A 144,179-nucleotide genomic window follows, 5' to 3' on the forward strand; every position below is an offset into this window, starting at 1 on the left:
AAATGTAGTGTCATAGTCAGTTTAGTTTCTTTGTGATCATAGTCTGTCCCTTTAATTTCAGTTCATGTCCATGTGTTGTCATAAGGAAGAGAGTAGTAGGGCCACCCATGAGAAGAAAAGTTAGAGGAGGTGGATTTTTTTCACCATGCACTTCACTTCAAAATTTTGAGAAAAAAAGTCAAAATTTCATGAAAAAAGTCAAAATTTCAAGAAAAATGTCAAAAGTAGAAGGTAGACCTTTAAACTGGCAGTACCATATGCGTATGATACTCTATGGGTGGACAGGGACACACTCCTGAGCCTTGGAGTTTACATCCCTCCCTCAGCGAACAAGGTAAAGGTGTGTGACAATAACCACGCCACCGTTGACATGCAACAGTCTAAGATAACATATCAGCAATATAACTGAAAAAAATAATCACAATACAATTTTAAATTCCATACCATATGCATACAATACTGCTGGTAAAGGTCTACTTGCACGTAAAAAAAGAATTATCGCCTTAATCCGACTTTAACTGGACAACATGTTCCCACCCAAACACCCAGATAATACGATTGGAAATCAATTTTCTCCTGCATCCAAGAAACATGCAAGAAAGCTGGTCGCAGAAAAAGGTAGAAGAACCACCTGAGGGATAGTACACATCTTATCTGCACAACAAGTAGCGCACACATTACACACTGTGCATGTAAATGCACTGAATGATTAATTGTGTTGTATTTTTTGTCTTTCTGTTGCCTTTCTGCATGTCTTTGTTGTAATTTTGTTCTGCTGTGGACATTTTTGATTTTTTGTTTGCAGTCTACTTTTCTTTCTACTTTTAGTCTTCTTTTTTTTCTCTTTGCAGTTGCTTTGCATTTCTTTGAGGCCATGCAATGTCATGTCTTTGTCATCAGTCTGCATCTGACCATGGATGGATTGTGTTGTGTTTTTTAATGGTCTTTTTGCAGTCCTCCTCTTTGTTGCCTTCATTTTGTCTTTCTCTTTGGTCTTTATGCAACTCTTTTTGATCATTGTGCATCTCTTCAGTGAGTTTATGGTCTTTTTGAAACTTGATCATCCATTCCTGCTTTTTGTTGACATTCTTAATGACTTTCTGCATCTGCTTTCGGTGACATTCTCATTTTCATCTCAGAAAACTGTAATTATGTGAGATTCTATACTCTTCGATTTCTTTGGCTTGCGACATTTAAAGAAGAAAAAAAAAAATAATTTACGTTGCCTAAAAAAACATCTACTGTTTGTGACTTCTCAGACTTTGCTCTGGCTGACGCCTCCATTTTTTTTTTCCATCAGAGCTGCTTGTCTCTTAATTAATGTCTGGTTAAGACCTGCTTTGATTAATAGTGGTTCTCCCTCACTTGATATTACACGTTCCTCACACTGACTTTCAGTCTCTGTAAATTACATTAGCTGTGCAAATTAACATTTTCCATCCTCTGGAAAAAAAAAATCCAAATCTTAATATGTTGTGCACATTCTTGGAATTACTCACATTTAAAACCATGCCGCAAACACACTGAGCCAAGGGTAAATGTAATGTACCTGTTGGCATCCATACACAACCCTTTAGCAGAAAGCACTACACTAGATTGTGTCTTTTGGGCTCTGTCATGCAATACTCCTTTGTCCTTGGACTTGTATGCTATTATATTGCCTGTAAAGAAGCCATATACGGTATAATCGATAGCCTGGCAGCAGACTATTATTTACATGCGACATGTCAAAGTGTGATCTCCAACTTCCTGGTAAAGATATGAGATAATCTCCTAATGTCTGTCTTTGTAGTAACCTTAAAGAGGTGTGGAAATTATACAAATATGAGACCAAAGAGGACTGCTATACTTTTGTAACAGTAACAGCTGAAGCGGCGATAATTTGACCTTTTGTTGTTTGTTTCGTTGACACTCAGACCAGAACTAATTGTTCAGGCTGTAAAATCAGAACAATAGGCTTAAAGACACTAAACCTGAGCAGAATGTTCATCAGCACAAACAACCCCTTTCATATTCCCACTGGATAAACTACTACTTAGACATGTACCACCCACCCAGACCAGACCATACACCCACACCTCATAACAATGACATGTTCTTGGTGACAGCAGCCATCCCCAGCAGGATGCAGTTCAGATTGTTTAGGAACAAACAGCACAAGGTATAGACCTGGCCACCAAATTCACTAGATCCCAAACTGATAAAGAATCTGTGGGATGATCCATTCTTTGATGAGTCACAGCTGTTTTGGAGGCACAAGGTACACCTACGCAATATTAGAAAGGCGGCCATATTAGGCTAAACATTATGCAAACCAAATAAAATCTAATCTAATATGTCTTCCACAGTATTATGCTAGCCCCAAAAGTCTGAATACATCAGCTCTGATTTGCTAACAACGGAAGGATATGTTCCCGACTTGAAACTGAATTTCACCAGAGGTAAAATGATTGAAGATCTGCTTTAGTGATTTCAGCAATTGATACCCACAGAACAGACCAGCAAGCCAAATGAAGATAATACAGTCCAGTGAGCACATCAATTAAAAAAACAGAAACTTCAGCACTTAAGGCCGATGGATCATTTTAGAGAGAAAAAAAAACACGGTCATAAACTAGAGAGTTTACCACCAAACTGTAAGCCAGAAAACCGTCCTTTCTCTTTTTGTGCAGGTCTTATGTAAAATCTAGATCAATAATGCTGCCTCCCGCTCGGCGTGGCTGGGGATGAAGAATTCCCCCACGTCACTGCAACTCCTCTACTAGTAGCATGTTTGCGCCAACCTCTGGGCGTATTAACAGCGGCTTCTTTGTTGAGCCTGTTCCCACTGCAGCCTCAGACTTCTGTGCTTTACTGACAGGAGTGGAATCCAACTGTAGCCCTTTTGCCTCAAGGGGTCAACGTGTTGCACATACTTTTTCTGAGGGACTTTTATTTTAATCATGCGTGCTATGTGTGTATCATGTGTGAAAATCTCCATAACTTCCATCATGATGTTTAAAGAAACTTTTAATTTCAAAACATATTTGAACTTAACAGAGGCACACAAATTCAAGCTGACAATGTTACAGTGGATACACAGTAGTGTCTGAAATAGTCCATGTAATTAAAATAATTTAGCCAGCCCTGTTTCCTTTCTGACTCATACACGTGGGAACAAACACAAAAAGCAGAGTTTCTTAAAACCTTATCCAGGTCAGAGAGGCGGCAATTAGCGATTTCACGGGCCATCACGTTAATTAGAATGGAGGACAGGGACAGAAACAAGTTAACACACACAGTGGTGCTCCCGCACAGCATAAAAACACATCAGTCACACATCCATACACGCAGCGATGACAAACAGATGCTGGCTGGACGCACGCTGGAGGGAAGAAAAAGTCAAAAACACTGCGCAAGAAGAGAGAGAGCAGAACAAATTAGGAGAGACAGAGAGGAGGAAAGGGAGGTGTGAGCAATAAAAAAAAAGGAAAGTGTTGCCTGCGCCAGACACAGGAAGTCACAAAGGTAACCCACACGCTAATGAAGGTCTGTGTTAATTGAGGCTGGTAATTAATCAGTCCTGCTGCTTAATAATCCAATTCCAGCCTCCGTGACAGTCTGTCATAATATTAGTTTTACAGTCGCACACCCACACTCCTCACACACTCCAAAGAACCACGCATAAGTCAAGCTACACAGCAAATCAATGCACAATTAAGGAAGCAGCGATTAATTACTAACACGCTGAAGTGCGTGGACATAGACTGTGTGGCCACAAGTTGAACATAATTTCAACACAAAGAACCTCATGCATTCAATTGCGTGTACATTCATTTGTTCACTAATTCAGCTGGTCCCATTCTGATAGTCTATCCCCTATCGGTTCATAAAGTAATAATACTGACCACAGACGACAACAAAGATGTATGAAAAGCTATATGAAAATATGTGTCGTCCAGTCCTTTATTCTCAACAGACAAAAAAAAACAAAAAAAAAAACAAATGACGAAATGTCATTTGTATAACTAGCACCGAAATTGATATGTGATGTATGTTATGTATGATCTAACAACAACAGAGGTCAGAGGATGGAGCCTTGTGGAACACTGCAACTCAGATGGGCCACAGCAGAAAAGCTATTACTGACCAATACTGAGTAAGTCCTGCTTGATAAATACAAATAGAACTAAGGCCGTCTAAGGCAACAGCCCTGATTCCAATTTGCTTATCAAGGCAATGCAAGAGAATAGAATTACCAGCTGTGTCAAATTTTACATGAAGCATGGAGATCAATAACAATGTTCAAATGGGTCACAACATACTGGCACAAAGTCCATAGTCCATTTGTATTTTATTTATTTATTGAAATATAGACCTTTGTTTTAACATAAAAGCTCATCTTTTACCTCCTCAAACACACCACTATTGACAGTTTAGTTCTTCTATTTGAAATAAAACTCACTGTAGTTCTCTCATCCTCACCTTTTCTCCAACCAACTACCTTTAGCTGATCACCTGAAAAAGCTTTCAGTAAAAGTTTGGGATTTTCGCATATACAATAAGTGTTAAACAGACCTGAGACTGTGTTTTCTCTTTTTTTTTTTTTTACCCTGTGCAGTGTAGGTAAGGGAAAATGTGTTTGATACAACCAAATACCCTGTATTTCAGAAGAAAAGGTAAAACTACAGATAGCAACTAATATTAGAACTAGGGCAAAAAGTTTGATTCATTTTCATTCATCCAGACTCTTCAGAAAACTGATACAAAACTTCTAGGAAGCCTTTGGAAAGTTATCGTGCTACACTGTGTTCTTGTTGAGTCAATGAAAGATCCCTGAACAACAGGATACATTGAGGTGCATTCATTTCACTTTGGCTTAACTTGTGTCTGCATTGGTTTGTTTGAGCCAAATCAGTGTGTACAGTTGTTAAAATGTATACATATGTCTTCAATTTAAGTGATACTGTGACAAATTGTGTTTCAGAGCTGGTTATTTTGTTCTTCTGTTTGAGACAGGTCTGCAGGCAGTGCAGCAAAATGCTTAACACCTATAGAGTAGGTAGAGTAGAGTAGAATTTAATTGGCTACAGATGTGACAGAAATAACTGTCTGCAAGTGTTTTAGGCGGTACAATACATATATATATATATATATTTATTTATTTTATTTTTTCCAGGCAAAAACATGCGATTCGTTAATGATTCATTTTGCACTTCGTCAAAGTTTGCAAAAAAAAACTTTGCTCTGACACTGTAATAACTTCTAGTCACAATTCATTTTACACCAGCAGATTGTGAACATATTAGGTGTGGAGGGGGGCACTAACAAGAACACTTGTGTGATTATAATGGCAGCTTAATTTTCTCCTTTATAGAGCTTAATAAATTAGCACTGAATTATAAAATACAATTACCGGTAACAAGGTTAAGTTTTGCAACACCTGACCATTTCAAATCAGTGAAGGACTTCCTTTCCTAAATGTATAAGAACTATGCATCAGGGCCTACATAGCATTAGCATTACTTGTAGCATGAACTCTATACATTCATTTCATTTTCTCAATTAAGCTCTGGACCCTAATTTGGGTTTGGGATGTGTCAGTCTAGATGTGTTAGACATTATATAGGTTTGTCCTGAATGGATCAGTTTGCACTGAGAAATATCTGGCATTTTTAAAGAACAAACTTTCTGTGTGACTATTATTATGTGGTTCAGTGGGTAGAGTGGGTTGTCCAGCAGCTGGAGGGTTGGTGGTTTGATCCCAGGAATATACCACATGCCAAAGTGTCCTTGAAACTCCAGTTTCTCTTAGATCATGGCATTGGTGTGTTTGTGCTTGTGTGAGTGAAAGGGTACATGTGCCTGTGACTGTAAAGCACTTTAAGCCCTAATAGGTAGAAAGGTGCTATATAAAAAACCAAGACCATTTACCATACTATGCTCTTATGAAAAATAATAATCAACTATTAACTGACATGACTGCCAGTCAGTAAATGTCCAAAGATATTTGTAGACTTATGCCACGACCATTTGGAGGCCACCCGTTCTACTGAGTCCCTGAAAGAAACATACAAAAAAAAAAAGATCAACCACTCACGGTCAGATGGTCAGAAAGAAAGAGGAATGAGCACTTTCATCTAAAAACTAAAACGTCAAAACTACTTCCACTAGACAAAAACGCCTGAGAGCTAACCCACACACTAATGAGGGTCTGTGTTAATTCAGAAAGCTAATTAATAAGCCTCACTGTCCTCTTTCATTCTGTCATTATATTAGCTTCGGAGATACAAACCCACGCAGTCACTGACAGGAAGAAATCCAAGAACAGTTTGGATGCCCAGTAAAGGTTCCGGGAAAATAAACATAGGGCAACCTAGGAGTAGTAGACTGTGACTTTTTTTTTTTTTTAATCTTTGTCTAAATTCTAAATTATTCTAAATTATGCCAGGGTATACAGTATATGACAGGATATGTGTATGCTAATCAGAGGCAGTCCTCGCTAGATTCTAGCTGGAGAACATCAGTGGGCTGAGCAGAAATGATATGCAGGTTGGAGGCTGACATTTTTTCAAGAATCACATGGGGCATGAGATTCCTAAGGGATTCACGCGGGAGGGAGGTCGATACATTCATCACATGACTGGAACAGGACAAACGGGTGAGTGCGACCAGAAATCATGACAGAGAAGTCAGATTCAGACTCAGAGGACTAAGACAATGCATGCCCATGTTCCCAAGAGAGGAGGGTGACAAAGTAACGTAGCTATCAGCTACTCCCCTTCACAATCAACTGCAATGTTCAGCAAATATTATCCCAGGAATCTTTAAATCAAAAGTTGTACTGTTATACTGTACATTAGGGCTGCATGATGAATCGCGATCTCTATTCACACATACATATGATCTCATTTCAAAACCCAACGATTCTTAAGCATTTTACTTCATGAGCGGCATCATAAACAAATGCTCCCATTTCTTCCCGGATTTTTTCAAGCGCAACTAAAGGCAGCACCGCAGCTGACTCCTCCCTCGACCTATGGTAAAGCGTCTAACACGTGATTCCGTCAGTGACGGAAGTCCGTCTGCAGTTGAGTGTGTCGAAACGGGAGATAAGCAGAGAGAAGTCAACGGTAAAGAGAGTTAAATGGATGGTGAAGAAACCTCAGGTGGTAGTGGCGAGAGTCACCCACAGACCCGAACCGAACTCTTTGTGAAAAATTGTGAATCACATTTTTTTCCAGGATCGTGCATCCCTACTGTACATACTACTGCAAACATATTCTGCTTATAGTTTGTTGATTATAATCAGGTTTGAGCAGCCAAGATATTATGACCAATGGATCTGAAATTAAGTCCTGACTTTCTAATAAATCTGTCTGTGGGTGACATTCAGAGATGATATTAAACACATGTGCACTGATTGGCTCAAATGTTTTTAGGGCTCTGGCACTACCTGAAAAATGCAAATGACAGCCTGCTGGAGGACTTTTAAAGTCCTTGGACATAAATATTAAAGAAATTAACTCTTTAAGTTAAAGAGTTCCCAGACACTTGTTATGTCGACCTAAACAAAAAAAAAAAAAAAGAGCGCCACCGTCGAAATCAGTCACTCAGCTCTGAAACTGTACAGTTCCAATAAACAGGCCTAGGCTTTTCTTAGTCTTTTTTTAGTCTCTCTACATCCGTCACCCAGGCATCCAGACAGGTTTTCCCTGCTCTGATGTTCCATTGTGATCCACACTTTTGAGTTTAATTAAAGCCGACTGCAATGTTTCCAGTTATAAGCCTTCACCAGATGCATGAATACAAAGCGTGCATCTCTCACCCTCCTCATGCTCTGCTGTCTGCTGTCAACTGCTGTGTTGCTTACAAAAGCTGCCATGTGTAATCAGTACATAGAATATTCCTGTTGACTCGCAAATCAATATCTCAACTGAAAGAAATGGCTTAAACACAAATGCTCAAATTATATCTCACATGCCAACAACCTCGGAACGAGCACGCGGAATGAAAGAGTGATTACTGGCTGCGGAGGAACCGGCTGATGGGCAAGCGGAGGAACGCACAAGGTCCGTACGACATTTAAATATGCACACACAAGCACGCATGATGACGCACACCTTCAGACGGACACGTTCTACTACACTACACAAGGTTCCAGTGACAGAAAGAGACACGCGGATGCAACTCAAAGTCATGTTGTCAACACTGATATTTCAGTGCGTGCGTTTCTTTCCAGCATCTGCAAGAACAAGAGCTGTTCAAACAACGTAATGGAGGCTTCTACTGTTGGCATGTGGACGAATCCCACGGACAGTCACGCAAGAGGGATGTGTAAATAGAGCATTTTTAGATCGTGAAACCTGTGCGTGTCTGCTGTCTCTGTTTAAATTGTCCTTGTCGCTCTCAATCTCCTTCTCAAACTATAGCCAATCAATAATACAGGAGCCACGACGCAGCAAGCTGTTATGACTTCTCTCAGACATCTCAACCACCTTCATAAACTCTTTCTGTGGTCCTGTCCCCTCTCCGACCTCCTCCTACGCCCCGTCACGCTTATATTTCCCTTTCGTGCTATACGTATATATCGGTTTTTATTATGTTTAAATGGTGCGCCTCTAATGACAGACATTTCTGTCTCCTCTTTGACTTGCATATTACAGTCATTAGCTCGACATTATGCGTCTGTAATGGCTGAGAGTTTGTACTTAGCTGACAGCGTCAACAGAGCCCCGGACTTTAAAGGGCATGAGAATTCAATGTGAGGCAGGGACGCAATGTAAACAAAACTTAATCAGCGTTCCGTTTCCATTCATCTTAAAATGCTTTTCATTAAATCCGCTAACCTGTCTCGCCACCCCCTTCATCCATCCATCCATCATTAGCTGTGCGCGCTGTGAAAAACTGCTCTCCGCATTCTAGATCCACTAATCTCCCGTTAGGCAAAAAACCCTGTGAAAAGTCAGACTGCTGATATTCTTTCAGTGCGAGAGAGACGAGCTCTTTAACCAGTAGGTCACAGAAGGTCGGTCATGTCAGCATATTTGTCCCGGATGAGTTGGCAGGCAGACTGACTGACTGACTGACTGACTTATGTATGACCAACACATTGAGGTCAAGTATGGAGTGCTTTGAAAATTGTCAGGAGTACGTAACAGTTTATCTGTTGTTTCCAACAGATTAAAGTCATTCAATTTATATACAATCCCAAAGGGTCAGTAAGTGTGTGTATGTGTCACCTTCAGGCACACGTTCATTGTGGGAATTCAACATCACATAAAACCTGACTACTTTCTTAAAACATGTGTATGCAGTTTAGTAACTTACAATATCTTTATTGTTATTATTATTATTGATTTATGTTGATAATCCAGCGTACCAGTTTAATAAGTTTAAGTACCTTTGGCAGGCCTCAAGTCTACGCAGGGCTAGATAAATAGATAGATGTCCATTCGAACACCTATAGAGTAGAAAAGAAACTGGAGAAAATGCACACTCCAGCACAGAAAGGATTCAAAACCAGAACCATCTTGCTGTGAGGCATCAGAGCTTATCACTTTGCACAGCAAAAAGGGGGACCTGCACAATATGAGGCAAATGGTCATAATGTAATGGTGGACCGGTGTGCGTCTTTATTCTGAGGACAGCAATGAGAGTAGCATTCTAATACGCTCATAGTACTAATGCTAACACGGTCATGTTTAGCCAAAGCTGTGCTTTGTGTGTCGTAGTATTAATCCCACAACAAAGTCAAATTTTGATCTGATAATGCTGCTGGATGCAAATCAGTGGGCTGAACTGTTTGATATAGTCCTTGTTGTTGTTGTGCCAAAACTCCTAACCACACAGAAGCAAAATAGATGGCTGGCCTCCTCCTTAGTTGAAAATCTGGTTTCTGTTGTAATATTAATTATTCAAATGCTCTAAAAAATGATTCATGGGGTTAGTAAGTGTAGCTCAAAACCTAGAGCTAAGTTTGTTATGTGTATACATTGTAATGAGTTGATTCATTTAACATATGAAAATACAGCCTAAATGAAAATAACTAAAGTGGTCCCAAGTCAAGAGTACATGAATTTTCAACAGATATTTCTGTCTTAACTAATTTCTAAGTGGAAAGAAATGGGGGAAAAAAAGTAATTTGCTGCAAGGCAGTAGGTGTGATTTTGATATTGGTGGTGACACAAAAGTTCTCCAAGGCAGCACTCCTGAAAGTTGCTGGGGTTTTTTTTGTATTTTTATATTTGCAAACATTATTTCACTTATGTATGAGCTGATCAATCAACCAAATGATCCTCCATCTCCTCCAGTCTTTCTACTGTCTGTCTATTGACAAGAATATGTTGAAGCATGACATATGAACAGATAAGGGACACATTCTAGATGCTCATGTACTTTTAAACAGTTACTCTCTTCCACACTTACATGAAAATAATAAGTAAAGATAACTTTAAAATGTGTCTCTCTTTGGCATTAATTATTGACTTTTATTCAATATCTCTATTGTTGAAGGTCTACAGTTTTATAAACTTAAAGCAACTTACACTTTGACTCCAAAACAAGTGTCTTATGTAGAGTTTTCTTTTCCTTGACATCCTTTAAAAAAAGGACGGGCGCGCGCGCAACAGGAACAAACACACATGTAAATGTAAATGACATCACCGATAGTAAATTTCGTCTAGCTGAAGTGACCCAGGCTGAACAAAGGTCAAACCTTGTTGACAACTTACACTTGCGGATAAATGCACTGCTGCCGGTTGTCCTGTCCAGTTAGCAGCAGATAATAATTAGTGTCACAAAAGATGGAGTGACAGCGGGGACGGCCAATCACATTTTAGCGGGAAACCAGGAGAGCCAATCGGAGAGCGATATTTAGGTTACAGGCGGGACTTCTAACAGAAACCCACTATTAACCCTTTGTGTGTCGTAATTATTAACTAAACACTACGTACAACCCCGCTGAGTGATGTTTGGTAGCAGTCGGAGATGCAGCCATTTTTTTTTTGACAATTAAAATTACATTTGTTGAACTTAAATAAGCTTGTAGACCATAAACCCCAACTACCCTTTTCCATAGGAAATATCAAATACTTGGGCATAAACACCTCACCTAAATTGTCAGAGTTAGTGCAACTGAACTTTGATCCACTTCTGGATAAAATCTGTGATGACCTGAAGCGCTGGATCAATCTTCCTATCTCTCTGATGGGACGCATAGCAACAGTTAAAATGAAAATTTGCCTCAAATTAATTACTTATTCTCCATGATCCCATTCAAACCCACAGCAAAATGGTTCCAGAACCTAGATTCTGCAGTCACCAAATTTTACTCCAAAAACAGACAAAAATTAGCCTCACCACCCTTCAAAAAAATAAATCAGAAGGAGGACTTGATGCACCGAACTTTACAATCTACTACCTGGCAAATCAGCAAATGGATAAACCCAGAGGCAGATTACAATTCGTGGTTAGAAATAGAACAGGCCGACTGCCTCAACATATGCATTTCGGACCTGCCCTTCATTACAATCACCCTTAAGCGTCATAACTGCTTCCAAAACCCCATTATTGCCGCCACCCTGTCGGCTTGGTGGAAGAGTCTAGAGACCACAGGATCCCTGCTGGAACCCTGTGGGTTCTCCCCAATTTGGCACAACCCTGACTTTGTGAATAACAAAGTCCCTCTTCACCTCAGCACTTGGAAGCATAAAGGAATAACCCACCTCCATCACCTCTTCCAGGGGAACTTACTTATGAATCACAGAGATTTATTTGATACGTCTGAAATAAGAAATGGAAACTTCCTCCAATACCTACAGGTGACCAAGACAATCAGAAAGAAAATCCCAGTGCTCCAGAACTGCATACAGCCACCACAATTCGTCACCAACATTAAAAAACTCACACCGAAAAAGAAGAAAACCCTCTCTTTAATATATAAGCTGCTATCAACCACACATTTAATACATGTACCAATATCAAAATGGGAAGCCGATCTTTCCCTGTCTACAGACTTTGATTTCTGGACTCAGATCTGCTAAAATATATTTAAAATGACCAAAAACTCGAATTTACAGCTGATCCAGTTTAAAGTACTCCACAGATCACACACAACTCAATACAAGATGTATAGAATGGGCTTCTCCCAATCCGACAAATGTACACAATGCACCCAAAACTATTCAGATTCTTATTTCCACGCTCTCTGGCTCTGTTCTCCGGTACAGCACTTCTGGTCACTTGTAACACAGAAACTCGCCTTAATTTTGGACTGCAGAATCCCATTAACCCCTAACTTGTGCCTCATTGGAAACAATCAGTCTTCCTCACCATCTATCACAATCTGTCCTTGTAGCTCTCACCATCGCCAAGAAAACAATCCTTATGAACTGGAAGAACAAACAGTCACTAAACATTTCCCAGTGGTTGAACCTTCTTTCTGATTATATATCATTGGAGAAAATATCTGCTACCCGAAAAAATCAGTTGACTCTGTTTGCCAAAAAATGGTCTGTATTCTGCGACTCCCTCAACCTTAATTTACATCTAGACTTTGCCTGCTAGCTTTTGCCACTTCTGTTCCACTTACTGTAATGCTATAATAATATTTCTCTTACAGTGATGAATGTCGTTATGGAAAAGATTTTATTGCCCTCTTCATCCAGGTTCACTAAGGAGGATCCCCGGACCACAACACCTTGAGCATGCATTAGGGGTGCCCTACTCCTTCTCACCCCTGGGTTGACTTCCGGCCCTGAGCGGTTTACCCGGATGGCCTCCCTCTCCCCCACGTGGGGTGGCGATGGAGACTTGCCTGGGGTTCCCTGTGGCTTCGGCGCTTGCTCACTTTCCTGGGGTCGTGGGGTATCGGTGGCCGACTCTCCCTGGATCTCCTGGTGGGCCTTGGCGGTCTGGGCTGGCGGCTCCCTGTCCCCTCCTCTCCCTCCCCTCTGCAGCGCCCTCCTCCCTTCGCCCGGCTCCTCCTCCGGCCCCTCCTTCCTTCCGCTGGTGGCTGGGCCCTCGCTGGTCGTGGGGGGCCTTCCTGGGGTCCGGGGGGCCCCGTCGGTCGGGGCCACGCCCGGCGCCTTGGGGTCGGAGCCTGAGGGTGTGGGGGGCTGCCTGAGTACCACCCTGGCCGTGTCCGGTCGCTCCGTCGCACTGGGGCGGGGGGGGCTGGGGGGGGGGGGGATCTCCGTCCGCCTTGGGGGCACCCCTGCCACCCCGGGGGGTGGATGGGGGGTAGCTGATGCCATTGCTCGGCTGGTCGGTGTTGGTTCTTCGGGGTTTCCTGGGGGTCTGTCGCATCCTGGTTGCTGTTCTGGGCTGGGAGCGGGGTCTGGTCGGGGGACTTCCTGAGTCCTGGGGGCCCTCGCCCCGTCTGTGGGTCCCATGGGCAGCTGTTGCGCCTTGGCCCTGCTGCCGGGGACTTGGCCCTCACTTGCCTGCCTCCTAAATTGCACTCACCTCACACTCCACCATACACTATGTCGCCCATTACAACCAAGGCTAGATACACCACACACACCCATCCCAAGTTTTTAATGCACCTCACCTTAGGGGTCCACCCAGGATCGGTCAGGGTCAGGGCAGGCTGCAGGACAGTAGTGTGCTGCAGTCCTCTGACCCACCCGACCCTCCTGTTTGCCCCCTGTCTTAATGCACCACACCACATCCAAGGTCACAGGGTCACGGTGTAGGGGCTTGCTTCCTCATCAGGGACTGAGGAAGCACAGTAATAGGGACACTGTCACTTTTCATTATCCATTGGCACGGCTTGGGGGGCCTGGTCCTCTGCTAGCAGGGGGATCTTGGGCTGGCGGTCTGTGGCCCCACGGCCGTTGGTAGGGGTATCTACCTAGGTTCTCTGGTGTCCTCTTGGCCTGGCTTTGTCTCCTGGTGCTGCGTGGCGACGGGTTCGTGGCGGCTTCCTTGGGTACCCGGTTGTTCCGGTATCGACTGGTTCGGGTGGTGGCTTGGTGCTTCCCCTCTCCCTTCGATGGGGGGCTGGGGTCTCTCCCTGGCGGATGGGGGTTCTCTCTTCCCGTGGTCTCCCTGGCCCGGGTGCGCCAGGGGCATGGGGCCGGCTCCCTGGCCCCCCTGCTTGGATGGCCCGTCCCTGGTTGGGCGCTGGGCCGGTGCCCGTCTGCGGGGGCTTTGCTTGGCTCCTGGGGGAGTCCTCTCGGCTGGAGAGGTGTCCATGGCTGCCCTGCGGGCGGGGGGTGGGGTCTTTGGGGGGGGTGTTGGCAGCGGTGGGTGGACGGGCTGCGGTGGCTGGTGGTGTGGGGGGTATGGGGGGCTGCTCTGGCCTGCACCGACTTGTGCTCGCTTGGTCGGTCTGGGGGTGTTGGTCATCGCTCGCCATCTGCGCTGGGGTGTGGCTTGCCCCGTGGCTACGGTGGTTCTCTGGTCCTGTCACCCATGCGCCCCACACTGGGGTGGAGGCTCTCGGGCACTGGGGCTTCTGACCTGACTCTGGGCCCTGGTAATGGTCTCACTCATATTTAGGGAATGCCCACATGCATGTGTGTTGTCACCTGCCAGCCCGTGCTGGATCACATCAAAAAGAATTGATGAGTCCCAGCTATTAAGGGCTGGATTATTGTTTTCACTCTATCACTACGTGCCCTATGGCAGACTTCTCTCCTTCCATTGGGATACCCTTACCCCCCCCCCGGACTCTCTCATCTCTCCAGAGATGACTGTACCCAGTCATACTTGAGTGAGGTGACTTGGGAAGCACAGAACCCTACACTCCACTAGTTCCTACTAGCACCACATGTATCTCCTCCACTGTCCATCCTTCTACATCTTTTCTTTCCCTTGTTCCCCCCCTCTATCCACTGAGGTGTAGCACTGCCCTCCCTGCCACACAAGGTCATTACACTCAATAAAGATCAACAGTACAGTTCTCAGGGAGGGCTGGTGATGGTCACACTCACGCACTGAAGTAATAAAGCTTTCAGCTGCAAGAATATAACTGCATCAACCTCATATAATGTTGACACCCTGTGGTGTTCAACTATGCAGACATATGCATACAAAAAAAAAAAAAAGCGTAAAAAAATAAACAAATAAATAAATAAATAAGCTTGTAGAGGACAAAACAACCACTAAAGTGTTACGAAGTAACTGACTTGGCATAACTAGAAATCTTGTGGCAAACAGTCAAATACTAGCCAAGTTGAAAAGTTGAAATGATATAAAAATTTCCATGCAAATTGTTACATCAATGTTTTACGCTGAGCCAGCAAGGCATTCGTTAGTGTGCATCTATAAGCGAGTAGCTAGGAAAAGGTAGTGCGCTGGAGATGTGCAGTTATGCAGAGGATGACAAAATGTAAAACATTAGACAGAGGAAGAGCAGAATCCAGGACTCAGAAGATAAATAACAGATAACTATTAAAAGCTCTTTTTCTTTCTGCATTTTACCTTTTAGTTGCAGTTATTACAATAACAAAATAGTGTGTTGTACATTTGTGAGGAATGAACACAAAAAACGAGTCGCTAGTTAGCTTGAGCTGGCTGCCATGTCTGAAAAGCAAAGAAACTCCCCATGAGTTGCATGGCATATGCAAAGTTTACGTTTGCCCTCATTAGCAGCCACTGGAATAAGCAACCATTCCACTCACTGTCGAAAGATCCTAACACTTCTATTTTCTGCAGCAATACCTGACATAAAGATTATATATCTCTGCAATCCAAGCCCGGCACCATCTGCAGCAGCAAATTAATGATGCATGAAAAGATTATTATCCATATGCTGTTGTATACAGAGTCGTCTGTGCTGCTGTAGTACTACACTGCCTTTGATTGTCATTTTTGATCCTGACATGCCTATAGGATAAGAATAAACACAGCATCCAGCTTCCAAACATGCACGGAAATTGGCAATTGCTGCATAAATTACTACAGCAGCAGCAGTGTGTGGTGCCGACATCAATGTACATCCCTATGTGAGGCTTAAAGCTGCCGCTTTCTTATTTGGTTGTACATTGTCGAGTGAGCTTTAAGAGGTTAAGGCTTTGATGGCAATGTGAGAGCAATAGCGAAAGACAAGGTCGAGGGGAGAGTAGGACAGCGAAGAGAGGACGGAGAAGGATGAGGACGGGGTATGGAGTGAATGACAGGGGCAGACGTGAGAAGAGCGACTTAAATGACCGGGTTAGGTAGGTGAAGGAGGCGGAGAGGTGGCTCATCTTCCTGCAGCCGAACGTGTGACACAAATACAATGTGAGCGGTGTCATTTAGGTTGAATGACAAACACATGTTCCAGTTCGTCAGGCTGAAGCAAGCTCCGATTTTGTTTTGCATAATGACTCAGAAGATGTCAGAGATTCACCCTCTCACGCAGCTCATTACGGAAACACCTCTATCCAACGCTCAAACCTGAACCCGAGATTAATGTTCCTATGTTGTAAACCAGCTCAGAGGGGGTTAAATGATGTGTGATATAGCACGCAGTCAGAGCCAATTAAGGTTTAAAACAGACTGCAGAAAGAGAGTGAAGAGCTGAAATAGGCACCTGGAATCCCGTGACTGCCTCTGTGAGAAATGGTTAAAATTGTTTTGAGATACATTTTGAGATATGAGGCGATGCCTGACAAAAGACGACATGTTATGCCATGTTTAGGCTGAACAATATATAATGAACTGCTCAAGGTACAGGTGAGGAAGATGACAAGTCTACAGTCATTCGTTTTCTGTAGCTGCGGTGGACTGGAGAAGATCCCGGCTGTCATTGGGCGAGAGGCTGGGTACATCGTGGACAGGTCAACAATCTATCCCAGGACTAACGCAGAGAGACAGACAACCACACTCAGACCTAGAGCAGTCAGAATCAGCTAATTCTGACTTTGCCTAAAAAGCAAAGCCTGAGTACCCAGAGAGACCCTACGCAGACACCGGGAGAACATGCAAATTCCACATAAAAAGGCCCCAGTTGGCCGATGGATTCAAACCAGAACCTTCTAGCCCTGAGGCATCAGTGCTAACTGCTACTCCACTGCGCCATCCAAGTCTGTGATCATCTAAATAATATGTCGTCAACAGGGGGTCCGTGGTGGTACTGCAGGGGGGTTGCAAAATCTTTGGTTGATTAGACATTTTTTATACACACACATATATATATATACTTAATTTTCCCCCGTAAATTTATTTTTCTAAATACACATTAACATGAATCGAACACAGAGCGTCGCCTGTCAATCTAAGCTTCCTGTCCATATTAGGCCCTACCCCTATTGCTGCTGAGCCAACCACGAAGCCGCCTATATTACACGGTGACTCTTTCGGGTTCCCCACAATTGGCCGAGGGCCTGCTCAGTCCACGGGTGAAATCCAGATGCACCGCCGTGCTCAAGTGACGTTAAAGCACACCCTGTCAGGTAATATTGCTTTACAGAACATGAAAGTTCTGGAACAAGAAAGTAGGAACACACTGACTCGAGAAGGTTTTGTCGAAAACAATCTAAAAAAATACCTCACTAATTAAATCGCTAACACTAATACTATACGACTAATTATAGCGATCACAAACACGTCTCCATGGACTACCTGTGTAGGCTACACCAGGCTAATCTGGGGAGACAGATTAAATATTACACCAGCACAGGCCAACGAGCAGGTGATCAATTTTCTTTTGTATTCTGTCCTCACTAAAATGACTGACAGAGTGAAGTGTGATGCACCTGATTACCAAATGCAACCCTCACTGAACCCTAGAAGGATGGATGAGAACGTGCGTGGCGAGGTGAAGCGATGAAGGGGGGAATTTTCTGGATGGATAGGCAGTCATTAACTGCTCGCACTAGATCGCCCCATGTAAACGTAATCCACACCAAGCTAAATGCATCGCCAGGCAGTCATCATTTCCCAGAAGGCCATCTGGCAGCGTGCGAGCGTGCTGCAAAGTGGGACTAATTTAAAATTAAAATACAGTTTGCGTGTGTTTGTATTTGCCACTTTTACACTCTGCTCTGGGTACGTGCTTTTGCCAGAATGAGACATTCATCTTCCGGAAGAACAGATGTGGAAAAGGGAACTGTGTTTTTTTAATTCAAATGGTTGTATGATAAGTGATATTACTGTCACACACTGACACCAGCCATTTAGCAGATGGCAATTCAAATTTAAAGTATTAAAATACATACATTAATTCCAGTGGGTAACAGTAACACAGTAATTCCAATCAAGGAGAAATTTGATGAAAAGTTTGTACAACATAGCAGGCTGTTTATCCCGCTCTCATTACCAGCTTTTTTTTTCCTTTTTTTTGTCAGAGCCGATAGAGACAATGTTCCATCCTAGTCCAGTGACATTCTCTGCGCTGGTCCTGCCGATGTCACTCCATGTTTGGTGATATGAGGCTTTCCTTTTGTCATGTGGTCTACTTCAACCCAAAACCATGATCTGTTCCTTAACCTAACCAAGGAGCTTTGGAGCCTGTACCTAACCTTTGAGAGGCTGTAAATGAAAGTTAAGAAGCAAAACCCAGAAATATCACTAATTGCAACTTTGTCACAGTTTCTTACCAATTCTATACAATGTAGCATGTCTATGACCTAAATATTGAGGTCACAACAACAGAATAGTGTACAGTATGTTTTTGGTTATGTGGAAGGAAAGAGTGCTGCTAAACATAAATTCTGGGAAGTATCTATTCAATTAAATTTTATTTATAAAACGTCAATAACGTAAGACATAAGACGTTTATTTATCACACGAATATGAAATTATCTTGTCGCAGTAGTGCAGAATTAGGTACAAAATATGTACAAGAGACAATAAAAGACAGTATCAAATTTGAAAGAATGTACAAAATGTACAAGAATATATGGCACTCTGACAGTCAATGTGGGCAGGGAATTTCAAAAAATGCTTCAATGCTTGCTTGATTTCAAAAATTGGACTATAATATAAATTGCTAGGATCAATGAACATTGAGGTAATGAGCGCAAGATAGGCAGTGAAAAAAAGCAGATTATTGTGCAACATAGTCTGTAAAAAGGAGAAATCAGGTCACAAAAACACTCCCAGGAGCTGCTTAGCTTCCCTACAGTCTGATGCAGTGGGTGAGGAGGGCTGTCCATGATTGATGTCAGCTTGGCCAACATCCTACTCTCACCCACCTCCTCGATGCAGTCCACAGATGTCAGAAGCCACCACAGAGTCATAGAAAGTCCTGAGCAGTGACCTGCACACTCCAAAGGACCTCAACCTTCTCAGCAGGTGTAGACAGCTTTGGCCCTTCTTGTACAGGGTATTTGCATTGTGCGTCCAGTCCAGTTTATTGTTCAGGTGAACTCCCAGGTATTTGTATTCCTCTATGACCTCAATGTCCAAGCCCTGGAAGTTCCCTGGTGCAGTGTCGAATTTTCAGGAAAAAACCTTGAGAAGAACCTAGCTAATACAGAGGGACCATCTGCCTGAGGCTGGCCGGGTAGAGGCAGAAAAAGAGAGTTGAAGTGAACCCTTTCACATCACGCACGTCATTTAACTGATTAACAGTAAAATAAATATTGAACTTTAAGAACTGATTTCAACAAAAACTGAAATGTCCAAGTAGCCACATTAGCTACTAAATGCTATTCTATATATATTGTCCTGCACACTAATCCGGTGCACGATAGCACCACAGGCATAAATCCTCATTCTAACATAATCTACTTGACTAAAGCACAACCTACAGCTTTAAATGTTAATAAGGAACTGAATGAAGCCCAAGGCGTCGGTTCTAGTCCTGCACGCAGCAGAAGGTGCAAATAAATGATTTACGAGATCATTAATTTCTCATAAACTTGACACTGACGTGACCTTTTCTTTTGAGATGATATCTCCGAGAGCTGAATTATACTCACTTTATTTCACTGTCATTTAGGACTATGATTTTCTACACATTATCGTTGTCTATTTCTGTGTAACAACTTGCATGCAAACGCATTACAATAGATGTTAAATAATTATTTAAACTGGCAAATATACAAATCACCCCTTCCACACACACAAGCAGATGGGAGTACATGCACAAAAAAAAAAAAAGGCAAGGCATGGTGTTGTCCATCCCCAGGACGTATTGTTGAGACGCTAGCTGCTGCCTAATTGTGTCATTCTATTAAGTCTACAGAGAGAGAGAAAAGAGCCATTTAACACTAATCCTCGGCAAATAACGCATCCATTTGTGCTCAGAACGGGAGGATTTAACGCCAGCTCACAACCGAACAAGACCAGAGTGAAATGGATAGCGACGTGTCTGGGAGGGGGTGTGTCTGTGTGCGGGACTCCATTAGGAATAAAGACTGAGAGGGGGAGGAAAAAGAGAAAAAGAGATCATTATTCTTGCATCTGAAAGTGATCAAACCCATAGTCAGGCGTGCCAGTTCACTCGCTTGCTCTTAGCTGATCTCCACTGTAAAGGGGAATCCATAAAGTCAGAGCCACGCTGGCCATTACTACTGTGCTGTATAGATATATTACAATTCTCATTGTCTATGGTCATAGAGAATATGTCCTGTTTTATCCCTTCTACCACAGTGATGACCTGATTTTTTGTTGTTTTAGTGATCGCCGCTTTGAAGGTGCTCCCTAAGGCAGGACTTGATAGGTTTTAAAAGGAATGTGGTAGTACTTACCAACTGGTATTCCTGTTAAAAGAAATGGCTTGAAGTACTGCATTCAAATTGACTGCAAAACACTTGATTAACCATCAAATCAAGTGGTTAAAGTTTGCACCTCTCAAATTTCCCAACTGCATTCAGGGTGTGGTTTGTATGCGTGGACAATCTCAGTCTTGAAACCACAATTGTACAAAAATAGGACCAATAAATGTTTGCTTAAAAAGTGACTGGAGAGAAGATAATGATTAATCATGCAAGGTTTGTCGTCCAGCTGGTAAAATATCTCCTGCTGATATACCAGTTGGACTCCAAAAGCTGAATAACATACACCACTTGGAGACATATTAACATCTTAGAGCGCTGGTTGATCTTTCTATGTGTTTTATTAATTAATAATACCAAACCTGGTGTTGAAATAAAAAATCAAAGGTTAAGGATAATGAATGCCTATAATTGTGATCAACATGATGATATTGCGTTTTAATGATGCAAAATTAATCATTCTTCCATGTGTATCTGCTCAACTTTGTTAGACTGCCAGAGAAGTACAGTGTACTACAGATAATATGGCTGACAGTGATGGAGTGACTGCGTCTGGTGCTCTAGCAAACCTGCATTAGAGTGAGCTGCCAATGATAGAAAATGATGGATAGCTCACAGCATGGAGGAGTGGCAAGGAGGAGGGGATCTGAGGTGAAGGGAGGATTGAGATTGAGAAGCAGATCTCGGGTGACAGATGAGCTTGAAGATTTCTGATGCTGTTTTTTAAGCCTATGACTCTTGCATGTTACTGTGCAATATATCATGCTGTCTAACTGTTAAAGGCTCCACAGTGGATTATATGTTGGGCTCTTCCCCTCCTACGATGATCTCTTCCTAGCAAGGAATGCCATTAAGTATTTTCAGTTTTCAGATGAATCCATCATTTTTTTTTTCAATTTGTCGATTAATATATCAATTGTCTTTTAGATTAATCTATTAATTTTCTTTCCAATTAATCTATCAAGCATGCTCTTGGTCTTTTTTGAAAGCTAAGACTCTGAAGTTTCTATCACAAAAGTCAGAATCACTCTAAGTAGTGTTGTTCTTGAGGAATTAAAGTTCTCTCACAGTTCAAAATAAGACGTTGCTGGGTTCACCTGAATTTTTTTTTTTTTATATCTGATGCCTTCAGAGGAAACTGAGGAGATATCTCATATGGATAACACAGGGTTATCATAGCATAAAGTCTTACTTATTTCCAGTTCAAATTGCATATGAAAATGACGAAACCTGAGTTTCTTTTACCCTTTTGTCTAAGGGTATAACTGTTTCCAAACTGTGCCATTTGGACACATTTTGAATAAAAAGGCCATAACTTTTGAATTCTTCAACGTACAATCATAATCCTGGGCTCCACTGAAAGGTGACACTCAGAGGAATTATAATTTACAATTAGAGTAATGGATACAGAGTTAGTGAAGTAAAATCAAATTTTTTAAATTGTTACTGGGCATGTCGCATATCATTGTTTAGAGCAGCTCTTTGGCTACATATAACGGCAATCATCCACTAAGTTGGCTGCAATTAGCTCAGTCAGTGAATGTTGACATGCTTTCCAGCACTGAGTCTCATTGGCTCCTAAAGGCTGTTGACAGGACAAAGTAGCTCGGAATTGGTGCAATGATGTGTGAATCAAAAGGTCAGAGTTCAGCGGCCATTTAAAAATGGCACTGGCAAAATGTACAAACTGTATAAAATACAAAGATTGTGGCATATCTCCTTCTTCATTTAAGATGTTGATGCAGATCTTCATGGATTACTATGCAACTAAAAGTAGTTTTTGGACTGAAAATACAACTGAAATGGACAGATTGGACCCTTATCGATACAAAAGGGGCGTTTTGAGCTGGATAACCTTATCTGACCTTATCAGTGATGGTCGTCGAGTGTGTCTCCACATTCAAGTTCCTGGGTACCCACATCTCGGAGGAGCTGTCCTGGACTGGCAACACCTCCAGGCTCACCAGCGCCTCTTCTTGCTGAGAACCATCTGTCTTCAGCCATCCTGGTGAACTTCTACCACTGCGTGAGCGAGGGCATCCTAACCAACCACGTCACAGTCTGGTATGGGAGGTGCTCTGTTGTGGAGCACAAAGGACTGCATGTTAGTGGAAACTACCCAGCACATTATAAGAACTTCACTTCCTACCACTGAGGACGTCCAGACAAAGCGTGGTCTGTGACGAGCTCGCAGCATTCTGAAGGACTCCTACCACCCAGCACCTTGGCTGTTTTACTCCCCTAAATGTGCCTCCGCACTGAAGAGCAGCTTTTTCTCCAGAGCTTTGACTGAACTCTGCCCCCTGCTGACCCCCCCTACACAACCCTTCACTCTTCATTCCTTCTCTGACCAAAGACTGTTAGACCATCACCACTGCACTACTGGACTATTCTGTACACACACACTTTAAATAATCTGTTTGCCTACTTACATTTAACGCACAAATCCATCTGTATCATATATATTCATAGTACTTCAATCAATCATGGTGTATATCTTGCTCACTCACCTGTATGTATGGGCTCACCTGTACACCTGTTTTCATATGTAACTATTGTACATATGCTATAAAACAACCTGTACCATACCACTTACATACCACACTATTAATGATGCATGCACTTACTGCTTTTTGCACTTCTGGTTTGGTGGTGCATGTCTAAGTAACATCCACACTAATGACAGGTCCAACAGTTTCCCAGCAGAACATTGAGTTGTCTTTGAAATGTCAGAGGAAAGGCAGGAAGGGATGGGGAGAACATGCCGTCTCCACACAGAAATGTCTCTGGAGGCCGTGAAGCTATGATTTGCTGCGATCCATCTGGGTTAACCACTGAGCAACTTGCATGCACCAGAAAGCAGCACTGGCATGCTTGCAATTAGCACCTGCCTTTGAGTCTTTGAAGAGTTGCTTTTTGAAAAATAACAGGTGAGGACACTGCTGCTCCCAGGAATGGAACACCAGTCAAGACTGAATTCGCTGTAGTAGTCCAGATACTGATGCTGCTGTCTCTTTGTTTTCAAGTTGAAGGCTGTGGAGGTCAGGAAACTGACAAATTCTCCAACTGCAGCGATGCCAGCATATTGCGGCTGGGTTACATGGGGCATTTTATTTTTAGTTGGAGTGCAACAAATCTGTTGAATGAATTCCCATATATTTGACATTTGAGTTTGGGCTTTTTAGCAAAATCAACATCATAGATGATGTCAATGAGACATGGCAGCTCTAGTCCCAAGCTTTGGACTTAACAAATGAAAAGAGTAAAGTCAACCTTGTTTGCAGTTGTCAACAGTTTTACAGATGTCTCTTTTATAGTGGAGGTTTGAATAGAAATGTTGTTTCTACAAACGTCTTGTGAAATGTGGTTAAGAAAACAGAGGAAAGGTCTCCTAACCGCTACAAGTCTCTACTTCACTATGAACGTTATTTCTTCAACATGGATCTCTTGCTCAGTTCACAGCAGCCCCCGGGCCAGTCGGCGCTGTCACTAAGCCTTTAATCACATAAGAGTGTGTTTACCACACATTTATCTGATCTCCATCATGACTAATAGATTTTATTCAAGAATGTCAAGCGTATGTGTGTGTGTGTGTGTGTGTGTGTGTGTGTGTGTGTGTAAATATTGTGTGCATTTAAAATGCCAATGTACGTTTCAGGCAGTATTTTACCTTCATGTTTGTGTGTTGTCTCTCCACACAGAAATAATTCAACTGAACTGCAGTGTTTTGCAGGGAACACAAAATAAAGAACAGAACATCCTTGCGAGCCTGGTCTAAGTAGGTCTTTGTCTCTAATGGCAACACACAGTCCTCACCAGAGCCCTCTGACCTTATCAGTGATTCTTGTTGAAATTGAGGGTTTTTTCCTGTATGCTGCTGATAGACTTCATGCATAGACATATTTTTATGTTATGTATTTATACACTCCCCACAGCCGGATCCTGGATTTAGTGCCGACACATCAAATCCAGCAGCGCACTGTGACGAGACAGCTGTGTGTTTGATGTGGATGACGTTGGACTAAAATGTGCTAATTGTGTGTGTGTGAGCGTTTTTTGTTTTTTCTCCAAAGGAGGAAGCAAATCTTCTGAACTTCATCAGCTTTATGTCCTACTACATGCTTTGTGTGCTTATTTATTTATTTTTTTTCATTTAAGAACAAATGGACGCATTCATTGTTAGGGCTGTCACGGTACACCGGTATTGACGAAATTTCAATATTGTATTAAAAATATGCATATGTTAATATCGTGTAAATCTTTTGCTGTCCAATTTGGGGTTTGGTCCTGTGCCTTGGCCACTGTTTTTTTTTTTTTTTTTTTTTTTTTTTTTTTTTGGTTTGTTTTGTTCACCCATCAACCCATCTGTGCTTGCTCTCATTAAATACTATTTATTGGTGCACTTCCACTCCTGGCCAAAGAATAACATTGTGGTACATTGATGGTAGGGTGGCGCTGTTGAGCTCCTGTCAGCTCGAATCCAGTGAGGCAAAGAAGACCAGCAGCGAGTCAGAGGATGCAAATGGCGCGTGTAAGGCACACAGAGAAACCAAAATTCAAAAAAAGTAATAAAAATGATCTTTTTACCAAGGTCGATTCCACCGCAGAGTGTGATGTATGATTTAACTCTGTATGATTAATGGGGGCATGTTTTTGCACTAGTAAGTACAGTAGTCTACTGATTTCATTTTGGGCATGTTTTGTCCCATACAAGAGTGGACTTAATGTCTTGGTAATTGGAGACTGAATCCAAGGTCTAGTAATGTTCTTTGTCTGTCTTTAAATATTTTTGAGTACTTCAATTATTTTTCTTATTTAAAGAAGCCAGACAGATGATGTATTGTTATTTTGAGTGTAATTCATGTCCCAAAAGAGAGAAAATGACATAAAGTCAGATGCATTTCCGGGATTTTACCGTTACCACTTCAATTTTTGTTGATATCGTGACAATATCGTTATCGTTATTTTTTTGTCATGATGATCGTGAAAATCTGATATCGTGACAGCCCTCTTTATTGTTATTGCATGTCAACATTTATTTAAATTTACTGGCAGTTCAGTTACGTAAATTATCACTCATACTGCACATACAGTCATAAAAGACATGTCTATAGGCTGTTACCACTATAACACAAATATGCAAATGAATATAAAACTATAAATAAAATTCAGTGGAGATCAGTTCTTTACCATCAAAGGAATCAAGAATCAACCAAACAGGGAGACAGAGGGGAGATGGAACGTGTCCCCCCCCCCCTCATGTTGTTACAGTAGCAGTAATATTCAGACTAACTCTGGCTGATGAGATAAATGTTCTTGCAGACAGGTTAGAGATGTTGTGAAGTGGTGCTTGAAATCAACAAAATAGAACAGCTGCTTCGTGCTGGGTACGTGAGAGGCCTGCCGTTGACACATCAAAGTGACTCTATCTCAGATGCATGTTTCCAAATAAAGTCAACAGCTCTCTTTCCATCTGGCACTAATGTGCGTCCCATATCAGTGTGCAAAAATCATTTCAATACTGTAAAACTTCACAGGGACTGCTACTGTAGGAAGGTATGTTTTATCTGTTATGCAACCTCTCTTCATTTCCCCCCGCAATTTAGTTTTTGAGGCAAATGTGATGCCTGGTCTGATTGAACCGAGTGCAAAATCACTGAGCACTGGTTAACATTAACCCCTTAGCCCCAGGCTTCTTATTTTGCATTTCTGCCTAAATAACGGTGAGACATTCAATTGGTTACAGAGAGCAACTCTGTACACCCATAATGAACAACCATGGGCCTGTGGATAAGTACGGCATCCCTAAAGTGACATGGGGGAGATAAAAATAAAAAATAAAAAAAATAAGAAACTATCTTGTACTCACCAGAAACTATTTTGTGATCACAAGACAGTTTCTTGTAAGAAAACCCAGACCATTTGGCTTGTGTTTCTGTGGAAAAATGACAGTACAGGAATTAGTTTGGCTATATTTTAACCTGGAACTTCGTTATAAGGATACTGCTACTTTACTTGCAAGTCATCACCGTTATATTGTCTCTGAGAGGTATTTAATCCATCGTGTGTTCTGTTTTGGCGCAAAGGATACACCAGTTTGGATCAATTAATTTCATTCATGAACAATTACAAACATCAGGCCAACTCGGCGGGGATAGGTTGATGTACACAAAATGAAGGGAGAACGGATTACATGTCAAGAAAGAATACGTACTCCTAATTCTAAAAAAAAAAAGGACTCAATTATATTTGGCACTGGACTCTTAAAACTAACTGAAACCATTTGGTATCAGTATCAACGGCTGCACTGACGGCTTTTCATCATCTGGATGAATGCGTTTACAACCAGCAGTGACCCAAAAATCATTGGAGTCACTGGTACTACATGGAGGCAGTGGAGAGACTGGGCAGTGTTCCAACGATTGTCAGAGGCGACGGGGGCACAGAGAATGTTGAAGTCAGAGACTTTCAGCATTTTCTCCGTCGTCACATTCACAACAGCTCTGTTACTGACAGCTACATCGAAGGAGCAAGCGCAGCACATCAGCAAATAGAAAGTTGGTGAGGCCTCCTCAGACAGGAATCAGTGGAGTTCTACCTCGCTTTGTTTGTTGGTCTGGATATTTGGACAAAAGTCTAATTCAGTTCCACTTCATGAGTATTATTCAGGTAAGCTACAAACTTTATCATATTATGTTAAACCTACTTTTCTCTTAAATTTTTTGCATTCCCCCTGAGCAGACACTGCATGGTTGTTAATAGCCTACTGTATGCTAGTCATGTGTCTCATCATGTCCACCTGTCTTAATTACTGTCATCCATGTAATGCCCTATAACAATAATAATGCATAATGAAAAGCAAAATTGAGTATAACAAGAGCATATTTTGAGCGTGAAGGTCTTCAGGCTGTATATTTAATTATTTGTGTTCGCAAGCACATCAATAATGAGTCTGTTAGATGAAGTTACTAAAAATTAAGCTAGACGAAATAATGACGGTGGACACCCCGAGCTTGTAAACTGGACTAGACTGCTGGAGTCCTTCAACATCTGTAAAAAAAGTGCCCTCCTGTACACAGTAGTGTGTTGAGGGGGCAGCCTTAAGAAGATGGACGCCTCGTGCTTGGACAAACTGATGAGGTAGCACAGGACACCCTGACATGTGTGACAGACGGACAGACTGTGTAACGAATAAAGAACATTTCGTTATTGTGGGTCAGTCATAAGCATGAACAAATGAACGCCCCAACAAAGAAACACAGGGCAGGATATGAGCCATTAGAAACTGAACAGTATATGCATCGAACACGCATTATTTTGCTGAACGCAGACATAAGCTTCTCTCTGACCAACAACTGCGTGTAGCATGCACATGAAAATGTGAAAATGGCACATGCCTGAAAAAAGGGGCGTATTCCTACGAGAGCAGACCTTTCAGACTCATGAAATGATTATATTTAAACTGTCTTTGGGACTTTAGCAAAGTTTCAAACTCGATGTGCTCACAAAAATTATGACAAAAGCATCTACGATCAGAAAATGCAATGACCAGAAAATGCCAAGGCCATTTCAGTTTTAAATGTAATGAAGCAATCTCAGAAAATTCATCTGATTTATTAACTTCTCCTTCTAGTATAGCGTCTTCTTGGTGTTAACACATGAATGAACAAATTGTTTTATTATTTAGCCACATGTAAATCTAGAAAAATTTGTGTCAGATAAATGCCATAAAATGTCAACAGGAGAGGGCAATGAGTTAATGGCTTGGTTGTTTACCTTATCGTCTTTTAGTTGGTTGATGATACTATCAGCGAATAAAGCGAATAAATCCACTTCTGCTGTCGTTCTCTGAGCTTAATGGTCTCTGGAGTCTGAAGCAGAGGAAAGGACAACAAACGTTACAATTTATTAAAGAAAGAGGGAAGTTTTGCGTGGATTCAAGTCTCAACAGCAGACAGATGCTCTTTAGAGAGGCAGGTGAACTCACAGGAAAATCACAAGGTCGTGCTTGGTAAAACACCGTGAAAAAGCTAAGGCACTCTGTCTTGAAGTTAAAAAATACAGCCCTACGGTGACAACTTGCAAGTAAAGTAGCAACGCCTTTACAACAAAGTCCCAGATCAAAATATAGCTAACACAACTCCTGTGGTGTTGTTTTTCAGACAGAAACACTCAACCAATATGCACTAGAGGTCTCACCAGGTATCATGTGCACATGCAGTTCTTTGTCGTGGTGACGAGAAAACTTTCGAGATACTTTGTGATGCACGCAAGTTAAAAAATAAAAAATAAATACATGTCCTCTTAGGGGCTCCATAGATAACAGATACTTGGTTTTGAAGTTAAATATAAGTCTTCGTGTTTCTATCACCACACCAGAGTGAGATCTATAGTGTGGTTAATATTTCTGTGGGAGGTGGATCGTGTAACCTACGTACTTAGCCTACACTGGTGTGAGCCATTTATTCTTGTAAATCAGTCTGGCTTGTTGAGTCGGTGCTTCGTCGTGCCTTGTCTTTTTTAGCAGTCAAATTATTTTTTGTTTCTATGTCCTGCTTCACCTGATAGCTGACTTCCACTTGCGGCTTTTCTTTGACGAGTGCGTGCATTCACCCGTTTGTGGAAGGTGTGATTCCGCCGCTCTTTCTTCAGCTGGCAAAGACAAATATTTTCTGATTGGCTGATTGGTCGCTGATTCAAGCAGAGTAGTCTGCCTTCACCTCATTTATTTCATAGATTAATCTCTTTTAAAGTCTATGTGTGGCGACTTTTTATCATTATTATTATCGTGGTCAGCTCTCCTCCTGGATAACGTCAACAAGTTAATTTGTATTAGTAGCTGCTGAATGGGGAGTAACAGGGCCACATTAATGACAAATAGAAAGAAAATAAGTATTTGCTTGCTACTTCCATTAGCAGTGAGTGTGTTTATATGGACATGGGTGTCGTGGTTTATCCTGGGTTTCATTATATTTAGGATAAGATGTTTTTGTGGGACACCAAATCTGGTCGTCATTGTAAACATAAACCTGTTGAGATCAGTGTGTCAGGAAAAACAGCACCCTTTGACTCGGCTACAGCCAGCCCAGAGAACCACTCTAACCACGTGAATGCTTGTTCAAATAATTTAACTCTACTGACTAATGGCTGAAACACTTCATACAAACATGATTTAAAAAAGGGGGGCAAATAATCTTTCAAAACTCTATGAAACATTATTATAAAACACTATTAGCAGGTTAACATTTAACAACATCACATAAAACATATCTGATGAGATTTGACTCTTTTTTTCTTTTCTTTTTTTGTAAGAGATACGCGCAGCACGATCTCTAATTTCTTCAAGGAGATCACACAGATTTGTTGCTCTCACAGAAAAAAGTGCACAGCATAAAACTTCCCAAACTAAATCAATTATTTCTCTGAAGGAACAATTAACCAAATTTGCGTGTAGACTCAAAACACTTACAATTATAGAGCTTCTTTTTAAATCCCATTCTACTCACAAACTAACTAAGAATGCTTCAGTTAATTCATTTTCATGCCGGTGCATTTTCATTTTTTAAAGTTTTATGAATTTTGGGCAGGTTGTCACATATAAAATGCACCTACCTGTGATCTGCAAACTGTTTGCACAACATCAAGCTTTGAAAATAGATAAGTATTAACAAGTTGTTGGCAAGGCTTCCTGCTGTATTGCTCTTTTTTTTCTTTTTATTGCTGCTGGCAAAAAGAGAAAGAACAAAGGAAGCCAGACAGAAAAGTAATAGATGGAGAAGCAAAAAAAAATAAATAAAAAATGGGAGAATGAACACATTAGAGTCAGCATGAGTGATAAAAAGGGATGTGAAGAAGGGGGGAGGGGCTGCGGGTGCATGGGTGGAAAAGTGGGAAGATTTCAGCATGAGAGGGCAATAAAGGGGAAGAGCAGAAAGTTGAAGAGTCGGAAAAAAAGAAACACACTGAGTGGCAATGACAGCCAACGGTGACAGATGAGCTCAGCCAAGCATCCTCTGCTCAGGATGGAAAGAAAGGAACGGAAAGTGAAGTGGGGAAGGAAAAGGAGGAAAAGAGGTGGCGAGCAACGGAGAGTAAAACAGGTCGGGGGTAGCATTATTAGAAAGATGAGAGTGGATGGGGAGGAGAAGAGAATGACGAAAGAAGATGGGAGAAAGGTTAAGAGAAATGGATATGAGAGGGAGGTGAGGAGGAGCAACACTGATCCACATGCCTTCTCTCACACATGTTCACATGGCTTCCAACCCAGACACATATGTTCTATATATGTGGTTATAGGTGGATGCCCTGAACAAAAGGTTTCACATGCTTTTCTTGTGCTCCTCCTAGCTCAGTAATACAATAAGAAAAGTCACTCTTTCTAGGAAACACTTCCATTTACATCTAAGCTTGTACAATGAGAAACCTAAAGGTTTCATTTCCACTACTTTTTCAAGGATCGTTTGCAAAAACTCACAAGTGTGTCGTGATAACACACATGACTTTGTATGCAACATCATTGCCATCCGATTACTGTGTCATAACAACAGTACATGCAGTCTATATATTTCAGTTAGCCTTTGCTTGCTGCCTAACTTATGCAGACATTATGACCACCTTCCTAATATTGTGCAGGTCTCCCTTGTGCCCAAACCCAATGTAATAGCTGGCAACAGAACCACAAATTGAGAACAAAAATCTCACTAGAGAGCAAGATTTAGAGGGAACTGTACAAAAAAGGTAGAAAGAAACAAACAAGCATATTGTTAACATGATTACACAATTTCTTTGCTAGTTACCTTTTGTTTGATATTTAAGAAACTGTCTTTCAATCAGCCACATGTTTGTATCAGAGGTGCTTTGCTTGTACAAACAGTAAGGTTAATCAGCACCCTGGGATCTGAGGAGAAGAAAGTTTTGTCTCTCTGAAACACATCAAGGACAATGAAGAGATAAACTGGATTATAAAGGGTGGTTTGTCATATTTCAGTTTACACCTGTACAGTAAGTGCTAACGGGTTAGTCAGGCTCTCAGTCCTCCGTGGCAGTTGTACACCTGTGCTGCTGTAATTGTAGACAGCACATAATGTACTTTCTTGGAGTTACTAGCAATGAATTAGGTCCAAAATGTGTTAATTCAGAGGCTATGTATGTCTTCTAGTCAATATCATTTCTAACTTCATCTTTTAAACGGAGCATTCAATCATATTGAAATTAAAGGAGGCTTGTGTGATTGATTTGTTTTGTTTTTTTTTGTTTTTTTGCAATTGCTTGCTTTTAATTAAATCCAAGCTATTATTAATTTGCTGCACAGCGTTCCGGATGCAGCCCTGCTCCTTCCAATTACCCTCTTTCCTCTCATGGTTTCAGCCTGCCTCCACTCTGCTGGGCTCCTTGACTTCTATTGGCTCAACCCTGACCAATCCTGGTCCATTGGATGGGATGCCACTTATAAGCTTGGACTTTCTAACCGAAAGTGGCTGTTTGATTCCATCCTATCCCTAGTCTGTCTGTTGTGTCCTTGGGCAAGACACTTGACCCACCTTGCCGCCAGGTCTACGCTCCCTGGTGGATGATTGCGAGTGAGTGATGTTGGTGGTGGTCGGAGAGGCCGTAGGCGTGAACTGACAGCCACGTTTCCGTAAGCCTGCCCCAGGCCAGCTGTGACTACTGAGGGATTTTTCCACCACCAGGGTGTGACTGTGTGAGTGAATGAATAATGCATCTAATTGTAATTGCTTTGAGCATCTAAAATGGAAAAGCGCCATATAAAACCAATGCATTATTATTATTATAACTCAGGGCTGCGGCCTTAGGGTGTACTGCTGTTCACCTAGTTGTGCAAGCTCCATTTATCCGGCATTAGTGTACTTTACAAATTCTTTGTTTTAGGTTTTAAAGCGTAGGATTTCATGTCTGTAATTAATAGCTGTTAGTCAAGATCTGGTTCTAAATATTGTTCTTTTGTTTAGCAGTCATCAGATCCTTTTGTTTCTTTGTTGTAATCTCCCCCAACGGGGGTAATTTGGAGTTTCTCAGAGTTGATCTTTTTGGCTGAGTACAATGAGCTCGGAAAACCGCTGTATCGTTCGGCAATTTCCTGAGTTTTTATGTCTTAGACAGTTGAGCTCTGTTGGAGCTCGGTGGTTAGCACCGATGCCTCCCAGCGAGAACGTTTGGGTTTGAATCAAGGTCGGGCCTTAGGAATTTGCATGTTCTCCCTGCGTGTGCATGGGTTTTCCCACACTACAAAGACATGTTCGTTAGGTTGATTGGTGATTCTAAATTCACCGTAGGTATGAGTGTGAATGGTTGTTTGTCTCAGTGTTAGCCCTGTGATAGGTTGGCGACCTGTCCAGGGTGTACCCCGCCTCTCACCCAATGCCAGCTGGGATAGGCTCCAGCGACCCCCACGACCACACGACTCTAGTGAGGACAAGCGGTAGTAGAGGATGAGTTGAGTCTCTTATATGATATACAAATGAGCTGTATGGCTTGAAGATATTTAATGCATTTTCTTTATTTATTTTTGTTGTCGTTTGGGTTTTAATTTTTGAAAATAAAGTCCACCTTGCACATAGAAGATAGAACAACTGCTTTAAGGATGCAGATTTATCAGAGACAGCTGTTTAAGGAAGAGCCATAACAACAAAGAGTTGAATGGACGATAGTATTTACTAGAAACCTATAATAGACAAGAGTGTCCACAGCCAGCATTTATCTTGCAATAAAAGAGTACAAGTCATTTGTTTCATTTCATAGTTTGTCATTACTTAATAAACCATCCCTTCAAGACAGGACCACATCTAGCTAAATACACTTGTAAGCTTCAAACTAAATAGGTTTTCAGACACTGTTTGACAATCCCACAATATGCCCATTTTTGCACACACTCGGAAGTTTCTCGGGTGACACTATGTTTGACCTAGTTTGTTTTAAGCCTACCCCCGTCAGTACAAAAAAAGAAAGCCATCTTGGCAGTGTTCTTGTAACAAAGAGAGCTATTGAGGCCAATGTGAAGGATGCATTCACTGGCTCTGTTTTACCATTCAGCTTTATTTACCTGTTATCTCAACAAAACTCTTTGACAAACTTAAAGCAAAAACTGTTATACGAAAGTCACGGATATGTAATATGAATGAACTGTGCAAACCTGTTGTCCCTGTAGCAACCGAGCTTAACTAATTAGTTTTGTTTTCTCTGTTTTATAAATTTATACCGAATGAAACAATGTGAAAACGACAACAGTAGTTGTAAAAAGTTAGCTCGGCTGGCTATGTTGTTAGCTGCTACTTTGTCCCCGCGAGTCTAGAAGTACTATTTCATTATGCTGTGCAGATTAATTTATTTAACTTAAAGAAACTACTAGGTTTCAAATTCATTTTAGACATTAGTTTTAGTTCAGAATGAAAGACAAATCTAAAATTGGAACAAGAATATTTTCAGTATTTGTGCTCGGAAACGCTGGAGATATTTGATATGTGGTAGATAACTTGTAAGATTCTAACATTGCGGTAGCCAGATTTGATAGATTTCCGAATGGACTGGTTGGAGTCAACACCTCCAAACAAGTGCAGGACATCTACTCATGGTTCAAAAGAGCGGCAGAATGTCGAGGGAGCATGGTTTCTTCTTTCTGCAGTGAGATGGAAATGAGTCAACCTAGCTAAATTATTTCTGTGCAGAGGCTCCTACTGTCTAATTAATGGTGGGTTGGTAGGAGACTCGCTAATTTGACAGGTCAGGGCCTGAAGCCTGGTCGACCTCTCAAGAGAAATGCTAATTGTTAAAGTTTTTGTTAATAATGTAGAAAGACTTCAAAGACCAACGCAGTCTTGTTGTCAAGCATCTGTTGTATCCTGGGTCGCGCAATATGCAGTCATAAACCAAGAGTACAATAACAGCACAACAGGGAAAGGTGCTAGGTCACTAAACTACTGGGAAGAGTTCAATATGCTAGCAATCCAAGTTTTACATAATCAGCGGTTCCACTTTGCAAATTAAAGATCCTTTCCAGGTGAGGAAATAGTGTATAAAAAATTTATACACTTCACTTTATAGTTTTCCAACAAACTACTTGACACAAATAGCCTCAAGTTGATGTTTTAAACCCTAGCTGTGGCTTTGTCTGTCAGCTGCCATCTGTGCAGGTTTCCTAGGGATGGAAGCATGTAGTCAGGCCAGAGGGGAAATTAGAGGGGCAATATTTGAAACCTCTAGATGTCAATCTTTGGAGAGGATCCTGCTTTCAGATTCTCATCTCGCCCATGTGGCTTGGCATCCCAGTCTTAGTGCGGCTCCTCTTGCCACTGCCTGGCCTCTCATTCCAACAGGCAGCTTTCCAGGACTGGTGTTGTGAGAACCTGGCGGCCCTGTGATGTACTTGTGCTTTAGAGAGAGGATCCTGCTTGTGCTACTGATTCAGATGCAGGTCTCTCCCTGTCTGTTCTAACCCTGACTACAGTCTTGTGGTTTCCGTGTACTGGAGAGTCACGATCAATCTTGTTCTAGCCTTCTCTACTTGTCAGCGCTTCTCAACCACCGATGTTAGAGGTAATTAGAGATCTGATGACACATCACATAGACCTGGACTTCCAGACCTCAGTGGAAATGAAGGAGTACCTGCTGGTTAATCCGTGTATCATTCGTTCTTTTGATTTTCAATTGTCAATAATCAAAAAATTATAAAGTGACAGATTTTTTTTTTTTGTTTTTTTTGTGACCCGGAAATGGCTTTATGCACGGCAGTTTGGGTAATGCATATATATGTCTATAAGGTAATGTAAGAGGCTACCATAGCGGCGCTGGAACCACACACTACTTTGATCAAGGACTTGTTTGGCAGCGGTTTGACACATGCCGAAATTTCCTGCACATTGCAGCACATGGGTGTCCTGTGCAATGCTCAGAAATGAGCGTCAGAAGATTCTGTGCTCGGCATGATCTGAGGAGGAAAAGACGCAGAGCTGCAGAGGACTTGGTTCGATCTGTATATGAGGTGAGTTTTCATTCAGATTTCCACAGTGTACTGCAAATATTACATATTACATAGCAAACATTAACAGTAAATGTGTAATCACTGTCACTGTCTATACAACTGTGTTATACTGTGATCGATTTTACAGGTTCAACTAATGAAATGGTCAGGGTAATAAACTAAAAGAACTACAATATTTGTACTCATTTTTGTAAATATATACATACAAATGTGTTGTTATAAAAACATGTTATGGAGATGGTGTGCTAATTATTTCATTTTTTCCCCCAGGGTGCTCGAATGTGCTTGGGATGTTTGGTGTTACTCATGTTTTGTCTGTTGATGGCTACAGCAGTGCAATTGTTGGACATTCGACCATGCCAGTGAAAAACAACCTTGTGATTTATGAGGATGTATACATTTGAATATATTCACAACTACCATTATTATTGTCTTTACTTTTCCGTCCTACATTATCCTTTAAATACCTACTCCTATTGAAATAGTTAAATTCAGTGCAGTCGTGCAAATATTTTTATTTCAGATCTGCAGTCGTGAACCATGGCATGTGGGACCAAGTCCGGGTTGATCACAGCAGGGAGATTTACCTGTGTCTTTACACGCAGGAGATGCTGTCAAGATACAGACCCAGCCTCAGCAGGCCACCATACCTGCAAGCCACATCAACAAGGGTGAAAGCCATGTAAAAGATAAAATAAATGATTGGTGCTTCATTGCTCTGATTCCATGTCTCAGATCATGAAATACCCAGTGAACTGGCAGCAGGTGGCTGCCCAGCTAAAGACTCAGAGGAGCTGCTGCCATGTGCTTCTGTCGTGTCAAACATGTATGAGTAAGACTTGGGATCCTCACTGACTTGGGAGTCTGCTTTTGGAGCTGATCCATTTTCATCTTCAGAGGGCAGATGCCATGCAGAGCAGAGCTTTGCAGAGAACTACCCTGACATTTCTCTTCTTTTTAATCATGAGGTAAACAACGGCGATACTCCTTTCCAAGATGCTTTAATCTGCCTAATGAATGTGACTGCAAGATAAGTCTGAAAAAAATAAATGTTTTAGTTGTGCTTTCTCACAGCCTGCGGTGTTCTTGAGTAACTGAATGATCTGTTTTTTACATATTTAAAAACCTGGATGTAGGCTTACAGAGACATAGAAAAATATTACAAAAGCTTTGTATGTTTTATGTTGAATCTGAATTAGTTTGACGTTGAAGTTGAAACTCAGCTGGAACACAAAAAACAACTTGAGTCCTTATTGTATAAAAAAAAACAGTGAGAAAATATACAACATAAAACAGTGCAAATATGAGGCACTTTGGCTCTTACAACACTGAAAGATGATTTTGCCAAACTAAAATAACACTATGAAGATGCACAAACATTTTTAAAAGTCAAAAGTGCTTTGAATGCAAAAAACTTTATTCAAGTGGAAAAAGCTGCCCTCCTCCTTCAGGGCGACACGCTTTGCTCCCCTAAATAAGATGAAGCCTTCCGTGGCGCCTGGCTGCTGGCCTGCTGCTTGCGGCCAGCAATGTTTGCTAACGCTCACTGCAAAACTTCCGGGTCATGTAAACTCGACCAATGAAATACTGAAATCAAATTCAGTCCTGTGGCCCCGTTTTTCCATTTCCAGTCTAAAATTGAAATATGAAAATCCAGACATTTTTTCATTTTTTGTTAGACTAACAAATGAAAAACAAAATAATCCGTAGCCTTTTCATTTTTTGATTTAGCATTGACAACTGAAAATAGAAAGAATGATGGATACATGGATTCTGGTTCATCCCTTATCCTCCACTACAGTCCTACGTCATAGAAGCAAAACACAATTAATTGATTGGTTAATTGTTTTTCCCAAAAAGATTTTTCTAGCCATGAATTTATTGGTTTAAATTGTACATTTCGGATTGCAATTTTTATAATTAAACCTTGTCGCCATATTCTCTATTTAATATTTCAAAGATATTGGCAATACAGGATCAACTATAAGCACCTTCATCTTGGAAGATTGTTCTTGATGTCAGTGTGACACAGACTGAAGACTGTTCTGGAGGCTGTTTCTTTCCTTCCCCACAACCTAATTGTTACTGGAGTGGTTGAAGGCTGTAGCTCCAGAAAGGTGAGAGGAGAGAGGACCTTTATTTCAATTATCTGTTCTCTCTCTCTCTCTCTCTCTCTCACACACACACACACACACACACATAAAAGCTATAGATCACCTTAGGGTAGCCTGATTGTGTGTGCGTGTTGAGACCAGTGGTGGGTAACTGAAATAAATGGCTGTACTCGGCAGATGGTCACTTGCCCTTTGTTAAGTGCCCGTGCGAATGTGTGTGTTCAATGTGCCTGTGAAACAATGACCGTTTAGGCGACACACAGTGCAGTATTCCGCGTGAGCCATCAGATCTCCCTCCGTCTCAGACACACGTCTCTTACCACACAGTAAGTGGAGGGTGTAATCACCTCTTCAGGCGTCTGGGAAGATGAAGTGTTTCTACTCCAGGCTTTATCCAACCTCACAGGCCACTAAATGCCCTTTAAAACCCTTTAAAGCAGGTCATTGAACTCACTCGTCAAACATATGCACCAGCAGCTCCTTGACTGACAGCTGTCATTGCGTCTGGCAGCCGAGATGGCTCATGCGACGGGGGGGCACCGTATGCTGGAGTGACTCACTAGAAAATAAAGAGAATGGGCAGGGAAAAAAACTGACGCCTCACTACAAGTAGAGGACAAACAAGTGTCAATTGGCTGCAGCATCAGTCTCGACCCCACACCAGTGCTTCTCAAACTTTCTTTCCCCACTTTAAACTAAGGGGCAATTTTCAAGCCCTGCCTGGCCCAGCCGCTCCGACAGAAATCGTGACAAATTGTACATTTTTAAACACAAAGTAATGTTATAACAGATCAAAAATAAGTAAAACCCAATAACACAAAGTTCAAAAGAAAATAAAAGTGCAGTAGTCAAAAGCACAAAAAATAATGAAACACTGTTTTAGTCATTTGCAATAAAGCAACAAACAACAAAGCAAATCCATTTGTCAAGGCAGGTGAGTTTTTCTTGCATTAGTGGATTGGATGATTTTTTTTTTCCCACTGCGCATCTTTTCAAAAAAGGGTGACAAGCTTGGCACTGCCACCCTTTAAATCATGCTCAATGTTGAGCTGGGATCTGGGATTTTGTTTTCAGCGAAGCAACGGCTGAGAAGTCTGACAAAGACAAGATGTGGCAAGAGGTAGGAGAATGCAGACTGCTCTCTGACCAATGAGTGGATATTCCATCTCCAATATAACCTAGAATTCACTAACCCCAGATTTCCACTTCGACATGCTTGCAGCAATTCCTGTCCATGTGAGTGTGTCAGAAGCGTCCCAGAAGCGTGGTGCCACGCCGCAAAAATTCGTGGCTGTAGATCGTGAATACAAGTAGATCACATCGTTCAGGCAGGAAGTCCCTCACATAGTACGTCCGGGGTGATTGTCAAAAAGAAGGCACAGCCTCGCCCCACATAGACTACTGCCCTACATAGACCCTAAAGCTGTAGCGTGACATGCACCTCCCCAAAAACGGATCTATGCGTCACAGCGACGCAGACCACAAAAGCTGTGATTGGTTTCGCTTGGTAGTAGTGTGTTTCAGTTTTAGTATTTACGACTGCTTTTCCATCTTCGCAATTTTTGGAAATGACTGGATCAATAAAGATGGAACACAGTGAGGAAAGTTAAACTGAAGGCGTTCAGAGATACAAACACTTGTATGGCTTGTCTTCGGCAGTAATACGCCGTTGTTGAAATTGAAAAAATTAACCCAACTGCCAAAAAAACTTGCATTTGGGTGGCGTTTTTCCACAGCTAGCCAGACAGCCTTGCACTGGTGTTGGCTGTGTGTGCAGGATATGTTAAATCTACCTCCCGCAGCCCTTTACATGAGCCTTAAGTTGGGAAATATTCTGAAGTGCCGCACTTCTTGTTGCGTCGTCCTTGAGAATGATTCTGTCTGTACAGTAGAGAATTTGAAAAAAACTATTCTTCCTCCTCTAAATTTAGTGCTTTCAAGACTCCCCTACCAGTGGTGTCATGTCAAAAAAAAAGAAAATAAATCAAATATTTTAACGGAAAACTACTGCCTTTGTTCCAAAGATCAAACAGCATAATGGCAGAGCGCTGGGCCTTACGCTGATTTAGCGACGCTCAAGGTGCAGTCACTTCACAACAAAGTGTTCTTGCTTTTGATCTGCACGCTGACTGTCCTTGATTTTGCGTGGGGAATGCATTCCAGTCTCCACAGAAGAGACGGAGGAAGAAGCACCGAACTGATTGCTCTCTGTGTCAATATCGATGTTATTCAGCAGATCTGGTACCAGCCAGGCTGTATTCTGTGAGGTCAACTTAGCCTGGGGAATCATTGATGATATTACAGAGCATAAGGTGTAACAAGAATTTGTTACCAAATATTTCATCAGTTTAATTTTTTATTTTTGCATGCGTCAAGTTATTTTGAGGCACTCAAAATGTTAAATGTTGTCTTTACGTGAAAAAGTTTGACAAGGGAGAAAAGCCAGATCTACATTCTGTAGCTACATTTAGTTGTTAAGGTATTAATGAATGCTACAAATTTGTGAATATTGATCAAATCAGCGCTATGCTCACAAACTGTTTGTTCTTGCACCAAAGACCTATCAAACTTCACCACTAACTTTTTGAGGCAACTGCCTTTCAGAGGAGAACATCTGGCTTTCACTTGTCTGAGTAGATTAGAATATTTTCTCTTCCTAATGATCCAAAAGGTGTTGAGTAACGCGTGGATGACTGAGTACTCTCACAGACAAGCTTCTCAAATGTATGTATTTAATTTGTCCGTGAATGCAGCACTGAAACAGCTGAACCAAACTGTTTCAACGGAGACTTCATTGCAGCGGCTACACGAAAGTTCATTTTTAAGTTAACTTTTTAATTTTGAGCCATTTTAATTGTCTTTCCCAATTCCCCTAAATTGCAGAGCACTTTCGTGGAGTCTGCCTCAGTGTGAGCTCTAGAGAGTCACTGATCGTCCTTTTGATGTTTAATAGTGATGATTGAGATGCCAGAAATAGCCGCAGCTTTGTTCTTCGTCCATTTATTGATAATTGGGGAAATGGAAGTTAAGCCAATTGTACGATGACGACTGAAACCGAATCTGTGGGGCATGTGGCGTTACGAAGCTGACAAAAACACACTGCATGGATGTTTCTGGCTTTGTGTGTAGACATTTCACAGTGTTATATATGTATATATATATTTGTGAAGAGTAAAAATAATTTGGCAATATATTTAACAGGCTGATGTAGTGAGTTGAATAGTGAATGGCTGTGAGATGACTGTCAGTGAGTTCAATGAGTTGTCTTCTCTCGTCTCATATACCTTTAGTATGGGATATTCAGAGGATGTTGCAATAAACTGTAAACTGAAGCTTTGATTGGATTCTTGTTGCTACGGTTACCCTCTTTAGATACAGGCAGAGCCAGAACATTAAGTTCAAACATTGACTATTTCACAGTAACTACTTTTTAGAGGTCCTCTATCAGGAATAAACACACAATCTTCGCCGTGTTTTAATCAATGTTTCAGCCAGACTGTGGGAGAAAGTACGCTAAATGGATCATGAAAATCATTTTTTAATGCCGCCCTGCGTGTGACTCAATTGGAAAAGAACAGAAATAAAGAAAAAAAAAAGAAAACGATTTCCCGATTTGAATCAATTTTCATGTAAGAGATCAAACATTTATTCATGAAATCCTCAGATCAATTTTTCAAATACATTTCCTGCGCCTGTGAGAAATTGCACTGCTGTCTCGTGAGGCCGGCTTTGATAGATCTCTTGGGAGCGTGCGATGACATTTGTCCACTCGTGAGGAAGAAGCAAAACACGACAGAAGCTGCAACCCCGAGAGCGCAATCACACCTGAGTGGATTTAAAAAGTAGGGCGACAAAGAAGGTCCGCACAAAAGTAAAGCCGTATGCAAGACGAAGTACCAATTAGAGGTGGAATATTATGGAAATACCACAAATCCCTGAAATAGTAAGTCACAGAATTATTCATTCATTCATTCAGTGTCTGCTTATCCTCACTAGGGTCGCAGGGTTCCTGGAGAGCCTATCCCAGCTGTCATTGGGCGAAATGCAGGGTACGCCCTGGACAGGTCGCCACTGTCGCAGGGATAACACAGAGAGACAGACAACCGATCACACCCACGGCCAATTTAGAATCACAGATTAAGCTAAGAGCATGTCTTTGGAGGGTGGGAGGGCACAGAGAGAACATGCAACAACTCCACACAGAAAGGCAGTGGATTCAAAGCAGAAGCTTCTTGCTGTGAGGCATCGGTGATAACCACACACTGCCAGAATTATCTCTAAATTAATTGATATCGAGTCTAATCCAAACCCCAGACTTTGCTCCTAACTGGTATGCTGAACTTTACATCAAAATGCTGGTGTTAGTAGCTGTCGTAACATGCTATGTGTTTATCATGTGGAACCTACAGTTGGAATGTGCACTTTAATTCGGCACAGAAATGAAAATGTGGTATATTCGTGTTTAGCTCAGTCGCAGTTTGGCAGAATAAATAAAAAAGCTGGTTTAGCGTGTCAATGCTCAGCCTTTTAATCACCAGCGACTGTGATTTGTTGTCTGTCTGATGTAGCTTTGCGATCCACGAGTCATAGCGTCCGTCCACACGTTCCTGTGTGTTTTTGCAGCAATCAGATCAATCTCTGAAATCATCATCCTTCAGTGTCGCACTAGTTTCGATCCAGGGCCGCGCTCAGAGACTCACCCAGAAAAGTGCAAACTTTCACAAAGCTTCATCTTCTGCCACCCAGGACGCCACTGTTCGTGCTTTGTTTACTCCCACTGACACCAAACATGCTACTGAGCGTCAGTCAGCGAGCAGAGGCTATAAAGACACCTGCTACGAGGAAGCAGGACGCACTGACATGAAGTGTCATAAACAAGCACGCGGCAGGTCTCGCACCGTGTCTGACAGCACTTCAATTTTGTTTTTAATATATTGCTTCCGTTACTCTCTGTGGGTGCTTTGGGTGAGAGTCAAACAGAGATTCAGCTTGGAATCCACACAGTGCCTTTTTTTTTCTTTTTTGAAAGAACAATTATTGTTTTTCCATCATTCATATTTTTTTTCATGACATGATGACAGCTTATAACATCTGTGCAGAGCTGCCGTTTCTGGTAGTAAGAGGCCGGTGGAGACGTCTGATGACGTCTGTGTGTGTCTCACGGTGGGAGAAGTGACCTCGGTCACATATGTCCAGTTGTTGGCATATGTGAGTGTGTGTGGTGGGTAAATACGGCTGGAAATTAGTTCAAACACACGGAAATAGATGGAGAAGTATAAAACAAATACAGGGATGAAGGAACGATGGGGAAACAAGCGGAAGAAAAAGATGGGGAGAAGAGGAAGGAAATTTTAACATGATGGACACATGACAATAGACAATACACCGGGATGCAGAAATATCATTTAAAATTCATGTTAAGTCTCTTGACATTATCTGATTTTCAAACACAATTTTGAGTGAAAAGGAAAGAACCGCTGTGAGGGAACAGTGCCTGCTTGTGCCAATTTAAATTCGGCATGAAAAACAGCACGCCTAAATATCACAGACGGATAAACAAAGACTTCACATTGCTTGTCCTGGCGAAATCCAAATGAAAACATATTTTCTCTGCAAACACTGTGAAAGTGTGAAAGTAAGTGGTGACGGAAATAAAAGTTCGCCACGGCACCTTAACCATCTGCAGCGACCCGACTTAAACCTGGAAAACAAACGAGCAAACATTTTCGGTGTCAGCAGACGCATTCGAATTTGCATAATCCATGAGCCGAAGTGCAATTAAATGTAACACAGAAGGGGGAGGAGGATAATTGACATGTTTTCTTCCTCCAGATGCCTGACATTCATTACTGCATCTTTAACAAGTGAAACCAATATAGAAACACTTTTATCACAAACTGTCATTATGGCTGCTTCATGAATTAGAAAACAATAATTCACGGACAGGTAGAGGAGTGAACATGTATCTATAAAAGCAAAAGAAGTATACACCGATCTGGTATATCATTATGACCACCTGGAGCCTCCAAAACAGTTGTGACTAATCAGAGAATGGACGTGGGCCTTCTGAGATACTTGTTTGGGATCTATTTAATTTGGAGGCCAGGTCAACATGTTGTGCTGTTTTTCATGTTTTTGGAGTTGTTCCTGAATCATTTTTGTGTGTTTTCCTGTGTCAGGCTGTGTCATGACAACCAAGGCCACCAAGGTATGGAACAGGCAGCAGATCACATTAAGAGGAGATGATACTGGCGTATAGCACTCCCAGAGCTTGTGAACGCTGCACATTGTCCAAAGATGTTTCTACTCGACCAAGGAGCTTCATGGGCCACCTCATGGCCTCCAAGCCCAATGACACTGTTGTAGAGCCCGCATCTGATGGACGAGATAACATCTTAATCATGACAGATGTAACACGACATAAGATACAGGACCACTGGAGCCCCATGCTGTACAAGATCATGCAGTGTACGCCAAAAGGAAGGGCCAGTGTCCACAATCAGTCCAGCAGAGACCCCTGAAACAAATACATCGATCAGAAGTATGGCCAGTGGCAGGAAAACAAATTGATTTGTCAGTAATTGACCAGTACCTTCCTGAAGATTTGCTCATGGTTGATGGTTGTGATGACATACCTCAAATACCACTTGTTGTTGAGTTCTCCCAGACACCCGCGGCTGACATGGTAAGACGGGATGAGCTACCTCCACCACGGTGATACTATGGGTAGGTCTGGCGCACCACAAGATGGATTACAGCGTCCTCAAAGGACGACAGCCTGTCAACACCGAAACCCTACACCATCTCCCTAGATCAGCCACCACCCAAGTGAACCAGATTCTCGCCCCTAGGCAAGGATTTTATCGACCCTGGCTTTGAGGCCCATCGACGGGACATGGACTCAGTTCACAGGGCATATTGTAGCAGCTGGTCACTAGGGCTCTGCAGAAACCAATCCAGACTGGGGATTGGTCTCTGCAGACAGGAGAGTCTCACCTGCTACTAATCAGTGGAGGAGGGGCTGATTAGCAGCAGGTGAGACTCAGGTGATACAGTCTGTCAGGCCATCGATCAGAACTTAACAGGCAGATATATCAGCGTCAAAGCAAAAAACCCAGGGCGACGCAGCATTCTTGTTCTCAACGAAGCCATGTCGAGCCGAGCTGATAAAATCCTGGGTCGACTGCTGAGTTGTTGACCTGGGTCGTTTGACCCTTTCCCTCGATGTGAAAGGGGCTTTATAGACACCGAGTGTGGGTCGGGCAACGTAAGCCGACTCAGAACATTGGCAACTGGTAATTCACCATAGTTATACAGATCAACCAAAGGAAAAGCTGGATGACATCTAGATGCTGCTGTGAACAAAAGACGGGTAATGGGTTTCTTTGTTCTTTGTTGCTATGGGATAGGAGACAGGCCAGACATTACTCAGTTATCTGATTTACTGAATTACATGTGGATGTGACCCTCTGGACAATAGCAATAGCATAACAAAGAAGGTGTACTTTTCATCAGAGACTGACGGAAATGGAGAATGTATTGATATGTATTGGTATTCTTGAACATGATGTCACAACACATTAGCCTGACTGTCAAGGGTGCTAACATGGGCCTAATACCACACTAGCCGGACTTGACTGAGTTAACCCGCGACAAAGCGTTAGCTTAACCTGATTAGTTTCAGACAACAAGCTAATGCTAGCCAAATCAAGAACGAATGAGCTCGTCTTGACACTTCAGCCCAAGTTACACAGACACAAGCTACCAAGTGATAACACAGCAGAACCTGTGGTCAGAACACTGACCCTTAAAAACTGCGTAACTACTTCCAAAAGACTTACCCAGCACAATCTAAACAAAGCCAGAAAACTGTGTTCGGCAACGTTCTCCTTGACGGGACACCTGAGAACTGTTAAGCAGATATCCAAGCTAGCCTGGACGTGCTAAGGGAGCTTATTGTAGTTGGTCGTGCCCAAGGAATTCCCTTAGTGAAATACAGAGTGAAGTTATAATAAGAACCGTCGCTAACTTACTAACCCATAAGAGAATTACAAATTATACCTTTTATAATTTAACAATGGTGCAGTATTTGTAAAGAACACGTCATGACTAGTGACTAGTTGTTTTTGGCTCCATTCCCATGATCATTCATGTGTTTTAGTTCACAAAAGAGTTGCGATCATGCAGCTATTTATATTGTTGCAGGTCAAAAGAGGTTTCTGGTTGAACTCACGACAACAGATCAAGAGAGATTCTGGTAAGATGGAAAACAGTTTGAGCTGTGTTACACTCACAGTCTGTTAATGGTTCTGTAAAAAAGGACAAGATCTCAAAGGTGCAACCTGCAGACGGTGGAGTTAAGGTAAGAGCAAAGTTTTCAAGGCTGTTAATCAGAGCATCATGCAATAAGAGGTAGGCAGTCACAACCTGCAATAACAGACGAGCAAGGTTCAAAAAACAAGGCAGGCAAGATAGCAAGACAAAGTGGCTGAATCGTTACAGCAAGTGTAGCCCAACACACGATCTGGCTGAGCAGCGTGGCTAGACGACAGGTATACAGTATTTACAGGGGAGCTGATGAGGGAATTGTTAGGTGCTGAACAGGTTGGGAACAAGGGGTGGGAGGGAGGGATTACGCTGGGGAGAACTGCCAGTCAGGGTGCCAGAGGCAGAAATAACTGAGCCGAAGTGTGGGTGATTAGTGAGACAAACACAACCCTTGCACTGTGTCTGAGCACTGCTTGTTAGAGGGATGTTGAAGCCACAGAAAACATGCATAAAAGAGACATCCTGACTTCAGCATTCGGCTTCATGAAGACAATCATATAGTCATGGTTGACCTGGGGCCAAAAGGAAAAGTTTCTATATCTTTGGTGTCCTTCATCTCATTTTAGTGTTAATGTTCATAAATCAGGAGAACACACTGAGCAACCTTGGTGTGGATGGCAGACTGGCAAGGCAAAGACACTTCTCTCCAAAAAGAACATTTCTGTCTGACTCTGCAGTTTGCACACGAACAAGCCAGAAAACTACTGGGTCTGAAATCTTTTGTGGACAAATAATGCCAAAAATGTAAGCTTTAATTGACGTCATGTTTGGAGATGAAAACCACTGCATTCCAGCATCAGAACCTCATCCTGTCTGTGGTGTGGACATGTCCTATTTTTATCCTGTTTTGATGCATCTGGTCCAGGGCATTTTCCCATCATTGATGGACCAATGAATTTTAAGTTATACCAGTGAATTCTAAAAGAAAATATCAGGACATCCGTCTGTGAGCTGAATCTTAAAAGAAACTGGGTCACGCAGCAAGACAACGCCCCCAAGCAGACAAGACCTTAATCCAATAGAAATGCTGAGGAAGGATCTGAAGCAAGCAGTTCATGTGAGGAAACCCATCAACATCTCAGAGTTGGAGCAGTTCTGTACCGAGGAAAGGGCTAACATTCCTCCAAGACTGTATCTCACTGATTATCAGTTACTGGAAACATTTTGCTGCTGTTATTACTACACAAAAGGGCTACATCATCTACTGAAAACAAGCGTGCAAATTATTCATTTCCTTGAATAAATACAGACACAAGTATATTTCTGTTTCACAGATTGGCTTCTTTTTGTCTGTGATGTTTTGAGTCATTTTTAGGCAGAAATGAGGAAATTCTGAAAACCAGATGAATGTCACTATTCACCTTTATTTTACGACTCAACCTACCACTAATGTATGCATTTCAGGGCGGCTCGGTCACAAAGCTTCACAGCGTGAACCGAAATGGAATTTCCACGGGCGTCATCACTACAGAAGCAGACATGTGGATTTATGACCGACAATCATCAAAATGCCTGCAATCCCCTGCGTAAATCCTACTTCCTCTTTACTGGCTCACAAGTTGATTAAAAAACCCGCACGTATACGGCGCTACCTCCATGCGCACATGACTCACACCGGTGTGTATCGTATTATAATAGGGTACAGAAATAACCTGGTTGCTCAGATATAGTTCTTTCACAGCGATGCGAACTAATGAACTAGGGGAGGTTGGAACAGCATAAAAAGAGAGGACGATTATGTGAAAGACAGCCCCCCTCCACTCTCTTTTGTAAGGGTTGTCAGTAAAAACCTTTAAAAGTAGATATTTCTTCCTTCTGATTGGGGCCCGTCCAGATGCTGACTGATCACTAAGCAGCCGTGTCCTCTGCTAAAAACCAACGCTGCAGATTCTGATTGGAAACGCTGTGTTCCCTCACATCAGCTCTCTGTTTAGTTTGCATAAACAGCTAAATTTAACTAGCCATAGCAAACCAATGGTGCAGAAAATAACATTAGTAGCAAAGCTGCTCATTCATGTTTAATCGTGTTCACCCTGCTGATATTATTTTGATGAAAGTCTCAGATTTAAGTACATCTCCCGGTATTGTGCAGCTGCACACGTACATGTATCCGGGACATTTCTTTCTCAGAACTCAACGGTATCTTCATCCGGCGTTCTCACATGAAGGGTTTGCTTTACTCTCACTCTGCGGAAAATATGAAACCAATACACGGTAGATATGTGTCACTTAATGAGAAATGAAAGGAGGGAAAAAATGTAGTCAAATGAAAATTCACAGAGAGACTTGGAGTTTTGGATATTTCAGGGCTGATCAATCCGAGCAAAATCAACAGAGACAAACAGCCGCTCTCAGTGGAAGCGTCAGAGGATGAGATGAGAGGGGACTACTCGCCAAATGGATTCGGCGCCAGCTATGCGTGTGTGTTTGTGTAGTCCTTGGCTAGCATAGAGTCACTATGGGCTTACAACATTTTGCCAAGGACAAGTGGGGTTTCTATGATGCCACGCTTGTCTCTTTTTAAACACACAGACGGATCAAACGGAAGTCAAGCACACAGAACATAATTTTCAGCAATTCTGGCAGAGACGGATGGGGCGGGAGCGGCACGGATCAAACACACTCACGCCGACACGGGGCATGAGGACAGGACGGGGCGCCCGAGTGAGAGACACGGATACATCACATCAAGAGACGCACTGAACAATGACTAGAAAAATGAAAATGGCAAAAGAAATGAATGAACGTTGAAATGAACCAAGTGAACCATTGTCAATGACACGACCGGCATATTTGGGAGGCCAGTACTGATACATTTGATTGAAAGTCTGAATATTTGTCTGAAGGGATGATGACACTGAAGGAATGTGTTCAATCCAGCTCATGTCTTTACTTTCTTTTCTTTTTCTTTTCTGAGTTTGAGGAGTACTTTCTGGCATTTTTTTTTTACAAAATGATTTATTGCAATCTGTAGGAATGATTTGTGAGGCTGAAGCCAATGTTTGAGTTTATATGCAGTTTAAATCTTTGGTAAAGGTGGTGAAAAAAACAGAATGTAGCAGGGCATATTACAGTTGAAAGGCGTACATATGGATAATGGAGACCCTACCCGAATAATATCTTCTAATAGCTTCTCCATACTACCATACATGTCGATATTGGCTAAAACATCGTATTGAGGTCAGGTCAACAGCTCAGACTGTTCAGAAATCTGCTGTTGGACTGCTGAGAGTGCAGTGGTTGCCTTTTAGCTGGACCTAGTCATTTGCTTGGTCGGGTAAATAAACTAGCCTCTGCAGTCTTTTCCATTTGCACTTGGGAAAAAATAAAGGAAGGATAGATCCTCCAGTTCAGTCAGTTACCGCTCTATTGAGGCCAAAATGAACACCCTTGGGGTCATTGGATAAGAGAATAGATACGAGATCATGGCGAACATTTTAGGACGATACAGACGCACACACGTAAAGCAATGAATGACTATGTTTAACCTCTTGAGACCTGGCGTTCCCATATAGGGACATTAGGTTTTAGGTTTGTGGCATCTTATTCTGTTTTATTTAGACCTGTTGTCCTCAAGGACAGCTTTGTCTGCCATGGACTGGTAGAGAAAAGTCAGTCCACTTGTTTATCTATGCTTATTAACTTTTCTAGTTTGATATGCTGTGCAAATTTGACAAATTCAAAAAACAAGTACTTGTTTGAAGACACTGAGATTTCATCATTTCCAATTCTGCTTTTGCATTAAAATACAACTGGAACTGAGGAACAGATATGTAATTTATTAAACTGCTTCTGCTTGTATATATACTGTAATACAGTAATTGCTACTCTGTGGTTCTGCGCTTGCTATTATATTAAGTGGGTATTTGGTTTGGGTATACTCAGTTAAAGTATCAGTTTTCTTGTAGTGTGTTGTTAGCTGTCTATGATAATAATTCAGTAAACACTGATGTTCTTGAACCTGTTTGCATTTTTTTTTTTTTTTTTTTTTTCTTTTGGAAGACAGACAATAAATTTGTAGTAACAAAAAGGAAAGATAACAATACCAATGGCTGGGTTTCCATGAGTGCAAGCATCTATAGCACACAGTGTGCTAAACTAAAATTGTATTCAGCCTTTAACCTTTAATTAGGGTTTATTGATGCAAGACATTGATTAAGCTACAAATCATTTACCATTTCATCCATTGTCTTTAGATACGTACATTTAAATATTCTTCACGAAAGCTTAGGAAGTACTGAAGTTACTTACACCCAGAGGATTGCTAAGGTAGGCATGTGAATTTCTTGCTGAATGAAGAGCCGAGTTTGGAGCTCTATCTCTTAAAGTGATAAGGAAGAGATCCTGTCAGCCTCTCAGTTTACACCACCAATCTTCCATTTACCACTGTCCGCCTATCAGAAGCTAAATCACTGGCTTGGACATATCTCCTGAGCCACACCGTTTTTTTGTTGTTTTTTTTTGTGTGTGAGTGTGTGCACTTGTCAACTTGCCTCAATGCCCAATCATATTACTATTAGTCATGCACCTCCAGCCAGCATGTACAGTGATAGATATATACTGTATCTGGTGATATACTGTGCCAACAACCTGGCCTCTTTATGTGGTTCCATTTCACACAGTCTTGTGCTGATTACTAAAACACAGTTCACAGACTCTTGACAACAAGGCAACATTTTTCAGATGTGTCTGGCGAGGCTGATCAGGAAAACATGAAATACTGCAGAGGGCGGGGGGGGTGTTTGTTGAAAGAAACACCCCCTTCACAAAGACCCTCACATAAGCACAGACATGCATGTAATCTGTGTGCGTTTCTTTAAGGGTTTATGGCAAGCAAGCAGTACATCACAGAGCTGTATTATATCCAAGAGTCATCGTCATAAGCTGGCAAGCATTGTAAGCCATGTATTGATTCATCTTTTGACATAAATCTAACACTAAAGCTGTGTCAAGAATAGAAAATAAAAGGGCCAATTCTTAGGGTTAGCTTGCCAACATTAGGATGCACTTCAAATCTTAACAGTATATTTTAATGATGATGATAAACATAAAAGCCTGGTTTAGTTAGTCTGTCAGACCTAACTACAGCTGTAAATGTGTTATAATGTGTATATATATGTAAATATAGGTATGTATGGGCAATGGACGACTAAATGACTCTGATGTAGGTGTAAGACTACCCAACTGCGTGCTGAGGTATCTTCTTTTTCTGTTGGTGTGTTACCAGACTCATATCATGATAAGAACCCAGTCTGGCTAGGTCAGGACAATTTATTTGTATTTTGAACTGAATTGAACAGGGTTCTGGGAACCATGATATCAGATTGTTCTGTTGTAGCTCTTGACTAAAGCCTCTAGCACACATGACTAGGGGTTGGAAAAGATATCGGTATATCACGATATATCACGATACTTTTTCTTCCGATACAATATCGATTTTGAATGTCTTAATATCAATTTTAAAAGAAAAAGAAAAAGTCAGGTTTTGGGACGACTGTGAACAACTTCCACACCTCCATCACCACCTTTTCTGTGCAGGTGCAATAAATTGGAAATGCATCATGCATCACTTTGGTTAATATTGTTTTTTGACTCAATGTATCCAAAAATTATCACTGTCATCCGATGTACATATGTACAATGTATATTTTGAGGTGCATTTAATATTTCTCAGTGAACTGTGTAGAATATTGCAATATATTGCAATATCATAATATCGCAATGATGTAAATAATCGTGATACGCATTGTATCGTGAAGACCTTCACCAGTACCCACCCCTACACATGACATGTTGTTAAACTTTATTAGTCATGCCGCTGGAAGTGTCTAATGTCATCGGGATTCTACCTGAAATGTATTCTTGTGTTTGTTTGCATGTATGTGTGTGTATTACACACTTCTCTATATTTAAACTGTATCAAATAATAGTGATGGGTGTTCCAGATGACATATAACACATAACACACCATGTCCTCATGTCATCGTTTCACACAAATAAACATAAATTGACCCATGTAGAGTCACCATCAGCAGAGCCACAAGATTTGCTTTGTCGCTGTTATACAGTAAGGGCAAAATATGCGATAACTTCTACCAACTTTAAAGTCCAAAGAAAAACCTGAAAAAGGGATAGTCTGGTGTACATATTTGCGATCAGGTGCAGAGGTATTGAAGTTTTAAGGTTTTCTTCCGGATTCTTGGACGGATATAGTCTCAGCATACATTCTCAGCATCTTAGTCAGCAGGGGTGCGGAGAAAGCATTTGAAGGTCCAGCAAACAGCAGGCTTGGAAGATGAAGTTGAAAACCAGATCTAAGAATCCAGGATGTCTGAATCAATTATCTTTACACCGCACCAACAATCCAGGCTGTAGATGAGTTAGCTTCAACTAACGAGGTTAATGTTTCACTACAGCCAAGTGACTTGGATATTGGATATTACCAAAGTCAGTATGGCACATTCTTTTGGGACCAAGTATGTGTAAAGATTCATGGGAATTTATTCCATGGTTGTGAAGATATTCTGGACCGAACCACATCAAAGAAAGTTCAGAATAAAGTCACCCTTTGGACTATACGTGGCTAAAAATGAAAAACACCACAAATATTGAATGTAGAAGAAACAAAAATGTAGCTAGTAACTGAGCTGGAGGCCACATGATTTGCACTCTTCGCCCTTTGAAAATGAGAAACACATTACGAGAGAGTAAAGGAAACAGAGGAATGAAAGGAAAGCAGAAAGAATAAAAAGATGAAGTTAATTACTGCCTCGACACCGAGGCAACTGGAAGCCTTTGTGGCTAATTGATGCTTGTTTATTTAAGGAGTTGAGGGGAGGATATGACTATAATTACTACGGCTCCCTCTCCTCTTTGCTTTCTCTCTCCTCTCTTGACTCGCACTTTTAAACTATCAGCCTCTTTTCAGCTCTGTTTACTGTTTATCATCATATCCTCTGCAAATTTTTCCGGTTTCCCCTCCGTGCCTCACTTCGTTAGGAGGGGTTGATCAGCAGCTGAAAGCTCAGCTCAGTGTGTGTGGCTCGCCCTGTGATAATTATTCATTACTGCAGTGTTCAAACACAGACTGTACTCTATCTGACATGCAGCTTCGCTTTTGGGGTTCAGGATTTTACTTTTGATGTAACGTAGCAATTATTTTACTCTTCTACTGTGTTTTAATGACAAATTTTAAAATTACTCTTTTTTTCTCCGTCAGTATCTGTGCGGAGTCTACATGTTCTTTCTCTGCCTGAATGGGCTGCTCAGTTCCCCCTCAGTTCAAAAGCATACATGTTAGGCTAGGGGTTTTTTAATTGGCCGTAGGTTTGACTGGTTGCCTCATTGTAGCCTTGTGTTGGACTGGCAACCTGTCTAGTGTGTAACCCACCTCTTTCCCAACAATAGCCTAAGCAGGACACAGGGTAATGCAGGCATGGATACCACAGTTAGGTATAAATGCCACACAATATTATGTCACCAAAGCAACAGGGCACTTTCCATCCCTCTTTTTCCGTTCCCCCCTTTTTATGTCGCACTTTGTGTCAGTAATCCCTCTGTGAAAATTGCAACAAATATATAATTGGTTCTGGGCAGCCCTGACTCTCTGAAACATCTGCTGCGAGATTCAAGCAACCGGCGCCTACATGTTAGCCTGCAGCAGTATTTTAATGATATGACGCCTTTCCCAATTATCCTCCTGATGCATTTCGCTTCTGGTTCAGGAGTCACTGGTGTGTTACAGCTGATTGACCGAAACAGTTTAAACCTTGCTCGGTGCAAAGCAGACCATACCCTAGCACAGATAAACATAATTAATATTGAAGGTGTCCACATGAGGCCTGGATTTGTTAATGTCTGACTTCATGTTTTCAACAGTTTTTTGTTTTTTTTAACCTTATAAAAAAGGTAATACTGGTAAATAAAGCATAGCAGTTGCAAACGCAAGCTGCCTGCGTGACTGAACATCAGTGGTAGGGAGACAAGTCTAATCATACAACTCTTTTCTGTTGTGCTACTTAATACGGTGTAGCACCTAGTCAGTAGTGATCAACGTAGCAGTGTGTGGAGGTTAAAAAAAACAACAACAAAAAAAAAAACAGATAACACACTGATGTGCAGGTACCATAGTCTAGTTTGATGTCTACAAATGAGCATCTAATAACATGAAACTTCCCTGTATAGTAGCTACTTTCATCATAGACTGAAGATAGACTTCACCAAAGCAACCCATAACAATAATGATAATAAAATTGCAGATGCCATTTACAGTAGAGACCAGGTCTACTAAAGGTTTGTATGTATAAAAAAATGTGCAAACTCATGGCAAAAAAACATACAAACTGATTTACTAACAGGATCGCTAAGGATTGTTGTGTTTTGACAGCTTACGGAAGCTTCTCATTTGTGTTGCCACATTTTGGAAAATAGCGTGTCGGCCTCCATTTAGCACGTTTACCTCAATAAATATGGAATATGGAGCGTTATCAAACCTGAAAGCAATTTTGCTCATAGAAATTGCGTCAATATTTAACACGCTTCAAAAGGACATGCAAACGGTTTGCCCTATGCATAATTGCGCAAACATGGATGCTGTTATTGTAGTCAGGAGGAATTTTAATTTTGCAACTAAACGTTACCCCATGAAACACATTCTTTTCGGTAAATATCCAAACGGATCAGATGTATCCAATAAATAATATGCGCTTACTGTGGTCTACAATGACTAATCCATTGTGTGTGCCTCTTTCATTTGTCAGTCCATCACTGCTCTGTGTCTTATAATTATATTCAGATGTGTTTATTTGCCACTTCAGCTGACGCCTTCTATGTAACGGCACCATTTTCCGTTTGCAGTCTTAACGGTGAACATCAGTAGGGCGCGCAAAACTCTCATTTACATACGTCTGTTTGCATCCGCTGTCATTTACGCAGTCACTCTTGGTAAATCACCCGCAAACCCAAGTTCCAGCCAACACGCAAAATTCTAGATTGTGCACGCAAATTAGTCCACCCAATTGGGGATCTTAGTAGATCCAGCCATTAATGTGCTATTTTAGTTCCGCCAGCTTAGCATTTTAGCCTGACGTAGCCAGACGTAATTCTTTTCAGAATGGAGCAACCAACACGTGCATGTCAACCTGCATGTAATAAAACGACATGACACTTCAATTCTTACCAGTATGCGCAATTGGATAGTGATGCAACCACTCAGAATGATGAATTATATGGCTTAAAAAAAAGCCTTAATAGACATTAAGTGTTCCTCTTAGCTATTTCTCTATCATCTTTTCCAAGAACAAGATGGCAGAATCTTCAACGCGCATGATACGCTTCTCCGCGCATAAAAGGCACCCAAACTATTTTACTGGCCTAGCAGATCCTCATCAGTAATAATGACTGGACCAGATTGAAATTCCTTCAGAATTTGGGGCACTACCCTCCAGGCTATAAGCACTTAACGCTGCCTTCTGTCTCTCCATGTGCTTCTCCTCTCTTCCTGGCGTGTCAGATGTTTAGTTCTTCTTCTGCATTTGTTAGCAGCGCTAATGCTACGTTTAATAAATGGAGTTGCAGATTAACCTAGCATAGACCCTGTTAGCCATCCCCTGATATTATATGTCCCAAGGAGCTGGGAAGCCAGAGAGAATTGGTGATAGAACAAGGGAGCACAGCCAAAGACAGAGCCCTGTGGGTCACCATGACACAACCATTGAGATACTAACTCTCGTAATAGTCTCGAAAGACTCCAGCAATCACAGTCAAATGTATTACTAGGGCCAGAGGGGGTGACTACTTTTTGGAGCAACTAACAAAGGATAACACAAGTATAATTTTGGTAAGATTGTGGTTCTTGTTAGTGTTGATGACGGCTGGGTACAGCAGTTCTCCATAGCTTTCTCTGGAGCCATGTCCAATCTGACCAGTGGTGATACACTTAGTTGCATGTCTCCATTCTGTTGATGGCTGTCTAGTTGGCGCACTGGGAAAACCTGGTCTGATTAGATTATCTAAAACTACTGTAGAGTTCATTAGACAAAACGTATATATATATTAAAGTATAACAACCCTGAACTATCACTTAGTAATGCTGCTATAGGTTTGGGCTGCTGGGGGACTTCTTATGATACATTCAGCACCTCTTCTCTTCCCTACTCCCTACTCATTTATATGCCCCTACTGCATGCCATTAATAGATTCTCTCTCCCCCCTTCTCCTTCCTCCACTTCTCCCCGACCTCCCTCTCTTTTTCTCTTGGCATCTGGGAGGTTTTTTTCCCCCCATAGACTTGGAGCTTGCTGTGGAGGCTTTTAATTTTACTATAAGTGCTATATAATAATAATAATTGATGCACAAAGAACAAAAAGTCACACTTTTGAAATCCTCGAGTATGCATCACATATGTTTAATTCAATCACAATGTGTCTGATTGTCTTTCTACTTCCACTGATGGTTAACATTACTATGTGGTTTTCTATGATAGGTAATAATTTATCAGTCCAACAATTCTCTTGGATCAGAGCAGATCAAGGTTGGCAGAAACATCACCTCGTTGACAACAGAAAGGCGCTCTGTTGGAAGTTCTAAAACAAAAGGTCAGAGGTGTCCTCATGTCTTCACCTTCAGAATTCCCTTAACCAAACCCACTACTAATAAACTAATATCAAGTTTAAGTCAACAACGTTTATTTACCTACACCCATCCAATACCTGCAGATCTTGCTTGTTCTCCTCAGTGTAAATTCTAACTGGAACTAGCAACAAATATAGGAGACTTACAGAGCTCCAGTTTAACCAAAATCCTACATTTGTTGTTCAACAATAAACAGGTGTGCTATCAGCTATAATTTCCGAAACTGACCACTTTTTGTATTTGGAATGACAGATTGGCATATTATCAAAAGCGCAGTTTGTTGTGTTTTGACAGCTTACGGAAGCTTCTCATTTGTGTTGCCACATTTCGGCGTCGGCTTCTTTCCAGACCCTGACAGTTCAGCAAGAATTGCTATCATCAATGTAGGAAGAATTTAATATGTACGAAGGCAGATGCCGACAGTCATAGCTTTAATAGATCAAAATGCAATTTATTTTTGAAATTGGGAAAAGGGGGCGTAAAAAAAAAAGTCTTCACACAGTCTTCCTCCATTGTCACTGTTTTCACGCAGACATTCAGACACGCTGTCAGACAGCATTGTTAGAAATCAGTAACCGAGGCGGAGGTTGGTGAGGGGATTGTTTGGGAAGAGTGAATACCACAGAGAATGAACGATGACACCTGCAATTCATTAAACATCACATAGCTATATAAAAAAGCTAGTGTTTAAGAGTGATCTGTGTTTAAGGGTATGATTCTGCTCCATTTAGGCGTCAAATTGTCTTTTGTCAATTATTTTGTAACGTGATTCTCTGATGAAAGCGCTCAGTTATAGGAACGTGTTAGGCTGCTCCAGTGGCATGACAAGCTTGTATGCTGTTCCAATCCACGGCTTCCACTTTTGTCTCACAGGTCGTCGGATGTGAAAGGCATCAAGCTCTTCCTGCTACTGCCATGATGACATGTCATTACTCACTGAACCTACATGAAGTAATACCGTGTGTGGAGGAGGCAGTATATAGAATACGACATTGAGTACAGGACTGCATGTACTGCCCTGTTCACCCCAGTAACAGCAACCGGGTCTCTCTAGTTTGAACCCACCCTAATAAGCACACCTTACATAACACAAAACACCTGTTGTGCACATGGGCACGTGTGTTCGCACTCATGTAACACGCCGCCATGATTTGACAGTGGCAGCCAATTATGGAGAGACGGTGATGCTGTCGGACAGATGGGCAAAGACGAACTAAGACAAGACGGTTAGAAAGAACAAGAGGGAGTCGTACAGGAGAGCTCTATAGAGCGCTTTGTGTGGCTGCATGCTTGTGTGATGAACTGGAAACTTTCTCAGTTCTACACAGGAGATGAAGGTACAGAGTACGCCAGGGAGGTCTCATTCACATTGGGAGATCTCAATGTTTTTCCAATCATCTATTGTCCAATTTTGGTGAGCCCGTGTGAACTGTAGTCTCAGTTTCCAGTTCTCAGCTGACAGGAGTGACACCTGGTGTGTTCTTCTGCTGTTGTAGCCCATCTCCTTCAAGGTTGGACATGTTGTGCATTCAGAGATGGTATTCTGCATTCTTAGTTGTAATGAGTGGTTATTTGAGTTACTGTTGCCTTTTTATCATCTCCAACCAGTCTGCCCATTCTCCTCTGACCTCTCACATCAACAAGGCATTTTCATCCACACAACTGCTGCTCACTGGATATTTTCTCTTTTTCAGACCATTCTCTGTAAACCCTAGAGATGGTTGCGCATGAAAATCCCAGTAGATCAGCAGTTTCTGAAATACTCAGACCAGCGCATCTGGCACCAACAACCAAACCACGTTCACAGTCACTTAAATCCTATTTCTTCCTCATTCTGATGCTCGGTTTGATCTTTAGCAAGTTGTCTTGATCTCCTTTACATGACTAAATGCACTGAATTGCAGTCATGTGATTGGCTGATTAGCTGTTTGTGTTAACAACCAATTGAGGAGGTGTGCCTAATAAAATGGCGAGTGAGTGTTGATTTCTGCAGCAAAAATGACACCAACTTGTTTCTCGTACAGCAGAACATTGCAGTTGTTTTCAGAGGCTGCTGTAGCTTAAATTAGGCTAACGAGATGCTTTTAGGTCTGACCAACTCTTAAATGCTCAGCATAAACAGACAGGAAAACATGCGTTCACCAAACAACATTAAGGCTACAAATAACTCTCAGCAGAAATACTGTCTCCCTTCAAAAAGATTTAGCAAATGTTTAGTCCTAAGACACAGCACTATCTCCCCTTTTTGAAAGCTAATTACTGCTGCGCCTGGCAGTGTGAAGAGGTTAAAGACACATATCATTAGGATCAGTAACTTTACAATTACTGCCTTGTTTATATGGCCACCATTTACAAATACACAAAGCGACTGAGCACCAGAAAAGAGAGAAACACAGATAATCACCCCATTAGCTCTGCATATGGCTTCTCTTTACACAACCTTGTAGATTCTGCTAAAATTGCAGATTTATCTGAGATTTAGCCAAGTCAAATGTTTCTTTGTACTCCACCCTCAACTTATCTTGTTATTTCAGTTTGGAAATGGTCATAGGTCACAAGCTACACACTGTACATAAAGAAAATCAGTGTCCAGAAATACAGCAGAATAATATCTTTGCCTTCTTGATCCCCATCCTCTTTGCGTGTCTATTAAGTGCGTGTTGAGGGGAAATCAGAAGGATGGATGGGGTAGCCAGGAGGAGGCAAGAGGGAGCTATGCAGAGTGAAGAGATATGATAACGGACAGAGGGAAGAATGGAGGGAATTGAAGGCGTGGATGTAAGAAGGTAATTAAGGTGGTAGGTAGAAGGCCGGTAGGGAGAAACTTTACAATGGCCGTTGTCTGCTTCCATAATACAGAGGGAATGTAGGGAGTTGAATAAAATGGCACCGTGGGATTGGTATTACAGCCAAGACAAAAGAAAGACTGAACGGACAAAAGAGAGGGAGGGCAGGAAAAATATGTTCGGCGGGAATAAGGCTGTGAGAGGGACAGATAAGAGGACAGAGAGAAGGATGGAGAGAAGGAAGAAAGCCTTCTGGGAGCACTTGTTAAACAGCCTCAGATACAATACAACAAAGACGTGGGTATTGGCCTATTTTTGGGTTATAGAAGCAGTTTATTCAGGCTACATGACGGGCGCTTAAGAATTCAAATTAGCTTCAAATACAGTTCCAACTTTGGCACTAGAGCAGTAGTGGCATCACCCTTCATCTTAATCCACAATAGCAATCCTAGGAATTGTTGGAAAGTTAAGTGGTGCGCAGCAGTACCTTTGTATCCGTATTTTCTTTCATCAGGTTCTAAAATTTGCTTTGACTGAAATGAAAACTGCAATATGACCAATATGGTCTTATAAATGTTGACAGTGGTGACAAACTGTGGTGATCATTCAGAACCAAGTGAGGCAAAAGAGCCTCCGTGGTCAAGGGAAGCCTGCGTGACAACTCTGATGTCATCTAAAAGCTTGCAGCAACCCATATTTACAATCATGTAATAAGACATGAGATGTAAAGGCCCAATGACCCTCTCCTCTTTTATGGGGTTTCAACGCAGAGATATTCCACTTGACATCTCCATTTTGCGATGCAAGATGTTGGTGACATTTCTTTCTTTTCAATTTGCAACGTAGCACTTATACCCGGCATTCATCACACCAAACACAATGGCTTAAACAGCATGTAATTAAAATGATTTTCCTACATGGCAGATGTCTGCAATGTGGTGGATGAATCCAAAGTCACCATATATACGCGTGCCATTTCCCAAGTTCAAACTAGCGCAGCGGGAAAATGCTGACTTTACGTATGGATCAGACGTTCTGAGACTGTGTTTGTTATTGGTTAATGTCAAATTAATAATCACTACCTCTCACATATTTAATTAAAATTCAAGTGTATGTTGATAAATTATGTTTTTGTTGTATTTGTGCCCCAAACACCTGTTTGTGCTGAGTAAATGGTTTTGAGGAAAGTAATGTTTTTAACATATATAATATTTATGTAGTAAAGAAATACATTTTTTTAAACTTTTGTTTGTAGCAAAAGGTTCTTCAGATAACCCTTGAATCAAAGGTTGTATGTGGAACCATACAAGGTTCTCTAATTAAGGTTCCATTAAGAACTGAATAAGGTAAAGAAAAACAGGATAGCAAATAGTTCTTTGAAGAACCAAGAGGCAAATGGTTCCTTGCAGAACTCTAAATGTTCCCCTATGGCATAAATGTGAAGAACCACTTTTGGTTCTTTAAGGAATTGGATGATGACGGTTCTTTAAAGAACCAATAGGCAAAAGGTTCCTTGGAGAACTTTGAAAGGTCCCCCCATGGTATCAATACGAAGAACCACTTTTGGTTCTTTAAAGAACCAGATAATGATGGTTCTTTAAGAAAAACAATAACCAAAAGGTTCCTTGGAGAACTTTAAAAGGTCCTGCTAGGGCATCAATGTGAAGAACCACTTATGGTTTTTTAAAGAACCGGATAATGATGGTTCTTTACAAAAAAATATCCAGAAGGTTTCTTGCAGAACTTTAAAAGGTTCCCCTATGGCATTCATGTGAAGAACCACTTTTGGTTCTTTAAAGAACCAGATAATGATGGTTCGTTAAAGAACCAATAGCCAAAAGGTTCCTTGGAGAACTTTTAAAGGTTCCTCCATGACATTCATGCGAACAACCAATTTTGGTTCTTTAATGAACTGGATAATGCTGGTTCCTTAAAGACCCAATAGGCATAAGGTTCCTTGGAGAACTTCAAAAGGTTTCCCTCAGGCATCAGTGTGAAGAACCACCTTTTGTTCCAATTTGAACCTTTATTTTTAAGGGGGTTTGTGGAGCATTGTTGACTTTGGCTCTTTGAGCTCTGTCACAGGGGGGTTGAGGGGATTTATGGTCATCACTGCAAAATATGATATGCCAGAAGTAACCGTCTGGTGGCCCCCTTTCTTATTTTATTGTCACAGGGCCCCAAACAGTTGCTTAGTTTTCATGTCCTAACAGTGGACATACCCAGCTAGTCAAAGCGAATCAGTACCTAAATCAATAAGGTAGAAATCAGCCATCGTACAAATATGACCAATAGGCTATATACTTTTGATGTATAATTTCCAGACTCCATGTATAATCAAATTACACTTGACCTCAATAATGTGGGAAAAGCCTGGGCTGTGGCATAAGATACCCGGCTGACACAAACTGCACAGCTGCCTCCGAGTTATCTGTGGCAGCCTACACGGCCATCGCTCCTGAAGGACAGCTTAGCGTCATCAGCCTCGGAGGGCAGTGATCCCTTCTTTGCAGCTCTCAGTGTGTTAAAAATAGTATTTGATAAGGGATGTTTTGTGGCACCGCTTTAAAAAGTTCCGAACACTGAGGCCCTAAGCTACACAAAGGCAAAAAGAGCAGAGTCAGAGGTGCTCGTGTGCGCTAGTTCTGTTGGGAATCATCCTCGTGAAGTTTTCTGAAACCCTTACCAAAAACTGGTGACAAAAGCACAGTTTGGATTATATGAAACAGATCACGGCCTTACGTGGAAGAATATTAGTGAAACTTATTTGAATTTGAACACAACCCCGAGCATAAAAGACACCTTAATCACAAACAATGTAATGTTTGCTAGACACCAGGGACTAAGCACTAAGCAATGGTGATAAATTCTGAAGGCACAGCTAAAAAACTCCACAAGTCGCCTTTAATAGTAAAAGTGCCCCATCCACAACTAACAGAGGGAAGAGGAAGAACAATGCTGTTGCAGTGTTCCAATAAATGCTTTCTGCTACAAATTCTGACAAAACCACAAGAGAGCGGCCGCAATTTCATATTTACTGTAATGTGAACACAACTAATGTATTTGATATAAAGGTCCAACCTTGGTGTCCCTTTTTCGGTCTCTATTAGATGTGGAGGAAAAATGAGCTCAGAGTACAGACTTTAGGACTGGCCGTGCTTTTAGAACTATATAAAAACTTTGCACTCAGCCACACTCAAAAATCCCACAAAAGTGAGAGGCTTGCAATGTTGTGATGAGCAGAATGAAAGATAAAGATTGCGTAATTACTATGAATCAGGCACACGCATTGAAACACTATTTTTGGCGTTGTTTCCCATCCTTTTCAATTTCACAGTCATACAAATGCCTGTATCTCCAAATCTCTTCAGTTAACCTTACTGATTCCTTATTAATCCAATCCAATCCAATCAAAAGCTGGATTGATTGGAGATGGAGAAGCAGCTGGAAATACTAAACCAGAGAGGTGCCCATGATGTACAGCGCTAGGCTCTGCGAAGCTGTCTGCGTTAACGCTGTAGCCTCTGCTTCAACTTGAAGCAGAAGCCTAAACTGCGAGTCAGTTAACTTAACCCTAATCGCCTACATCCTTTAGAAAGGAAGAGGCTACTTGGGTGAGTGGTTTCCAAGAAACTCTACAAAGCCAGTGTCAGTGAAGGTTTCCAGTTAACTGTCGATGAGTTCTCATTGCCCTTCTTTTGTCATTTTTTCTTTTCTGTCATTCTTTCTTTTTCTTTGTCAAGGGACTATTAGTCACTTTCATTTGTTCAAGGAAAGCCCTGTTATAGCAAATACTGCATTTTGCTAAAATTCAGTCGTCGTAAATTTTGCATGCGCCAATGCCGTGCGTGAGAAGTAACTTTGTGAAGGCTGAGAATGATGTAAAACAGTAAAAAAAAAAAAAATGCAAGAAAACAATGGTCTGACTGCTAATTCATTTTCAAAGGAAGAGGAGGAGATTTGCAGAGGCTGTAAACTGCGGCTTTAACTTGGCAGACGGCCGAGTGTGTGAATGCTGTTTCTGTGTATCATCTTGTTAAATCTCTGAGAAACCCTGCAGCGATTTCTCCATGTCAATGTCACTGATCAATGTTTGAAGGATTTTTGATGTCCACTGAACTCAGAAAGGCTACCTTGGGCTGTGTGTGTGTGTGTGTGTGCATCTTTTCTACTTTTTAATGCAGCGTGTCAGGGGTGAAGTGCAGGACAGAAGAGGAGAGTCGGGTTTTGAAATTTTAAATACAGGCACGGCAGAGGTTTTCAGATATTTTTCATGTCACAAGGTCAACACAAATGAGACATTTAATAAAACAACTGCTGATTAAAACGCTGCTGCTCGTATAAGTGAGTTAATACCAAGTGAATTCAGTCATTCATTCAACATTCATTTCCCTGCATATCCCATCAGGGACCCAAACCAGCACTGACGTAATGGAGTTTGAATGGTTGATTTAATAAAAATTTAAAGAATGAGGATTTTCGATCTGTTACTCAGAAGCTTGCCTTGACAATGTGAAGTGCAGCTGTGGCACATTGTTATGGATGCTAGATCTTTGCTTTACTCAGACTAGAGAAATTAAAAGTAGTTTTCAAATGTTTGCGACACTCAACTTTCCCACGTGATTTTACTCTAACTTTTACTCTAAATTTTACCGTATGAAGCAATTGTAGGTTGCTTCTATAAGTAAATAGTCACGCATAAATATTAGTAACTATAACGTCAATCCATCAAAGCAGCCATTTACTTACTTAAAAAAATTTGAGTTCAGATAGTGATGACAGATTCTCAAGTGGCTTCATCATAATGCAAAACGGGAAGGTTCAGGGAATTGAACTCGGAAGAATTTTCTCTGTGGAGGTCAGGTCAGGGTGAGGTTGGAATACTCATACCCTTGCTCTCTTGAGCAGTTCAAACAAATGGGAGACAATTAAAAAATAACTATATTTGGTAAGTGTGGGCTGACAGAAAACAAGAACCAAATACCAGTTTATACCAGTTTATCTAAAATTGTCGTACACGCATTCTTACACTCTGCACTGCACAGACGATATTAGATATTGAAAAGGTAAAAAACACCCAAAAGCTGAGTAACATTATGAACAGAATTAGAGGAAATAGTAGCGATAGTAATAGCTAACTGGCCAGCAAAAAATATCCTGCAATACCATTTTGTACCACAAGATGGGATAATGGAGAAAAACACACCATTTTACGAACTATTTTAAAAAAAAAAAAAAAAGCTCCTTTATCAGGTGTTATGGAATATGCAAAGCCTAAAAACGAATCGACAACTACTATATTTTACTGCGAGTGTTAGATGTAAGCAGGTTTGCAAAGAATTTGAACAGTAGGGTCAAGAAGTATCCAAATCCTTCTAAGTGTACCCATCTTTTTTCACCGAATCATAACTACATCTCTTATCTAGCAGATGTTGTGATAAGTTGTTCCGAGTTCTTAAGAGAAAAAAAATCACTGTAAAGTTCAAGGCGCAAAAGCTTTGTCTTTTTCATCTCTTCATATCAGTTTAAATTTGAAAGAATATTATCAGTGCTTTTGGTGCGACGTCAGCGTCAGTTATTACCAAAAAATGCAAATACTGGTATTTCCTTGCAGGACACAATCTTTATTAAATAACTGCAAAGCCTGAAATCCGTTTCACGGCTCAACAGCTGCAAGATGACAGATAGCACGTTCTCGCTCTCCTTCTCCATTTGAGTGTGTGCGCCTTGTATCACTATCTTAGTGGGGACCGGTGTCAAGAAACAGTTTTTAACCTTCGTAGAGAGGACATTTGAAAATGATAACTTAGACTGAAATTAAGGTGATAGTGGTGTTAGAAAGAACTGAACGGCTCATTTAATTTTATCATTTGTGATGTTGAGTATTATAAGATTTGTAGTTGACAGCTATGTACGGTGCTACACCGCCACCTGCTGGTTGGCTGACCTAATTCTGACATGAGCACGAGGGAAAAAGAAGGTGTGGCACATGAGTACTACGATTTACCAGTAATGTGGTGGTGCATGACTTACTGTAACTAGTGTTCTGTTGATAATATGTTGGAGTATTAATTAGTGTAACATGTGACAAGTATTGATAGAGTTTTAGATGGTATTTCTGCTGTACTGTAAGTTTGCTACATGTTATCTAGCTTCCATGCTACACTTACGCTTCCTTTGTCTCTGTTTCTTTACAAAGTAGATGTTTGATTTCTAACATGTCATTTCAGACACTAAAGCAACTTTAAGTAAATGTTAGTAGTCCTCTTTGATATATGCATATTTAAGTTTGGGCTTGTTAACATATGTTTATCACAGAATACTTGTTGATCATAATATAGACTAACTGCCAGCTAGGTAAAGAAAGTGAATGTCGTTTCTCTTTTCTCCCAATGACATTGATGTACCTGCCTGTCACATTCTAATGTTGTCACTGTGCAGCGTGTCAAGCTCTAGGGCTGTGAGAGCTCTCAAAACAGAGCAGATCAGTCGTCCTCTTGATCTCCCAGAGACCGATTGTGTAGCTGCACGATCTCTAATGGTGGTAAGAAGGAAGGACACTCCTTTGAATGTCCAAGCAGACCAGACACTGGCTGCAAGTCTGTTAATTAACTGGATATTTAGGAATAAGGGAGACAGAGAAGAAAGCCTCCTTCTGCTTTTGTGACTCACAAGACACCACTGTTGTGGTTCATAATAGTCAGGATTGCTGACTGCAATCATCTTGTTGTCCTTCGACGAGGTAGAGTTCTGTTCCGCTCGTCAGCTTTTGTCACGGTCGACCACAAAAACAAACAAGGTTTCAGTCAATTGTAGTTTTATGGCTGTTTTTAATCTGGGTTTCATTCTTCTGATGTTTTTGTCTCAACTTTATCGAATGCAATTTGTTTTACTTTTGTTTTAATTTTATTGTGCAACGTCTTGTCTTATTACTTTTTCATTGTGAAGCACTTTGTGTTTCGTTACCTGAGAATGGTAATATTTAAATAAAGTTTACTTATTTGCTTACTTAATATGAGTGCCAGTTTGCAGACAGACAACACACTATTAATCTGTTATGGCTTAAAGCATTAACCACATCCTGCTACAGTACAGAGCACAAAAGAATAAATACATCAATTTCACAGTGCATTTGCCTTCCAGGTGCTTGGTCAAAACAAAAACTAAAGTGGATTTTAATTGTGTTTTACAAAGTACAAAGTAAATGCATTTCAATATGTTGTGGTGTGGAAAGATGACAAACCTGAAGTCCTGTTATTAGTCGGAATGTGTAACATGGCTGGCTTTTTCTATTAATTACATTCTGTTTCTGCATATATTTGCATGCGCTCAAGCAGTTGAAGCCGTGCCTGTACAAGGACTGCATTGTGCGACGCCTTCATTAATGTGATCACCTTCAGTTTAGATTTGAGTGATAGATTTCACTCGTTTGGCTCCTTTACTAGAAAACTGTATATACTTTACCACACCACCATGTATGTGTGTGTGCATTCTGGGAAACAATAAATATAGCAAATGTCTGTATGGATAAATCGGGCTCGTTCGGGATTTGAACCCAGGACCTCTCACACCCAAAGCGAGAATCATACCCCTAGACCAACAAGCCTTTGAACATTGAATATTATCATTCGGTAAAATGTTAGCATTTGAAATGGTTGCTTTATTCATAGATTACATGTTAAAATGTGTTATTGTGAGGGAATGTTTTAGTAAAAGATTTATTATTAAGTTTATTTGGTGAAAATCCAACTTATTTTTTGGAAAATTATTATTACTAATAGATTAAACCGTTAAATGCGAAAATGATAGTCCATAAATTGATCCATAACAAAAGGGCATATTTCGTTTCTCCCCTACTTTAATGTATACATACACCGATCAGCCACAACATTATGACCACTGACAGGAGAAGTAAATAACATTGACCGTTTTGTGGCAATACAGTAAGAAAGAAACTGAAAAACTTTAGGATCTGGCATTTATGTGGATGTTAATTAGACATGTACCGACCCACCAGACCAGACCAGACAGCCCCCACCGCATAGCAATGCACCCAGACACACACAAAAACAACTCTTTCATTCATTGTGCTGAAATGTTATTTGTTGCTTTTATACAGTGTTGTCCGTTGTTCCGTCTGAGGAAAGTAGTTCCCAGCCATATCTGGATTTATTTACATAATGTCATGTTTTTGTACCCAGTGCTCATTAATTTTCACCGAATAAACCTGAAAACCTGAACTGCATTTATGTGATACAGAACTATGTTCAGAGCCGTGAGCAGCTTGTCTCGCATGAAAGCAAGCTGTGGACATCCAGGGTGAGCACAATGTTCTCACTGGATGAGGTAACCGGGCCTGACCACTCAACACTCAACATTTACTTTCACTTCATTAGATCTGGAAAGCAGACATAGAGGGAAGAAGACTTGAAAGTTTCCGCCACATTGGCATATTTTATGATTAGCCGTTTGTTTTTGGTTACTTCAATCTAGCTAAAGAGCATTCAGTCATGATAAATGATAATGCAGTGCTTTGACAACTGAAGTGAATATCCAGTGTGCTGAACTGAGACAGTTGGAGAGGACGGGGAGTGCTGGCGGCACTTTAAGCGGACTGCGCGATATTTACCTCCAGGTTAAATGGAGGTGAAAACAGCTGAGTTTAACAGCCGCTTTCCAGCCGCCACACAGTCGGAGAGCGTGTTTACGCGCGGGGGAGACAGACAGGGAGTGTGTGTAGCTGGACAGAGAGGTTGATGAGGGCCTATAGGTCGGTGTAAAAGTCTGGCCTCCTGTCTGAATGATGCGGCTAGGATTTTCGCGCACGCAGCCATTAGGGATGTAACTACAGTACCACAGTATAGGAGATAAACAGTGAGCAACCACAGCTGGGAGATAAAGGGTGGCGTTTAATGGAGTAAACAAAAAAAAAAAAAAAAAAAAAAAAGCCACTGGAAGGAAGATCTCCCAAGGATGCTGGTTACAGTTGACACGTAGGAAACGATTGAGACGTAAATGTTCAACGATAAAGTAAAAGAGACATCTCTTGAAAATGAAAGTGAACCGGCAGGAGGAATATTAATACGATCTGTCTCACCAGTCACTTCCCAGATATCAGAATTTTCAAGAGGGCAGGTAAGTTTCAACAACTATACATTATTTATGCCGCAACAGCGGTAAGAAGGATCCTGTCTTTCTGACAAAAGTTACACACATTAGCAAACGGCAACCGGCAGCAATCACTTCTAAGCTAATTGGGCATTCATGGGAAGGAGTTTGGATTTTTTTCTCACAGCTCACACTCCTGGCTTCACACTGGCAGCGCAAAGAGTGAAGGATGTGGCATCTTTACATCCGTCATAAAATAAACTGACTCCAAACGAGATCGTCTACCCGCCCCAATTGCTCTCGGCATTGTGAAGTCGCAGCCTCGTCACGCTCATACAATCCAGCAGGAGGTATCAGAGGTATCAGAGGCATCAGATCCTTCCCCACCAGGCTCAACAGCTCTTCTTTTTTTTTTTTTTATCCTCAAGCTGTGAGGATCATCAGAAGCTTCCACACCCAACCTCCTGTGGTGAACTGTAACACCCTGCGTCACAACCAACGATACGGAATTAGCCACCAGTCCTTAGTTTAGCAGCTCGTTCAAGTCTATTTACAACTGAGCGAGCTGTTCGTGAGATCATTTGTTCCTGCCAATGTTGTTCACTCTTTTCCTAAGGACTGGCGTTTGTACATCGTATGTTAATGTTTAATTTACGCTTCATACCATCACCCTGTTTAGTGTTTTCACACATTCCCAATGTGTATTCTGCACTCTGGTCCATAAGGGGATCACTTTTCCTTTAATGCGCAGTAAGCACATGGAGCAATTACTGACAAGTACTGCACTGAAACGAAACGTGTGCATTGAAATTTGCACGTCCAAGTGGATCTCTACAAAACTGGGAATCCCATTCTGTCCCCCTCTGTAAACCGGGCTCAGACTACCAAACTCTTTTTCATTATTATTCCTGATTTTCAATTAAGGTTGCATCACACAATTAAAGGGCGAAGATTCTCAGTCATCCAAACGATCTAATTACAAATCTACGTCAGAAAAGACAAATTGTTCAGAAAAGGAGTAAAGGAAGCCATGTGCAAAATTGAAAACCCCCTCTCTAAACACGGACTCACAATACAGTCTTAACAGCTCTTCCAAAAAAAACGTTTCACCTCCCTTCACACCTAAAGTCTGACAAGTAGGGGTTTGGTTAACACTCCTGAAATCCATGTATGGGCCTGTTCAGACCTTGCATTAAGATCCTACTGGGACTATCTTATTCAACTCATTCAATAACTTAAATAACTTCAATAACTCTCAACATTGTACTCCTCGTCCGTACCATTGATTCATTAATGTTGAATTCTCTCAGCTGCTCTGTTCCCATGTTCTACTGTGTGACTGATAGCCTTTAGTTTGAAATCTGCTTCATAAGCATGTCTCTTAACAGGGGCCATTTTGGGGTCTTTATACACACACCATAATATTACGGCACCGGTATATCAAAGCACAGTATGTATTACTCCGCGAAGCTCCTGACTACAATAGCCGTAATGCTCCGACAAGCCATTAAGCAGTGCGGCTTCGTGGCTTACCAAAGTCGTCATAAAACATTTTGACAGATTTTTGAGCGCTGTGTACAACATAAAATTGGTTCGAGGTCAGTGAGCACAATCAGAATTAATACATAAGGTGCACCGGATTATACGGTGCACTGTCGATTTTTGAGAAAATTAAAGGATTTTAAGTGCGAAAAATACGGTACACAACATCAGGATGCATTGGTTCACGCTACTAAAGTAACTAAAGTAAGGAGGACACATGAGACCCCGACCACTTCCAAATGTGGTGAGAGATTTGATCTCTCAAATGCGATCTCATTGCGTCCTGGGAGTGTTCACACTTACCTTTTATGTGATCAGATCACCCAGATCAGGTCTTGATTCAAGGTCTGAACAGGCCCTTAAAATATAGTCTGAACATCTCTCCTTAAGAATGGACACTTCCATTCACACTTCAAGTCTGAAGAATTTAAGCTTGGGGTGGCACAGCAGCTCGGTAGCACTGATGCCTCCAAGCGAGAAGGTCTGGGTCTGGGACTCTAAATTGTCCCTAGGTGTAAATGTGAGTGTTAGCCCTTGTGTTGTGTTAGGCCTGCGATAGGCTGGCGACCTGTCCAGGGTGTATCCCGTCTCTCGCCCAATGACAGCGGGGATCGGCTCCAGCGACCCAAGTGAGGATTAAGCGGCAGCAGAAGATGCGAGGAGATGACTTTAAGCTTGGTTAACACTCCCACAACCTATCTATGTAGCGCCTACGGTGCTTTACCCATGAAAGCACTTACCTGTGCGCTGGTGTGTTGCCATTGTTCTAAAATGAGCCAGCTGTCTTGAGTTTTCTTCAGCACTTCACACAATAGGGAAGGGAACTGAGTGGTTCATGTTGAAGTTGAGGGTAATAAATGTGGACCAACAGTTGTTTTCACTGAAATCACTGCAGCACAGAACTTGGTCTCCAGTGATTCAGAACTGAAGAAGCTACTTGGGTTGTCTTCAGCCTTCAAGAAAACTCGACAATCCAGTTTCCTTTCTTTTAACTTTGTTTTTTTTATAGTTCACAGATATCCTTCTCTCTAATCTCAAGTTCGCCCACGCTACATGAAACTTCAGGATATTATTTAGATTATGCTGGCTGACCGGGGACTGCGCTGCCTCAAAGGAAATGGAGTCTGCAGTGCAACAGCCCGTGGTAAATGTACCGATACACACTGACACACACTTGCTGCGACTTCATTATACTTTGCGGTGAGGAAAAAAAACAAAAAACCTAAAGCAGAGGATTGGGTGAGTGCCTCGAATGCTAGTACGTTTGCAGTTGCTTGACAACAGCTGCAGTGTCACCCGCTGTGTCCTTTTAAACGCTATCTGGTTTCTCTCATTGCTTATTGCGAAGGTGTTGACATCCAAGTCCTAAGCGTCGAACACGTCTGATATTAATTAAAGTGGCCCGGGAGGGGAGGGTCTGACAACTTTGTAAGATCCGGCTTTCCCGCACTGATAGTCAGGAGAGATGATAAACTGTGTAGCGTCATCTGCTGTTGAACTGGGGGCGAGTAGGATCATTAACATAATGTAAGGATAATGTCTGAACAGACGTCAAACTATCATTACTTATTGAGATTACCTTAAAAGGCCGATGTGAAAGCTTGTGATATCTAATGTAATTTTATGCATTATGTTTAAATCATCTAATTACATGTTCGGCGTGTCGGCCATGCTCCTTTATTCTTTAACATGACTGCTGATACCATTACCAGTGTGAAGCTTACAGTGAGTAATATTAACTTAATGAATCCCCGTGGTCTGTGTTATCAGTGGAGGTTAATGGGGCCTCTGCTGTACAAATTCTCCATCTGTCAACTTTTCTTTTTCACTTGCACCGTATGGACTGAGCCTACCATTGCATAAAATAGTTTTGTGTACACTGGTAAAGAGAATAAAACAAATACATTTGCCTTGCGTAGACATTATACGAACCCACAACGTCATTAAAACCTCCCCATTGTTCTTGACGCGTCCGGCTAACCAAGCATGAGGAGACCATATGTGGTTAATTTACTGTGTAATTATCGGCACAGTGATGTTAATTAATGTTTTTGTTTATAAGCAATCCTACTGATGCACTGGATTAACCAGTAATTCATTTGTAGCATGTTCCCCGGGAGCCTGTATGTGGTAACAACGTGCATGGAAAAATACAGAATCAGTGCGGCGCTGCTTTGTCGGCGGTGCGCCATTTGCCACTTCATGCGAAACGTAATAACTCTTAACGCAAACACACCCGTCACACCACCAGCACCACATCTTACCCAGAGATGTGACAGTTGACAGAACCGACTGTATGTCAGTATTAATGACTGGTGTAAGAGTGTGCATTTATGTGCGCATATGAAATTTTTTACAAGATGCAAACCTCACGCTGTATTAACCACATATTAGTATGGAGGGAACATTGTGGAAGGCACCTCAGAAACAAACAGTAGTACATGCACAGTGCCGACTGAATAGGGGGAAAAAAGAAGTTAAACATTATATAGAACGCTATTTGATTGGCAGTGCATTTTGTATTTTATCATTATCTTCTTATTAATATACAATATTCTGTGTTATCACCATCTTGTGACCATTTTAAAAGAAAGATTTGTCGTGTATGTTGTTCTTATCATTTGGCATTAATACAACCTTTGAAAATTACAGCAATTTGTAGAATAACCTTGTTTGGAAAGCTGTAAAAGTGACACATGTCAAGGATTCACTTGCTGTATAATATTTCGGAAGTGTTTTAACAACGTAGTCTGGTAAAGTTTTTTGTCTATCGCTAGAAGCATTTAGAATAAAAATGATGAAGCACTTTTAATCAGTAGGAAATGTGTGCGCGTAATTCATTTAGAATGAAGTCTTTTTCTCCAAATGTGAAGGTAGATAGTAATGAGGCATAAAAGGTATAAAACTTTTCGGTTTCAGGACGTTTCACCACCAAACATTTTCGGACGGGCCTGTTAGTATGAAACCGCGCCGTTCACAACTGATTGAATTGAGACGCTCGGTTGAGCTTTACAGAGTGGTGCCTGATTGGTTTCAAGTCTTATTGTGCAGGTAAAAATAGGGCTGGATTATGTTTTAATGCTGGCATGAAACAAAACCAAAGTGCACTTGCTCCCAACAGGTGTGTGCTCCCAGTGTGAAAAGCACAAAATGCTTATTATCAGGAGGCACTAAGCATCAAGGAGGGAGGTGCTCCTTTTTTTGTGACCTTATTTAGAGCAACATTTACAAACAAACAATAATAATTAGAAGTAATGTAATACTTTACAGGGCTATAAATGGACATGATAGAGAATATGGCTTCCAAATAGCTGAGTGATTTCTATGCTGCATTGCTTTTTATGATGGGCGAGTGTGTGAGTAATTTTATTGGTCAAAGTCCTAAAAAAAAAAACATCTATGTAATATTTTGGGCATCTTTGTGCAAATTTCGGTGGTTTTTGAAACCAGCTTTTGGTCTGGAAACCATCTATTTTGTCTGGCCTTGCTGTCTTTATGCAGTGGTTTGGTACAAAATTTTTATTTAGTCAGTTGAAATGCCCCATAATGAGATCCAAATGTCATGTCATGACTCTTATACTCTGATAAGAACTGAGTCTGGCTACATAAGGCTAATGAAAAACTGTGATCTGCTGTGACTTTAACGACAGCTAGCATAAATTTAACAAGTGTGAAAAATGTGTTAGAATTGGATTCCAGAACATATTTTGTTCCGTGCCTCTGTCTCTGTATCTAATATGGAAATCGAGCCGACCAACTGTCCAATATCGGTTCATTTTATATATGATGGCTGCACGTTTTCAAGTCAACATGTACCAGTGAGTGTGCTGTTAATGTGTGAATGACTTTATACTAAGCTAAGGCTATACAGTCCACGGGGAAATCAAATGATGGAACCACTGGCAACAACAATAGTGATCAGAGTTACCTCTGATGTATTTCCAGTATTCGTATTTTAAATATCTTTTACTGCCGCTCCCCTGATACTCAAAGACTCATCTACAGGAATAATTAGGGGAGATTTTCAGCCCATTAAATTCCAGTCATTACATTTTAAACAACTCCTCTCCGCAACATAGATTTTGCTATTAATATTTGCTCCTGCACGTTCTTCTGTTCCAGCGCTCTTGATTCCTTTCAGAAGCTGAGACACAAAAGCAAATGAGGGTCAGTTAAGAAAATGAGTCAGTTTTTCTCGTTCCCTGTGAAGTGGATGTTTTCTTCCCCTATCTGCAGCAGTGACAGTGTGCGATCTCCGCGCGTGATTATTAATAAAGGCTCTCCCAAACTGAGCAGCGCGCACAGCCTTTCAGACGAGCAGCAGCTTGGCCCTTTTATGGCGTTGGAAGGCAGCCACGATGGAGGAGCTCGCGTTATCTGACTACAAAGGCTCGACCCTGTCAAAGACTCTTGTGCTCAAAGAAAAAGGAGCGTAAACAGCTTATTAAGAGGGACGGAGATGACAGAGACAGAGAGCTCGTCAGCTGTGGTGGCCTATATTTGTCATTGTGCTCTTATCCAACTACAAAAGCTGCAGGTTTAAACACGAAGAAGAAACGGATTACAGTCGGACACGGAGAAGGGGAGAGGAAGACTCTCCTGTGGTTTGTTTTACAGCGTGCGCCTGTTCTCACGCTGTTATCCAGTTCAAAGACTGCTGGCAAACAATTTTGCGTGGATAATGGTGATTAGCAGCCCGAGCCGTAGGTGCTTCTGGATCTGTCGCAACAGAAGCGCTACATAAAGTTTACCAAGTGTACGAACCTCCCATAGTGGAAAACCAATCAGCGAGGCAATTGCGTGATAAATAAATGCTACGGAAAGCATTTATGAAAAAGACAAACACACACACACACACACACACACACACAAAAAAACATACCAGTGTGATTACACAGAAGAATGGTTCATTCCCATCACACCAGATTGTAAAATTGATTTTGGACTCCAAGCTGCTCCCCTCAGATAAAGAAACTAAAGAAACTAATCGATGCGTCGTTGCCAACTTTATTTGTCTTTCCACAGAACGCGGTTTGGCTTAAAAAGTACATCAGCAGCTTTCCAACGTTTTTTTTTTGGATATTCAGGAACCTAATTTTCACCCAATTGTTTCACTGGACAGATATTACTGCTGCAACGACACATCAACAAGATTGTCGATGGACGCCGCTGATAATGTACACAGGATAGAGAGAAAACAGCTGACACATCACATCACATTTTGATGACGTTCAGATACTGTCAAAGCTCCCAAAAAACAAAGAGGAAGAAGAGAAGGGAGACTTTTTCTGTTTTTGCGGCAGTTGCCCGGCATCGACACTGCCAATCACAGGAGAACAATGGGGATGCGCAACAAGAGCTAATGACTTCAAGCAAATGGGGCCAAGAAGTTTAGTTAACTGTTAAGTGAATTGTGCCAGTACTGCCCTCTGGTGGTTAAAACTATAACAGCTATAAGAGCCAATCCGAGTGGAGCTCTTCAATCAAATTCCACAGAGAAAAGCTATCAAAGACAGGCAGGAAATTGATGGGTAGAACTCTTTGTATAACATCACACGAGTGCGTATGCTAGAACATTGCACGGCAGTTTCAAAAGGCGCAGGGATACATGGAGAATCCCTTGGCACTCTTTCATCCCTTTCTTTCTGTGACGCAAAATTATTAAAAAGAACTCTTTCACACCATTTGTTCTTTTCTCTTTCATCCTGTTCACATGGATGCCTGTCTTAGAATATTCAAAATAATATTTAAAAATAATAATTAAACTTGAGCAATGGTTTGGAAACTGATTTATCTTCTGAAAGGGAGCCAGCTGACGTTGTTGGATACAGTAGATCTCACAGTTAAAGTAACAAGATTGGGCTAGATGGTATGAAGTTACATAGCTGAAAAGAAGCCAGAAAGTAAAAACTTTATGGTCATGCTGTGCTTAACAGCATAACATTATGCTCTTAGCAACAAAGAGAGTATCTCTGAACTACACCTGAAATGAGAAAAAAAAAAAAAAAAAACTTCAAGAATGTTTCATGGGGACAAAAAAGACGTCTCTCTAAAAGTGCCTTTGCCCTCCAGCTTTACAGAATCCTTTTCTCCTCTGCCAGAGAAATGATTTTTTTCTCTTTATGTCACCCCTGTATGTACCAATAGACCCATACAAGAGTTCTCAGCGGCTGGAGCTTTTCACTTTCGTCCAGGATGTCATGGGAAAGAGTGATTTATGTTGTGAAATTTCTTGTGCTTCATGTAAGTAACGACGGGCTGCTGCGAACAATGTGACTGCATCGAGAGATTTAAGACAAAGCTGCATGTAGAGAACGCTGCCGACAGTGCTCAAGGGGACCAGCCAGGGAGAAAGTGGCATTTCAAACAAAATCATTAAAAAAAAAAAAAAAAGTTGCTTAAGAGGCTTTCATAGCAAACTTACAGATTTGCTTCTTTCTCCCGACAAAGCCATTGAAGAGGCTTTAACTTTTCCATGTTTACTATTGGTGCAAATTCTCAAATTAACATAACAGTAAATCAAATTAGTTTGTCATCTTGGAACTCATCTACCCATTGAGTATCAAATAATAATATGACTAAGTTGCTGGCTGGTGGAAAAAAAATGGAGAATTTCAAGCTCAACAGCCAAGTATGTCCCTGAGGAGTGGGTGGAGACCAAAAACTGAACTAAAGGGAAAATTAGAATCCAAAAACAGTCCAAAATGATACTGTGTGATACTACTGTGATTGTTTGCCAATGTTGATGCCAATGAATGTAGTGGAAGCCTGGATTTCATCACTGACTACGTTTTAAAACTGCACTGCACCAAGTAAAGAAGCTTGGATAAGATACATGGACGCTGTTATCAAACACAAAGCAATGGTGAGTAAACTGCCAATGGCCTAACATATCCCAGATATACGATCAATAGAATATGACAGCGTACCAAGAGAGGAGCTATGGTGTCATTTGAGGAAGTCTGGAGTGGCAGGGAAGTAGGTCAGAGTGGTGCAGGGCATGTATGAGGGCAGTAAGATGGTGGCGAGGTGTGCTGTAGGTGTGACAGGGGAGTTCACGGTGAAGGTGGGACTGTGTCAAGGGTCGGCTCTGAGCCCTGACTGTTTTCTGGGGTGATGGACAGACTGACAGATGAGGTCAGGTCAGGCAGGAACGTTCGTGGACTATGATGATGTTTGACATTGTCAACTGTAGGGAGAGCCCAAAGCAGGTAGAGGAAAATCTAGAGAGGTGGAGGTTTGCTCTGGATAGAAGAGGAATGAAGGTTAGCCGAAACTAGACTGAATACATGTGTGTGACCGAGAGGGACCCGAGCTGAATGGTAAGGTTAAAGGGAACAGAGGTACAGAAGGTGCAGGACTTTAAGTACTCGGAGTCAACGGTCCAGAGCGATGGGGAGGTTGGAAAACAGGTGAACAGGTGTGTGTGAGCAGGATGGAATGAAGACGCTGAGGTTTCCTCTGGGGGAGAGCAGGATGGATACGATGAGGAATGAGTGCTGAGATAAAGTTACAGGGGCCAGGGTGAGGTGGTCTGGACATGTTCAGAGGAGGGATAGTGAATATAGTGGTGAAAGGATGTGGAATTTAGAGCTGCCAGGCAGGAGGTCTAGAAGAAGACCAGAGAGGATGTTCATGGATGTGGTGAAGGAGGACATGAAGGTAGTTGGTGTGAAAGAAGAGGATACAAAGAAGACTGTGGATGTTACAGTTAACTTTTCTCCCTCTACTAACTCATATATTTATATTGCCTATAAATGTCTTAAGTTATCACATACCATGATTTTCTTATATTGACCCATAAACGGCTTTATATTTTATATGTTGCCTTATATACTCTCACATTGACTTATATATATTCTTATACTGCCTTATATATTCAGATATTAACTTTAAATTTCACTACATGTCCTAATGTACTATGATTGTACTGTATATGTGCCAAATACGTTTGAATTTGCCCAGATTTACCGTCCTCTGTCTAACAACAATATTTGTGTATTCCAAAAAGAAAACTAGAACTTCCTAGGCACGGCTGCCGTATGGTACTTATAATGATTTGATCATGTAGACACAAAATCTACCTTCCAAATGACTCAGCAAATGGCAATATCCTTGCCAGCTGAACCACTCGGAGAGATTTTACTTTCAATCTTGCCCTGCTTGCTAGCTGCCGCCTGTGATCGTACACCGTGTTCTCTCTTCAGGTCATTGTCATCATGTACTACCACTAAGTGTTTCTAAAACCCTTCTTGTGGTTTGGTAATCATGTTGTTTACACAGTGAGCACCATCTCCATGTTGTTGCTGCCAAGACACTTGTTTGACCAGTCACCATGGATACTGGTCTCACTGTCGCTGTGTAGCTCCCCACTTGGCTGTTTCACACCACACAGCCCTGGAGTTGTGATAATCTGAATGTGAAGCGTCCAAATTTCCAGCAGCCATTCTCTCTGAACAGCTCAACATTTGGTTTTTCAACAGGCGCTCTGGAAGTTCCAAAAACTAAATGAGTGTTTGCTTTTTCTTTTTTTCTTTTTTTTTTTTTACAGCAAGTATTAAAGGATCTCAACGTTAGCATTGCTCCCAATGTTGGATTGACATTTCTGACTGGGGGTTCTAGCATAACACACTCTGATCAACAACAGCGCTATGAACCAGCTGCATCATTAGCGCTATAGACAGGAGGTTAACCTCTTTGTCCCTATGCATATTTTTTCTTGCCTCTGGAAAAACCACCATACGACTTCTTGCTGTCAATTTAAACTATTTATTCAAGAATGTATTGTAATATCGAAATTCATATGCATGGACCTTGTCTGTTCAGTCAACCTTGGCCAATATCCCAGAAAAGGACGATTTTCAGTAGTTTCACACCATTATAACAGTTTCAACAAAATGAATATGATTGGTTTTCTACACGTGGGGAGGAGTCGTGGTTTAGACTTAACTCTCCCATCGTTGGTGGACGGGTCGGTCCCGACCTTTGGCCACTCAGGTCCTCCAATCCCCTGGGACAGCGCCCTAGAAAGAAGAGACAGTCCTTTCCACCTGTTCCTCCCTGACATAGACCTCACATGCTCTGTATCGCGCTCATCCTGTGACTCCCTCCTTTGCAGCTTTTATCACTTCAGAACAGCTCCTCATTGTTCTATATTTTGTCTCTCAGACTTGCTATATGTTTCCTTCTTGCTCTGTCCTAGTCAGCTGATGCTACTTTCTCAACATGTATCAACCCTACGTAAGGAAACTTAAACGGGGTTGATGCTGTTGTTCTGATGTTTTAGCCCATTTATGTCCCGGCGGAACCACCAATTGTGCATTTTTGTCACAACATGTGTAACTGTAGTTTGCATACATGTAAACCACTTTGTTAGTTTACATACATGTACCCCCACATTCAACGCGGCATCTACGTATACATGTCAATGCCTGCACCCAGCCGAAATAAAGTGACTCTGATTTGTGATCGGACTGTCACCGTCCAATCAGATTTTAAATGAGCCCCACATACATTTAAGTAACTATTTTTTCTCCTTTTATCAGTACTCAGGGCTTCACAGAAGAACTTCATCGCAACCACAGCGCATTCTCACTAATAAAATCCTTGATTTATTTTGTTAATGCTGTTTTTTTTTACAAGTTTGGAAAAGTAGATTTATAACCACAAACTCTGGAACTTTTTCTCAACATTTATTTTCACCCTAATATGATCCCAGGGGCCTCTGTCAGTCTCCCTACTGTCATCCCTTATTCCTGACCTTCATCAACGTCAGTTTAATAATCAGAGAGATTGGTAGCCATGATGCAAAAGCCGGCAGATGTTGCTACATTACAGTACGATGGGGTTTCAATGTCATACTGAAAAAGAAAAAAAAAAGCTGAGCAATACTGAAGATCTACATGAAGTCTAGCTACCATCGTTTCAGCTTGTTTTTTCGAAAGATTTTATGCCGCTTAATTCAACTAACCAATAAAATCAACAGCATTCGGGTGCAGGTCTACTGGAAATAAAAGGGGAGAAGAAATTGCAAAACATTCATATATGCGTTGAAGAAACAGCTGCAGCCCCTCCACTTTCTGTCCCCCTCTCAAATTGTCACTCTCGGTTTGTCTTTTTTCCTCCGCACGCAGACGCTGTGACACATTCACACAAAGTACCCAACGATATCTAGCTGCCAGCGGTCGGCGGGTTTCAATTAAGTGTTAACTAGACTTTTAATGAAGTCTGTCTGCTTCCATAAAGAGAGGGAGGCAGTGAGTCGATAGCGCCGAGGCGCTCATCGGGCCAAACCAGAGGAGGACCAGTAAGGCTTAACTGACTCCTTAACGAGCTAATCAAAGCTCTGGAATGGCTTGTTGAGGCAAAGATGGTGGCGTAAGATTCATCTTAGTTCTGCCTTTAACGTAGTTTTTTACTATGCACTTTGGATAATTTGACACATTTGTATAAATATCCATTTTCCTAATGTGTTCTTCTGATCCTATACTTCATTCACTATCCAGTCAGGGTGAATATATATGAGGAAAGGAGAAGAATCACTCCCTCCCAGTGGTAAGAAAGTACACCAAGCTCACCTGCTCTCATGTGTTAATGGATTTAGTTAGCATAAGCAGCCGTCTGTTGTAGATTTCTTCCCATAACAGCATCTGATGCTAATTTAGGTCAGAATCTCCACATATCCTGAGCTCCACCACACTGCTCAGTATTAACGCGGCACATTACCTTCATTAGAAACTTGGATTTTATCAAGGCCGGCACTTGTTAAACATTTATGTTACATCTCTTTAACTTCGCTGGCTGCTGGGAGTTATTTTTAATAATCAGAGGCATCGGCTTCGCTGCAAATCACATCTTCTCGCATTGCATGTGCCATTTTTATTTTTATTTTCTACAGGGAACACCTTCCAGACATCAAATTTGCACTTTTCACTCAGTTTGTGCTCCAGCAGCATGTACTGTAATTAGCATCTCATTTAGTATGGCAGCAGCTCATTACACAATCAGTAACTGGGGCGGCCTTCCTGTCGCGGAGCGCAGGTGAGAAACATATAAACGCTGTTGTTCAGTGGAGGATTAGTTAACATGGAGAAGTTAACTCCGTTACTCACTTATAGACATATGTAGAGATCAGTACCCCACCCATACCTGTGGGGCAATGGGACCCTCGACAGCAGTCAATTAACAGCTTCCCTAAACACCTGTTTTTATACAGGCTATACATATCTGCACTTTCACTACATAACAGTCGACTTTAAAAAAAAAAAAAATCTGAAGTCGTGCAATTTCTTCTCTGTTGTATTCACATGTACCGTTAAGGCATGGCAGGATGACAGTGAGCCATCATAGAGAGAGAGGTAGCTGAATGCCATTCATGCCGTCAACTGTATCATGTAAACCAGTGATCCCCAACCCCCAGGCCGTGGACCGGTACCGGTCCGTGGGTCAATTGGTACCGGACCGCACAAGAAATAATTAAATATTTCCGTTTTATGTATTATCTGAGTCTGAACGACCTTTTATTTTGAAAAAAACTTTTATTTTGAGAAATGACCACATTCGCGCCAACACTGAACCCACAAGCGAGCAAAATGAGTAAGAAACAGATGTTTTTGCAAAGTTTCTTTGCGAAGGGGAAAAGGCCCAGTGAAGAGACAGGAGAAGAGCCCACTTCCAAGAAAAAGAAATCTTTTAACAGATAATACCAGGAGTCCTACTTGAAATATATATTTATCCCAGTAGGTGATTCCCACATACCAATGAGGCAATGAAGCCTTCAAAACTGCTTCGTCACTTGGAGACCAAGCATTCTGGATTAAAAGACAAGCCCCTGGAGTGTTTTGAAAGAAAAAAACAGGAACACGACGAACAGAAGAAATTACTGAGGGCCACCACATCAGTAAATGCGAATGCACTGAGAGCATCGTACTTGGTGGCTAACTGTATTGCTAAGGCTAAAAAGCCATTCACTATTGGTGAAGAATTGATCTTGCCCTCCACTGAAGACATTTGCCGTGAACATCTAGGAGAGGCTGCTGTTAAAAAGATTGCGCGGGTGCCTCTGTCAGCTAGCACCGTGACTTGGTGCATTGAAGAAAAAGCCGAAGACATTAAGACACAATTGTTAGTGGATTAATACATCACCGTGGTACACCCTCTAGGTTGACGGATCTACAGATGTTGACAACAAGGCAATACTACTTGTGTATGTGCGATATCTTTATCAGGAGGATGTGCATGAGGATATGTTATGTGCACTATCGTTGCCAATCAACACCACTGCCGCAGAACTGTTCAAGTCGTTGTATGGTTATACATCAGGAAAACTGAAATGGTCCTCTTGTGTCGGCATATGCACACGGAGCTGCTGCCATGACCGGATGGCTGTCTGGTTTAACTGCTCGGATTAAGGAAGTTGCACCTGAATGTGAATCTACACATTGTATCATTCACAGGGAAATGCTGGCAAGCCGAAAAATGCCACCAGAATTGAACAGCGTATTGAATGATATTGTTAAAGTTATTAACCGCGTCAAAGCACAAGCCCTTAACTCTCGCCTGTTTGAGCAACTTTGTGAGGAGATGGACGCAGAGCACAGACACCTTCTCTTATACACAGAAATAAGATGGTTATCCCGAGGGAAATCGCTGGCCAGAGTGTTTGAATTACGAGAGCCGCTGCAAAGATTTCTCTCAGAAAAGAAGTCACCGCTGGCAGCACATTTCAGTGGCGAGGAATGGGTCGCAAAACTGGCTTACCCGTGCGACATATTCAACCTGCTCAACGAACTCAGTCTGTCACTTCAAGGAAAAATGACAACTATCTTCAAGTTGGCAGATAAAGTAGCTGCATTTAAAGCCAAATTGGATTTGTGGGGACGGCGCGTGAACAGAGGCATATTGGACATGTTTCAAACATTAGCGGGGATTTGGGGTGAGACTGAGCCTGAGCCTTCATTCTCCCAGCTGGTGCACAATTACCTGTCTTTGCTTTTAAAGGAGTTCGAGCGCTACTTCCCAACCGCAAAAGACCCACGAACTGGCGAGGAATGGATCCGCGACCCATTTGTCAACAAATCGGGTGAATCTAGCATGTCTGTGCAAGAAGAAGATCAGCTGCTGGAGATCGCAAATGACGGCGGCCTTAAAAGTATGTTTGAGACAACAACTCTGCCTTTGTTTTGGATTAAAGTCAAGGCAGAATACCCTGAGATCGCCACCACAGCACTAAAAACCCTGTTGCCATTTCCGACATCCTATCTGTGTGAAGCGGGGTTTTCTGCAGTGACAGCAACCAAAACAAAACGGAGTAGACTGGGCATAAGCAACACACTTCGGGTGTCATTGTCTCCCATCACTCCCAGATGGGACCGTCTCGTTGCAGAAAAACAAGGTCAGGGCTCCCATTGATTTGTCGTTGTTACGGACACAGCTCCTCACAGTGACCCTCATTTCTTTCATCGGGCCTATTTCCACCTGGCCTGGCACTTCCGCTCCGATTGGAGCTTCGTTGGTCCATGGCAAATGACCATTGGTCACGTTTTGGCCAATCCTTGCGGACCATAGCTTGACTTTAGTGTTGTTTATTAGCAGTGTATGGACAAGGTCTTTTGTGTTGGTTTGTTCTTGTTGTTTAAACACTTATTTTAGTTCCGGTAAAATGTATTGCCTTTTATCCAGTCTTCTCGGGTCGTTATCGTGATTTAATTTTTTCATGAAAATAAAATGTTCTTTATATTCATTTTTGTGGCGTATCTGTATCTTATTTTGAAGGGATTTTTTTATTTTTTAACTATTTACTGCTCTTTCTTTGTGACTGTATGTCGTAAGTGCAAACTACAACAATAAAACAATAACAATAAATATGTTTGGTTTATTTACACTTAAGATAAAACCTAAACTAACCAAGCCAGTCTCCCATTCCTTTAACAGTATGTTTGGAGGCCTTGACAGCAGGATGCAGCCTGACACAGACACACACACAAAAACGATATAGGAAGAACTCAGCGTCCAGGGCCTCCAAATTCATCTGTGCGATGATCCAGAGAGACCCCTCCCCTCAAACAATAGGACACCCTGAGAAGACCCATGTCTATACTCTGATGAGTCACAACTGTTTTGGAGGCCTCAATATTAGGCAGGTGGTCATAATGTTATGCATGACTGGCGTACAGATTGCTTCAAAAACATAATCAGCGACTAGAGAGGGAGTCATACCCGAAGAAGAGCAAAGGTATGCTACACTTTTACTTCTATGCTTCTACCAATCAGACGAGGTCCTCTACTGCCACAGACTCAACCTAATCAACATAAGTACATGTAAAATGAACCAAGACTCTGGCCAGTTTTAACATCTTGAATTTGTACATTAATCTGCATGCAATATTTATTCCATATTTTATCATCAACACTCGGCAAAATTCCACAAGACGGCAGCAACATATGGCAGGATCAGGCTGGCCTTAAATAAAAAAAATGAAATAAAATAAAAAAGTACAGCAGGCTCATTGAATTTTTAAAGACCATTCCTGTTGGCTTACAGCAGTGTGGGCACATTAATTCACAGCTCAAGTGGAGGTGAAATGGTAAAGACTGGTGAATTAGTCACGGGCATATGGGCCCAGTGTCAGGAACAAAAATTACAGTAACTGATCCAATTTTAAAGCATTATAACATCTAACTGGTATCTAACCTGGATGTACTCAATCTGTGTCAGCGGTAATGAAGAACACACACCAGCAAAATAATCTGTAGAACTGGTTATCAGCAATGTCATGATTAATCTTTCTATTTATCCCTCCATTTGTCTCTTTCATGATGACTTTCATGATTTTCCCTTTATTTCTGTTTCTTTGAGAAAAAAAAAATCAATAACTGAGATGGGAGTGCAACACAAATCATACAAAAAGAGCACTACAAAACACAACAAAGGCACACACAGATGGGGATGTACTTTAAGTATCCATTCTGTTTGGCGGAAACAATGTGCAGCCATAAATCAGTAGGAGTTGTGAAGGCAATGAGGCGGAGACAATGTGAGGCTGGGGACGGAATAACTGGCCAGTGTGGGCGCACACACACACACACACACACACACACACACACACACACACACACACACACAAACAGACACGCACTTCACCACTCTATCCTTAAAGATACTTTCAGGTTCTGATTTATGGAAAACATTTAGATCCACCGTGGCTGATTTTTGGACATGTTCTTCAATGTGAGTTCCCAGAGTACATATTTAATCTAAAATCCCCTCTGTCCACAAGCCAGGTCTCTAAATCCCAACGTCATTCGGCAGCAAGTAGATATTTAGCGGCGCATCCTTGCCTAAGGATGAGCCACCGGGGTTGGCTGTGTCACAGCAGAAATGTGACACAGTTTGCCTTTTTTTTTTAAAACCCAACTGGGGGCGTTTCAGATGTGAAGAGTTTGGTGTCGTGTGTCCGATTTTGTTCCTGCACCGCAGCGTTCTTGATACGACACGGAAACGGGATTCTGCGCGGAACCCCCCCCCTTTTCTCAGAGTTCCATGAAGCCTGCCATGGTCTCCATCATAAATAGATGTGTCACTTTTTAGCGGAGCTGAGCGGGGAGTCGCATCGATGGCCCTTCTGAGAACACGCCGCGATGCTTCTGCTGGAATCACGAGCATCGTAAACAGCTCCTGTTGAACTTAGGGCTGAAACTTGTATGCTTATACAAGATTTGGTACAAATATATGCACATGCATGGAAAATCCTCCCAGAAAAAGCAACATGCACACTACAGGAAATATCTGATTTTACAAGAGTGTTTTAGCATGCAACCCACATCTGTTCCCTTTCACGTTACCTCATTAATATTAACAGCTGAGATGACTTATAGGGCCAACTCTTTCCCCGTCCCTCTCTCTCTCTCTCACACACACACACACACAGATTACCCACAGGTGACCTCCAGTATAGGCCCTTTCTTCCAGGCGGTTAGCCCCTCAGGGAAGCTCTCTTCTAGGCATGCATATTCAGACAGGTCCAGGGCTTTGACAGGCCTCGCATGGAGATGGCTTTGATTCACCTTCATTCATAAAGCTACTGAGCACATCCTAGCCAAGGGGGTGGGTGTATGGTGCAGTCACTGATATTGTTGTGGCGGGGCGGTAGGGCTAATAAATTGTACTTAGTTATTTTACACTGAAATCAGTATACTTGTTGCCAGACAACGCCACCTCAGGTACTCACCCTAAGGACATTACTATTACCAGATCTTCGGTTTTACTCAATACAGGTCCGTTGCTCGGCAAGCAAGAGACGTGGCCCATGAAATTAGTCACAATAATATTTTATTAATACAAAGGATCCAAACAAAAGAAAATGCAAAAACAAAAGTTAATCAAGGGCTTCGGCCTAAAAGTAGCTAGGGCAAGCGAAAGGAGGGGTCCCCAAAGTAAAAGTTCCCCCAGACACACGTGAAAAGAGCACACCCGTGAACGACCCACATCCCTGGAAACGGCACAGCAGACAGGAGGATCTCCTACGATCACCCACACCACTACAGGCCGTCAGCCCCTGAAACAAAAAGAAAAGCACCAAATATAATCAGCAAATATACAAAGTTAAAATATCACCAGATAAAATGATAAAACAGGACAAAGCAGCAGAGGTCATGCAGACGGGAGGGAGCCAATGGAGGTGATGGACTTGATCCTACTTAGACAAAAAGGAAATTAAATACCCGATCGCTCCCCCCACAGGACAGGTTAGACTCAGAAAGAATGAACTACATACCTTATGGTACAGCACCTGTTCATGCAACCAGTGAGACGAGGCAAGAGCAGCGAGCCGCTACCAGCATTTACCTGTGACCACACTACATTAAACTACTGATAACGAGAGATCCAGCACAACGAGAGAGGATACGCACCAGACAAGGAGACCACATGGAGCCAGAATCCACCCACAGCCCCTCTGTCACAGCACAAGAAATAGTTAAGGCTCCCGCAAATACAAAACTGGCAAAAACGTACGCGGCCCCCGGAGTTACCTGTTGCAGCCACACAGGACGTCACGGAAATTACGCCAGCGGGAGACAGAGGGAGGAGGCGTAGGAGGGGCCGCTCTTTTATCCACGACCCCATCATAATTGGCTCCTGGCCACGCCCAGCCGCATAATTATATGCTGCTACATTGTTAACTGACATGTCACAGTATTTCATCACCGCGAACAACAGCATTTTTCACAGTGACTTCGGGTAAATAGCCGCATTTCACAAGAGGGACTTAAAATAACAGAAACCATCTCTGGAGAAAAAAAAAGTAGTTGATGTGCACTTCAGTTTTGAGGGGCCGTCATGGCGTCAACTTTTTTTACATTCTGCCATCACGGACAACAGCTAGCATCAAGCGTTACACATCGTCGAATGTGCTGTAGCTTGACGCTCTCTAACTTCTAGTGTGAACGGATTCACTGATGACGGCACTTGTTGTTGCGGTACTAATTAAATGCATTTCCTCTAGAGAATCACAGAACCGTCCGTACCCCAGGACGGCCAGTGGCCGACCACCCACCTTACAGTCATCACCTGTTTCTTTTCCACTTGCTAATCTACTGTTTCACACTCCAGTACAGTAGGTGGCAGCAGTGCACCTTTAAGTTGGATGCCAGCAGCCTGGCCGTGCCCATCAATTAAGGAGAAGAAGAAGAAAAAGGAAAAGAAGTGGAGTAGCAGCAGCAAAGATGTTCAAGCATATTGACCAATGACCATAGAAACAATATGGACAACATTCACCCTGAGAAGGTGAGGAAGAAAAAAATGCGACATTTAGAGGGTGAAGCCATTAAATGTCGCAAATTAAATTAAATGTTCAGCAGCACAGCCAGAAGACTGCAGTGTGATGTTACCTTCATTTCTATGTGAGTATTCAAGTTAAACTGTATATTTACAGCCTCTTTACATTGTGATTAATCATAACTCATACAGTGCTATGTGTTGTGTGTTTCAGATACCTGTCTTGCATTGGTTCATCCAGAGGAACTGCAATGTGACGTTACCTTCATTTGCTCTTAACACAACATCTAGTCAACATCAGTGCTATTACTATCATTTGGATGGTATAGTATCATGAGCCACAATTAAAGTATTGTGACACTCATGCCAGGCGTTATTGTTGTTGTTGTTGAGTTTCTGCGCGCTGATTGCTGTGGGCCGGGCCTAGTCAAAGTCCAGGGCCGTTTTTTAGTCCCAGTCCGTCCCTGACGTTAGGTACAAACTCTTAAAGGAGACGTAGCAGTCCATCATATTATTGAGCTACAGCTCATCAGTATCTGTTCACACTCATGCTGCTCAGCCTGCTGGGTGTAAACACTGTCGACGGCATACGAAGTTAACAGGCTGGAGGGGAAGAAAAGGAACATACCAAGCAGGTTAACAGCCACACTAGAAGCTAGACTGTCAGCACAGTGGTGGCTTCAATATGCTATTGTTACAGTGAAATTAACATGCTGTGATAGATAGTAGATAGAATGTTTTCTGTGTACACCATCTCCTGTGAAGCACAATTATTCTGGCAGATACTTCCTTGGGTTCCTTTGGCTCAAGTTGTGCCTTGTTTGTTTGATTTGATTCTGGCATGATCAGCATGAGTTTTGGATTCTACTTCTACCCAGACCAGTTTTAGCAAAGGACTTCTTTATTGGCAGTCAGCTGGCACTAGAGGACAACAGCAAGAATCCACCTAGATGTGGAAGTATACGAGCCAGACTTAAACCAAAGACACATTTTTGGCTACCAAATTTTCAAAATGATGATAACTTTGCTATCTGTTACCGTGAAAAAAACTGAAATGAGCACTAAACAGAATTCATTTGGGGACAAGAATTAGGACTTAATCAAAAACCTAATTTTATCACACACAGTTTTTTCTACTCAAATTTTCTAATCATGTCCAGAAACAGTTCTGATGAATTTGAGGTTGTTGAGGAAAAGTCGAGGCCTTGCCAAGATCCTTATATTCCACTGGATAAACAAATAAACATCATGCTCAAAGTAGTGTGTTCAAACAGACAGAACAGCTCCTTTAAAAGCAAGGCAAGTAGAGCTCCCCCTGGTGACTGACTACAGTATAGGTCATAGACTCCACCTCCTCCTTGTTGGTGGGTGGGACCAGGTGCAAATGCATGTCAAATAATTTTTTTTTCAGGACGGATTCTGAGAAGTTTTGTTTTAGTTAGTCATTTGACACAATAGAAACAGGATGTGCCAACATGATCACTACAAGTTGCCATGTCAACTGCTCCGTAAAGCGGTTCCATAGGACAGTGACAGTTGGAAAAGAATGAAAATAAGCATAGTGTATAGTACAACATTTCCTTGTTACTGAGCTTAACTTGAGCGTGGCATCAATTACACGGCTCCGTGTGTCTTCACTCAGACCGTGGTGTCCATATTTATATACACCAGTAGTCTATGGCTCAAACCAACTAAATATTTACGTGCATATGTTGAGCTGTGATGGTCAAAATATCAGCATGCAGATACAGTCACCAGATTGTTTTGAAGAAGAAAGTTTGAATTGTAAGTGGAACCATTTAATAAAATCCTCAGCAATTTGAAGTGAAGTAACAATGAGTTCTATAAAATGGAAAGGATATTTGCATTTGGATTTGAACGTTACACACTAACAAAGGAATAAATATCCTTGGAGGCGGCTGGCTTGAATAAGATTTTTGGCAAATCAGTCTGACAAAATGGGTAGTAATAGTAACACCACAATGGAATAACACAACCACGGAACATCCCGATCGACAAGAGATACATTTGGCTGAAAGTATGAGTTAAGGACCTTTGCAGATCCTGTGTGAATATAATAATTCCACCCACATATCTTAGTGTATCTCAGACAACAGGGAATAGCAGCCAAAGTGAAAATCACAATTGTCTGAAAAGCATAATATTTCTTGAGGGAAATCGTCCCCGGCCTCACCAGCCGAGCATCCTTGGAGAAAATCTCATTTTACAAAAGCTCTTGCTGCCGGTGACTTATTTCCATACATTGAGGAGTGAACAGACACTGCCCCTACTGATGTGATTTATCGGCGGTAAATTCTAAAGTGTTGATGAGATTTGATCACTCGAGTGAAGCCTTCCGTTCGGCAGGACACCAATCAGTTCTGCTTAAGATGGTAATTTTCTCTCTTTTAGCGACGGCAATCATTCCTCGCTCCCCCCACCCCTCCCCTCTCTGACGGCGACAATTTGTATTCTCGTCCTCTCTCCTCTGTGCCTGCGACAATTATCTCCGTCTCCAATCAGACAGGGGAGGATCCAATGAGAGAAAATCTCGTTGGACTGATTTGGGAGAGCCTCTATTGACTGTAAACACTGTGGGGAATATAAACACACACTGCTAATTCTCTCCGCTGTTGGGCATAATTTTCAACCAAATGCTTTCATTTATGATTTACAATCCATCTGCATATTAGCACACACTGTCAGCCACTTAATAGGCTGTGACTTGCAGAGTTACGGCATATTAAGAAACACGGTGTTGTATGCGCAACACGGCAGTAAAATACAAACAAGACGTCGCGGTGAACACAAGCTGTTGCAAAGACTATGGACATTTAGCTAAGGACACACTGTTCCTGTTACAATACAGGAGCTCAGAAGAGAACAACAAAGAGGCCTTGATGTGACAGAATGTGAGGCATATTGGAATTTTGAATACAAAACAGAAAACAAGCGGCTGCACTTTATCATAGTCGGGCAGCGCGACAACATATAACTCCAATCCCTTTTTTGGAAAGCTGTGAATTACACAGGCCTCTGCGCTAATCTAAAAGCAAATACTGTACATCCTCATACAGTTATTCCACCCGCCTGTCGTGTTAACTCCACCGCGGCGGGGCTTTTCTTCTTTCTTCACAGAGGATCCGCTTTGGCGCCCACCGAGGCGATTTTAGCCAAAGGGAAATCACCGTCATCGAAGAGATAAGATCGGAGAACGAAATAGCAATTCAAATCCTCTCAGAACGGATTCAGTAGCAATCTGTCAAACGGCTGCTGAACAAGCAAAGCAGAAACTTACAAACTTACATGCTTACACCTGAGGCTGGCGCTGAGAAAGACAGCTGAGCTGCAATGTTTGGCCTGGGCTCTGCTGTTAAACGAGTGCTAATGGGATCTCTGGCCTTGTTCGGACCATGCATCAACACATGCATCCCGGGCAATCCATTTACATGAAGCCATCTTAAATTACAGGTGTGAACGCACCCGGGACGCACTTCGTTGCGATCCAGTCTCAGAACACATTGGGGAGAGTTTTGTCTCGTTAACTTTGGGGGAAAACAAAAAAAAAATCTGCCCCTGTAGCTGTAAATAACTTAATAATAAGCACTGAGTGTTTCCATCATATAAAAACATGTTGGCATGTGCAAATGAGCCACGTGGCCTCATCTATTTCCTCAATAATGACCAGTGTCTTTATTTACCTTTATTACCAGAGATTTTTTTTTCACAGCTGCAAACAGTGCAGCGGGGAGATCAACATGTAAACAGTGACTTAATGTTTGTGTGTGCTTTCAGTGAGTGAAACTTTACAGCTTGTTCCCAAATGTACGCCCTCTCCCCAAGTCTCACAACATTTTTTTAACAAACATCCTCAGAAGACCAATAGCCTATTGATGAGCCACAATTACTACGAGAGAGAAATACACAATAAGAGAAGGGTGGTCATAATGTAATGCCTGATCGGTGTATAATGCCATTCGAGCTGTTGTCATGAACATGTTAGTCTGACGAGAGTGAATAGCAAAAGTGAATAAAAATGCTGAAGCTGCAAGCTGTAAAATCAAAACGATAAGCTGAAAGACGCTAAAAGGATCTGGGTTTATCCCTATAATAATCCATTTTGGGGTTTCACTAGGAGTAACAGCTTTGACACTGTGGGTATGCTGATTTCCTGTATGAACAAGACTTCACAGCATATTGTCACAGCATACACTGAGCTCAACAATCCAAGCTATTTATGAGTTAGATGAAATCTCTTCTATTGGAGCAGTTGTAAGTCAAGGAATTGCAGCTTTAACAGCAAAAAAAAAAAAAAAACGTCATATCTAAATTTTAAATAGAGGCAGCGATGCAAAGTGCATGATTGATATTGTCAGTTTCCATTAGTTTACTCTTTGCATCAAAACAAGCAAAAAAAAAAAAAAGATCCATTTACATATTTCAGTGTCAAAGCATCTGTCACAAAGCACTAATGGTCTCCCGATGTGAGCCAGCAGAAAATGATCTCAGACCTTAAATCTAAATGCTTACATTGAGTTGACGGTTTGCCTGACAGCTATAATGCACCAAGCTGCTTGGTTTGTCAGCCAGCATTATCTATAATGCTCAGTCTGTATTCAGTATTGCCTTATATCACGTATTTACTTTGCGAAAAAGAGGTTCACGCTGTCAGCTTGAACTCTAGAGTCAAGTCCCATCATTTCAAATCCAAGAAGTACGGGGCCAAAGTAAGCAAATAAAAATGGACTGACGTCCACATACTGGCACAGACCACTGTGTGCTCCAGCCAAAGGACTTCAAGGGGATCATTAAAATTAAAAATGCAATCCAATCCATGGCATAACTTGTTAAAAAATTGCAGCTAAATCTTTGGATGTCTCTTCCTTTGGAGCAAATAAAATGGTTTCATTTTATCCCGTTTTATCAGTGGAAAACAAACCTGGACATAAATTATGAGACAAAACAGAAACAATAATCTTTAGCAATCATCTCTCATGCGTTCCATATAAACTTTTACATTCTTGCCAGCATTTCATTAGTGTTGTGTGGACTGATGTGAACTATGTGAACTGGTAAAGGTACATCATGCTCATAGTAAAACTGCTTGTTTTTACATCATATCGTGAAGCATATTTCACGTATGACAGGCTAATAATGATTCTTAGCATAATTCTTAGCATGTATAAATAAAATTAACCCCCCTGGCAGCCCACCACCACCCACCCCTTTACCCTGGATCTCCTAATACATACAGAAACACAGTAGTTTATATACCGAGACATATAGATAGGGACTGAACATGCCAGCTCTAGTAACCCCTTGATTCAGAGCAGTGGTGTCATTTAGCAATAGCACTATAGAAAAGCATGGCCCCGATAGATTCAAAATAATACTTGGAGAGGCACAGATCTCAGTCCAAAAAAGTTTCACATCCCTACACTCCCAGTACGTATGCATGTAGGTACCTGTGAGTCCATCTGAGCAAAGAGCACAAATTGGGGATGAGATTTGCGTCATGACATAGCTCTTATATTGAGTGAGGTAGGTCCTGGTGACCTGGTAGTCACTGGAAACACCTGAACCATGGGGAGTGACGAGTAATACATGAAATAAACAAGAATATCATATTTAGACATATATTTACCTCACAGCCACGTCTGGAATGGTTTGATTGGTGATGCTTATCACAGCCATAAAAAGGTTGAGGACATGGATAGGCATCGACAATTTCATTGAATTTCCGTTCACATTTAATGTACTTATGGACGGAATCCAGCTTCAGTCAGTGCTGAATCCAGCAAACAGACTATGATGATGGTATCATACCACCCAGTTCTTTAGTAAGAGGTTATGGTCAATAGAAATGCAACGTCCACACTATGAACTATTGATTGAGCACTCACCAACGTTACGCCACCACTGACTTAAACGAGAATCGTTAACCCAAACATATACGCATCATTGGATTGATAGGCTTTTATTTGTCGGTCACAATGGGAAGCTTGTAGCTTCGTATTGCAGGCTGCCATCAAAGTAATAGGAACCATGCATGAAGTGATATTTTGGTTGACAACGACATGTGGATAATTACATGTCTGATTCTGGGTCCTGATAAATTAGAAATAAATCACACCTACAAGAACACACACAGTCAGGTGAAGGAGTTTTCATTTGGAAATCAACGGTATAGTTTTTCAAATTTGAAATTTTAACACTTCACTTACGGTGGCAACAAACTGGCTAAAAACCATGTGATGATAATGATAGTAGACACTGGCTACGCAATGTACTTCATGTGTTTTTTTCCCTTTGTGCCAAATTGCTTAAAAAATAAACATTTCATTAATATCAGTAATGAGTGTACATTACCGTCATTAAGCATAACTACCATCATCTATAATACTTTAGGGGAAAATTGAGCAAACAAACTAATTCTGGTGAAGGTGCACAGGTGAACTGGAAACGGCGGTCTTTGTTTTTTGTTTTTGTTTTTGTGTGTGTGTGTGTGCGCGCGTGTGCGCGCGCTTAAACCACACACTCATTGATCGGCTCCAGCCAGCCTGTTCCTTGCTTCCTCATTAGCTGGAGTACATGTTCCATAATTAATAGCAAGCTGGTTGATGATCTGTATTAATACACCAATGTATTCATCCAGAAGACTAAATAATAATGACTTACAAACGCAGTGAGAATAATGTGACACATATGTGCTATTCTTCTACCCAGGCTGTTAAAGAGAATTTTAGTTGTAAGCTGTTGTGGTAAATGTATTGCCTGCACTTGAAAGAAAAAATAGTTGCAGCCAGTAGTTCTCATTCATTGTAGTACACAATAAAATGCACTCGCATCTTGAAAGCTTGCTCTCACTGCAGTGGAGTGGGTTCAATACCGGCCTCCCTGTCTCGTTGACATGCAGTGGTTGGTATGGCCGAGCTAAAGAGGGTCGGAGTAGTCTACAGTCTACTGGACAATAAACGAGAGTTACAAATGTAACCTGGATTCTATGAAGTGATCATGCCTGAGGTCAGGAAGGACAACTCATAACCTAAAAGAGCAAGGACTAGAGTTTAAAAAAGGTACTGTTGGCGGAGAAAAGAGGGACTTTTTTGTAGACAGTGCCCATCAAAAGACACACCTTCACATTAAATCTTTATTATTTTCTACTTGGGTGATTATTACTGAAGACATCAAAATCACGAAGGGATGTGGAATTATGTAGTGTTCAACAAATCACAGATTGTTTTAAGCAGACACCTTTTATGTTGGTGACAGCTTTGCACGCAATGACACGACCTTCTTGGGGTAGTTCTCTGGAATGCTTTTCAGTTAACATCTGAGCCTTGCCTTACTGTACATCACGTGCATGTGTCTACAGCATTGGTGCAATTACTCTCAGGGCCAAAGAACACACAGCAGTTCTGCGCAGCACCTTCAAGGTAGAGTTCTGTTCTGGATGTGGCAGTACAGCAGTATTTGTGTGCCTGAACTGCCACAATTAGTGTTATACCAATAAGTCACACGTTGCTCTTTTTCCAAACAGCAATGTGTGTGAACACATAAAAATACGGTAAAGTCCAAATCCTGACAGAGTGTGAAAGAAAACTGCTACTGGGAAGAATTTCTCAAGGAAAAACATAACTAAAAAGGGCTTGGGGTGATCCAGCATGTAAACAAAAGGAGAAGAAGAAGGAGGGTTAGGGGAAATGCACCTGACGTGAAACTCACCATGGAAAGAAGCCAGACACCAACACCGCCTATAGTGATGAACCTCACCATGTAACACACCGGGAGCGTGTTTATGACAAATGTTTCAACGCACAGCTGACATTCAAGCTATCACTGATCAGAGATAAATATAATTTCATATATATATGTATATATTAAAAAAAACACAGAAACTAGAGACCATCTCTTGTCAGCAGCACAGTCTCAGAGCAGCCAATAAATAATGATGCAGTTCCAGTTTCCTGTCTGAGTATCCAGAGCTGCATTGTCTAGGTCGCTGATAGTCAAGGTTATGAGCAGGCACCACAAGACACAGTGAGTCTGATAAGAGAGGAGGAAACACGAAAAAAACACGAACCCCCTTTCCGAGATATCAAATGTGCTTCTTCTTCACAGAGTTACCTTGAAATATCTGCAGCCTTGTACCTTTCACGCAGCCTGACTAAACTTCCTTGTCGTATCTTTTAGAATTGCTCCTGTCCAGTAAAAGGCAGATCAAAACAGGTGCAGACTGCCGAATGTAACATGTTGTGGAATAAAATTGTAAGGTTTTATACTGTTAAATCTAAAAAATATAAGTTTTTGGTGACTGAACTGTTTAGTGTAGGGTGTAAGCCACGTGAAAGTAAGGAAGTGATGGTTTGACAGTTATTCAAAAAAAAAAAAAAAAAAAAAAAATTGAACACAAGTATACTGATCACACCTGCTGCTGCTGACAGAATGACATACTATAGTGTAGGGATATGTGGATCCCTGTCATGTCAGGCAGGTGACGGCATTTCTAGAATGCTTGCATTGAGCACTTCTCCAAAATCATTTGGATTTATTTTATGGCACATGAACATGTCTGCTATGTTGACGTTCTTGACACTGGCCAAACCTTTCCCTGAAAGGGGAGCAGCCTTGTGTAGGTCATAGGTCTTCAACCGGGGGTTCGTTACCCCTAAGGGATCTGTGGAGGTACTGCAGGGGGGGGGTCGCAAAATCTTTGGTTGATTAGACATTTTTATATATATATATTTTTTTAATTTTCCCCACATATTTAAATTTCTCTAAATACACATTAACATGAATCCAACGTATTTTAGTAAAGAGATAAGGGATATAGCTTAATACTGAATGCAAAATTATAATAATAATGTATATTTATTAATAGCACTAAGCCAAGTTTAATATAGAACACATATAGTAGTTAGGGGGTCCCTACTTAATCTCTCCATCAGTTTGGGGTCCTTGACCTTAACCCTAGCCCTAACCCTAACCCCGCTGTAGTTGTTGGAGAGTGCGTAAGAGCTAATAATGCTAAGAATGCATGAAACCAACCGAACACTGACGTTTGTACACAGGTTAACGTTTACATGCGGCAGTTTATGATCACGAGCCTGAAAATAAACTAAATCTGGGCAACGTCAGAACGAAAACTTGTATGATGCTGATAAAATAACCAGAAATAAAGCAGTTCCCACAGGACAATTTAAAGCAGTATGTTGCCTCTGTCACAGCAGCTCCAATACTTCCTCCATCTTAAACGCTTAGGAGTCACAAGATTTGTTTAATGAAGCTCAGGATGATATTTGAAGGCTTTAGATGGATTTTAGTCGATACTTTGAAGTGTTGATTTGGAACAAATGATGGAATTATCTGAAAGCGATACGCTCCAATGTGAAAGTTACTTTCATAACCAACGGGCAGCTGTCTTTGTTGTCCTGATCAGTGGTGGAATAGATGCAGAAATGATAGGAACAGGACAGGATAGGATTTTGTGATTAGTCACACTTTCTGTCCGCACAGCCTCCATCATCAGACAAGGAAATGAAACAGGTGACATTTTACGCATGGCCATACAATAATAATCTGTATCTTTCAAGTGGGTTCCTTTGGTAAAATTTGCAAACATGATAAAAACATGAAAGAAACAAAAGAAGACTTTTCCAATGTTTGGGTGCAGGTTTAGGACAGATCCTGGGAAGAGTCACATGTAAGTGGAGCAGCAGGAAAAGATGAGTTCACATGTTGGGTTAAACTCTCAGCTCCAGGAGATGGAACCGCAGGCAATGAGACTGATGGGAAGGATTCAAACTCAAAATAGTGGCTTTCATGTTCGAAGACTAGGATCGTAATAAGCATTTTTTTTTTTTAAATCAGTTATGAGGAAATTCATTTGATTAATCTACTTTTGGCAGTTAGTCAATTGAACTATCAGTTTTAATGATTATTTATTATTATTGTTATTAATCTATTGACTATTTATGAAATTAGGAAAATAATTAGGAAAACACTGAAGACCTCTGCATTATGATAAATGAGCACACATGAGTCTGATGAGCATGATTTGACTTGTGCAGGTGTATTATCATGGAGAGGGTCACCATTCACGCTCACAGTCACAGCCACTACCTGCACCTATGGCCAATTTAAGATCACTAGTTAACTTTATACTTAATCTGCTTTCAGTGTTCAGAACTTCAGAACAATGTTGAACTTCCTCTTCTTCCTTTAGGATACTGGCAGTTTTGAGCTGCCAAGAATATTATGGCCCCTCTGCATGATAAAATGATTTAAAATAAGCATCTCTTAAGCGTCAGGGTCTCAGTGTAATGGATTTGCTCACTTACATTTCATCCACCACGATGTGTTTCAGCACCACGAAATCAGCCGAGGATCCGGAGTGGTGGGAATAGACAATATGTTCGTTAGTGGAGGTGGTATACTTAACCACTTTTGAATGCACTGGAGTGAAATTCCAAAATATGCAATTATCTCGTTGGCTATAAGAACAGGGTTAATGAAGAGTGACAAACTGAAGACATCCACGGAAAAATAAGGCACAGGGAAGAAAGCAGCGGCCTCAGCTGAGAAACTTGTAAAGAAAAGCAGATGAGTGTTCGTGTTGCTTAAGACCTGGGCTGATTACGCTGGGTTGCTTATATTGCTTTGTGTGTGTGTGTGTGTGTGTGTGTGTGTGTGTAGCAGAACAATAGAGTCTGATTAACCCGTCCTCACCGCCCCACGGGCCTCCAGCCCCCAAACTCTTTTCAATCATACCCAGTCTCCCTGTGCAACCTCCATTAATTTGGAATTAAGTTGTGAATTGCACCAGCCGGCTTTCTTATTGGGCTGTTTTGATAAACGAATCATGTAACCGCCTCAAAGAACTTTTGTTAGCCTCGGAGATTACATGTATGTCATCTGGCATTGTTAAAAACACACACGCTCACATCTGCTTAGAGATATCCTGGAGAAAACAGCTGATTCATTGTTGAATACGGTGCATGTAAACACCGTGACCACCCATTCACGCCTTAGGAGACTCCGGTAATAAATACCAGTAGCTGATAGCTGCAACATGGCATTGGGGACCAGCTTAGTCAGGAGGAAAAAAATTACGGGAGCAAATGTTAAGTTATAATCATTCCTTTGAAGCTCTAGGGCGTCAGTGAAACGATGTAGATGGTACAGGCATCTGTCATTGGCAGTTTTTTTTTTTTTTTCTTAATCGGGAGGTAGCAGCTTCCTCTTTGCTTTTTTTGTTGAAGGTTCAGCTGAATGAGTTTCACCTTCAATTGCTCATAAACATGTAGTATCTAACATATGCTGTGTATACACATCCAGCATCAGCGCCAGTCACAATTTTGGACACTCCTTCTGATGAAATGCTTTTTCTTCATTTTTATTGTTTTCTGCATATTGAACTATGTAATAAACCAAGAAAGGTTAAATAGACCAGAAAGTTTTATAATATTCAAAGTAGCTACCTTCCTACTCTCCTGGAGTTGTCAAATTTGTACTCTCCAGGTGATTTACTTACCTGATACAGTACCTGATACTTATCTATACTCAAGCGCGGAACTCAAGGTTGGTCAGTCCTCATTGGGCCCTCCCACTGCAGCATACCTCACATGTGCTAAGCATTATGGTAGATGGATGAGAGAAGCTCTTTGCTTATTATTTTCGGGTGTTGGCCAGTTGTTTTGACACCAGTGTCAGTCAGCATGCACCCACAATCAGTGTCCCATTCTCTGGCCTCGTGAATATTAGGATCTGGGAGCTCACAGAGTGGCCAAATTGACCACACCTACTCAAAGTTTTGGACATTAATGAAACAGATGCGGGACACCACACGAGGAAACAGTTCTGCCTGGTTGATGTGTTGAGAACAAACCGTGAGAACACTCAAACAAAGTCTGCAAGAACAAATTTCTCGCAGACTTCGCAACTGCCTTGAGGTTCTTAACGCAAGCTCTTACGCCCAAAACAGCTTCTTGGGCAAGTAGAAGAGTGAGGGATTACTGCTTCAGATGACCTGGCCTCGACTTAAACCCGACTGAGACGGTTTTGGGATGAGTTGGACTGCAGAGTGTAGGCAAAGCAGCCTACAAGTGCTCAACACCTCAGGGAACTCCTTCTAGACTGCTGGAAATACCATTTGCGGTAATTCCGTATGACTTCTTTAATAATAATTTTTATTCCTCCAGTATTAATCAAAAATGTAGAAAATAATTAAAATAAAAACATAGAAGTGTGTCCAGTCTTTGGACTGGTACTGTATACTCCAAACATTTTAACTGGTTTGTATTAGACCATTGTGTATCACCTTGTCCTAGACCGACTTCAATTTAATTGCTAAATATAGTAAGCGCAAGTCACTTCTTATCCTGACAGATTCACACTAATAATTTCCCAAGGCTACATAATGCATATCTACTAAATAATAAAAACAACTTTTCCCCAAAAAAGACCCATGCATGGTACCTTGCACACAACCAGATGTTCAATTTATGATGTTGTCTTCATTCTTTCTTTCGACTTCAATCTTTGATGTGAAAAAGCACAAGAAGTTTCATTGCATTAGAAAACAAAAGGAAAGTGCGCGCACAGCTTTAGTTGCTGTGTGGGAGTATGTCCTCAAATGTTGCATAGCTGCTTTAAAGTCACCTTTCAAAAAATGATCACAGAAAAAGATGAGACGATCAAAATTAAGATTGGTGATCAAAGCTGAGCTCTTTGGAGAGGTCTCACATACAAACAGCTTTGAGAGTTCCCTTTCTCACTTTCCTTTGTTTGATAACCTTGTTTGTCTGGCTGCCTGTAGCTGGTGTGCTGAGCATCGCTAATAGCAGCTCTACCAAACGGATTACATTCCTATTAACATGTTAAATACTTGGTAAATACTTCTGCTGTTGACTCCGTCTCCCCCAGGCTTTACGGCAAACAGAAAAAGGGAGGTTTTTTTTTTTCCAGATAGGAGACGAAGGGGAATAGGAAAATGAACTAAATCAAAACAGATGAGATGATCTCCATCCTCCTCAATTCAAACACCAAACACTTGCTGTAGTCAAATATGCTCTGTTAATTATCTGACTATTATATTCCCATAGCCCTGAGAAACTGACTACTTTTGCCTGTGATGTGAATTACAAGGTCAGGTTGTTTTTTTTTTCCCCCTCATTCGCTATAACTCAGTTGGAACCGAGGTAATAGGACCATCACAAGTTCACAAGTTTATTTTCCCTTTTTCCATATATTTTTTTTTGTAGTTGTTTGTTTCATCTACAAACGAAATAACATACTTTGGAAAAGTCGAACTGGTTGGGTACCCTTATACAAGATTCTTAATGAAATACAGTGTACAATACCCATCTTAATAAGGCTTTTTACTTAGTTCTGGAAAAGCATATATATTTTTTTTCTTGCTACCTGGAGTGTGCAAGAAATGTCAACGTTAGATTGCCAGTGTTGTAAGAGCCAGAGGAAATGAGCTAGTGTTTGCTATTCTTTGAGTAACCTGTTTAACATTTTCCTTCCACGTCTCCAAACTGTTAATAATGCATTACTGTCTGTGAATGGCTGGCTACTGAAAGGATGCCCTTGGACGTGCTGTCGCCCAAGATAACTGAAGTGTTTTTCATTCCTCACTGTACAAGTGAGCGGGCCCGTGGCACAGCTTGACCCCATCAATATCAGTGCGAATCACAAGCGCGTGCGCACGCTCCTTCGCCCGCGCGCTCTTCGGCGGACAGTCGCCGTGAGGCTCACGCAGAGGTTTTCAGTCTGCGGTGACGGTGACATTGATTGAGCGTGACCGTACAGGCAGCAACAGCGCGGATGACGATGAAGCCAATGGTTATAAACACCGCTAATGGAGTCAAGCAATCAGCTGAAGTTCACAGTTTGAACCCATCTTACTTCATTTGTGTCCACCAAGCGCCCTGATGCTAGACAGCTGTATTAAAGAGAAATAATCACCAAACACAGTGTGTAACCTCTTCCGGCACGCGCTGCAGAGGTATTTTTGACGTCAGAGGCACAGGTGTGACTAAAAAAAGAAAAAAAAGAAACATATTTGTGCTAGTTCTTCGATAGGGCATGTTGATGTTGATTAATTTAACCGGTATAATTACCTACCATATTTCTCCAAACACAGAGGTCTTTTGCAAATTCAGAAGAACGTCACTGCACAGCGTGGAGACCCATTCACAGAAAAAAAGCAAACTGAATGCCATCGAAAAAAAAAAAAAACTACAAAGGACGATGGGAAATACAACATGTGTAGCAGTTCATTTAATGCACTGGTTTTTATTTATTGAGGCATCAACATGTTTATCACAAATTGGAACTGATTAACATAATGCAGATTTGTGAACTGCTCCCTGGGATCAACCGTCTCATATGTATCAAATGTATTTTTATTATTTGCCTGAATATGGAAATGAACGGAAGCTGTCGAAAAAGTGTAACGGGGTAAAATGTACACGTAGTGGAAGCAGAAGGAAGCAGAGCCTTAAGACCATATCAAGGATCACTTCAGTAAATTCAGGTGGAACACAAGAGTTTATGTAAAGTATGCAAATGTATCCCAGCACATTTCAGACATACGACATATACACACTTTGTAAAACTAACTAAAACTAAGAACTGAGACACTCTCTGCTATATGTTTTGCTGGTATCTCAGCCACAATAAGTAGAAACACAAACAGAATCAGTTTTGGTTTCTTAAATAGATATTCATGTCAATCCCAAGAACCAAGCCAGTATAAAACAAACAGTAAAAGTTCTGAAAACCACTGCACCTCCTTTGGCACTTGGAGCCAGCCAAATGTTCAGAAAATCAGAACCACACACTGGGGAGTTTGACTTGCTGCCACTAAGTCTGCATGTAGTGCCAGGCTTAACTTTTCCCCAGTCAGGGTAAGCTTGTCTTTGTCCACCATTTCAACCTGACTGCCAACATAAAGGTCAAACAATTACTGGCCCACCTTTCTGTTTCACATTGCTCTTTTCAGCTTGCCGTCAGTGCATGTGTACAGTCTGGTTGAATGTCAGTGTGTAGGTCACAGATTGCTGGTATAACAGCATTTTAAAGTGCCTCTTTTCCACTCTATACCGTCTCTGTGTGTGTGTGTTTAAAACGCCTTAGTCATGTCGCAGCACAGTTCACCGCTTTAGTCCAAATGTCTCAAGTCAATGGCAACAACCATTTTTCTGTTATCTTTATGGTACGCTAAAGGGAGGGGAACAGGGAAAGTAGAGATGTGGATTGTCCGAGAAAGAAAAATCAGACAAAGGGTGTATACAGATATTTGCACATAAAGAGTGAAACAATCAAAAACACAACTATCTATGAAAAAGTTCTTCCTAATTTCAGAGGTGTGCTTCAAGGCTCTACACTAGGACCACTACTTGTTTTCAAGTATGTAGAAAACATTATTTTGACAACAAATCATCAAATGATTTGTTGTTTTACACTAATTATTTATCAGTGAATTTATTATGATATCATCATAGCACCTTGTTAAATATAATTTCTCCTTCTTTAATGGAACTTGTTTACCATTCTCAGTTTTGTCTCAAATGTGACATCTGAATTAAGGTGAAAGCGTATCCCAGTGAGCTGAATCACTTCAGGCCAGTAGCCTTAACCTCTAACTTTGGGTCAATTCCATCATCTGGTGGAAAACAAGATGGACCCACTGCAGTTTGTCTATCGACCAGGCATAGGTGTGGGAGATGCTGTGATTGACTTCAGCGTGTTCAACACCATTCACCATCAATGCTCAGGGCAACGCTGGAAGGAGTTGGAGTTGATGACAGGCTGCATGGACCACCAACTACCTGAGGCTATGGGACTGTGTTTCTGATGTGGTGGTCTGCAGCATGGGGGTGCCGCAGGGTACTGTGCTCTCTCCCTTCCACTTCACCCTGTAAGACCTACACAGGAGAAGTTTGATACACCTATCTGAGTACAAGAAGGTCATTACCAACTTGGTAGACTGATGTGCACTGAACAACCTGCACATCAGTGCCAACAAGGCAAGGGAGGTGGCGAACGACTTCAGCAGGAAACCACTTCACTGGGGAACATCCAGGGCTTGGACACTGAGGTCGTGGAGGAATACAAAAACCTGGGTGCTCACCTTAACAATAAACTGAGCTGGACACACAATACAAACACTCTGTGTTGGTCACACTTGGAGTGTGCGGGCGATGACTCTGTGGTGGCTTCTGACATCTTGTATGCAGTGGTTTGCTGGTGCAGTGGGATCTCAGAGAGGGACAGGAAGAGACTGAACAACCTGGTCAGATGACGGCTTTGTCCTGGACTGATCGCTGGACTCCATCAAGGAGAGTATGGGCCAAGCTGACATCAATCATGGACAATCCTTCTCACCACGATAACTCAAACCTGAGAACCCCCCCACACACACACACACACGTTTTTTTGTTCTTTTTACAGAGATTCTTTTTGCACAATAATCTGCTTTTTTTTGCACTGCGTTATCTTGCACAAACTACCTCACTGTCTACATTTTAAAATCTTAGCAATTATGTTTTATTCCAGTTTTTAGCATTTTTTAATTCTCAGTCCACAATGTATATGTATATTCTGTCAAATTTGATATCGCCTTTTATTGTTTTTTGTATATATTCTTGCCTAATTCTGCACTAGTGTGACAAGGAAATTTCCCTTACGTGGGATAAACAATGTCTTATGTCTCATTTCCCAATAGATTTTATTCACGTGCTAAGTGCTGCTTACTAAGTTCTCTCTGTTACCAAAACATGTAATAATACTGACCAGGCAGAAATCTTTTTTTTTTATTATTATTATTTTTAATAAAAGACCACTTTGGGCTTCATATATTGGCCTGCCTGAACTAATGTGAACCAGCTGGTCTTTAATCCTGTTCCTCAGGACTCGGAGGCCTGCCGGTTTTCACTTGAGCAATTTAATCAGGGACTGATTTACACCTGGCACACCAGGTGAATGTAATTATCCATGATTTTGCTTGAGCAGAAATCCTACGTTGCTCCCTACATGCTGAACGGCTCTAAAACCACAACATATAATTGCAATTTGATCCACCCCGTAGAGAGCGTATGTGTGTGTCTAAGCGAGAGAAGAGACTCAGAGGATATTAAGCGGGTCACTGTTCCTTCTGTCCTTGACCTTCTGTGTGCATATGCAGAAATGGAAAGGCTGGAAAAGGCAGTTGGTCAAGCATAGAGTTCATTGGGCGTGCTAAATTAAGCAGCATATCTAGTCTTTAGAATCTCTATGTACACTCACACTCTTACACACCATGGCCCCATGTGTAATTGACTGACTGTCTGCTTGGCTGACTGTCTGAGGTCGACTGTTTGGCTGAGGGACTTGCTTAGCAGTCGACAGGCCCGCTAATTGAGTAGCTCAGTGAGGAGTGACTGGCTGGCTAAACGGTTCAGACACAACTGGATGGCGGTGACACTGGCAGACCGGCTGTTGGAGGGGTAAAACTTTGAGAGTCTAAGGTTCATTGCTTATTAGCCCATGAAACATATACCCATTACCAGGTGGTCAATATATTTAGCTCAGACCACTCATCAACTATAAAATATTCCTTCACAAAACAAAGGCTAAAACTTACAATTAAAAATTACAATCCAACAGATAATGCATCAAGTATTCCGTAAATCATATTTGTTTCTGGTCACACATTTGAGACACTCAGCTCTAGGGATGGCTTGACATTTCCCATCACACCCTCACAGTATCTGGACAGAGCCTGTGGTGCCTTGCTTTGAAAATCGCAGCCCCCTTGATCTCAAGGAACTGTCGCTTGTCGTCAAAAGGTAACGGATTTAAAAAATCCTGATCTGGCTTCTCCCATTTGATCCACGTTTGAATGCTTCATTCTGATACGTCAAAACCAGAGAGACCGAATAGCTGCGTCAAACTGCAAAGTACATTTGTGCATTTTAAAAATGTTAGGATCCTGGGAACACAGGGTTTATTGGCACCATCAACAAACGTGATGTAAATCATATTACTTTTACTGATAGATTTTGCCATTTTTGAGATATAAGGAAGAAAACTACAGCAAATGGGATAAATGTTATAATCTGACTAAATAAGAAGCTGAAAAACATGTGTATATCAGAGAAGTATGTCAACGGACACATTAGTGAAATACATCAATATATTATTCACCTTCCCAAGAAACATAACGCCTTTCATGAAATCCATAGTATTAATCATAATCCTATTCAAACAGAGCGAAGAAATCAGAATATAGCGCATGATGGAGTGGAGAAATGAAACAAATTAATGATTAATGGTATATTGGCACATTCGACTGCGTAATGTGTAGAATAAAAGACCCACTGATTGAATTGGGCCTGAACAAAAAAAAAAAGAAAAGAAAAGAAAAGAAAAAGATTGGACAAAACACGCGTCTCCCTATGATTTCTCATTCACGGGTTCCAGCCGAGTCATCTGGCTGCCATTTTATGCGAATGCATCGCGTGATTGGCTGCTATTTTATTCTAAGCGGTGGGACCTGACCGGTCTGGCATTTTATTCTGAACAACAGGCACTGATTGGTGAGGGCACTGATACCGGGTTTTGGCTGATTTCCTGGAGGCCTTGAATGAATGCACACAAAGCTGGTATGGCTGAGATGTATGTGCCCACAGTAGGTTTGGACTACGGCAGATAAATACATAGCAAGTAAGGTTAGGTTTAACATTTACTAGGTAGATGTTAGTATTCTTTCAGTATTTGTTTGGGCTCATATGCATTCACTTTGATAGGTAGGAAGCAATGGGGTGTGAGAGAGGTTGGTAATGAATTGAAACCACTGCAGTGAGGACTATAGCCTGAGTTTATGGGGCCATTTATGCAGCTATTTATATGGCTAACCATAGCATACTCAACAAGATGAGCTGTCTGGGCACGCTAGGGTATTCTAAACCATAGATAACTAGATCATTTCCTGTTTAATTAGATTTTATTCATCGCATCAATAACAGCCTAGATTGTCTCAAAATGCTTTGTACACCCCAGAGCCCAAAACCCCAATGAAGAAGAGTCCAGCTCATATGGGGAAAGTGAGCACACAGTGTGCTCATAAAGTTACTGTAGGAATAGAAAACCACAAGCATTGAATACTGGGCAGGTTGTGGGGCCAGGATCTCTGGAGATCATAAACATTTGTGTTATAGGATGGTCTGTGTGAAATTACTTACTTACTTAGGCCTTTGTATTCCTTTCAGAACACGGACCATTAATGAATCGTCTCCACCCATGTCTGTCTTGGGCCATCTTCTCCAGCTGTTATCACATCAGCCTTCTTGTACTTTTGCCCTGTGCTTCTTCTCCAAGTGTTCTTGGGACGACCTCTCCCGCCGTTGCCCTCCGGCTTCCATGTCAGTGCCTGTTTGGTAAATGCTGTGTGGTCTCTTCTCAGTGTGTGACCATTCCAGATCTACTTTCTCCTTTTTATCTGGCTTCTTTTGGTTCCTGGTTGGTGCGTTCCCGCAGGGTGATGTTGTTGATGTCCAGAAGATCCCAAGGATGCGTCTTAGGCAGTGGTTCATGCATGTCTGCAGTTTCGGATCCGTACAACAGTACGGATTTGAAATTGAAGATTTTAAGCTTGGTCTTGAGAGAGATGCTTTTTTGCACTAGCTTTTCCAATTCTTGCCTTTAAGTCTTCCTCCGACCCTCGGTCGACAGCAATCACATTTCCCAGGTAGGTAAATTGGCTGACCTCTTCAAGAGTGGCCCCCGAGTGCCTTGGAATTCATGCTTTTGTTGTTAATCCACATGATTTTGGTTTTTGGCCCATTTACTCCAAACTCAGCTGCGGCTGTTTCCAGCCGTGTTGTAAATCTTACGTGATAATTGCTGTTAAAGGTGAGCCATAGCTCAGACATCAAACTGAGACTCAAGCTTGTTCCCAATTCAGTTGGAACAGATAGGGGGCGTGCTGAAGGTGCAGCATAATATGCAATGCAATTTAGACCTGTTGCTTAAAGTACCCTTTGGTTATTGAGCGTTAGCACAAGGTTTGATCGTTCTGGTAGTTTAGCAGCTCTGGATTTGTAATCAGCTAATAAACAAATATATAAATATGTTGATTTATGGCATGAATACATCTGCACAGATGAGTGGCAGAAACTCCACCTTTCCTGACCTTTCCTGATATAACATGCTAACGCTAACATTTAGGACCTTGTATTCTTCTCTCTAATTTGCATCTCTTCATTGTGAGAGATGAAAAGAGAAGGAGACAGAAACGGGAAATAAATGGAAGAGCCGATTTGGTATGCGAGCACCACGGCATCACAACGGGGAAAGGCTAAATTGAAATGTCATCTTGTGCGCATCGCAATGCAGTGATGCATGCGTATGTGTGTGGGCACGTGAGAAGCTTGAGCATGATGGGTGTTGGTTTGTTGCGTTTGTGTGTATGCAAGCAGGTGAGGGCAGAGGGGTGGTGTTTATCATCTGCTGCACAAATAGTTTTTGACAGCAGAACCTTATTCCTCAATATTGGGTGTTTTCTATTACACTCGATACAGTCCCCCTAAAAGAATGTATTAAATTTAACTTAATATGTGAGGTCTAGTGCTTCTCTGCCACTTATTGTAAATTATAACTATGTTCTCATGCTTTCCCCAGACTTTACAAGCTTCATCAAAGAAAGACTTCCAGCATCCAGCTTTACGTCTGTGTGTGCTCACACCTAGCAATACAATTTGCATCATGTGTCTCCAGCATGTGCATACATTGCGTTATTATTCATTTATTTCTGCACCAATGTTAATTAAGTGACCTGCACAAAGATCAGATTATGACTGTGAAAGCTAACAGATTCACAGTAATGTCATGACTGTACTGTTTGCAGCAGGGAAACAAAAATATATGGTTAGATAAAGAAACCAGAAAATATCATTTATATGCATATAATAGTTGTTTTGGTTTGTTTTTAAATTCAGGAGGCAGAATTATTCTTCTTTTAAATGTGGTCCATATGATTGGAACATATACCTAAGAGCAGCTACCGAGTAGTCAACGATACTTTAATACTTTCATTATGAAAAAGAACATTATAATCCATTCATAACCAGTATGCAATATTAATAAAATGACGTATTATATTACAGCCACAGCTGGATAGTAGGTTCAAACTGCAGCTTCAGCAACTAAGGCCTCCAGAAACTTAGGGTATACCTAGATATTGGTCTTTTCAGACAGTATAATTGGTCATATTTTAATAGGCGCCTCATTTTGATCCTCTCCCATGCGGCCTATTTAAGTTACTGCATTCTAATGCAAAACTGGAGTAACCATTTGAAATTAAACATTCTCTGGTGTTTCAGTGGGCAGGAGCCCTTAATATCTCAACAGCCTCATTACTGTGAGACATTCGCAAGTGGTATATTCACAGCTTAATAAAATGCTTACTTTGGGGAACTGTTGGAATGACCCGGTAGCAGTTGGATTTAAGCAGGAGGTTTGAGGCCTAGATGGCGTACAGGCCAATCAAGTGCTTATTCACCTAAATAACTCATCACAAGACTAACAAGCCATGATCCAATAGAAAAAAACAATCAATCAGCCCTGTCTGTGTCCACTGGCTCCCTTTGATAGGCTGCCACCAATCAAGCAGCAAACCCTACCACAAAAACATTTAGGCATCAGTTTATTCCCACCAGTTAATCAGTCGACGTAACCAAGACAGCCTTTATTACAGGGACCAACTGTTTCAAGTAAATAAAAAGTTCCATTTAGACTTTGGCAAAGATAGGCACAAGTTTCACTGAAAACAAAGATGATATTCTGTCAGGCAAAGTAAATCCACTACTGCCACGGGCCACCTGGATGCAACCAGTATTTAACATTCAACAGAATTAGCCAGGTCAAAGCGACCACACGGCAAAAAGGCACAAGCTGTTCAACACCGCCCATAAGGAAAATTTTACTTTTCTAGCACAAAACTCAAACACCCAAAGGTCTGAGTTGGAGGGAAAAAAAAGTTAAAAGAGATAAAAGACTTTCCCAAATATAAAAGAAAAAAAGTATAAATCTTGAATGTCTTGACAAGGAAGAAATGATAAATAATATATTAACAATCAAAGACCATTTCTTTAGTATCTGTGCAACACTTAACCAATATGCAACAAGGGTCCATTCACACAGCTGTTAAAATGTACATTAACAATGGTATACACAATACTGACAATGGATTCAGGCTTATCAGTATACACTGGTAATGTATGAATTAGAATTAGACATAATTTTACTTAAATGAATATTTGGAGAATAGGTAATCCACATGCACCAATTGCTTTTATTTTTCTATGTTTTTCGATGCTAGCTAGGAACTGATAGACTAAAAGACTGGTTTTCAAAAGATGAGAAAGAGAAATGATGCCACTGGTGATGATGAGGACGAGGAGGTGCCTACATGGCTGCAAAACTCATTGGTTAGTGTTCATGCTTGCCTTTCATCAATCAACGTGGCCAAAATGTTTGTGAAAGTTTAATGTAGCTCATTGTTCTCTATAAGATTTGGAAGACGACGGATTCCACATCATGCTGAACCGTGTACGAGATGCTAGACACCCTGAGCACAGCCACTTAGGGGCCAATCACCGCCTCTGTGAGACTGGGCTGGAAGTGGACGAGGTCACAGATGTGTCTGGTTAGAGGCAGTTTGATTTTAATAGAAGGTATAAATTGCTTCATTCGTAACGTTCAGTGACAAGGAGGGGTGGCTTTACTGGCAGGTTTAATATGATAGGTCCTCACAAAGAATAACCCCAAGAAGATTGATGACCCGAGAGGAGCGGCTGTCATGACCGGTGTGAATTCCCAACAACAACAAGGTTGATATTTACTGCTAAAACTTTTTATTTCTTCCCTGAGAGAGCGGGAGTGAATCAGGTGGCCAAGCAGCTATAGGACACCATCGGATGGTTTATGTAGGCTGCATGTGCCACACACAGTCTAGTCTGGAGTGTCTTATTTGGACTCTGCCAAAGCAAACTGTGCCACTACGAAGGCTTTGTTTTAGATCTACATTATTGGATGAATATATCTCTGACACATTGCTTTATAATGAATCTTTCACAAACATTGTGCACATAAAAGACTCAAAGCACAATTTCCATGACAAGCAGAAACACTTTATATGTCTTGACATAGCACCTGATGTGACGCAGCTGAGGCAGTAATCGTCTTTGAAACATGATGCAACAGTTTCATATATATATATATATGAGTGAGTAAGAGACAGATAGTTGACAGTTTTACAAAGCAGCAGCACATGTGTGCAGGCCGTCACGTTTAGAAAGACAGAACACACACACTGTCATGAAGTTACAATGTTGCTTGTGTGTTACGTGCAACTCTGGGCCCCTTTCCTTTTTATATAATGTTGGTAAGTTTGCTATTTTTATAGGCTGATAATTAACAACCACCATTAGGATTATGCTATTGCAATAGTAAAATAGACACTATCTAGAGCAGTAGTGTAGGAATTCAGACAGAGCTGACGTTTATGCACTCGCAGAACAAGAATGCAAGTTCTCTGTTTTGGCACTACACCAATTTTTGAGCTATAGCATCCTAGCAGTGTTAGGCAGACACCCAATTTGTTAACCCCATAAAACCCACTTTTGGTAATTTATTATTTTCTTTTTTTGGATACTTTCCATTTCAGTCTGCAGAAAGACCAAAACTAGATCAGTAAGATTTATAAGACTTTCCAAACATTAGAGAAAAGTCTAAATCTGAAACATCCTAACAGGGAGTAAATTAAATTCTGTGTCATATTTAAAATCAAAGAGCACCTCTTTTACACAAATATGTGCAACGCTTATGCAGCAAGGAGAGAAGGGGAGAAAGTAAAATCAATTTTGGGCATAAATATTCCACGCAAGATTTATTTTTACCTTGGTTAAATTTTGAATCTGGCATTTTTCAGCCCTGTTACCACGAGACAGTAAACACCGACGCTACCGAATGTTGAAAAAAAAATCCTATTTGAGTACTAAATTCGAAGACACGGTACTGAGACAAATCACCTGAGGCTGTCTTACTGGACGGACTCTCTACTCAGTGTCTAAAGCTGGGCAGCATATGAAAAGAGTGGCTGGTTGCCTTTTTTGTTGTTGTTGTTGTTGTTTCATGCCTGATTTAGGTACGGGGATTTTCGTTAGCCATCTTACATGGCCAAAACCTGCAACCCGCAGAGGTGGTTGCAGAGAATTATGTCCAACTAGAATCTGCTGAATGCTGATCCATGCAGCACCAAAAATTTACTGAACCGTGACCATGAATGCGCCGCACCACCCCCACAGTCTTCTTTTAACCCTTAGGCCTCAGGCAACCTTAGGGACATTTTTTTGTCCATTTGGGCAAATTTTTCCTCTTCATTTGGCTGCCATTTGGGCTGGGTTTTTTTGCAACAAAGTCTATCTCGGGGGTCGGCAACCCCCAACACTCAAAGAGCCATTTGGACCCATTTCCCACCGAAAAGAAAACACTGGGAGCCACAAAACCCCGTTAACATCTAAAATGAAGATAACACTGCATATATCATTTTCATGTCAGGCCTATAGTGTGTTGCATTTGCATTTATAACAAGGATTGCCGATCCCTGGTCTATCTCAACACAAATTTTGAGAGAGAATTCTAATTGGTCAACAGAACACTGTGAAAATGACACAGACACACACATACCTCATAACAGCCTGCTAAGCTCAATAACACAAGCACAAAGATTTAATTAATGAAATAAACATTTTAAGCACAGGCCCTAAAATGGGGAACTGATTTTAGTGTTGGACACAAAAGGGATGAATGAAAACCCTGATACTGCAGAATTAATGGTTTTATTGTGCCATGGCTAAGAGATCAAAAAATGTAGTTATAATGGAAGTCAATGGGACATTTTTGTCTGCTAAGGCTAAGGCTGCGATATTGAGATCAAGTCAATATTTTAGATCTAGACTTGATCTAAAATCTTGGTCATACCCAAGACTGATCTGGAAAAAAAAAGAAATGCTCCAGCCACCCAACATTGGTTTTGTGGAAAATAGCTTTTTTTTTTTTTTTTCGTAAAAACAACAGTGACTTCAAGTATTCAAACTGGCATTTAAAGGATTAAAACTCCTCAAAATGACTGAATTTTTGGTAGGTCTGAAAAGTGCTGAAGTGGTTTAAGAGATCTATGCAGAAAAAAAAAACATAAAGAAATATTAATCTGTTAAGTTTTTATAGCAGTTTTTGGACATGGATGTTTTTGTCCGCTAAGGTTACAAGAGGGTAGTAAATTAAAAGTTTGCCTGAGGGTTAGTAGTACCTTATGGTTTGTGGACACAGTTTTTTATATGCAGTCAAATGACTTCTGACAGTATAAATCAAAACAGCTTCACAGTAAGCGTGATGAAAATGGAAGCCCATGGAGCACATTAATGAAGGCAGCTTTCTTCTTCAACATACTTGCAATTAACTTTAAGTGTTGCTATGAATAATGCATTCCGTTACACGTACGACTGTTAATCTAAGCATGTGTGTGCAGATGCAGGAGACATGTAATGCGAGTGGAAGCCTTTCTGCGGTGGAAGGCAGATGGGAGTAGTCCTGCCTCATCGCATGAGAGGGAAACAAAGCCGAGCAGCTTCCTCCAGTCATCGGTGTAAAATTAGATCAAATGAATTGTTTCGGCTGGTATTCCGTCTCTCCTCCTGCTTCCCGTCATCCTCCTCCACGCTTTTTGTTTCTCCATCTCTCTCAACGCGCATGACAAATAACGAGAAGCTCAGGAAACACGACGGGAGATGGAAATCTAGTCGAAGCATCAAGGTGGTATTAGTACGGCTGGCGTGACAGAAAGAGAACAGGAGTTCATAAGTACACAGACGGATTAGTGAATAAATGAAAAGTTGTTGTCTGTTCAGTAATTCATTCATTTATTCACTGTAAAGGTTAGATGTTAGGATTATTTTTCGTTTCGATGGAAGGGTTCCAACCTCCGGAGCAGAGAGAGGGCCTTCGTGTGTCTGCCTACCAGATGCCACATAAACGTGGCGGAAAAACAGAGACGGAAAAATAACTGCAAAACCTGTTAAACACTGCAGACTGTAGAAAAACATGCATGTCACATCACAACCTCCCTTCTGGGGATTGCTTTAAGTCAACACTAACTGATCAATGGTTTAGAGCTAGAAAAGAAAAACTGGCAAGTCAAAGCCTGAGTAGAGATCCCATTAGAGGAAATGGAGCTTAAAACACATACAGTATGAAGCACTTCATTCAGAAACAGCTATTGTTGATGCGGTATAATAAATCAAGGTAAAATGCTGGTCCTGCAGGTAAAATGTTTCCAGTTTGAATAAATATAACTCTGTACATAATAGTGTTATGTGTTTAAGACATCTCCTCAGGGTTAACTGGAAGATATTGCTGCATTAAAATGCAACTGTTTACGGATTTGATCCAGTTGAATTATTTCGAAAATGAGTACCAGAGCAACATCCATCTACAGCTAGCTAATATGAACCAACATAAGCTTCACATACCAAGCTGAGCCAGGCAATAGCCCGTCACACAATCCTCCACTAAGATTATGCTCATCCAAGGTAAAGTATTTTTGGTGACTGGAACAAAACATTAGCCAGCATGACCTTCCCCCACCCACAAACAAAGCTGGTCTGAAGTCCCTCCATTGGGAGGTGACTATGCTCCAGCAAAGGTCTGCTGGGACAATCAAATACTTTGGATTCACGGCAAAAATCATGTATAACCGCACCTTTGCTGACTCTGCATCCCCTATATGTGGACAGGCAACTGCTAAAACAAAAGCTGGCAAGGTATCGAAGTTTCACACAATTAATACAAATCTAAATACAACTATTTTGAGGTAAAATGCCTAATGTATCTTACATTACTTTCAGAAGACTTAAGTCATGTTGAAGGGGGAAATTTAATATCTGTGATCTGAGATGTGCTCAAGAGTGGGGTGACCTGGATCATCATTCGTCCAGAGGTTCTAATAAAATACCGAATAAAGCTGACAAATGATTTCCTGAACAAAAGCCACTCCAGATTAGTTTAAGTGCATCCGATTTGTTTTTTGTTTGTTTGTTTTTACCGTGTCCCATTTGGTCTTCGCTGCTTTTGACTGTTGAGCCAATGTTCTAATATTTGATTACATCCACCCACTCCGTCGGAAACCTACACAAGCGAGGACGGGGATCACTAATGAACACAATGAAAGACAAAGTGAAAGGAACAGTGTGTACTAGACTGAAGAGTTGGCATCATTGCAATCAACAGCACTCACATCTTTTTCTTTGAAACACCATTGCCAGACATTGTGCGGCATTTCCCTCCAGTTCAGCCCTCTATTCTATTCCAAAGATAATATTACAGGTGAGGATCCCTTTCTCATTCGGGCAGGGTGATTGACGTTCAATTTTTCGGCAGACACACCTCAGCAGTCACCATTTAAAGAGAAGCACCTTTCCTAAATTGGCAACGGCATGTTGGATTACTGAAAATGTTCACATAACCCCAAAGAACAACATGTCCACCTCCATGAAGAGGTTCTAAAAATACATTTGGCTTCAAGTCCAAGTTTCAAGTCTTGCTTATCCAGATGTTGACTTTGGGATGAGTCCTCGAGCTTTCCTTGAGATGGCACTTCCTTGCTCCAGGTCTCATTCGATGACATTTCTACCCCGTCCACAAACTTTGACATGACAGCACAACATTTTTAATATGCTGCACAGTGCCAACTTCCCATCATACTCTGCATTCCCATACAACTGTACACACACACACACACACGGTGATCAAATTTCACCCCAGAAGCACTTTCTTTTTCAACTGACCTGGCACTTACCGATGTTTCCTTTTCATGTCCACTACTTTGCTCATTACTGTAACCACCACTTAAATTACTAATGAATGTAGATGCGCATGTTGCACTTATTCGAGGCTCCTCTTCTTACTTACCCAAACAGGCTCTCACAGGAGATGAACTGTGCTGCTGCTATCCATCTGTCTGTGGTGTTGTAGGTATCCCAGTTCAGCTGGTGGATGAGGACTTAGGAGACGAGAGCAAGTGTCGGTTTGCTAAATGGTGCATGCAGAGAATCGTGTGTGTGTGTGGTCAATAAGGTTTGAACGCTACTTTTGACAATATGAGCTCAATTTTAGTGCCGATCAAAATGTCCCCCGTGTTGACAAAAAGCCCTCTGATGTTAGAGAACTATTTGTTTATCAAGCGTTTAGCATTCATTAGAGACCCCCTGAAGCAGCGCTCTGAGCAGGTGAATAAATATGGTAAATCATTGCATGCTTTTGGACTAGGGGGTGGCTGTCAAAGAGCACAATGCACTCATTCACAGCTGTCGCGCTTAACAAAGTGGTTGTGAGTCAACTTCTGCGACACAGAGGAACAGACGAGCAAAACGCGCTCCAGAGGACTGTATTGTTTCACGAAAACCAAATGGCAACTGAGAGCTGCCGAGTGAACTGTACAGCCGAGTTCTGCACACCGGAAGATCCTTCCCATTCCTAGGGACTTGACTTTGGAACACACCATTCAGATGGATTTAGATGGATGCGAACATCCCATTCAGTAACACAATAAAGGTGCGCTAAGAGGCTAATCCTGACACCTCACATGTCCAGTCAACACAACATACAGATAACAGATATGCATATGATGTGTTTGCGGTAAAATATCTCTAAAATGCATTATTATTTAAATCAGGGGCCGTATACAGCGTAATTTCATCTGGTAATTTCCTAAGAGATATAAGTGGAATTTCGGTGCATTGCTACTACCTGCTGTTCTGGTTCCTGAGCCGTATATTAGAGAGAGTCAGGCCAACTCAAATCATGGGCGCCATGTTAGATACATCATAGGGAAGATCCTACAGTGTAACCCTGTGGGGCGGATGTGCTATGTTGAGATAAATGTCTTATTTTCACCATTAATGGGCCTATAAATGTTATTGCCAATGTCTGTCAATGTGTAAAAGGCGCTCACTTAAATATCTCAGCGTCTACTTACTTTACACATCTAAAAGGAGCCTGTGAGTTTCACAGTATATATGATGGTAGCTGCTATTTTCCTAAGCCTTTAGTCTACACAGCTAGCTAGCATAAGGATAGCATAAGGTTTGGTTAACTTCAAACTTCATTCATTTGTAAAGTGGTGTTGGGTTTATTTAAGATCAAGGTACACATTAAAATCAGTTGACCACCTGTTTTTCCTTGTAATCTTCTGCTACCATAACTTTCTCTGTTCTTTGTCACTGGGGAAACCGTGGAGTTTCCCTAATCCTGTGCTGGAGCCTTAGGCTGAGCACTGTGGCATATTTCAACTTTTAATCTCACTGTATTATCTGTTATTGCCACTTCTCTATGGGTGAATATTGGTTGGCTGTATCTAACATGGCGCCCAAGAAACACGTGACCAGCTCAGAACCAATCAGCATAGTGGGATAACTCAGATGGTCCATTCGCTATAGTTGGCCAGACTCTCTCTAATATACAGCTCTGTCTGGGTCTAAAACAGTGTGACCCCTAGTGGACAAAATATAAATAGCGGTGACTTTCATTGAATTTGCAGTTAATGTCTTCTGTTACATTTTCAAATTTGGCCAGCAGGCCAGATTGAACCCTCTGGTGGGCCGGTTTTGGCCTGCAGGCTGTATTTTTAAAGCCCTTGCTTTAAATACGCAAGGTAAGTGTTAACGGCCTCATTGGTAGTCAATGCCAAACGCCAATCCCTTTCTCTTTGCAGCTTTTTAAGAGCTTGAAGGCTTTTAACTGTCAGATTGTTTTGACAGTTATTCTCCTTTGAGGAGAATGCAGCATTACAATGGGTTGATGGGCTCACTGGAGATCTTGTTGTGGAAGCCCCCACAAAAAAAACAAAAAAAACAACTTGATTTGGAATGCATCCATCCACCTGTCAGAAAAAATACCTGTATACCATATCACTGAATAACCTATCATTCCTGTACACACACATATTGACTTATTCCACAACTCAGTTATGCTGATATCTAAAAAAAAAATTAAAAAAAATGAAAGAAACAAAAATTACAAGTGTTACATTTTCAATGCGTCTAAATAACAGTGTGTGCCCATTACAAATTTGAGCCCTGATCTGCAGATTGAATTAGCAGCTTATCCGAAAGCAGCTGGCATCTTAAAGTCAAATATGTAATAATTAATTTCAGAGTGCACTATTAGAATAACCTTTGTTATCACATTAAAGTCAATCTCTTCTACAGCCATGGACTGATCTGCTCTCTAAAGACTCCAGGCAGAGCAAAAACGAAACGAGAAGGTAATTAGAAGATACACTTCACATCAGCTTAGTGTGACAGATTCAGGCTGAGGGGCATGGCGTTCAGTATTCCTCTGATGACTCACTGTCTCACATAACAACATGACCCTGAGTTCAAACTCGGCTATAAAGAATAAAAGGATCCTTCTGGAACCGATTGGTTTAACAGGGAGACAGGGGATTACATTTGCTTAACCGTCGAAACACCTACAAGGACAGCTTCGTATACAGAGAAACATTTATAGGAGCGTGAAAAATGTAGCATGAGGTCCCAAAAGACGGAATCACGTTTTTGTGTCACTGGCTTACGGTTATTCACAAGGATATCTGGTATGAGCACTAGAGCAGTACAGAATGAGAGCTACATTTTGCACTAAATCTGTCCTGTCCCTTGCTCAGATTTAGGGTTTAAAATGGCTGGACAAATGGAGACATTGAACTGAAGGTCTTCTAACCATCAGCATGCATCTCTGTACAATATAGTTTGTTGTGTTGTTCAGACCACAGCCTGTACAGAGATGGATGGCGGAACTGTTCCTCTAAAGGGAAGGCAAATCAAGCAGAGCTCCCCCTGGTGACTGGCTGCAGTATAGGTTCTAAGCTCCACCTGCTCCATGTTAGTGGATGGGACTTAGGCCGAACTAAACACCAAAATACACATATTGTTCTTTTCTAAGATGATTTTTGTTATTTTAGGTAGTTAATATAATGTTGATGCATGTTCAAGTGTCAATTGTTTGGTGTTTTAGTTCGTAATTTGAGGCTGTAGAAACAGGATGTGACATGATGGCGACAAACAGTTTCCATGCCAACCATAAAGTGTCAGTGGGACAATGAGAGTTGTTTTAAAAGAAAAACTGTTATCCATATTTGGCATGTAAAGGGCTCAAATTTATCAAAATGATAGAATGTTTGGTAGTTTTGTAAAGTGCTGAAGTGGTTTAAGAGATTTATGCGGGGGAAAAAATCATAAGATATATCAAAAGATATAAATCATCAAGTTTTTTCACCTAAATATCCCAGCGTCTACTTACTTGAAATACCTTAAATGAGCCTGTGAGTTTCACAGTATATATGATGGTAGCTGCTATTTTTCTAAGCCTTTAGCCGAGATAGCGACTTAGCATAAAGTTAGCATAAGGCCTGATTAACTTCAAACTTCATTCATTTGTAAAGTGGTGTTTGGTCATCCAGTTTTTTTCTTTTAATCCTCTGCTCCGATAACTTTCTCCATTTTTGTTCACAGGGGAAACAACTGTTATCCATATTTATATACAGTCTATGGTTCAGAGGTGACTTAGTTAATCAAGTCATCTTATCTTGTCTGTTCTGACAGTTAATGGCACGTGCATGGAAGCCATCCCATACACAGGGTATATGAGATTATAAAAGGTTATTAGCAAATCTCCATTACATTTGGCGTATATAATAAATCGCATCAACATTTTTTTCTTTGCCCAGTATCTCTATCAACATGTTGACTCTCCGACTGATGGGTACTCAGTGACTACTCTCTTCAAACAGATGTGGGGGGATGTAGAGTAACATCTAAGAGATGTCCCTTGTCAGCGTTTTCTAAATCTTCAGCCCCAGGCACTCACTTAAACATTCATCTGTTAATGTGTAGCTGCATGTGTGTGTGATTAATAGCAGCCTGCTGTCTTTACACCACAGAAGGTTTAATTTATCATGCTAATATTAACTCTTTGAAACCACTAAAGTGGAAGAAAGGCAGATTTACGATTTTTTTGTCGATTGCACATGGAGTGTCACCACTGACTTGCAGAAAACCTTTGGTCCATTTTTTATCTGTGCTAGAGTAATTAAATGCTAATTCTATGCAGATTACACACTTTATCAACAACAACAAATTACACTCTTCTTATGATGTTGGAACTTTTACAAATTAGCTACGACAAAATAGAAGTAATAAATGGTGTGTATTGTTGTTGATCTGCTTCTGCTTCACTTATTTTCTTCAAGCAACTTTTGATTACTTATAGATTAGTTTATTTTTTTTTTTTTTTTTGGGGGGGGGGGCAGTCCAGAACCACTAATGTCTGTACCAAGGTGATGCACAGACAGTTAGAAATAAGGTAATCCTGACTATTAATCGCTGGTTTGGGGTTTCTTTGCCCCATCAGGGCCCAGGCAGCTTGCAGTCACCGATTCATCTCTGAATTCTATGTCAGATCAAAGAGTGCCTGATGCTAATGTGTAGCCATCTGTCGGATGTACGGCAGGTAAAATTAGCGCTGAACACATCACCACTTTTCTCGGTAAATATATTTCTAGATGTGCTACCAACGTGGAATTTTCACCAGTTGTCGGCAACAACCCCAGTAGTCCACACATGTAAAGAAACCAAACCATAGGTGCCCATAAATTATGTTTGATATAAAGGAATGACACAGGGGAAAAGAACTGAACACACTTACTATTTTTTATTTATTAATTTTTTTTCCAGCTTTGTACCAAGCCTTTCTTGGTAATGACGGTCGCATGCATTGCTTGGGTGTGATTTTGGCCCATTCTTCCACACAAAATCCTCAAATGTTAGTAATAAATAATAATAATAACTTGAATTTATAAAGTGCCTTTCAAAGTACCCAAGTGATTTACATCCGCTCTCCACAAGTGGCCCTTGGTTCTTAGACAACTCTTCTGATAATTATTTTCACTCATTTGTCAGCTACCTTGCGTGAAGCATCTGATCGATGGCTGGTTTATGGTGAAATTATGCTCTTTCCACTTCCACATAATTGGCCTAATAGTGCTCTCTGAAACATTCAAAAGTTTAGAAATACTTCTGCTATAAATGCCTTCAGTATGTGGCAACAATATGGTTGTGAAGGTCTTCAGAGAACCCATAATGAGATGGCTCTAGTGGGACACCTTAGTAATGAGACATCTTTCTATAGGCCATCAATTGGGACTGAACCAGCTGCATTCATTTGCACCAACAAGGGTCATGGCTGCTTTCCAATTGGGGTCTTGGCTTCCCATGCCTTTATACAAGCTTGAGTGTACTTTTTTCCACAGATTAATAATCTATCGATCTTTTCGTTTTTGAGTAAATGATTGAGATACACATTCAGATAAGGTTAAACTAATGCTGAATACTATAACCTTCTTGAAGCTAAGGTTTAATGATGTTATATTAGGATGCATTTTTTTCACCAATGTACCTAATAAAGAGGCAAATGAGTGTAATTTACCTTGTAAATTTTACCTGAGTATTTCATCTTTAACTGTTGTGGGTGCAAATATTTAGTTCCCATTCACACATAACCTGGTAACATGATCATGGATCACTGAAAGACTTCAATTACTCGAATAGTGCGTTATTCATCAAACTAAATGCGTGCGCCGTGTTCAGCTTGAAGTTGTGAAAGTCAAAACTGTGAAACGTCCCCACCCCGCTGTGAGAAAACTGTGACTTGTACAACTTCGGAACCCTGTAGATGTGCAATCATTTCAGCTGATTTCTATTTATTTCAAATCTAGAATCAAATCCATTTATCAAACCTAGTTTTCATAATTTGCAAATGACAGAAAGTGAGCAACAGAATATATGAAACAGAGATTATTGACCCATATCGATTCTTCCAACACACGGCTGTGAAAAAACACTTGAAACCAACAGTGGGGTTCTGACTCACAGATATATATTTAATGAGCACATACTGTACTGGAATACAGATTTGAGCTCTAAGGTTTAACTGAGACTGTAATCAGCTATATCGAGCTGTCACTGTTGATCTATTAAACATGGATTATACTACTACAGTAGAAGTAGTAGTAGTACAGAAGTTAGTTGGAGTCATTATTAGAGGTGTCACGGCGCATTCATCACCAACTGAGACTTTCTTGTTATAGTACACGCTGTGATTCAAACTGTTACAGTGAGCTGCTATCAAAAGTACCAGCATGCCACCAGAAGAAGAGTAAAATCTGGCAGACATTGTATTATTTTATTTATTTATTTATTTTTACATTTTAAGTGTACTTGCTGCACAACAGGAACTTTCAACAAATGATGATGATGATAAGCACTAAGCTCTTGCTTGTTTTGACCACTGACAAGTCCAATAAAGTTCATTTGAACAAGACAGCTGTAATTTCATTCCTTCCTTCCTGTCATTTCAACAGGTCATGGATTAGATCAAATTTGTTGGGATAGAAATGTTTGTCCCACCAGGAAGTGGATTAAAGACAACATTTTATTGAATTTTGTACGTCATGAACTTCTTTTGTCTCTAATTATAGAAACATTCTGTGTATATCCACGTTTACATGATGTGCTCTCAGACTTTGGATTCTTGCTACATGTAAAAAGCGTAGTAGTAGTAGTAGCAGTGGTGGTGGTGGTTTTTCAGTTCTGCAGTATCTCTTATTCTCTTTCACCCTCAAGACGTCGGCTTCCTCAGCTGCTGCTGTAAAATTCTGTTTATTCGCAGCCTATGATATGATTATATTTAAGTGTATTTGGAGCTGGCCGTGTTGAGACATAAGATCAAACGGACGCTATGTTCAAACAAAAGTCCCCCAATTAAATGAGAACATTTGGACCTATATATATATATATATATATATAGAAAATATATATGTAGCGTAAAATGTTTTAAATAAAATGGTTGCAGCCTGAAAAATTCAATGCAAATCTAATGCCCATGTCACAGTGGGATTTTAAAAAGTTGCATGAGCTTTAATCTGCCTGTTGATAACCTCTACTGATGTGTTCAAGGAGCAGGGCAGGATGTTACACTTAATGTATTCATATCCATATATCCCTTCATATCAGTTTCACACACACACACACACACACACACACACACACACACACACACACACACACACACACACACACACACTCTACATTACATTATTATCATGTATCTCACTCTCTGTATCACCTTCTTTGCAGAATCCTACCTCTCTTCAGCTGATGTGAATTAATTACTGTACTTATAGCCTAAAAATATATGTGAGAATTTTATGAGTGCACGTGCTCCCTGAGATATCACTGAAAAAACAGCACTGGCAGCTTCTTCAGCTAGATTTGAGAGACAACAACAGTTACTACCTTTTTAGTGTGCGTCTCTCCACAGGAGATTTACTATAAAATAACACGTACATAATGCTACTAAAGAAAGATTTGATCTGCTTAAATCTGTGTGAAGTGACGTTTTTCTCCCGAATACAATATAATGTCGTTTTATGTGCTTTACCAGAATCACCAGAGAGGGCGTTTATTGAGGAACACAGGTCCTTCTAATATTGTTTGTCAGAGATGGCATAATCTAACCCGTTAACAATAGGAATTTGACTGAAATACGCATTACAAAAGAAGCATGCATTTACACCGATCAGCCACAACATTAAAACCACTGAAGTGAATAACCTTGACCAGCTCTTGGCGATTCAGTGTTCTGCTGGGAAACTTTGGAGGTGGCATGTGGATGTTACTTAGACATGTACCACATGTACCACTTCTGTACCTGGTATTTATATATCAGGCAATACACTGGAGGTCACTTTACACTCATTCTTTGGTTTCTGATTAACCAGTTATGAAAGCAATCAACAGTTGGGTAAATGTATAGTTGTATCACAGTCTCATCAGGTTCAGTAGTTATAATACGACTGCCTGACTAAAAACAGTTTGATGATTCAGTTTTACAAATTCTTTCAGCTTGATCTTCAAGGTTAGAGAAACACTGCAGCTTCAGAAAATAAACTATACTTGAGCAGACCACAAACATTAAATTAAAAAAAATAAAATAAATGCAATTTCTGACACACCACACAGTCATCCACCACTAGAATCTAAACTGACAGGACTGGTTTGCACTGGCATTAGACCAGACAATATGAAATGTGTCCTAGCACTGGTTTGGGACATAATTAATAAGCTTTCCTTACTGTGACTGGTTAAAATGTCTCCTGTGAAAATGGGCTTTTGGTTTATTGATCAAATATTCACCTCATATGAATATTAATAATAGATTTTTAATCCATGAGCATGGGAGTCACAAGGGCGGCTGAAGGCCTAAATGAAGGCTCCATTAACAATGAAATACGGCATCTTAAATATGTAACATAGAAGCAGAATAAGACAAGAAAAACTGCATTCACACAGTGTGTCCTGGTATAGTCACGTCATCTCGACTGGATCTCAGTATCTTAGTGAAACAGCTTGGCTTTAGCCATGTATTTTGGACTTAATCCACTAGCTTTGAAGTGGTTTTTATGCACCCACAGGTCAGAAACCTTGTCACAAACCATAGAAGCATGTAATCCTTTCGCTGAATTTTAAACAAAACAGAGCTGGGAAAGTTTTACTGGTTATCCACCTGCAGAGCCTGTGCTTGTTTATCCAGTAGAGCCAGTTCATACGCGTTGGACGTGTTTGACATTGACACGGTTTACTGATCAGCGACCGGGCGGCAATCAAGGCCCGGCATCACTTTGAATCATTTATGAGGTCGAGTTAAATCACACGTGATTGTGATTCACTTTTTGCTCGGCCCTGTGAAAGGAAAAGCCAATAAAACGAGGTGAAGAACTAGTTCATGAAGGTCACTTGTAGGGTAGCTTCAATCTAGCCTCCTGCTTTTACAGTTACAAAACGGATCGCGTATTTGAATGTCTTAGTCTCAAGGCACTCAACACTGGGAGCAAACTGGCAATTTGCATGTTATTTCCATAGGATTATCATATATATGTGGGAAAACGGGCGTGCCATTGACATAACCTTCAATCAAACACTGAAAAGAGACACTGAAAGAGTGAAGAGACAATGGCAGAAACGTTCTTTGATGATCTCCACAGGCCACGGCTAAAGTAACGGATGAGCTAATAATGAGAATTATGGTAAATTAGGTTATAAAGGCATACTCTAGTGAGAATTTTCACACCTAATAAGTGGAATTTAATTTGTTCTACTGGCATTATTAAATAAACAGAAGCTGCGAACTCATGTTTCTTAATGTCTGCTTATGACTCAACTTTAACTGGTTTCCACAGAATAAAATTAAATCCATTTAATCACACTGACATATGAAATGGACTGGGGACACTCGGTGAAAGACCAGGCTTAGAATTCTAACCTCTTTTTGGCTTTACAGTTGAGCCGACAGCGCTTTTATCCAGGCTACTGTCGGATGTGGACATCAAAACCAAAACAATTAGCTAAAAGACACTAAAACGGGGAACCTTTTGTGAAAATATCAAAAGAATTTCATTAGTGATATAACAGGAGGTGGAACAGGTTGGTGCAGAGAGAACAACCTCTACATCAACGTGAAGGTCCACCTGAGGTAACGACCTCAGCCGGAGTAGTAACACTTCCAGTCCGGTCAGGATGGCACGCCAGCGCCTCTACTTCCTCAGAAGGCTGAGGTGTGCTGGAACTGGGAGCTCAGTCTTCACCTTGTTCTAGAGATGCGTGGTAGAGAGTGCCTTGTGCCCCTAGTTCACTGTGTGCCATGGCAACTGCTCAGCTGCAGAGAAGAACTGCTGGAGTCAGCTTCTCCGCAACAACAGACATTTACACCTCCAGATACAGGAAGAGGGCATCAGAAAAGACAAAAAAAAAATAAAAAATCCTTGAATAGCGTATCAACTAAAAAATTAAACTTTGATACAGTTGGCTGGGAAGCCAGACAAACTGCCCTACCCACAATTCTTTTCTTTTCGTCAAAAGTTTGTCCGGAACGCCACAGTCGGCAAACTATCCAGCAAAGATCTGCCAGGCTAATCCATCGTAATCGTAATCGTTTGACTACATCACAGCTGAAACCCACCGATACACGTCATCAAAGCCCCATGGAGTGGGATTAGTTTACAGTAAAATGGCTCTCACTGGTTGCAGGACCATCCAGAACTTTCTGTATCAGCTGAAACACGCGCCATAATGTAATCCAAATGACATGTTAACAGAACTGAATATGGCTACCCCTGGCTTGTTTAGAATTCCTTGCACTTTACTTGAGCACACATTTCATGCTACTTTGGATTTTGATTTCACTATAAGAAATTGTACTTTATTTTAAAACTTTTGATGGAGGCACTTTAATTGCAGGAAAAGAAAGTTTGCAGTTACCTCAAATGGAGGTTGCTTGATTTCTAACCAATTTAAAAGTCTAAAAGCACGTTAGGCCTGTCTTAGCCTAGTTTTAAAACGAATAATAATGAAGGATTTCACTGAGGCTGTTTAAAACACTGTTTGAAGCTCTAATGTTGAATTGTTTCTGGTCATTCCAAAGGCCGAGCTGAAGAGTAGGTGTGACTGGGTCTTTTAAAACATTTGCATTTGTTTATTTGTTGTGACTATTTGGCTGGAAAAAGGGTATTATATGTTATTTCATTTAAATTCATGTAAATGAATTGCCTTCTGTTGTATTTGTAGTTGCCAGATAGTAACTGATGTCACTGTGAACTGTCACACAAAAGCAATTTTAACCTGTGTTTTTTTGCAGAGGGCTTCAATTTAAACTTGAGCTTTCTTAAATATAAGTAACAGGTGGTGAAAAAAGTGCAAAGAAGAGACGAGCGGTAGTAAATGTTTCAAGTCACCAGCTATTTTTGGTGGGGAATTACTTTCTTTGACTGACTGACAGCATTGTACATAAGCCACTTTGCTCAACTATAAAAACGTCAAAGTGACATTTTAATGCATCCTTAATGTGTTCCTGAACTGTGAAAATGTGAATAAATGAGAACAGGCTTCAGTCATGGCCTCACACTGCTCTCAGCTTACATCGGCAATACTGTTTATCTTCACCAACAAGTCTTTGAGGACAGCCAACTCGTCCTTGTGCGTGTATATGTGTAAAAGAGAGACGACATAAGTAAATGAATAATTTATCACCCCTTCCAGTAAGACTTGTCTGCTGCTCTTTATTTCCCTCTGTAACAATATTGTACATATCGTGGAAGCGGCCACCACGCATTAATAATTCATCTTCCAGTTAATGTAGTTATGATGATCCATTACAGCGAGCTGTCTGCTTTCTGAACTCATATCTCTGCGACGTTAAACAGGTTTGGTTTGCAGTGACGAACGAATTTCACATTTGTTTTTGTCTGGTCCTTGGGGTTGCTGCATTTCCTCTTGACTAATTATGCGAGCACGGCGTACTCAATTTATTATTTTACGCGCAACTGTGCATCTTTGCTGAAGAAAATTTTAAACGTGGATTCAGAATATGTCCAGACATACCGTGTTTTGCTAAAGGAAAATGGGTAACCAGATGTTCTGGTTAGTTGTCGTCTTGGTTCGGGACACACACTCCTAGAAAATACATACAGTAATAATGAAAAACTGAATATCTGACCGTATTAAAATGAAGCATATGTTTTAAGATAAATCTCTGTGATGCACTGGGAGACTTTGAGGGTTTTGGGTCTTTCAACATAACACACAGTCACCTAGGTGACCCAGTAAAGGTTGGTCCTGCCTTGCATCTCAGCACCAGAAAGCCACCCCTTTTAATCCAAAGTTGAGCCTTTCTCTGTGGGTTCAGTGATGAAACATGTGGCTCCCCCTTCATTCTGCACCAGAGAGCCCTGCAGAGTGAGCGGCCCAGGAAACCTTGGCGGCCCGTCTCGACGGCGTCACGGCAAGTCCGCCAGGCGCGGCTTAGGCACTCCTCCTCCACGAGCTCTTCGTATTTGATCGGTTTCCACTCACGGGGCCTCCTCCATATTTTCTTCCCAACGCACTGTGAGTTTCCACATGATCACATGTTTAGTGGAGTCTGAGTAGATTATCATGTCAGGGTGAAGTGATGTGGAGGTGATGTGCTATGGGAGTTTAAGCTGTCTGCCCGAGATGCAAAGCATATTAGAGAAAATTGATTTTTTCTCCATGCTTCATGCATTATTATTATTATTTATTTACAAACAAATAGAAGAACGACATAATGGACACAATGAACAGGGGGTTGTGGGTGGTGTGTAAAAGACCAAGTATAGACTCATATGAGCCTATAGTGGGTCTGGAAGTATAGGAATGGAGGTGGTGATAACAGTATTATAATATACACTCACCAGCAACTTTATTAGGTACACCTCCTCAATTGCTTGTTAACACTAACAGCTAATCAGCCAGTCACATGGCTGCAATTCATTGCCTTTAGTCATGTAGAGGAGATCAAGACAACTAGGTGAGTTCAAACCGAGCTTCAGAATGACGAAGAAAGAGGATTTAAGTGACTTTGAACATGGTATGGTTGTTGGTGCCAGACGAGCTGGTCTTAATATTTCAGAAACTGCTGATCTACTGGGATTTTCACACACAACCATCTCTAGGGTTTACAGAGAATGGTCCGAAAAAGAGAAAATATCCAGTGAGCTGCAGTTGTGTGGATGAAAATGGCTTGTTGATGTCAAAGGTTATAGGAGAATTGGCAGACTGGTTGGAGATGATAGAAAGGCAACAGTAACTCATATAACCACTGGAATGTAGAATACCATCTCTGAACACACAACACGTCCATCCTTGAAGATGCTGCTACAGCAGCAGAAGACCACACTCCTGTCAGCTCAGAACAGGAAACTGAGACTACAGTTCACACAGACTCACCAAAATTGGGAAACGAGTCTCAATTTCAGCTGCAACATTCACATGGCAGGGTTAGAATTTGGCGTAAACAACATGAAGCATGGATCCATCCTGCCTTGTATCAACGGTTCAGGCTGGTGGTGGTGGTGTAATGGTGTGGGGGATATTTTCTTGGCACATTTTGGGCCCCTTAGTACAAACTGAGCATGGTTAAATCAGCCTACCTGAGTATTGTTGCTGACCATGTCCATCCCTTTATGACCACAGTGTATCCATCTTCTGACGGCGACTTCCAGCAGGATAATGCTCCATGTCACAAAACAGATGGTGAAAGAAACCAAACCACTCAAACTGAATGAAGCATGCGCAAACGACCTGATTTTGTCCACCATTCCTGAACATCCGTCATTCATAAAAGACAGTTACAAAAGAGCAAGAGGATAGAGGCGAATTCCTGCCTGGAATATTTCTTTAATATTTCTGTGAACATATGGTAGCACGTAGGGATGTCCCTTCAAATGCTTCTTCCAAGCCTGGTATGTTGTAGCCATGCAGCCACAACAATGCCCGTATGCAGGGAATACAGGAAGCATACAGAGAAAAAAAAAAGGAGATCCTGCTATGCCTATAAAACCAAGATTATTACTAAGAGGCAAGATTTAGAGGGGATTAGAGTGGCATGATGGGGAAGTTTAAAAGAAGAGAAAGAGGTTAAGGATGGTTTGTCGTTTTAAGATTTAAAAAGTACCGCAATCCCTCAATACGACATGCAGAGCCAAAGGGCAAACGAATCGAAGAAGCTCGTGATATGCAGTCATCTCATTCCTGGTAACTAAATCGGGATCATGTTAAACCGAAAAGTCTAAAATAAAGTTGTGAAATCCGGCTCGTCTGCTCCAACCTGTGAACCTTTCGCCCACCGCCTCAGCATCCATCTGAAGAATCTCCGTAGGGAAGAGCGCGCGATTGATCTCTCCCTGCTGTTGTTTTTTTTTGAATGCGAAACAGAGCCTCGACATCAAAATATTATTCCTTGACACCATATAAATTTTCATGTGCCGCGCGTGAATCGTCTGACTGAAGTACAAAGACGGTATGAAACACTCTCTCCCTCTCACACCCACTCTCTTGCTTTCCCTCTCTGCAGGAAACACACACGCGGCGCTGCCTTTAAAACACAAACTCTGGGTTTCGTCTTGTTTTCGGTGGAAAAAAACTGAAATTCAGGTCACACTATGTGAAAGACAAAGTCTGTTTATAGGATCACTGGAAGGTGGAATAACTTTTTTAACTGACAAATCTATAGATTTTTTTTCAATTGAATAGTCAATTCTTTTTTTTTTGGTTACTTTTCCACTTTATAACGAGCATAACTCCCATCACTGATCTTTCAAACTTTAATTCTCATATTTTTCCATTAGAAAACAGTTTAACATGAAATGTATAAATGTAGAAACAATGTCAAAGTTTAACACTTACTGCTAACTACTTGCCCTGAAGATGCTCTGAACCATCTGAAGATGTATTCCACAGAAACTGATGTCTTGATTATGTGACTGAGCCACGGCTGAAGGTTTCCCAGAGTATCACGCTACATCAGCTTGATTGTCTTCTACCCACAGCACTGACGCTTCCTTCCCCAGGAAAGCAACTAGGGATGTGCTGATCGGTATCTGGGCCTACTGTCAAACCCCTGAGGAAGAGAAAACACAAAACACTACTCAAACTCTTTTATCCCTTCAGTTATCAGGCAGATGAATGTGAATGTGTAAAGAGTAGCTTGTGCCTTTTTTTATTTTTTCTGTCTCACTTACTCATAACTTATTCTTTTTCTTGTTTAAATACTTATTATGCATATTTGTACATGTACAAGATCGCATTGTGCTGCAAACTGAATTGCCCGTGTGAGATAAATGAAGTTTTCTGAACTGAACTGAGGCTTCAAGCAAAGACGATCTGTGTGGAAAAACTTTACTTTGGACAATATAGTCAGACAGATTTTTATTAAATTATTAAATTATGCACTGTGAATGTTTTGCAAGGAAATAACAGGTGATCATCATTCAATACCACTCATGATTCAAAGATACAATGATTCAATACTACAAAATTCAATACGCCGTGTACACTCAGGAACAGGCTGCAGCGAAACACTGAACACTGCGTTTAAAAAAATTCCTGCAACGAATCGTGTTCACTGGTTGACTTGTGGTCACATGTGATTTTTGTGGTCACGGTGAAGTTTGAACACCAGATTCCAATCAGTCAAATCCGGTCTTTAGACACTGCATTCCCACAATTGGGCTGGAAAGACACTTACTATTATACTATTAAACTACCATAACACTATTAAACTACGCTGGCATCCGGCCAGGCAGTGTTTGAAATATAACCCGTAGATGAGTCTAATGCTGCCACCAGCTGTGAGGGTGCGTGAGTGAGTTGCCTGCAGGGCTTTGCAATCAATATGCCGTATCTCAATACCATGATGTTTTCTGTATTCATTTTCAAGTTTGACTTGGGAGTTTTCTATTATTCTGTCAGTACAAAGAAAGCTGCTTCTCTCAGCAATAAAAAAAAAACAAACAAAAAAAAAAACAACGCAGAATTTCCCACACAGAAACTGAGTGAGAGCGAGTAAGCGTTCTCAAATATTAAAATGCCCAACACATGAAATGAGAAGAATCTCAGGGACTAGACGGGAGTAAAACAGACTAAACATTCTTTAATACAGGCTGATAATATTGAATGCTAATACACCAAAGGGATATTTTTCATTTAAGGTGAAGGAGGTAATATTTTATCTTCAACAAATCCAAACTGTGGTCTACAACTGTTGCCTGCATCGTAAAACAAGCTCTTAAATAAATGAATTTTTTCAAGAACCTACTTACAAATGACAGATAGCAGATTCATTTCCAATTTCATTATTGTGAGATATCTCAGTGACCCCCTGTTGTGAACCCTACAGCTGATTCCTATTTAATTGAATGTGAATAAATACATTTGTCAGTGCAGTGCTTGGAGAGAAATTGGCAGATAAAAAAAAAAAAAATAGCCAAGTACAGTATAAAACATCCGGAATTAAAGGCTTCTCTATCAGGCCTAACCATCTAGGTTTGTTTGCCAAGAAGATGGGCGTGTTTACTTTGTCTGGATTCACTTGGGAGCACTGCAGGGTGACTGTTCCAGCTGTGCTGAACCCAAACACTGTGCTTGAGGTTTTTTTTTCTGATATGCTGAAATATAGATTTGTCAGCTGAGTTGTTGTGGTGAAATATAGTTAGTTTACAAGAAAAAAGGAGTGCATGTTACTGATGCTTCTGCTGACCTGACCTTTGTGACGTATGCACAGGTCAGCCTCTACATTCATGTGGATGTTACTTTGACATGCACCACCTTCAAAAAGAAACCTGGCCTCCAACCTCACTACATCTAGAACTAACCAAGTCTCTGTGGGATGATCCACATGACCATGCAAATGACCATTACAATCATAACGCCTGAGTTCTTGTAATGTCCTGTGGTTCACATGCATTTGTTAGTCATTCTGGATGATCACGTAGTCAATACAGCCTTTGGAAATAATTTCTGGAAGTATGCAACCACTTCAGCGTCAACAGCACTAACTTGAGTGGTGCAAAACTGTGGTCACGGTAGAAGATGTCGCACCATGAAAATTAAGTTTTAACCTTTACTCAATCACAAAGGCGCCTCCAAAAGCTGAGTTAAAGAGAAGAAGAAGAAGAAGAAGAAGAAGAAGAAGAAGAAGAAGAAGAAGAAGAAGAAGAAGAAGAAGTATGCGCTACAAACTGAAAGGTTGTTTTCAGAGGTTCGCTAAAATGTGCCGCTCTGACTGTCAAAGCAGTGAGGATCAAATATCTTGACCGGCAAGGAAATACAAAGGAAATTCTCCAGAGTGAGCCATTCGCTCTTGCGCGAAAGGGGCTCAGACAAGATCCAAGCCGGATTTCTCGATTATTTGTATTTTCCGGTGGGTGCTATAGATTTTCAGACAGAGAGATGGACAGAAAAGGAAGCAGTCTGAGTGAGAGGCCTTGGCTGAGGTTTAGGTCAGTTTCTTATGTCTCAATTCTTTCCTTCCTTCCCATCTGTTAGTTAGAGCTTGACTGACGCTCTCCCAGGTGGAGGATCTGGCCTCAACTTTACTGACACATGTTTTCTTTCTATCTTCGTCTTTGAAAGGACTCGCATTGACATAATACTTTTCTTATCCCTGTCTTATACCCCAACACTAACCATCACCACTAATGTCTTAATTAAACCATGACTTAAGACTAATCTAAGAACTAAAACCAAGTCGTAACCCTTAAACAGTCCTTCAGGTTGGGTCAAGAAATGCCCTCCGTTACTAGGTCTAAAACTAAATGGTCCTCAGATATGTAAGACACACAAGTGCACACACTGTGCAGCCACATTTCTTAGCTTTTTAAACTAGAGCTGGGCCAAAAAAAGAGTAAAAGGTCCAAAAATAGTACAATGACAATGTACCTTTCACTTTGAAACCTAACATCTTCAGTGGAGGGTTGAGTGAGATACGAGATTCATGATTTAAAATACTTTTGGACTGAGCTGAGAGGACTGGCAATTGCTAAAACAAATCTAGCAACTTTTCAGACCATGTGTGTCCAGTCCAGCCTTCCCCTTTAGTATTTGGAACAACAATACGTCTTGTATTGAACAATGAAGGCGGTTTAGGCTTTTACAGTCAGTGGCAGGAACCTATTGATGTTTTCCGTGTTTCACTCAGTAATTTAAATTGTAGACTTTAAACTAGAAGTAACAGTAAATGCACATGAGAGCAAAGAGATGGCTCAGCAACACGAAATGGCACGAAATTCAAGCTTTCTGATTACTTTCCCCAATCTGTTTTAGACAAACAACATCAGAAAATAAGTTCAAAATTTAATTTGTGTGACAATTAAAGAAATCCACTGTCAACCTCATCTCCTAATGAGTAACATTTCCCTTAAGGGCTGACAAGATGAAAAGAAGCACTGAAACTCATTTTCCCTGCCACTCCCATTAACACCGTGCATCTATGCTTTCCTGCAGAGCAATATTACCACATTAAATATGGGTTATTGCTTGCCATATTCACAAAAAAAAAAAAGGAAAGCAAAGCAAAGCTGTCTCATAACCGAGATTCTTCAAAGTAGCCATGTTTTGCTTTGATAACACTTTTGCATATTCTTTCCACTGGCTCCATGAGGTTGTCACCTGGAGCTTCTCCAACAGCCTTCAAGGAGCTCCCACATATGCTCAGGACTTTTTGGACGGTTTTCCTTTAATCTGGGGTCCAAACCATCTCAGTCGAATAGTGTGCCTCAGCAGAATGTTGTGGTGGTCATGCTGGTTGAGTGCTGCCTTGAATTCCAAATCACTTGCCAACAGTTTCACCAGACACAAACTGAGATTTCTACTCGTCTAATGCTGATTCCTTGCGTTTCCAACAGAGTGTACAGCTGCTAATTGGAGGCTAATTTCAAATACGAAACATACCGTGTATTGGTTTATTCTCCCTTTTTTCCTAACTACATGATTTAATTTGTTATTTTATTCTGGTAAGTGTCCATTTTTTTCTGGGAACTAGTTAAACTAAAAAGCTTGAATCTGCCAAACTGGATTGTATTCTCTTCCAGTCTGTCTAACAGTTACCGCCACTTTTTGATGTTAGGTCGAAAGCGGACTGAATGTATTACAAAATGAAACCAACAGTAACTCTGCTACAACTCTTCAGATATTACATTTTGTCTGGGTCCAGACACACAGGTCTCCCATAATTCTATAATTGTTTGGCTGGTCGGTCTGTAGCACTTGTGCCCTCTCACTTTGGGAAATATGGCAAAGGTGAGGTTATGAAACTGAACAAAGACAAATAAAATAAAGGGGACTGCCGCTATATAGGTCTTGGTTTGTGGGTATATTATGACAGATACTGTGATGAATGACTAAGTGACTGATATGACATGTGACATTAACATGTGCATGACAGAAACTGAGAGCTAAATATGGAGATGTGTCAGTTCCCTTAGTGGCACTCATCTGTTCTAAGGCTTTCAGGACACACATGCCTTTCTTAAATTTACACAGATGGTAAATAGTCTATACACTCTGGGATTTTAGGGCACCGCAGCAACAAGTCTTTGTCTGAGGGTATGCTGAAGCTTGTGACTCTTCACACTCTCAAAGTTAATCCAGAGCTCGTACACTATGGACAGGGAATCGTATCAGTTTCATGTGTGGGGAAAGAAGCATTCAGGTGGTGGCAAATACCAGAAATGAAGTAGAATGCTTGGTCAGTGAGACGTGTCAAGAGCGAACTGAAGCGTTTCAGCATGAGTGAATGCTTGTGGACAGTTTGACGAAATTCTCTTCAGGTGTTTCTGAGATACCACCTTCACAAGACCGTAAACAGACGTACGGACATCCCAAAAACATGATGCCTCTGGCCAAGGACACCTCAAGACGTTCAGATTCATTTCATTTTACCTGTGCATACTTGAAAGAGAGTATGAAAGACACACAATTACATCAAATTCTCTACGAACTGCAGTCGACATAAATCATGTAACTCTCAGATGTCAAGGAGCCAGAAAACAAAATGTCATTAATCAGAACAAAGAATGTTTTCTTATTGCTTCTGACGCTTCCTTGTGCTTTACATATATGATGAGAATGTCAAGGTACGAAATTAAATAGAAGCGTGCATGCTCGGGTTGAACACAGGTGTAATTATATTATGCTAACCGCAGTGGGTTACAGCTGCATTCCTTGTTTGAGTTTTCTACATTTAAATCATCACCTGACACATTGGGTTCATGCATTATCTAGTTCCTGCTGTGTGCTGTGAATTTAAATAATTCACTTTAACAAGTGCGATAATTCAGGGAAAACGGAGTGAGTCAATTCATACTCGTTAGGCGTGATATAACCGCTACATATAATATTCTCTTTTCTTTACACCAAAGCTTGTATTGGCTTTTCCTACACACCAACTGGAGCATCCTCAAACATTCAGGGAACGCAGGAATTTAACAGAGCATCTCCATACATAGGCGCATGAAATCAAAGATTTCAAATTACGCCCTAACAGAGAAGCTGCGTGAAAGTGGAGGAATCAAAGTGAAGCAGAAAGAGAGGACACACGTTCACACACTTTCGTACACACAAAGGGTCATTTAAAGTGTTATTACGGTGTCTGGAGAGGACTATCTAAAACGCTGTGGGCCGCTGCAATCCTGTTGATGCCTACAGCAACCTCACCAGTAGGTGGGCTATCTAACAGCTGGTAGCAGGAGATAATGGAACCCGCCCAAACCCCCCCACACACACACACAAACACACACAGGTTTCTTCAAGTCAAGGGAATGTTTTCAGTTCAGCAGCACAAGTCAGAAAAACAATTAAAGTAAAATATAGGTGGTTTTTTTGAAAGACACGTGTCCTAAAATAAAAAAAGTCCTTGTCTTAAAAAAAAAAAAAAAAAAAACTTATTTAATTTAGTATAAAGACACTGTGCTCACAAAAAAAGTCTCCCAAGATTGTTCATGCATGTAGCTTTACTCCTCTTACTTCACTGTACTCTGTACACTGTACTGTATAGGGAGGAGAGTGGGGTGGGTGGATGGTCCAACAAAACATAGGACTTAAAGATAGGAAGCTGCTAATTATTTAACATTATTAGCTCATGAGGCGTCGTTAAGTTATTTTTGTACCTAAATTGTGCAACGTATTTCCCGCTCCTGGGTTGCATGGACCATGTATACACCAATGCACACATTTATATAAAGCTACTGAAAATGTCAGAGACATTAATTAATGTTGAACTTCATGAAGGTTTTTGATAACGGTGCGAGTAGACAGGACTGACGTGACCTTTTAAGGTTATTTTATTGAACTACACAATTTAAATGAATTCATTATACATGTACTATAAATATGTTTAACATGATCACAGCTAATCTGGGACGTTTGGAGACCTGATGTAACACATGTCCAATTACCAATTGCATTCTTGATTGTTGCTAACTGATAGCTGACTGCTAGCCTGCTGGTCGGTTTTTCAGTTGGACTGGGTTTCTAAATGCGTTTTTAATTTATTATATAACATAATTATTATTTGAGGCAATAGTGGTTTTAACCACTAAGTTCAGTTACTACTTAAGACAAATATTGTTATGATCGATACGTGACACATGCCACATGAACATGTTGATGAGGAGAACTGAGAGCTCAACATGGAGGGGTGGAGAGGAGTTCCCTCAGTGTGAGGGGTGTGTGGTGTTTCCACTGGTGCTCATCCGTTCTAAGGCTTTGCTTCTTTCAACACACACACAGCCTTCTTTAGTGTACGCAGATGGTGAATACTCTACTTGAGGATTTTAGGGCACCATTAGCATATTTTACACAAGTGCATATCTTTGCCCAGGGTTATGCTAAAGCTTTTGACTCCTCGCATTTGCAAAGTTAATCCGGAGCCGGGAAAGGCACTTTGCTCTTTGTACTTACACATGATGGCGAGGAGATCATCTCAACCTTTTCAATGCACTTCTCCAGCTCTGGATATGTTTCCAAGTAGTTACAAATTATTCTATATTCTATATGATTAAATTGCTTACTAAACGTATGCATAAGTGCAGCATTGATGGCTAACAAGTGACTTAACACATTATGTTGACATGTGGACCCACATTTTCATTAAGCTTTAAACAAACCTGACCACACAAACCTGAAAACAGCACACAGTTAGCGAACGTTTTATGGACGATCCGTCTACTTGTGACCTTAGAAAATAAATGAATGTTCTGCCATGACATTAATAAATAACTGCTAGCTGATTGAAAGTGTAATTTATAGGAGACAGGGGTGAATTATGAGGAAGGACGGCGCTTTTAATGCATTTATGTTCAGTCAGTATTCCCCACGCATACATAAAATTTAATAATGTTTGTGGAAATTAAGAGCTAGACCTTAAAACTAAATCGTTCAATTATCTTTTAAGCTAATACAGAGCAAGCTCCTTAGACACCAATGCATTTTTAACAAACACAGCTTCTAGCTTGCGATGTTGCTAAAATAAGGAATGCCAGTATATGTCAGTATTTCAGACATACCGTTGTAAAGATACACAACCAGCCCTGGAATAGCTTGAAAGCAACATAAACTATCTGCTGGCCCCAAAGTTGAAACGAAACCCGCACCCTGCTGCTCAATATTCTTTTATGAAGCTAAAGGCCGCCTTCAATAGCTATTTTTGACTAAATGAAGTGCTCCCTGCTCCACCGCTGTCCACCTTCTCCTGCAGGTGCATCTGTTAGCCGTAATAGTCAGCCATATTTCTCTCAGATGTTTTCAGTGGCAGTCATGTAAGCTCTGCAGCTCTGCTCCAAGGCTGTTGCTATTTCTGTCTCGCTCCATCTCTGCACCACCCCCCCACCACCAAAGTACATTGTAAAGACTCGACTCTCACTGTACGTCTTCACGTCTCCCTCCTTTCTTCCCTCGCCTCCCTCACCTTCAACTTGCTCTCGGCCCCTCTCTCCGTTGTCTGGAGTTCTCAGCCCTTCTCATTAAGTCCCATCCAGAAGCCATGCGGGTGAGAGGGAACTGAGAATAAAGAGCAGAAAGCAAGATATAAAATGAACAGAAAGTCCACGGGCTGAGGACGCTTCAGACCATTGTGTGGTTCGCCTGAGCGTGCGCGTGAGTAGGTGCAGGCTCAGGACACGTGAATAAATCAAATAAAATGTGGGCTCTACTGCGGTTCTAACTAGTATAAAGGGATATGTGGAAAAAATGAGGCAGCGAGCGAAGACAATGGAACACAAACAACTGAAAGGAGAAAACAAGCTATACGGCAAGGACTGACTGACCAGCAGCTAAAATATGCAAAACTGGCAGACTCATCAGAGTAACTGCACAAAGAAGAATAGCTTTTACAAGTGAGTGAAACACGGTTTCATTTACATTAATATTACATTAGTAACATCAATGCTTTTCCTGTTAGGTCAAGTGAAATATAATAGCGTAGAAGTACAAAAGCAAGAGGAACTGGTTAAATCGTATGATGTTTTACCTCCGCTGGAGACCAGTTTTAACACTGATTAATAAAAATTAAAAGCATCCAAGGAAACAACAGGTAAAAGTCCAGAAGTGTTAGACACTGAGGATATGTCTAAAACAGTCCCTTTAATTTGACCGGTTATTAAGTGTTAATATTTGAGCTGTGATAATTCACTTCGAGCCTTGTTGCTACCACTTCACTGACAACGTATCACGCTGCCGCTGCCGTAGTGTCAAGTTTTTCAGCCCTTTGGGAGGTGGTGCTCTGCAGGTTTGGGTCTTCAAGCGGTTGTTTGTGGTGCCTGCTGACAAGCTTCTGCCTCTGATATACAATTCCTAAAATAGAGAAATTAACGATGACAGTACTGCTAAGTCAGTTTCATCCTTCAGAGCCTCAACATGTCTCTGGGGAACTGAATATTTTAGTGACAGGAGAAAGGCAGTGTTTCTGAAATGAACTGTCAACACGACACTGTATTTGCCATACATTCCATTTACCAACTGCAGCTTTAAAAATGGCTCATTTAAATTTGTTTACAGGCACCGAACTAAGCTGTAACATATCTAAATGGTTTTAGACAAACACAGTTTGTGGTCTTCCGCGTGCTTCACAAGTGCAAATATTTGTTTTGACTGAAAATAAAAAAAGTTGCAGACGTAAAGCCCTGAATTATCTCACATCCAATTATTTTCACTGTAAATCTGCTTGAATTATTCCTGCTGCGCTGTGTAAACCATACGACCTGACGTCTGACTACACAGCTCTGTATTAACTGAACTCTGCTGTGTGTGATTAAGAAAAGGATTGGTTTTAGGATTTTGTCTGTCTGAGCTCCAAAACTCCTCAACCCTTAACCATTCCATGTGTACACAAAACAGGCCAGGATACCGTTGAAATTACATTTTGTGCAAAAACAGGAAAGGAGGTGGTCCTGTATGCATAATAATAAGGATTATCAAAATTCAGGTTGAGTTCCAGGAAGTTGCAAGAGAATCCCTGAGGGATTTAAAAAGCTGTGGAACTCTCCAGTTTCATAAGTTTATAGTGACTTGGCTTTGAGGTTTTGTATCTTAAGCTTTAAAGTTGGCAAGTCGGCAAACTGGCATCACACACTGACTAACTCAGAGGAAAGCTGGTTTTTCATGGCACAGGAAAGGCTGCAGCAACAGCTTACCTCTGGAACCTGAAAATGATTATGTGCCTGTCAGATGCGTCGGAGTACCACAAGAAACATTAGACAAATTTCTGAACAATTGCGTGTTGTCTCTCCATACCAGATATCCCAGTTTGTGATCAAATGATCTGATGCACAATTGATCTTCAGTTCTAAACAGGAGCTCCTTTTCATTTAAATTAACCAGCCCCGACTGTAGTTTCTCCTTTCTCTCTGGTATGAGCTTTAAATCACCCGTTCAGAATTCAAATTGGCAGTTATCGTCTCTTATCCTTCCTTCTGGCTCTTCAGTACAGCAGCACAGCGTGCATCAGGATGGGGGAAAGAGATGAGTAAAACAGTCTCACGCAGTTTAATCAGAGAAAGTATTTTTTGGGATATAAAAGGAGATGATGTAAACATTGTCAGACTCAATTATTGAATTTCGAATTTTTTTTGACTGAATGATTGAATAATATCATCTGTTTAAATCCTTTGACTTAATGTGCAGGCTGGCTTACGTTCATAAAAAAAAAAAAAAAAAACTTCAGGGAAACTGCAGTCTGAAAGCTTCTCCCCCATTTTTATGTATTTATTGGCTACCAGGGTGATAAGTCCAACCTACTACAGGAGATGTTACATGCACTAATAGTAAAACCACAGTTGCTGCTGGTTCCTTTTCTCAGGATTAAAATTGGCAGAACAAATTTGTTTTTTTGAAAGCAGTAGCAAAGTGTGTAGAACTTGATTTCCACAGCAAAGGTTATTTTAAGTCTAACGGATTAGCTGGCTGTAAAAGCCAGGTGGTTTCCAGACAACAGATATCCCGTAGTGAGTAAATACATCTATGCATGGCTTTGAGATATAAAGCCGTGAAAGTCAAAAAAATAAAGTCACCAAATGTAGGTCAGTTGTCATTATGTATGATGGTGGCTGGGTTGTTCTGATGATGCAGGCTGCAACGTTCTGGACCAGTTGTAGTTTGCGGTTGTGAGGGAGGGGTGGAGGCGGTCGACACAGCGAACGTGGAAGTAGACAATGGTTATTTATATTATATACCCTCGACCCAGGGGGAGGGTGAAATTGTGGAGTTGCTGAAGTAGAGAAAAGTTGTGGGATTTGCACAGGGTGGCTGTTGCGCCAACTAGGAGGATCTGAGTATTATTGCTGTTTAGTTTGAGGAAGTTGGTGGAGAGGCAGAGCTTGGTGTCATCAGAATAACAGTGAAAGCTGATCGCGTTTTCTGAAGATGTGGCCAAGGGGAAGGATGTAGATAAGGAAGAAGAGGGGTCCCAGGACAGAGCCTTGGGGAATGCCGGATGTGACAGGGAAGGGTTGGGAGCAGTGGGATTTGATTTTGATGTACTGAATGTGGCCAGAGAGCTGGGACTTGAACCATAGGAGGGGTGTGACGTTGATACCAACAGCAGAGAGTCTGTTGATGAGAACTGTGTGTGATACTGTGCCCTAGGCCACAGTTACTTTGAGTAGCCACGTTGGTAGCAGTCAAGAGTTTGTTGGTGATCTTGAGTAGAGCGGTTTCAGTGCTGTGGCGGGCCACTATAATTCTTTGCAAAGGTTATTGTGGGATAGGTGGGAATGAACCTGAGAGGCAATTGTTTTTTCCAGGATTGATGATTTTGATAATGAAAATGTTACGATGTTTCAGTTAAATTCAAATGCGAGAGGGCATTGTTGTGACTGTGATTATTTTGTTTTATGTGTTCATTAATGTGGTTAAAAAAAAGCTTTTTGTGTTTTTGTTGTGTTTTTTTTTTTTATGTGGGGGTCGGGGGCCCAAGGGACATAGAAGATGGTGCGCAGTCAAAAAGTTTAGGAACCACTGCTGTGAAGGAATCCATCAGGGGTCAAATGGCTTTTGCTGCAGTTCCCCTGTGTCCTCCCTTGGATCACTTCTGGAGAGTACTTAACCCTGCCAGGAATACCAGGAATACCCACACAATACCTGTTGTTTTGGAGACACTCCTACCCAATCATCTAGCCATCACTATCTTTGTTACGGTTGTCATTTCTCCTGCTTTCACCACATTAGGTTTTAAATCCGACGTCTCACTTGCTGCCTAACATATCCCACTACCTGACAGGTGGCAATGTGATGATAGAATACATTTTATTAGTGGTTTATGTGTTGCGGCTCATAATAGGATTATATACATAATTAAGCAGTTGATTTTCCTCTTTAGTAAGTAATACTGGTGTCAGTTTCTTTTGATGATTTGTAGCTCTGTAGCTCTGCAGAGCACAGCCTTACTATAGGCACTCTATCATTAAGTGCCATCATGTATTTTCATGCTACTACAGACTCACCTCCTCCATCTCCCTCCATCTCTGAGCATTTCAACTTTTAATTTCCCTCTGGTACGCCATCGTCTATTACTTTTTTAACCTGTTTTCATCACGTCTTCCTCTCTCGGCCTCTTGTGCATTCAGCTACTTTGTCGTTGGTTTGATGACTTTTATTCATTCACTCACTCAGTCTTTTCCCTCACTTACTATTCCCAGCTGTATGTGTGTGTTCCTCATATCAAGTCTATGTGTGTCTTTGTTTCTTTTATTTATTTATTTTTGACACATTGGTCAATCTATTTACACATATGGCTCGGCAGGTCTTCCTTATAAAGCAGATCCATTCAGGTATTCAGTAGCAACACTGAGCCCTATATGTATATGGGTGTATTAATGCACCTTTTAGGATCATAGTTAAATTTGTTAGCTGGTTATTTATTTTGTTCAAATCAATGCATGTTTGTTGGGTGACAAAAAAAGCAATATATTTCAATATACTTTTAATTTTTAAAGTTATTTTAAAATGACAATCTTTAAGGAATAGCTTGGAGGCAGATATGTTTTCAGAGCTATTCAAATGTCTAGTATACAGTCAAACACTAAATTGATTTTAAGTTTATTGTACTCAATGCTGTTGCACAGTGCACACATGATTTAGGAGAATACACGGAAGGTAAGGAAAAATCTTGCCAAATCACCAGTAGTTCATTCACATAAAATACAAAAAAAAAAGGAATTAATAAGGGCAAAAAAACTGAGTGGGACTTTACTATATTCAAGCTGATTTATTTTTTCAGTTGCATTAAGAAAAAACAGACAGCAAAAAAAAAAAAAAAAAAAAAAGGCAGAAAGAAGCTGTAGCTTCCTTGTTCTTCTCCTTGTCTCCAGCCCCAACCCCTCCAACAAGAGTCTGCTCCCTCTGATTAATGAACTCTCCAGCTCAAGGATACATTTATGTTACACACAGATTCACAGATTTATCTCATGTCTTTATGCAGCAGGGCTCCAACCCAAGCAGAGCACATTTCCTGTGTTCTTCGTCTTCCTAATTATATAGAAAAGTTTTTTCCCATCAGTCACGGCAAACTAGATACAATCAATAACATACAGTAATGTCTCTTAAGGCTTGCTGGTTTGGGTCATGTCTTTATCATGGTAGCGCACAAATATGCAACATCTATCACAGCAATGCATGTAATCTAAAGTACGCCAAGTCTTTATGACTGATTTGTATTTTAATAAATACATAAATCATAGTTAAGTATGGGTATTAGAAGGTAATGTGGACACAGAAGAACATTTATAATCAATCATAAAAGAGTCAGAGTTAACATACCTTCACAATCAGTGAAGGCTGTAATAATAGTGTCTCGTTATAATTAAATAGACGCGGAAATTTGCTGTATTGGTTGTACGCATTGATGGATTTTAGAACAGTTAAACGAGGCAAGCTTCATTGGCTCGATCACACTTCCTTGAGCGGTGTGCTTAAGATTTGGACTGTAGCTTTGTTTTGCCAATCTGAGAAGGTCGCTTTCAGGGTAAATTGCAAGTGTGTGACATAATAAAAACCTTCAGAACCATACACCAATCATGCATGCACCATTATGACCACCTTGCTGATACTGTGTAGGTCTCCCTTGTGCCCCAAAAACAGTTGGGACTCATCAGGGAATGGACATGGGCCTTCTGAGGGTGTCCTGTTGTTGGTAGGAGCAGGCAATTCCTACTAAAGGTTCAACTTTTTGGGGGGGTTCCTATGGGTTGAAGGGAGT

This window comes from Mugil cephalus, chromosome 17 (genome assembly GCF_022458985.1).
Source record: "Mugil cephalus isolate CIBA_MC_2020 chromosome 17, CIBA_Mcephalus_1.1, whole genome shotgun sequence".
Taxonomy (NCBI): Eukaryota; Metazoa; Chordata; class Actinopteri; order Mugiliformes; family Mugilidae; genus Mugil; species Mugil cephalus.